Raw genomic sequence first — 139,336 nt, forward strand, 5'->3', positions numbered from 1 at the left:
GGTTAAAATTTATATGTTAGTATTTCTTGTTGTGTTTTTGCCTAATATTAAACAACAAATGCATAATATTATGTCATAATTTTATTATTATTTCTTAATTGCTAACCTGGTTCAAACCTTATTTTTTTAATCTAACATCATCAAAGCCAATCATTTGACTAGAAAATTCAAATTATTTACCTGTGAAGTTATTTTTTATTAACTATTCAGGTATTTACAGACTTGATAATCTTGGTATATTCTTAGTATATCCTGACTATATGATATTAGGTCTCAAAGTTATTATCTGTTACATCTGAAGTTCTTTAAAAATATGGTTAGTGGGTATATTTAGAAATATTTTTATCTAAAGTTTTCTAAACTAATTTTACTTGGCCTTTACATTATGCTTATAATTAATTTCTATCAGGTCTTTCACCATTAAGAATTATGTTTATAAATTAATCATGGCCATATTAAGTTTTGTCATCTACAGATAAATTTTTACTTTGCTGATTTTCTGAAAACATTTGACCAGAATATCTCAACAAAAAAGATGGACTATATTGGACTTATGAAAAAGACTGTGACTAGACTAAATCAAGATTTGCAGAACTCTTATACAGAAGCTGATGGTTTTACAGACTGTGGTCAATCCAGAATCACATGAAACAGAAATTAACTACAGAAGACTGAGTAAATGAAAGGATATTATGGGTTTTATGTGAGAATATTTCTGATGTTTTAATGTCTTTCTTTCTGAAAATAATGCTTTATGGTCCCACTTTCCGAATATAAGAAACCATTTTCTTCTAAATTATCTAATGGGTTTAGTGATTTTAACTCTTGAATTAGAAGTTCCTGTTGGTAAACATAAGAAAGTTGTAAATATCATAACCAGAAAAGTGTCTGAAATTTGAGCTATAATTTTATAAATTAGCATATTCTCTCAAAGAATGGTTTGTTCCTTACTAGATAAATGTTGCTATATTTATGTAAATACATAGTCATAGGTTTTATAGAATGTGGTTGCTACAGAGGCACTTGAAAAAGTTACTGATGCTGCTTATGCATAAACAAACACCTCATGAGATTTGTTTCCTTGGTTCAAAGACCTTAGAGTCATGGTTCCATTGATTATTTTGGACAACTGGCCTAATGTTACTGTTTCTATTCTACCTCCTGATTTGTTGTATGGTGCCTGAGATCTTAAAAACCAGATTACCAATTACCATTTATTGAACATTTTTGATCAGTGATTCTATAACAAGGTCCTGATCCAAAGGAGGGAAATATGAGAGACTATATATAATTCTCCTGGAGTCCAGATTTCTGACTTTCATAGAGGTTGGGGCAACCTACATAGGCCATCGTTTTTGGGTGTCCTTTTGAACCTAAAGCCTTGAGAAAAAAACTGATTCCTGAAGCCACTTTGAGTCAAACAATTGTCCAAATAAACTAACAAGACCATTTTGCTCTGGGCATTGTGCTTTTTTTTTTTTTTTTTTTTTGAAGAATTCAGTCTGTTTTGAGAAACTGACTCCAAAGATCAATAAATAGAGTTATGTTTAGGGTAAATCAGTAATCACTTTAATCAGTCTTCAAGACAATGCTGTATGAAATACCTGTATAATGCTTGTAATCAAAGTCTCACCATCTTGCTATGTAGAAAATTACATATCTTAAAGAAATCAGGTTCTCAGAAGAGATCAACCTCATGGCTCAGACTCCATTTTGTCTTAGATTCCACTTCTACTTCTAAGTGATCCATGACTGTTAATAGATAAACCAGAGGGGCAGCTTGCCCTTGAGAAGAACACTTAGTATATTTTAGACAGATTAACTGGAGACCTCCAACAGGAGAAGTCCATCCTGTATTATATTGCTAATCATGTATTCTTTAACAGAAACTTGTTTATCACATGTAAATTTTTCTGTACCTTCTTTTTTCTCTAGATGAACTTTGTGTGCTTTATAGATACATGCTTTTGTGTGGTAGATTCAACTAAACTAATTTAAATGATCCTTAGTGAATTTATGTGGGCAATCTCTTATTTAAATTCCTAGCGAATACATGGACAATATGATACTGGAATAAGGTTCTTGTCTCTCACTGGTCAAGAATGAGCAGGTAAGGCACGTAGTTTTCCACACAAGCAAAGCTTTATTGAAGAGGCTTGCAAGCGGAGACAAGGAGGGGTTAGAGCAAGGCATACCCTCATCTCACAGAACAAAAGACAGACCCAAGTTTTTTAAAAGTTTTTGGGCGGGAAAACATTCATGTTTATTCATAGACACAGGCCGGGATATGTTAACTAAGGTGCCTGTGTAGCCCCTTCCTAAGATGGCTCCTGTCCCAGAGGCCCGTGGCGTTCGTTGCAGGACTTAACTATGGGGTGCCGCGCCTGCCCAGTCTCTCTCTCCCCAGGTCCGATTCCCTGGCTGGGGCTGTAGCCCCTCACTGCCCCTGGTGGAAGGTCACACAGCGGTCACAGGTGGATGTTCTGTGCATGTCTCTGGGCCTGGTTTTCTCCAGCTGCTTCTGAAAGGCAACTTTAAAGAAGTTTGCAGGCTATTTTTAGATACCCTGCCCCATTGTTCTGGGGAATGGCTTTGTTTCTGCACCCTGGCCCATTTCTTGTTATTTTGTTTGCAGATTTGGGGGGCCCCTCTGTTCTTTCTCTTACAAAGTCTCTAGGTTCCACACTCAACCTCCCATTACCTCCCTGATAGTATAGTCTATTTCTCTTTTACTTGCTTCTCTTCTAACCACACCAGTCTCTTTGCTATTTCTCAAACAGGCACCCTCCAATCTCAGGGCCTTTGCTCCCTGTCTTAAATACACTCTGAGAACTTTTAAGATTATCTTTAGATATTCACAGTAAATACTAGAAAGGTAATGTTAATTTGTTATCCTTTGTAAAACAAGAGTCAGAAAAAGCCCATTGGTCCAACACTCGGGTATGGTTGGTAAATTTAATTCCTACTTTTATGGTATATTTAAATTAGAGAATTCTTAAAATTTTATCAATCACTATGGGACAAGTAACAGACAAAGTTGCTAGTGGGATAGAAACGCAACAGTGATCTCTGACGTTATAAAGCCAAGGTGACATGAGATAACAAAATAGCCTTAGATTTTTATTTATTGGTCCAGGAAAGTGTAATATGTGCTGTAACAAATACCTCTTGTTACATTTGGATAAATAACACAAGAAAAGAACAAGATATACAAATAGTATTAGATAGCAAGCTACTTGGTTAAATATAGTAACACCTGTACAAACACCAGATTTATCTGCACTTTTTTACTAGAATATTCTTAGTCTACATCCTGATAGTATTAGACATAATAAAACTTATCTTCTATTGTCTTACACACCTAAAAGCCAAAAAAAGGCCTTGGGCTAAAATGTTGATGTACATTGCATTTGCTCACTGACAATGGGATTGATGAGAACATCACTCTTAAGATCCTGGTGAAGAACCAGATGGTATCCGGTAGAAAACCAACACCATGAATTTAAAGAACCTGCCATGGCTGCCATCTAAGAGCTCAACCAAGTCCAGGTATTGATCATCGATGTGGTATCTCCAATCTCCGATCAAAAAGAGGGGATGATTTAGGAAATAATATTGGAGTCATTCCCTGTCCTTGAGCATAGAGAATGTGACCCAGATGGAGCTGGGCTCACAAAGACAAGGACACATCAACTGGGCCCCGAGGTATAAAGACAATAGATAGGATAATCTCGGAAAATATCTTTTAGGGACACTTTCACAGAAGCCAGAACAGAAAAACTTTCCACTCTTTTTCTATTGACATTTAGTGAATAGAAATTTGTTGGACCAATGAAGACCCTCCTGTCAGTTACTGAAACCTGTACCAATGATAAGAAAGACAAATCAAAATATAAGATCACGGTTCCTAGCCAATCTGAAAAGGCGAAGCTTTCAATGGTTTTGCCCATTTGTAATGTTAAAATATACTGATGACTGTAACCCTTGGACTCCCAGCATGCATGTCCGTTTTCCCACTTTTGTCTACTCTAATATTTCCTTGGGCTCGGGCAGACCTTGGGCTCAGGCAGACATAGCTCCGACAACATGCTTGTCCACGTCTCAGCTTTTGTCTTTTTAAATATATGCCGAATAACATTTTCTTTTTGCTTTACTAAACTTTGAGATGTTTTTTCCCCTACAACAGTTCGAAATGTCAAAATTAAACTACCACACACGCAAAAAGATACAGAAAATGGGAATTACCCTAGTATTGAAATGCTGTCAAGTCTCATTTTTTTACTTTCCCAAATAAAAGTTTACTGCTTGGGCGGTGGGGTTTACAGAGATGGAAGGAAAGCACAAGAGAGGGTTACAGTGCATTTCAACACTTATTTCAAGTTCCTGGTGTTTCACCATTTTGGTTTTTTAAATTAAGTTTTTCGTTTGTTTCACTGCCATTCTGTCCTCTCTGGTATTTTTAATTTATTGGCGGCTAAGTCCTTTACCTAACATGGTAGTCATGGTAATAAAATAAGTGTTAAATTTTTAGAAAGAAAAGCCAAGGCCTTCAGAAGGGGCGAGATTCCCGTTCGGGGTCACCGGGAAAAGGGCGGAACAAGGCCAAAGCCAAGCTTCCGCTTTCATTTCTACTGTTCTTCAGTGAACCATTCTCATTAAAGGAGTACCTCACAAGGTTGATTTTCTGTCGGCATACACTTCCCTAGCGACGAGTCCACTCATCAGGCAGGGATGTCGTAATGTCGCACCACAATGGGTAGCCTATGCGAGCTCAAAAGCCAGATTAGATAACCTAATTCTGGTAAAACATACTAAAAATTCGCCCGACCTGTCAATTTTGTTCTCTTCGTCTCCAAAATACTGAACTTCCGGATTAGGCTCTTCCCCCTGCATTCCTGGTCAGTGGTTTGGTCCAACCCTAAGCCTGACAGGCGGCACGAGGTGCGTCTGCGCAGAAAGCTGTTGGGGGGGGTGGGGGGAGGAACATGGCGCAAGCTCTGTCTGAGGAGGAGTTTCAGCGGATGCAGGTGCCGCTTGCAGGGGGCTAGACCACAGGACTAGGCGACTAGGGGGCGGAGTAGAGAGAGGTTGTGCCACCGGCTCTGCGAAGGGGGTTGGCTGGGATAGACCCTGAATCTATGGGGTTTGTATGGAGAAGGGAAACAGGCTCTGAGTGGTGAGACTTGGATTCTGAGATTCTGTTGGGCTCTGAGGGGTTAGATTTAGTTAGCCTTGTGGACAGAGGACAGGCCTTGACTGGGAGATAACTTACTAAGATCTAGAGGGATCGAGACCTCTGCGTCCATGCGGGGGACACCATGGTCGGGCCATAACACTGGGCTTTGAGGGAAGGAGATCCCGAGAGGACGAAACCATTTTGTCTGGAGAGGAAGGAAGCGGGCGTTGAAATGTTTGCGTCACGGTGGGGAGCCCTAGGGACGGCAATACCATTAGCCGGTGGGAAGTGGAAATTTTTGTGGGAGATACCACTATGCCAGGGAAGTGAGGAAAGACCCCAGATGTAATTGTTCTTGGGAGGTGCAGATCCTGTGTGAGTGTGGTAGTGGACCCTAACAGGGAGCTGTACGATTGGATAATTCCAAATCCAAATCTGCTGCCATCTGCCGTCGAGTTGTTTCCGGCTCGTAGTGACCCTATGGGACAGAGTAGAACTGTCCCCATAGGGTTTTTGGATGATTAGGGGTGATCTTATCAGGCCTGGGGTGAAGAATATTCTGAATGGGTAATACCATTAGTCCTTCTTGGGAGGAGGACCAGAGAGAATGAAAGAGATACCATTGGACCTCATGTGGGAGAGATCAATGAACTCTTTGGGAGGTACCTTGACTTGGTACTATGACCACTTGACTCTTTTTCTTGGGGAGGGAGGCTGTGAGAGGGGATGAAGGGTGATAGCATTGCACCATGAGTGGGCCTTTGTTGAGGGAGTTTTTCATTGGGTAGGACCATTGGAATGACTGTGTGGAGAGACTCAGAGGGGAAGGCGCCACACCGTTGATCCTTGGGTGTGAAAAACCCTGAGTAGGATCGTGGGGTGGGGGGAGGCAAGAACTCATAGTGAGGAAGGGTAATCCCACTGGGCCTTGAATGAGGGAAACTAATTGTCCCTGTGTGAGGGACTCTGAGGGTGAAAGGGTGAGACCATTGGGCCATGAATGGGGGAGACCCCTGTAATCTGTGGGAGGGGTTCTGAGTAAGGGTAATCCAATTGTCCCACCCAAGGCCTTGTGGAGGAGAGACCCCAGTGGGAGTAATTCTATCCCATTGGATCATAACTGGGGAGATCTTGAGGGGCAGGGGGGACCCTTGAGTGAGAAAAGTTGATACCATTGGGCTATGAGTGAGGGAAAACCATTGGACTCTGTTGGGTTGCTGGTGCTGTGAGAGGGAGAGGAAGGTCCTGGTGAGGTGAGAGACAATGGGTTTGGGAAGAACTGACCTCGGCCCTACAGGGCTGGTAGGGAGAGATGTGCTGTTTGGAGTGGCCTGTGCTTCACTTTCCTTTAATTCTTGAAGGAGGCCTGGGCATGTTTTTCAAGGCTTAGGTTGAGGGAAGGGCAGCTCCCTGACTCAGTGAAAGTTGAGCAGGGGAATACCAGGCTGTCTTCCTTTGGGAAAGAGAGAGAAAGGTAAGCCCCTGCCTCTACCCTCAGGGCTTCCAGGTCTGGCCAGGAGGATGCACAACATTCACTCCTGACAGAAAGGTAGAACAGTGTTCACTGTGTGAGAAAATCTACTCATAGCAAGAGAAGGGAGAGGAATTTTATCCTATGGGCATGGAGAGCCACAGAATGCACATGAGGAATACCCTGACGTGGTCAGCATGGAACATTGGAAAGCACCCCGTGATGTCCTGAGTACAGAGTGAATTGGAGGGGGAGAGATGGAAGCAGCAGGGAGATGGAGGGGTGAACCTGGCTGGGGTTATAAATGGAGTTGGAGAAGGTGGGACAAGGGCTGAGCTCATTTAGGATGCAACATGCACAGGTCTTAAGGAGTGGCTAGAGAGGCACATGGAGGGTAGCAGGGTCCATGGGACTCAGGGGTTTAGTTCCCTCATGGCGGAGATGGGGGCACGTTCCTGATCCAGGTCTTTTCCCCGCTTCTCCCAAAGGCTCAGCTTCTGGAACTCCGGACAAACAACTATCAGCTTTCAGATGAGCTACGCAAGAATGGTGTTGGTGAGCCAAGAGGGTCTCATTAGATGAGGGTAGCTTTGGGGGGATAGAAGCCAAGGTTTTTTCCCTCAGAGGCCTGGCAGGGGGACCTTTCAGCTCCTTGCCACTGACTGAGGCCAATACTCCCTGCTTTCTCCACAACAGAGCTCACCAGTCTTCGACAAAAGGTCGCTTACCTGGATAAGGAGTTTGCCAAAGCTCAAAAGGTACCTCCCTCCGCCTTACCCACCCACCTATCATTCCCTCTACCCATCTCACTCATTTATTTCTCCATTGAGCACCAACAGTGAAACAGGCCTGTTGTTACATGCTGTTTTCATATAGTCATATTTAAAATTCTCCTGGAAATCTCCTTCACTTCCTAAATTTTATCTAATCCTGCTTAATCGATTGATTAATTTTAATTTACTCCTAATTCATTCCTAATTCAAATTAATTAGTCATTCTCATTCATTGACTTCTAGTTAAATAGTGAAATCTATCAGTAAATCTTCCTTGAATCTGCCCCCCATCCTCCACTCAACCTCCTGCCTTGTGCTGTAACCTTCCATGCCTGTCCAGGTACTGTTAGTAAAAATGAAGCTTAAACCTACCTCTCAGATCCTCTAAAGATGAGATAGAATATAACTTATCATGGCCCCGCAAGACATTCAAGGCCCTACTTTGTCCCTTTCTTCACTGCTCTGTCTCCATGCATAGCACAATGTTACGTATAGTATGTGCTCAATAAATACTGTTGAATGAAAGAATACAGAATGTAGAAAATCTCACAATCAGGAAGGCTGAACTTTTCTTTGGGAAGGTGGGTGATTCCTCAAATCTAGCACTGCCCTTGGATGGACAGCAGGGGAGTCCATTTTCCAGGCTGAATGGGAGGGATCCACATAGATGTGTTTGGACAGCTGTAGCAATGAAGCCATCATTTCTGAGCCCAGAGATCCAGCCCATAACAGGTTAAATACTAAGTCCTATGAACAGCCTCAACAGCTTAGAGGAAAGGGTGATTTCTGTGTGCTGGGGTGTCAAGGCCGAATTCCCCTTATTCATTCATCCCATAAGTCCTGTCGGCTCCAAATTACACAAGTTCTGTGATTGAAGACTCCCCCATCCCCCAACTCCTATTATCATTTTTGCCCCTTAAGACTTGTCACAATCATCTTCATACCCTAGTGAGGAGGTCCATCTCTGTTTACCTTATCTCTCTTCCCACCCCCTCCCCTTTAGGCACTGAGCAAGAGCAAGAAGGCTCAGGTAAGAATATCCATGGTGGGTGAATGTGTCTGGGAGACTGTCTTAATGGGGATACTTCTGTATGCTGGGATCTCCTTGTGCTGGGCTTTCTTTTTTCTGTGTGTGCTCTTGCATCTGTGACTGTCTGTCTCACTACTCACTGCCATTACCTCTAATTACTGTTACTATCTCACTGCCACTGTCTGTCAATCTGTGCCTGTCTCTCTGTCTATTTTCTTCTCCTTTTCTCTCTCAGTCTCTGTCTGCCCCTGTCTCTGTCTTCCTGTTCCCCTTTCTCTGACTTTTGTTTGTCTTCCCAATCTTCTCTTTGTTTCTTCCCCATCTCCATTCCTATCTCTGTCATTTCTTTTTTCTTTTTTTCTGTCTCTCACTCCTTGTTTCTTGCCCCATTCTTCTGTCTTCCTGACTCTTATTTCCCTGACCTTTTCTCTCCTCTCTTTGTTCTATTCTCTCCCTGTTGATCTGTCTTTGTTTCTATCGCTGTCTTTCTGCCTTTTCTTTTTCTCCTTCCCATCCCTTTCTCCTTCCCTATCTATCCCCCTTTCCCCATCTCTCTATTCCTCATCTATCCCCCATCTGTATCCCTCTCTTCCCCCGACTCTCCCCTTCCTGTCTTTCTCTCCCTCCCCATCTCTCCCTCTTCTTACCTCTGTCCTATCTCTCGCCCCCTGCTCATTTTTCTCCCCCTTCCTATCTCTCTCTCCCTCCCCATCTGTAATCTTTCTTTTCCCCTTCCTTTCTCTCTCCCTGCACTCTATGACATTCTCTCTCCTCCCTGTCTCTCCTCTCCTTTTATCCCTTACTGTGTCTCTCTCTTTTCCCATATCTCTGTATCTCCTCATTTCCCCTGTCTCATGCTCTGTACCCTTTGTTCTCTCCGTGCCCCATGTCTTTTGCTCCCTTCACTGTTTCTTTGCCCCACCTTCACTTACTTTCTGCCCCTGTTGGAGAGCTGGCTCATGTCTGCTACTGCAGGAAGTCGAGGGGCTGCTGAGTGAAAATGAGATGCTACAAGCAAAGCTGCATGGCCAAGAGGAGGACTTCCGTTTGCAGAACAGCACGCTTATGGCCGAGTTCAGCAAGGTGCTGGTGCCGGGAATAACCAAGGGGTAGGGGCCATCTGGGCTGAAACCAGAGGGCACAGAAGATGGGTTAGACAGAGGCTGGCACTGGAGCACTGTCCATGGTGCTGAAACTTCCCGGATTGCTGCTGGAGGGGTCAGTGATTTGACAGATGGGGCCACTCACTGTGCTGGGATTAGAAGGCTGCAAGCCATGAGATCATCTGATTCCTGGCCAAGTCCCTCCTTTTCTTTGAGCTTCAAGTCTCCTTTTTTATGATTTAGGGCTAATGCTGTGGAATCCTAGGAGGGAGTCTTAGGTAAAGTTCTTCTACTTAATATGGGATAAAGAGATGCTCGAGCTCCTTTTCTTTTCTCTTCCTTTCCTTTGTCTGACATGATCCTGGGATTCTACTTCTTTCGTATGATTCATCTTGGATCAGATAATTCTATCTCCTTAGTGATTTTAGTGTCCAGGCAGTCTTTAAACCTCCTGGGCAGTTGGAGACATTGTTTTTTCTCCATTATCTATCTTCTGTATCCATTGTTAATAATTATCTAAGGTTTTAATGTATTTTAAGGAAAAAAAGGTCCCATGGCAACAAAAGGGTATTTTTAAGGTTCTACTTGAGAATATAATAAGATCTTAAACACACACACACACACACACACACACACACACACACACACACACACACACACACACACACACACACACACACACACACACACACACACACACACACACACACACACACACACACCGCCCCCCCCAATAAAAGAAGATAAATAAACAGGTACAATACCAGAGAAGCAGTTTAGGAACTAGTCGTTAAGAGTGAGGACTGTGGAGCCAGAAGGCCTAGATTAAAATCTTGGCTATACCTTTTAGTAACTGTAACCTTGAGCACATCATTTAACCTACCTGTTTCTTGGTTTCCAAACATTTAAAATGGAAATGATGATAATAACAGTACCTGTCTCATAAGGCTTTTGTGAAGATTAAGTTGTTGATGTATATAAACCATTTAGAGCAGAACCTTGCACACAGTATTAGGCACTAATATCCTTTTATTAACTTATTTCCCCTCAAATATTTCTGGACTTCTAGAAAGTTTTATATTCTTCCTGTGGCCTTGCCCTGCCTCAGCTCTTACCACCTCCCACCTGCTCTATTTCCACAGCCTCTTCACCAGGCTCCTCACTTCTAGCTTCCTCTACCAGTCCACACTACAGAGGTTGTTCTGACCTGCAAGTCTCACCATATCACTCCTTGAAACAATACCTTCCTGTGTGGTTCCCCGTCCCCTACAGTTTAGAGCTTCTGAAGCTCACATCACAGCTGACCTCATGCTCACATCACAGGTGACCTCACCACCTCCCTTCTCACTGCCTCCAGCCTCAATGGTATTATGACTCTTGCGGGGCGGGGCAGGGGCAGGCATCCCTCCATAAATCCAGCTCATGTTTCTTGACACCTATCCTATGCCAGGAGTCTCTGGAGGGTTCAAATGGTTAATGCACTCAGCTGCTAACCAAGGGGTTGGCGGTTTGAGCCCACCCAGAGGCACCTCAGAAGAAAGGCCTGGCAATCTACTTACGAAAAATCAGCCATTGAAAACCCTGTGGAACACAGTTCTATTCTGACACAAATGTGGTCACCATGAGTTGGAATCAACTCAGCAGTAACTGGTTGTTTACCCTGTGCCAGGCACTGAGCCAGGCATAGAGACCTCTTTCATATTCTCTCTTCATCTTCTTCCAGGAACTGGAAATTCTCACTGAGAGTCCCAGGTTAAAGTCCTGGCCCACCACTTATTTGCCAAGACATTTCAGCTCAGTTATTCCTTCAATAAATACTTAGTAAGCACCCACTGTGTTCTCTTATGTTCTGGAAATACAGTTGTAAATAACACAGAATGACCCCCGCTCTCAGATAGCTTACATTCTAGGCATGGGATGGAGAAAAGATGTTAACATAGTGAAAGATAATAGTAGTGATAGCTGATATTTATATAGCATTTACTGTGTGCTAGGTCTTGCTTAAACTACTTCACATTATTAATTCATTTCATTCTATGAGATGTTACTATTAGTATCACTATTTAACACATAGGAAACCTTGGTGGCGTAGTGGTTAAGTGCTATGGCTGCTAACCAAAGGGATGGCAGTTTGAATCCACCAGATGCTCCTTGGAAATGCTATGGGGCAGTTCTATTCTGTCCTATAGGGTTGCTATGAGTCGGAATCGACTCAACACCACTGGGTTTCTGGGTGGGTTATTTAACACATGAGTGGGCATTGGCAGTTCAATGGTAGAATTCTTGCCTGCCATGCAGAAGACCTGGGCTCAGCTCTCAGCTAATACACCTCATGCACAGCCACCACCTGTCAGTTAGTGAAGGCTTGCATGTTGCTGTGGTGCTGAACAGGTTTCAGCATAGCTTCTAGACTGACTAGGACGAAAGGCCTGGTGATCTACTTCTGGAAATCAGCCAGTGAAAACCCTGTGGAGCACAATAGTTCAGTCTACAACTGATTGTTGGGAGGGCGCAGGACCGGGCAGTGTTTGGTGGTTGTGCATGGGGTCGCCATGAGTTGGGGGCCGACTCAACAGCAGCTAACAACATTTAAGAGATGAGGAAAACTGAGCCCCAGAGAGATTAAGTCATTTGTTCTAACATCACATAGCTAATAAATGGCAGAGTAGAAATTCACATCCAGGCAGCCTGGTTTCAGAATCTGTACTTATACCCCTATGTTACAAAATTAAATTTAATTGTCATAAGCACTAGGTAAGAAAGAAATGATCGGAGTGCTGTGATAGAGAGTACTGTGGTGTCTGTGTCAGAGGATGTTACCTTAAAGGTGACATTTGAGCAGAGCCCTGAAGCCTGTAAAGAAGCTAGTCATGTGAGGAGCTCGAAGAAATTAATAGTGTTCTAGGTAGAAGAATATCCCAGGCAATGAAGTAAGAATTCTCTGTGGGCCTCAGTATTCTCATCTGAAAATGGAGACAAGGGATCTCCTCAGGACTTTGAGAACTGTACATTAGTCAGGAGTTCAACAGGGCCTGGCTTAGGTTTATTTGCATTGTATACTGCTCCAAGGCCAAGGGCTGACCCTAGAAATGACCTGAGATCTGTCTCTGGTCCCTGGGCTGAGAGGGAGCTGCCCCTGGGCCTAGAATCCAGGATATAAACCCATCCACAAAAGAGGGCTAGTGGTGGGCCTGTCCGTGGTGCTGACGTCCAAGGAACTTCCAGAGCAACCTGGGGTCTTGGATTGTGTCCTTGAAGTTGGGAGTGTGTAAGGGGGAAGTTGTTCTCAGTATCCTCCTCCTCTTTGATTCTGCTACTTGCCAGATGTGTGAATTTGAAGTTGCTTGACATCTCTGTGCTCCCTTTATCAGTAAAGGGAGGATAATGAGAGCAGCTACCTCCCAGGGTTGTTACAGGAATTAAATGTGCCAAGTGCTATGCGTGTTTCAGAGAATATCGTTATGATTCTTTCTGCTGCTTCCTCTTTCCCTGCTCAGCTCTGCAGCCAGATGGAACAGCTCGAGCGGGAGAACCAGCAACTGAAGGATGGGGCTGCCAGGGAAGGGGCTACCCAAGCTGGGAGCCTTGTGGACGGGGAGCTGCTGAGATTGCAAGCAGAGAATACAGCCTTGCAGAAGAATGTGGCAGGTGCTTGGAGACCCTTCTGGGGATGTAGGGACCTCAAGTCTTGAATAGGGCAAGGAAGGGTATTCCCTCTCCAGGGGAAGAAGAGAGGCTTCAGAATCAGACTTGGCCCTGCCACGAACCAGTGTGTGACTTTGGACAAGCCTTTTCACCTCTCTGGGCCAGTGTCCTCATCTACAAAGTGCAAATAGTGGTGTCTGCCATCTGGCAGATTATAGTACAGATAAGAGGTAGTACCGTTTTGCATTTAGTTCAGTGCCTAGCACATAGCATACGTTAAGAGATTAGATGATAGAACGTCAAAAAGGACATGTCTGTTAAGCAGAGAAAGTAAATGAAGGAGCATTGGGAAGTAGGGTCTGGGATGAAAGCTGAAAGAAAGCTTGATAGAGTATAGGAGGGTTCTGGTGTGTGGACTTTTGGAGAGCGGCTGGGGCTTGTGGAGTAGTGGTTTGGTGATCAGGAGGGAGACTTTGTGGAATGTGGGTGGGGATCAGGAGATTATAGGAAGAATTCTGAAAGGTCACAGCATTGAACACCCTATGAAGCACTTTTACTCTGTGCACATGGGTTCATCATGAGTTGGAAATGACTTGACAGCAACTAACAACAAAGGAGGCATTCAGCTCTAAGTAGGGGGTAGAGCATAGTGGGCATGGCCTGAGAATGTTGTAGGTGGGGTTTGGAGAAATGAGGATGGGGTTTGAAAAACCAGCTTGGGCTAATTTGATGGTATGCAGGATCTCAGTGGTTGGTGGGGCTTAAAAGATTTGTGAGAGCTGTGGATAGGGCTGAACCTTTGGTTTGTAGCTGAACGTGGCTTATGGTCATTTGGGGTAGGGTCTGTGCTACCTGAGGGGTCAAAGGCCAGTTCTCCCTCTATTTGAGGTATGGCAAGGATCTTTGGAAACGAACTTATCCATCATATATCCCTGTCCTACCCATCAGCCCTGCAGGAGCGCTATGGGAATGAGGCTGTGAGGTTTCCAGCTGTCAGTGAGGGCCAAGGTGACCCCCCAGGGGGCCCAGCCCCTACCGTCCTGGCCCCCATGCCATTGGCAGAGGTGGAGCTGAAATGGGAGATGGAGAAAGAGGAGAAGAGATTGCTCTGGGAGCAGCTGCAAGGCCTGGAGGTGAATTTGGGTTTGTTGGGGCTGGGGTGCCGGGAGGCAGGCAGATGCCCTGGCCCTATTTGTCGTCCCATGGAGATGTCTGTGACATCACCTTCTCGTGGGCTGACAGGGGTAGGGGAGGCAGGAGGGTAGGGGAAGTCAGATACCATACCCCTTCCTTGCTGATAACAACCCCATCCTTCCCTGCAGAGCTTGAAACAAGCCGAAACATCCAGGCTGCAAGAGGAACTTGCTAAGGTGGGGCTGCTAGGTTTTTCCCTGAGCTTTGCCTCACTCCACTCCCCACCTGCTGACCTTCCCCTAACAGGGCAGAAAGGGCATAGTACCTCTCAAAGCCTCAATTTCATCATCTGTGGAACGGAGAAACTCACAGTTATATCTCAGAGTCGCTTTCAGTGTGAAATGGGTCCCACCATGTCTTGTGCATGGCAGGCCCCATCCCTTCCTTCTGTTTCCTCCCAGTTCTGCTTGTTTATTTGTTCATTCATTCATTCATCCATCCAAGCATTAATGGACTGCTGGCGCTTGTCTTAGGAACTGGAGACCCAGTGGTGAGGTATTTAGTCATGGCTGTACTTGCCAGGCCTTCCAGCCTAGCTTTTCTATGACATGGCCATTGGTCAATATTCTGGGGGGCATGAATGCTGGGCTTTGGAGCTTGAGATCATGTTACTGCTAACCAGCTGGACAACCAAATTACATAATGCTTTTGAGATTCAGTTTCCCCATTTGTAAACCAATACACTCACTTCTCAGGGCTATTTTGAGGATTCTGTAAGATAACATAAGTAAATCCTGGCTTCCAGAAAGAACTTAGTAGGAAGTGTCTGTGATTATTAAGTTTATCTTTGCCTTATTAATATTATTGTTATCACTTGTCTGTCCCCCCTCCAGCTCTCCGAGAAACTGAAAAAGAAACAAGAAAGGTACGGTTCTTTTTTCCAGAGGTGGGAGAAATGGTTTTGGAGGACTAGGAGGTAGGAGACTTGTGGAACGGACAACTGAAAAGTCTATGTCTGTTTTTCTGTGCCCAGTTTTTGCCGTCTGCAGACAGAGAAGGAGACACTATTCAATGACAGCAGGTAACTGCCAGGATTGGGACCGTTGGTGGACAACAGGAACAGTGCCCAGCAGAATTAACCGAAGGCTACTGGGGTAGAGCTGGGAGACTAGACCTCAAGCTGTGCCCACTGTCCCTAGCTGCCCCCTTCCCGCTATCACCTCCAGGAACAAGATTGAGGAGTTACAACAGCGGAAGGAAGCTGATCTCAAAGCCCAGTTGGCTCGAATCCAGAAGCTCCAGCAGGAACTTGAGGCTGCCAATCAGGTGAGGGCAGGTGGGGGGAGGCGGGGAGGCAGGCTCTGAGATCCCTGGGATAGGGACCAGGGCTAGGAGTCTGGGGAGGTTTGAGGTCCATAGGGGCTGGCTGGTGAGTCTGAGATTTCCTGTGTTAGAAATATTAGGGACTAGATGGGTCCTAGGCCCCCTAGGAGCTAGGAAAATGGAAGCTGGGTAGCCCCAAGACTCCTGGGAGTTGGGATAGGAATCTGTATGAATCTAAGATCCCGGGGGTCTAAAGACTTGGGGGCTGTGTGCCAGGAGTCTAGGTATATCTGTGGTCACTGGATTTATCTGGGATTGAGAATAGGATTTGAGGTGAATCTGAAGTCCTTGGAGGCTGGATGACTTTGAGACCTTTAGGCTCTGGAGTGTCAGTAAGTTTGAGACTCCCAGGGTCTGAGGACATGAGGGCTGAGTAGTCACAAGACTTCCAAAGGTGGGAGAGTTGGAGCTGGAGACTGGGTACATTTGAGACCCTCAGCATCTGGGGGCTGAATTGGGTCTGAGATACCTAGGGACTGGGATCACATGGGCTGGGTGGTCCTGAGACCATGGGGGATGGGAACAAAAAACTGGTGAGTCTGAGACTTCCCAGGGGCTAGAGAAAAAGTCTAGATGTGTCTGACGCTCCTGAAGGTTGGAGGTTGGATGAGTTTAAAGCTTCTAGGTTTCTCTCTAGAGGCAGTGAGTCTTAGGTCCTTTTGGATGAAGGATATGGTGACTTGTGGGTCTAAGGTTCCTCAGAGCTAGGAACACAGGTGCTGGGCGAGCCTAAGACCCCTGGGGACTGGGGATAGAAATCTGAGTAAAGCTGAGACCCAAAGGAGCTGGGGGCTAGCTGAAGATCCCCAAATGGTGGGGTGTGGGGGCAGTCTAAGACCTCACCAGGAGCTGAAAACTAGAAGGTTGTATGAGTTTGAGACCTCCAGGGTCTGAGACTGTGAGTTTGGATGAGTCTGAGGCTTTTGGGGGCTAGGGACATTGGAGTTGAGTGTGTCTAAGACCCTTGGGGGTTGAGGTCATGAATCTGGTGTCCTGAGGGCTGATTGAATCTGAGATTTACAGAGCCTGAGTTTGTCTGAGAATCCTAAGGGCTATGATCTGGAATCTGGGTGAGTCTAGATCTCTTATAGATGGAGGCTGGATAAGTTTGAAGTCCCCAGGGGGACTAAGGTCGGGAGCTTATATATGTCTGAGATGCTTAGAGGCTTGGGACATAGGGGTTGAATGTGTCTGAGGCCCTAAATCTGGGTGAGCCTGAGACCTCTGATGGCTGGGTAGTCTGGTACCCTCAAGTGCTAGAGGCATGCTGCTGGGTGGTCAAAGAGGGAGTCTGTGTGGGTCTGTGCACTCAGGGGAGGCTCAGGTCTGGAATGCACTTACCTGATCTTCTGGTCCCCAAAGAGCTTGGCAGAGCTGAGAGATCAGCGGCAGGGGGAACGCCTGGAGCATGCAGCAGCTCTGCGGGCCCTACAAGATCAGGTACATTCAAGGGGTGGGCCCAGGGAGTGGGGGTGAGGGTGCGGGGAGCCTGAATGGGTGATATACAGGCAGGCAAGGCCCCAGGGATCCTGCTCCCCCCGGTCTGGTTCCCGTGTGTGTGCGCGTGTGTCTCTTTCTCCTTTAGTTCCTGTCCCCGTCTCCTGGGCCTGCTCTCACCTGTTACGGGGGTGGGGCCAGGTGTCCGTCCAGAGTGCAGATGCGCAGGAACAAGTGGAAGGGCTTTTGGCTGAGAACAATGCCTTGAGGACTAGCCTGGCTGCCCTGGAGCAGGTACGGGACACCTGGAAGCCCTCACTGATCCCTCCCCTATCCCCTTCACCTCCCTCTGCTTCTGCTCTAATTGGGGCAGTGTGGTCTGGACCACATGCCGTTCTCCTGCCTTTGTTTTTGTTTCATTTGCAATTTCTCTCTGATCATCCATCTCTGCTTCTCTTGCATTCTAGTTTCTTCCACACCAATGAAGTGTGTGAAGTGTACTAATCTTAAGTGTACAGCTCAGTGAATCATATCTGTGTGTGTATATATATGTTTCCATGTATATACATGTATTTTCAGCTGCTCATAAGGTTCCATTGTACCCTTTCTCAGTCAATATCCCCTTAGAAGTAACCACTATTCTGATCTATATCATTTTAAGTTAATTTTGCTTGTGCTTTAACATCATATAAACAGAGTCTGATACCTTTTTTGTCTGGCTGCTTTATTGAGGCGTTATATCTTTGAGTTTTATCCATGTGTAATAGTGGTCTATTCTTTTATTGCTGTATAGTTTTCCGTTGTATGAATATGCTACAATTTATTTATCCATTCCCTTGATCTCTTTTTCTCACTGTTATTTTCTCTGAAATTCTCTCTCTTCCTGGCTTTTTTTCCCACCTCTCTCCCTGTCTCCCTGAAACTGGGAGGCCCACTCTCTGTGCCTGGCTCCCGGGACCCCTTACACTCCACTTCCCATCAACACCACTTTCTGCAGATCCAAACAGCAAAGACCCAAGAACTGAATATGCTCCGAGAACAGACTACTGGGCTGGCAGCTGAGTTGCAGCAGCGACAGGCTGAGTACAAGGATCTCATGGGACAGAAAGATGACCTGAACTCCCAGCTCCAGGTGACACCTCCAGTCCTTGTCTGCCTTCTCCTAGTTCCCTAGTAGTGGCTCAGTGGAGTCCCCCATGAGGTACAGTGGGAAGATTGTGGAGTCAAAAGGGGCTAGGCTTCAATCTGGCTCCCTAACTTATCAGCATCTGTGTGTCTTAGGACAAGTCATTTCACTTCTGTGAGAATAAGCCTCTTCAACTTCAATTAGTTAGGACATCCATTTTGATTCCATAATAGAAACCAAAATAATAGTAGATCAAATAAGATAGAAATTTACTTATCTCCCATGTAAAAGTCCAGTTAGGTTCTCCAGGGATAGAATGATGGCTTTATAATCATCAATGACCCAGGTTCCTTCTACATTGCCATTCTGCCACCTTCAACATTTCTATCTTGTCATCCAAGATGATTACTCAAGCTCCCCCACCATCATGTTTGCGTTCCAGTTGGAAGGAAGGAGGAAGGGGGATGGGAACAGCATGCCTTTAAGAGCGTAATCTAAGTTACACTCGCCACTTCTGCACACAGAAATTAATCACATGGCCATACCTAACTGCAACGGAGGAGGAGAAACATCAGCTAGACAGCCATGTGCCCAACTAAAAATCCTATTGCTAGGGAAGTAGGGGAGAATGAATACTGGGGAACAACTAGCAGTCTCTGCCATACTTATCTATAAAATGAGAAAACTATCAGCAGCCTGAAACAGGTCAGTGGTCCTGCCACAGCCCCCAGACACACCACTGGGCCTCAGTGTGCAATAAGGGGTCAGGGTTAAGGGAGATGGTCTACCAGAAGTGTCCTAGGTTATTGGCACCCATTGGAGGCACTTATCAAACTCACCCCTTCATCCCTGCATTAGGAGTCATTACGGGCCAATAATCGGCTGCTGGAACAACTTCAAGAGCTAGGGCTAGAGAAGGAGCAGTTGAGCCAGGACCTTCAGGAGGCTCGAAAGGTGAGGTACAAGAGGAGTGGGGGTGGGAAGGGTGGGGATTGACCCAGCCTGTGGGGACAGGGGATGTGATGTAGCCAAATCCATGGAGATAGGAAGAGTAAAAAAGTTGACCAGTTCCATGATTGACCAGTTCCTTGGCCAAACCCGTGGGAATGTGAGGGGAAAGAAAGTGACCAGGTCCGTGAGGGTGGGTGAGTGACTTAGTCAGTTATATGGAGTAGGGGAGGGAATGGAGTCTGGTGAGTTCCTTGGGCATGGGGAGAAGGCGGTGGGTCTTTTTTGGTGCTGGGGCAGAAAGTTGGCTGCCATCCTCCTGCCCCAAACTCCTGGCCCCCAGAGTGCTGAGAAGCGGAAGGCCATGCTGGATGAGCTCGCAATGGAGATGCTGCAGGAGAAGTCACAGCACAAGGAGGAGTTGGGAGCAGTTCGACTACGGCATGAGAAGGAGGTATTGGGGGTACGTGCCCGCTATGAGCGTGAACTCCGAGAGCTGCATGAAGACAAAAAGCGTCAGGAGGAGGAGCTCCGTGGGCAGATCCGTGAAGAGAAGGTGGGTGGGTAGATAATGATGTCCTTCCTCCTCTAAACTGAGGGACCACAGTTTTGCCGATGGGCCAGTGGTTGGCGGGAGTGAGGTGACCACTCCCGTGCCTGCCTGGCCCATTACAGTCTATTCCCTCCCAGGTCCGAACACGGGAGCTGGAGAATCTCCAGCAGGCAGTGGAAGAACTTCAAGCTCAGGTACACTCCATGGATGGAGCTAAGGGCTGGTTTGAACGGCGCTTGAAGGAAGCTGAGGTGAGTTGGTGGTGCCTGGTGAGGAGGGGTACCCATTCCAAGCAAGTGGAACAGGAGTGTTCAGGCCCTGGAACTTTCTGAGAAGCCTTTTGGAGGGAGTCAGGGAATGACCAGTGAATAGGACAGAACATCAGGTGTGCAGGGCTCCCCTGCCTTTTTGCAAATTTGAAAAGGCACCCCTTCCTCCTGAAACTCTGCTTCCATCTGTCAGAAAATTATAGTAGTACACTGTTTTGTTCGAATAAGAACTTTTATTACCGCTTTCTGGAAAATTTGTAATAATTGATAAGAGGCAGTGTTACGTAGTGGTTAAGAGTACAGGCTCTAGAGCTGGTTGTTTGCTTGGTGGGAATCCTGGCCGGACCACTTATTAGCTGAATGACCTTGCATAAGTTACCTTACCTCTTTTTCATCATCCATAAGAAGAGGATAACAATAGTACCTACTGTCTAGGTATATGGAGCCCTGGTGGTGCAGTGGTTAAAGTGCTTGGCTGCTAACCAAAAGATCAGTGGTTCAAACCTACCAGCTGCTCTATGGGAGAAAGATGTGGCAGTCTGCTTCCATAAAGATCACAGCCTTGAAAACCCTGTGGGGTAGTTCTACTCTGTCCTGTAGGGTTGCTATGAGTCAGAATTGACTCAATGGCAGTGGGTTTTGGTCTAGGTAAAAATGAGTTAATATAAGTGCAGTCCTTAGAACATTCCTGGAATGTAGTAAGTACTATTGTTAAATAAAATGTAAATGAAAATCTAGGTCTCTGATGTGAATGGCACAGGCTTAGATGTGACACTTTTGTATACTGCCTAAGGGCACACAGTGTTCCCTGCAGGAGTGTCTTTTCACTGCCCCACTGCAACCCTCCACACACACCCCTAACTGGGCGTAATGTCTTGTGAGGGCTGTGACCAGCCCTTGGACTTATCTTATAGGAATCTCTGCAGCAGCAGCAGCAGGAACAAGAGGAAGCCCTCAAGCAGTGTCGGGAGCGGCACGCTGTTGAGCTGAAGGTACCTGTGGCATGATGGTGTTCTTCTCTCTGGGGAGTGGCAGGCCCTAGTCTTGAGGCTCAAGTTTCTCAAGCTGAGGCCTGACCTGCCTTCTGCTTTGCAGGACAAGGAGGAGGAGCTACAAGGTGTGCGGGATCAGCTCCAGCAGGCCCAGGGGGAGCGAGACAGCCACCTGAAAACTATCAGCAGCCTGAAACAGGTCAATGGTCCCACCATGACCCCCTCAGCATGCAGCAAGGGACAGCGAGGGAGCAGACTATATGTTGCCATTCTGGCACCCACCAGCCAGGTTTTCTATCCCATAGGAGGTGAAGGACACAGTGGACGGGCAACGAATCCTGGAGAAGAAGGGCAGTGCTGCAGTAAGATGGGGAAGTGCCCAAGGAAAGCCCCCTCCTGGCCTGTGGCCTCTACCTGTGAGCCCACTGGGCCTCATTCCCCGCCTCTCTCCCTACAGCTCAAGGACCTCAAGCGGCAGCTGCACCTGGAGCGGAAACGGGCAGACAAACTGCAGGAGCGGCTACAGGACATCCTCACCAACAGCAAGAGCCGCCCAGGTGAGGGAACAGAACAGACACTGGGAGGCAGAGGCACAGGGAGGCTGGGCTTGGGCCTGAAGGCCGGAGGTCCTTCCTATACCTTGCTCTGCCCACACTTCTTTCTCTCCTGCGTCTTCTGGCCCTCTTGAACTCAGTCTGTCTTTTACCCTTTCTCTGCATGTGTCTTTCTTCTGTTTCTATCTCTGCATTATCTGTTTTTTCTCTGTCTCTATCCTTTGTGCTGTGTTTTTTCTCTTTCTGTCTCTTTCTCTATTTCATTTTGTTGTCTTTCTCTGTATCTCATGTCTCTGTCTCTTCTGTATCTGCTTTCTCTGATTCTTTCCTTTTTTCCTCCCTCTTTTTCTTCTCCCTGTCTCTTTATCTCTTTCTATCTCTGTTTCTTTTCTCTCTTTCTCTCTGTCTTTTGTCTGCCTATATCTCTGTCTCCCCACTACCCCTTCATACATATTTTCATGCCTCACTTGGTGTTTCCAAATCAATAGTATCCATTCTCTTATTCTCTAAATATGGACTGAGCTGCCTCACTCAAGTACAGGGCCCCTGATAGGAGGCCCTTAGGATCCCTGCCCTCTAGGAGCTCTCAGTTTAGCTAAGGAGACAGACTTAGAAGTAGGCAGCAACACCGTGGTGTTTTAATTATACAGCTAATCCAGTCTCTGTTTCTTCTACCACTTACGGCAGAAGATGGGGAAAAAAAACCTAGAGTTGCTTTGGCCTTTTTTTCAGAAGGGGATAGCCTATAAATACATTTAAATGAATAAATAAAGACAGTAATGACTCTGGCGCATCTCCTATGTCACAGACTCAGTGAAAACTTGCCCCTTCATCCCCCAACTCAGGGAACCCATGGAACCCCACTCAAACATTCCGCCCTTTATGGAGATCCCTTGGGGTGTGGTCTCAGCCCCCTCCCCAATATCCAGAGCCAGCCACAAGAGCAGCAGCACAAGCTCAGTGCCTGTGCTTTTAAGTGACGTGGCAAAACAGCTGTATCACCAAATCAATTTCTCTCTGAGGCACTCAGTCTCCTAAAGTAACCTCTCTTTATAAAGGAGGATTTTTTTGTTTCTATTTTGTTACAGATGAATGTAAGAATCACCAAACAGGTTAGAATTGTTTACCATACACTCTCCTTGTGTATTAGGTTACATTCAGGTTTAGGTACATGGTTATGAGAGTCCATCTCCATCTTTTTTCTCTCTGTCTCTGTTCTGACTCCTGTCTTTCTCCAGGGTCTCTGTCTCTATCACCTGCTCCATCTTCTCTATCTTTCTGGGTTTTGCTCTCTACATGTGGGTGTGCATCTCTGTCCTCTCCAGCTGTCTGTTTTCCTTTCTCTGTACCCTCGCTGTTAGTGCATATGGCACTTCATGCCTGTGTGGATCCACATTTCTGTCTTTCTCCCAGTGTCTTTGACTTTGTCTCTCTTCTGTTGTGTGTGTTTGCCTAGGGAGGCCGTTGCTTTTTCTGTTTCTGTTTCTCTTTCCCTGTCCTATTGTCTGCCTCTGCCTTTCCCCATGCCCAAGTATCTCTGTCTCTTTCCATCTCTGTCAAGTCTATTTCTCCCTCTTCCTGCCTGTCACTGCCCTGGAACCCTGGGGGGTTGGGGCTCAGGTTCCTGTTCTCTCACTACCCAGGCCTCGAGGAGCTGGTTCTGTCAGAGATGAACTCACCAAGCCGGACCCAGACAGGGGACAGCAGTAGCATCTCCTCCTTCAGCTACCGTGAGATCTTGCGGGAGAAGGAGAGCTCAGCCGTTCCAGCTAGGGTAAGAGGCAAGAAAGAGCCTACTTCCCAGATTCTCCTACCGAAATCCTGGGTCCTTCCTTTCTCCCCCACCTACAGCCATCTCCTACTCTGGGCCGAGCACACACATCGTCTTGTCAAGTTTTCCCCAAGCTCAGCAACTTGGATTCAGATTTCTTAATGGGAGACAGGCAAATCATTCTCTCTCTGACTTTCTGTTTCATCCTCTGTGGGCTAATTCTACCTTTCCTGGTGCCATAAAGCATATGGTTCATAGTAGGTGCACCATCCATATATGCAATCCCTTTTTCCAACTTATAATATTACTTATTGTCATCTATCAGGTCAGCTTCCTTGCCAGCCCCTTTTATTTGGAAATAACATTTTATCATTCCATACAAAGTATGTGTGCATTGTAGAAAATTAAAAAAAAAAAAAAACAGATGAGCAAAGGTTTTTCTTGATTATTTTAAAATCACATTTTTACCATCCAGAGGTCACCACTGTAAATCCTTAGTTTGCCCCCTTCCAGATTTCTCTTTATATGTATATGCATATATATGTTTTTTATTTTAACATAATTGAGATTATATGTAACCTGCTTTTGTTCAACTGATTTTGACCTTCCCAATTTGATAAATTTTCATTTCATCTAATACTTTCACCTTCATCAAATTTCTCTACTTGGCCCCAAAATGTCCTTTATAGTTTTATGAAAACTAGCATTCAGTTTTGGAGCACTTGTTACATCTGGTTGTCTTATGTCCCTTAAATTCCTCTTTAATCTGGGGTAGTACCTTTTTTAATGACACCAATTTGTTGAAGACACCAGGCCAGTTCACACAGAAAGTCCCACCTTTTGGATTTTCCTGCTTGCTTCCTTGTGGTGTCATTTAGCTTGTTCCTTTTTCCCCTAGTTTTCCTGTTAACTGGAAGTTAGATCTCATTTGCTACAGGATCTCCCTTCCTCCTCTCTACAATGCTATGATGTGGTAGTTACTGCCTTTCGCCCTTTAGCCAAAGGAGGAGACAGAGTCTCTGAGGGTGCCAAGACCACCCTACAGTCCCCCCATCTACACTTCACCCCCAGTCTGGTTCTCCTTCTCACCCCATCACTCCTATCTGATAGGATGGGGCCTGGGGCTGATCTCACCTCTTCTTTTTCCCACAGTCTTTGTCTAGCAGCCCTCAGGCCCAGCCCCCTCGGCCAGCAGAGCTATCTGATGAGGAGGTGGCTGAGCTCTTTCAGCGGCTGGCAGAGACACAGCAGGAGAAATGGATGCTGGAGGAGAAGGTGGGTGCTGTCTGCCTGTTTGTCCCCACATGGAGTGCCCTTGAGAGATGAGTGGGGTCTGCTGGGCCCCTTCCCATGTGTGAACATGCGCAGTTGAGGGGTCTAAGGTGGACTGGGCCATCCTGCAGGTGAAGCACCTGGAGGTAAGCAGTGCCTCCATGGCAGAAGACCTCTGCCGGAAGAGTGCCATCATTGAGACCTATGTCATGGACAGCCGGATTGGTCAGTTCCCCCTTTCCTGTCCCTCACCCCTGGCCCAGCCCTCTCACCTGCCCCTGCTCTTTATTGTTCTATGCTGCAGCTTCTCTCCTCGCCTCTTGGAACTCAGCAAAGTTACTGACAAGGCTACACTGGTGAAGGGGGAGAGCAGGGAACAGCCTGCATCTGTGTGTCTTTCTCTCTGTTCTCTCTTTATCTTGGCACCTCCCTCCTTTCCATGTCTCTGTCATCTTTCCCTCCCAATCACTCTCCATTCTCTATTTGTGTCTCTGTGTCCTTCGTTCTCCTCGTATCTCATCTTCCTCTTCTCTCTCTCCCCTCTTCTGTCTTCTCCTTGTGTCTCTTCTTTCTGTCCCCCCTTCATCTTATCTCCCTGTTCCTACTCCCTCTCTATATTGTTCCATCTCTATAAATTTTCATTCTCTATATGTGTATTCCTTTTAGGGGTCCTTATCTCTTTTTCCACCCCTTGTCCTTTTCCTCCTCTCTCTTCCTCTTGCGCTTTCGCTCGTCTTTCCACCTGCCCCTCCCCTTGTCTTTGTTTCTTTCACTACTTTCTTTCACACCTTTCCTTCCTCTCTCTATTTTTTCCTTATTAACCAGAATAATACCGACTGACAGCGTGCTGAGTGTTTACTGTGTGCTCTGTGCTTCACATGCTGTCACATACGTTGTTTCAGCCCCATGAGTTACTTATTATCCCTGTGTCACAGATGCTCAGGGTCATACAGCTAGTAACTGATAGAGCCAGGTTTCACATGTCAAAGCCTCCACCTCCCACATAACATGGCTTCTTCCCCCTTTCTCCCCTGCTCTTTGTTTCCCTCTTTTCTCCTGTCTGTCCATCTCTGCTCTGGCTTTGCCGAGGGGGTGATTCTCAGCCTGAGCCCTTGCAGATGTGTCTGTGGCTGCAGGCCACACAGACCGCAGCGGGCTGGGCAGCGTACTAAGAGACCTAGTGAAGCCGGGTGATGAGAACCTTCGGGAGATGAACAAGAAGCTACGGAACATGCTCGAGGAACAGCTCACGAAGAATATGCACTTGCACAAGGCAAGTGTGGCCTACCAGCCTACCCATCTGTCCATCCAGCCACCTGCCTGCTTACCACACTGGCTCATCTACCAGTGCCCCCTCTATCCACTCACCCACCTGTCCTCCCTTCCATCTCCCTACCCATACACTGACCTGTCCTTTGTCCTCTCATCTTCTCATCCTCCTATCAACTTACTCATCAGTTTAGTCTTTCACTCTTCCCTCTGTCCTTCCATCCACCCATTCATATGGACATTCACCCATCTTGTCCGTCTGCCCACCCTACTATTTACCAATATGCCCACCTACCCATTTAATCATCTACTCTGTGTCTTTCCACACATTTCCTGATGTACTTCTCTCTCTTTCTTATCTAGTCATCAATCACTCCTGGCCTTATCTTTCACCCATCCACCCAGTGACCTGCCTGCCTACCTGTTGTCCTCTATCTGTCCTCCCCATTTACCTACCACGAGTTCCCCCATGCATCTACTTGCCCATCATGCCACCCAAATGTTTCGTCCTTCTCTGGGTGAGTCCAAAAGAAGTCAGACCCAGTCTTTACCTCTGAGAAGCAGCCTTGCCGTTTAGTAGAAGAGAAGGTAGTGAGGATGAGGGTTTTATCCTCCAGCAGAACCATGCCACAACAGATGATCCACTCCCATATCTGTAGCTCCATAGGCTTCCCACATCCAGGCATACCTCTTCTTTCTTTTTATTTTATTGTGGTGAAAATATATAAACATGCCATCTCGACAATTTCTACAAGTACAATTCAGTGACATTGACTACATTCTTTAAGTTCTACAGCCATTCTTACTATCCTTTTCCAAATCATTCCACCTCCATTAACATAAACTCAATGCCTCCTAAGCAAAAACTCCCCAGACATACATTTCCTGAGCCCAGCCTACTGCTGGGGGCTTTATGAGCTTCTCTAAGTACCTTCCCAGCCCAGGACAGACATAGTTGGGCATTGATTAATGAGGCGAGAAGGAAATCACAGATGACACCCCGGGTTTGGTGAGGGAGCTACCCTTACCCCTTCCCTGGCCCCTGATGGCTCATTTGTTTCTTAGGACATGGAGGTTCTATCCCAGGAAATTGTGCGGCTCAGCAAGGAGTGCGTGGGGTCCCCTGATCCAGACCTAGAGCCTAGAGAGGCCAGCTAAAGACCTACAGGCTGCACTCACTCCCTCCACTCCCCACTCCCCAAGATTCCATTCCCTTGGGCTGTAATGGGAAAATGGAGGCCTGAGACAAAAATGAATAGGTTGGGAAACTGGACATTGAAGGGGTTGGAGGCCTCATGGCTGGTGTTAGTGACCCTGTCTTAGGGCAGAGGCCCTGGGGAATAGGGATCCTGAGGGGAGGGGCAGGGATTTCTTCTTGGCCTGGCTCCCAGGGACCTCTGCCTTCATCTCTGCATGAGCTCTCCCTCCCACAGACCAATTTTTTTTCTTTTTTAATTTATGTCTGGAAGCCCGGCTACTCTACATTTGGGATTGGGGATGTTGGGTGGGGGTGTGGTCCATGTTCAGCGTTTTAGCAACCTGTGTGTGTGTGTATATAAAGGCTGTGCAGCCAAAATACCATCTGGCCAGATGGGCCCACCCACTGACTCTCTGGTCTCGTTCTTTCCTACAAGGAGGGATGTGCTTGGGGTGGGGCAGGATGGGAGGGTCATTTGATTGGAATGGGGAGGGTGGTCTCTGGCTACAACTTTACTCTCCTTCCCTCACCCTGACCCTGCCTGTTTCCAGTTAATATTGACCAGCCGCTCAAACTAAATGGAGCAGAAATATCTGCAGCTATGTGGGTGAATGTATATGGGAATGTAGGTATGGATGAATGAACAAATGGGAGAATGGATAAGTGGTTGCATGGACTGATAAGTAGACGTTTGCATGGACTGATGATGGATAGATTTGGGAATACATGGGCAGATGGATGGAAAGGAGGTTGGCTGAATAAATGGGTAGATTCATCAGTAGGTGGATAGGTAAAGGATGGACAGGTGGGGATGTAAATGGACAGATGGATGGATAGGTGCATGAATAAATGGACTGATGGATGGATAGGAGAGTGTATGGATGGATGAGCTAATGAATGGAAAGGGGAAAAGGTGGGTGAATAAATGATGGGTCAAGATATGGATGAATAACTGGACAGATAGATGAGTAGATGGATGGGTTGAGTAGATGGGTAGAGGATGGATATATAGGGATATGTTGGTGAAGGGATAGGTGGATGGGGTGAATATACAAATGGATGAGTAAACAGTGGATTTATAGCTAAATGTGTGCAGTGGAGGGATGGGTAGAGTAATTGGTTGTGTCGGTGGGGGAATGGGTAGGTGGAGGGATAGAGAAATGGACAAATCGGGTATGGTGAGTGAGCAAATGGAGGATTACGCTGGTGGGTAAATCAATCAAATAGCTAAAATTGGCTTTGTCTTACAGCTCCCCCATCACCACACACTTTTAATTACTAAAGATTAGGCACCCTCTGTGTGCCATGCCCTGTGTCATCCCCTTTCATATCATTTGTTAATGCTCCCAACAACAATGTCAAGTTGGTATAACTCCACCTGACAACTGAAGAAACAATGCAAGTCACTTGCCCAAGGACACAGCAAGTCAGTGGCAAGCGGGGGTTTGAACCCACTCAGGCCTACCCAAGGCACTCCATACCCAGTGCTCCTGCAACCCAGGGGCAGAGCCCTCTAGGGAAGGAGGTGTGATCTGAGGCTGCTGAATGTGGACAGATAAGGGAGACTGCCCCTAGAAGTGGGTTCTACATCGGACAACCTGATTTGGGAGTGGGACCTAGATTTCCCCATCTGCACTCCCCTTACCCCCTACTTCACATCCAAAGACAGGAAGACTTGTGTTCCAGTCCCACAGCTTGTCTTGTTAGAGCTGGGGCTCTAACCCATGCCTCCCTTGGTCAGCAGCTATGGAGGCCTGGCCACCTAGAGAAATGCCCCTCACCGACCACCCCCTCCATCTTTGACTATTCCAGCCCTTCTCCTTTCTGGGGGTGAGGGGCAGGGAGGGGACACAGCGCTGCATCATTCCCCGTGGCACTCCACCCTGGGGCCATTAACAGACACCTCCCGAGATCGATCGATGGATCGGCTCTGCTAAGTGCTGCTGATTCAGGCGGGTGGAGGTGGGGGCCCCTTGGGGCAGAGGGGGTAGCACTTGGGCGGGGGGGGGAGTCCAGGAAGGAGGTGGGACGAACTGGCAAAACTCCCTGCCACCCCCATTTTCCAGATGACGACTGAGGCCCAACCAGCTCTGTAGGAGGCGGAGTCTCCCCAGGGTCCCTCTCAGGCTGTGCTAGGGGAGGGGTCTCAGAGCCACAAGGCCCCTCCCCTGCCTCTCTCTCCACCTCCCGGCAAGCTCGGAGGGTCAGGGAGAGAGCCGGAGGAGGAGAACTCTGGCAGCTCTGCAGAGGGGGCCGGGAGCTCCGGTGCTTGGTACCCCCAGCCGTAACGCTGTTGCCGCTGCTGCAGCGGGGACACAGGTGAGGACGACCCCATGAGGAGGGGGAGGGGGCCACCAATAGCACTGTCCTTGTCCTTCCCTGGTCCAGCCCCCACGCCCTAGCCCATCCTGGGACAGTCCCCAGAGGTCCCATTGGGCCTTGCCCGTCCAGAGCCTCCTTCCAGGGACCTAACTGCCTACCCCTGTCTGTGCCGCCTTCTCCTCTCCAAGGCCTGGCTGTGGTTGCTTCTTTTTCCTCCTCCTCCTGCTGCTGCTGTTATTGCCGCTGCCCAGCACACACCGCCAGCCCCTCGGGGTGTGGTTTCCCCAGACCTGCCCCCAACCGGTGGGACCCAGCCTTATCAGAGCTTCCCGGCCATCCAGCCTTCTGCCCAGCGCCCCCCTCCCTGGAGACACACCCAACTCCCTTTCAACATCTCACCCCCCCTTTCCAACCCTCTTTGGGGGGACCCCTCCTTCGTCTTAGTCTTTTTAGATACCCTTGGTGCTCTGGGGCTATGCCCAACTTCCTTCCAATTCAGTCCCAGCCTCTCTGGGTTCCCCAGTCCCCTCTTTCCTCCCCCCAGAACTCTTGAGAGTGTGGGCCCGGCTTTCTCAGCACCTCTAGAGACCCCCAAGGAAACCCCGGTGGTGTAGTGGTTAAGGCCTACAGCTGCTAACCAAAAGGTTGGCAGTTCAAATCCTCCAGGCGCTCCTTGGAAACTCTATGGTGCAGTTCTATTCTGTCCTAGAGGGTCGCTATGAGTCGGAATCGACTCAATGGCAACGGGTTTGTTTGGTTTTGTTTTGGTTTCTAGAGACCCCCAGGTACCTCTCAGACTCCTTAAAAATAACTCAGCCCCATATTTACTCCTTTAGATACCCTACTCCCATCTCCAGCCCCACTCCAGCCTCTCATCTCCTTCCCCAGAACTCCTGTGGAGTGTAGACACACCCCCCCCCAGGCTATTCTTGGCAGCTCGAGGCACTCCCAAGACACCTCTCAGCCTCTTTACAACCTCCTGGCTCTATAGCCACCCCTCTAGATAAACCAGCCCCGTTTCCAGATCCACTAGGGAGCTCCAACCCCCTTATCTTTTCCCCAGAAGCCTCAAGGGTTATATGGACAACCTGCCTCATCTTTCTGGAGCCCTTTAGAACCCTTCACCCCACCCAGAAATTCTCAGTCTCTCTCAAACACCTCTGGTCCCAGTTCTACCCATCCAGATGCCCCAACCTCACTAAGGGTCTCCAGCCCCTTTTTCCTCCCTCCAGAACTCTTGAGAGTGTGGACAACTCTCCAGATGTTTTCTGGCCCCTCTAGAGAGCTTCAGACATTACTCAGGCACATGCTAATAGAATCCTTTAATCCTCTCTAGACACTCCCTCAGGCCCTTCTCAGCAGAGACACCTCTTTTCTCCTCCTCTCCATGACCCCTAGCCCATTCTCAGTTCCTGAAGACATCCACCAGGTTTCCCATAAATGCTCCCCAAGTCCTTGCCCATCTCTCTATTTCCTCCTCCTCATTCCTCTTGGCCTCTCTAGACACCCCCAGTTTCCTTGTACGGGTGGCCCAGGGCGTCTCCAAGCCCCCTATTATCCTGGAGACAGCCACATTCTCCTAAACGTCACACACACCCCTAAGTCTCCGCGGGCCTGGGGAGCAGCAGGATGGCGGCAGGCGTGGCCACGTGGCTACCTTTTGCCCGCGCTGCGGCGGTGGGCTGGCTTCCCCTGGCCCAGCAGCCCCTGCCCCCAGCGCCAGGGGTGAAGGCCTCCCGAGGGGATGAGGTTCTGGTGGTGAATGTGAGCGGGCGACGCTTTGAGACCTGGAAGAACACGCTGGACCGCTACCCAGACACTTTGCTGGGCAGTTCGGAGAAGGAGTTCTTCTACGATGCTGACTCAGGCGAGTACTTCTTTGATCGAGACCCGGACATGTTCCGGCACGTGCTGAACTTCTATCGCACTGGGCGACTGCACTGTCCGCGGCAGGAGTGCATCCAGGCCTTTGATGAAGAGCTGGCTTTCTATGGCCTGGTACCTGAGCTGGTTGGCGACTGCTGCCTTGAAGAGTACCGGGACCGGAAGAAGGAGAACGCTGAGCGCCTGGCGGAGGACGAGGAGGCCGAGCAGGCTGGGGATGGCCCAGCCCTGCTGGCGGGCAGCTCCCTGCGGCAGCAGCTCTGGCGGGCCTTCGAGAACCCTCACACAAGCACTGCGGCCCTGGTGTTCTACTACGTGACCGGCTTTTTCATCGCTGTGTCGGTCATTGCCAACGTGGTGGAGACCATCCCATGCCGGGGCCCTGCACGGCGGCCCCCGAGGGAGCAGCCATGTGGCGACCGCTTCCCACTGGCCTTTTTCTGCATGGACACGGCTTGTGTGCTCATATTCACGGGCGAATACCTCCTGCGCCTCTTTGCAGCCCCCAGCCGTTGTCGCTTCCTACGTAGTGTCATGAGCCTCATCGACGTGGTGGCTATTCTACCCTACTACATCGGGCTTTTCGTGCCCAAGAACGAGGACGTCTCTGGCGCCTTCGTCACCCTGCGTGTGTTCCGGGTGTTCCGCATCTTCAAGTTCTCCCGGCACTCACAGGGCCTTCGGATTCTGGGTTACACACTCAAGAGCTGTGCCTCTGAGCTGGGCTTTCTCCTCTTTTCCCTCACCATGGCCATCATCATCTTCGCCACTGTCATGTTCTATGCTGAGAAAGGCACAAACAAGACCAACTTTACGAGCATCCCTGCAGCCTTCTGGTATACCATTGTCACCATGACCACACTTGGGTGAGTGCAGACCCTGGGTAGGGAGCTGCCCATTGGTCAGTTACACTCACCCTTTCTAGAGAATGAAGGTTAGACGAATGATTTTTCTTTTTGAACTTCAGTTTGCTCATCTGTAAAAAATGAGGGAGTTGACTTAATCTCCAAATCTCTCCTAGCTCTGATGCCTTAATTTTCCAGGTCAGAAGATTTGTGTTCAAGGATTGTCAGTTCTGTTGCTGTTTTCCTTCCCCTGGGCCTCAGTTTTGCCCTGTGTAAAATGAGAAATGATGATCCCTTCATCATCTAGAGGATTCAATGACACCACGATTGTGAAAGTTCTCTTTTTCTGTCTTGAGTACTCATGTCTCACAACCCTCTAGGTTTGTCTGCTGTGTGGGCACTACCTCTGTGATTTTGTGATTCCTTGATTGTCCCTAGAACAAGATATTTTCAGCATTTTTTTTTTACCCTCATCCCTTAGAGGAAATAGAGTTGGGGTAGAAGTATCAAATGGAATCACCAAACTCACTGAGTTCTTAAAGACATCGTCTGGGGCAGATACTGTACCTGATCCTTCTCTGAGTTTCCATCACTGGGATTAGGTATACAGTTGGTGCTCAGCATTTGTTGAAGGAATGAGCTTGCTCAGTGCCTTAACAGAGATACAGAAAAATTGATTTGGTGTTTCTAAGAAGTAGAAATGAATTCTGGTTGGAGGTTCAGGATGGACAAACCAATATGGAGCCCTGACAGTGGATTGGAACTGGGTGTTTTGACACCGTTTACCCTATTCATTCCTCACAACAACCCTGTCAGGATGGACAGCTGCCTGTGTCTCATAGTTAAGGACACAGTGTGGGATGACACATCAAAGAGCCAAGTTGGAGAGATTTTTGAGTAGAGTTCTGAATGCTTAAAATGAGTCAAAATAAAGAAATTAGGAAGGGCCATACTAGGGGGAGGGCACAGCCTGAGGAAAGGCCTAGAGGCTGGAGACTGCAGAGCCTGTGTTTCTGCAGAGGAGTTCTGGTTGTTCCTGGGGCCAGAACAAAAGTGTGCTGTGTGATCTTGGGCAAGTCAGCTATGGAACCTTCCTGAGCCTCAGTTTTCCCATCTATGAAACAAGTTGGTAAGGTTGGCTGTGCTCCATCTTCATGGGGTCATGTAGAGAAAGGGAGGGAGTTTCGAGACTTTCCCCTATTTTTTCATATGAGGACAGCTTCAAGGTTTCCCCTGGGGAAATAAGATGGGGTCATGACTAGAGAAGGTAAGACAGAGGTAGGCAAAACCAACAGAGCACTCCCCTCAGGATTCGGAGCCCCCTCAGCTGGCCTGTGGTGGTGAGGATCTCTCCCCAGGAGGCTATATTTACTGCCTGTGACTTCCTCATTCTTCCCTATGCTTGGTATTAATAGATTTCCAGCTGACTCAGATACCCGGTGCTCAGCTCAAATGGGGCAGCAGATGGTGGGGGCTGAGGGCCAGGCCCATTTCTCATTTGACTTCCACTGGTGGCCAGAGGGGTCATTTCCCACATTTTGCAGAACAGAGGGTCAGGGTTTGAATGACCAACCAGTCGCAGAGCTAAGTCAGGGTTGCTGGGGTGGTAGGGGGGACTAAGAGGGGGGTGGACACTTTTCCTAACTATGGCCTACCTCCTCCTGCCCCAGTTATGGAGACATGGTGCCCAGTACCATTGCTGGTAAAATTTTTGGATCCATCTGCTCACTCAGTGGCGTCTTGGTTATTGCCCTGCCTGTGCCAGTTATTGTGTCCAACTTTAGCCGCATCTACCACCAGAACCAACGTGCTGACAAACGCAGAGCACAGCAGGTAACCACACCTTCCATCTGAACACTTCCTGTTCTCCCCACCTCAGGCCAGTCCACTCTGGTATTTATCCCCCTGACCCTTTATCTCCTCCTCTCTCTGTAGAAGGTGCGCTTGGCAAGGATCCGGTTGGCAAAGAGTTGCACCACCAACGCCTTCCTGCAGTACAAGCAAAACGGGGGCCTTGAGGTCGGTGAGAGAGACCCGTTGCCATCGAGTCGATTTCGACTCGTAGCAGCCCTATAGGACAGAGTAGAACTGCCCCATAGAGTTTCCAAGGAGCGCATGGTGGATTCAAACTGCTGACCTTTTGGTTAGCAGCCATAGCTCTTAACCACTATACACGAGAGTTTCCTTGAGGTGGGTTTCCCCCGATTGGGGGAAAGGTGAGCAATGACAGGTGGGAGGGAAGTGCTGACCTTATCTCTCTGCTCTGCCCACTCCAGGACAGCTGCAGTGGGGAGGAACAGATGCTGTGTGTCAGGAACCGTTCAGCTTTCCAGCAGCAACATCACCACTTGCTGCATTGTCTAGAGAAGACGACGGTAAGGCCTAATGGGAGGAGGCATGGCAAAGTGAAGGAGTTCCCTCTGCTGCCAAGCCAGCTCCCTCCCTGGGATGGGAGGCTCACTACTAATTGTGGAAATCACAGAGGGCTTCCTGGAAGAAGCCACAATAGAGCTGAGCCTTGAAGGGTGGGCAAGGGAAGGCAAGAGACTTCCAGAGAGGAGGGATCAGCCTGAGAAAAAGCCTGGGGGTGAGATCAGCTCTCGTGGTGTGCCCTATGATTTGTCTCCCTTCTGCCCACAGTGCCATGAGTTCACAGATGAGCTGACCTTCAGCGAGGCCCTGGGAGCTGTCTCACTGGGTGTCTGCACAAGCCGCAGCACCTCCATGTCCTCCCAGCCTGTGGGAACCAGCAGTCTACTATCTTCTTGCTGCCCCCGCAGGGCCAAGCGCCGTGCCATCCGTCTTGCCAATTCCACTGCCTCAGTCAGCCGTGGCAGCATGCAGGAGCTGGACACGCTGGCTGGGCTGCAGAGGAGCCCTGCGCCTCAGAGGTAAGCACTCTTCCCACCTACTGGCCACACCTGAGAGCTTGGACCAGTGGGTCTGAGAAGTTAAGCTCGAACTAAAACTCCTCCATGCTGGGAGCTTGGGCTTCTCTTGTCTTAAACTCCTTGTTCTTCATTTATTCTTCCAACAAACATTAATTGAGCACCTATTGTATGCCAGGCACACTTTTAGGCACTTGGGATATAACAGTGAACAGAACAAACAGAAAACTCTGTCTTTCTGGAACTTATATTTTAATGGGAGGAGATAAGTAAAAAACAAATACACAGATTATGTAGTATGTTAAACATTTGTTAAGTACCAAGGAGAAAAACAAATTAGGGATGAGGGATAGAGAGTATAGAGCAGGGGGTGATGCACTTTGAATAGTGTGATCAGGGAAGGCTTTACTAAGGTGACATTTGAGCTGAGACCTCAAGGAGGAGAGGGAGTGAGCCATGAGTATATCCAGAGGAAGAGCTTTACAGGCAGAAGAAACAGCCTGTGTAAAGGCTCAAAGGCAGGAGTGTGTCTGCACTTCAGTCACTTTCAACCTCTTTTCTCTCATCTATAGCATGGGAATAACAGTATTTCCTACCTCATAGGGTTGTTGTGAGATAATGATACAAAGTGCTCAAAACAGTGCCTGGGACATAATGACTCCAGAGCACACACTCTCTGTGCCATAATCAAGGATGCAGGGGATGATGCACTTAGCATGGTGCCAGGGACCCAGTGGGCATTCAACAGATCCCATGATTGCTATGCCAAGTATCAAGATGACTTTTTAAGAGCCTTCCCTCTTTCACACCCTTGTCCACAGCCGCTCGAGCCTCAATGCCAAGCCTTATGACGGCCTTGATCTGAACTGCGACAGCCAGGACTTCGTGGCCGCCATTATTAGTATCCCTACCCCTCCTGCCAACACCCCAGATGAGAGTCAACCTTCCTCCCCTGATGGCAGCAGCAGCAGGGCCAGCAACACCCTCAGGAACTCCAACATGGGTACCCCTTGCCTCCTCCCTGAGACTGTCAGGATCTCTTCCCTGTGAGGGGTGGGTCTACCCTTCCAGAGGGCCCTCTTAATTCTTGGGGACTCCTTTCCAAAGCCATATCTTAGGGAAGCAGAGAGGGGAAGGCCTGGGGACCCCTTCTGCCCCCTACCAAGAACTATGCAATGGAGTTTCAGGGAATAGCCCACTTGGTGGGGAAGTAGCCAGAGAGTGGGAAACTTCTCCCACCCCACATGATTTTCCTGGTGAGAGCTGAAGTGCTGGGCTTCCACAGACCCCCGACCTCCTTGGCCCCTCTCCCCTAGCTGGCCTCTTGCATGTTCCTTCTCTTGAGGCCTCAGAGGTAGGTAAAGCTCCCATCTGATTCTTGGGCTCTGGCCTGAGAAGTAAAGCTAAGATTTCTTCTCTCTGGCCGGGCTGTGGAGGTTTGGGACTTCAGAGAAAAGAACCCTCACCTCTGATCTCAGGTCCAACAACTCCAAGACTCCAAAGCTTAGAATGCAACAACCACAGGCTTCCATGGGCTGTGGCCTCAGCAGTGATCTGCCACTCCCAGGCCTTGGCTGAGGGGTCAAGCTGCCCCTCCCAACATAGACAAATAGCACAAACACACCAGCCCCTTCCCTAGCTACTGAAAATGGGTCCCCGCAACCCCATCCTCTGCCAGGCCTCCAGCAAATTCTAGCAATAGCAACTGCCGCCATGACATTATGCAAAGCCTCTGCTCAGTCTGCTGCAGTATCTACATCTACCCTAATCAGAGGGACCACCTCTAACCAATCATCCTTCACTCCTCTCCTCTGGTTTGCTTCCTTCCTGGGTTGGGCTGGAGTCTGGACTGGCTGAGATAAGAGCCTGGCAGCCAGCAAGAGCTGGGCTGTGCTTGGAAATCATGGGCTGATTCCATATTTTTGGGCAGGAGTCCAGAACCGTCAGGGGCTGAGGCCTGGGTTTTTCCTGAACTCTGGGAGTTGTAGGAGGCAGGAGGAACTTCTTGATCTCCTCTTCCTTCCCCACAACTCCTTTTTACATGTTCCTTTCTCTTGGGTCACCTTCTGGAACTGTGCCTGCTGTCAGGCTGAAATCTGGCATCATCTCAGGTTCCCTGTCCCCAGCACTGACCTCATGGAGCTGGCGGCTGACAAAGATGTAGTTTCCATCAGTCAATAAAACCTAAGAGGAGAGATGAGGATTAAGCACCTCCTGGCTCTGGGGGCTGGGGGTCAAAAACACTCTGATTTCAATTCCTTTCCACTAGTAGGAGGGCTGGTGTGAGTAAAGGTACAGGGGGGTGGATGGCTGGTTATGTGTTCTGGAAGATTGGGATCTAGGAGACATGAAAAAGGGTGGTTCCAAAATTGAAACTACAGACAGTGAGGCAGGCCAGGAGGTCTAGAGACATGCCTCTTTGGCCACCATCTGATCCAGTTCCCTCATTCACAGATGGGGAAACCGAGACCCAGAGCAGCACACAGTTGGTTAGAAGAGAATTAAACTCAGGTTTCCTGACAGCAAACACCTCTGAATTAACTCTCATGAAAAGCATCTCTCAGTTTGGAGAAATCCCCTTCCTTTGGAAGTCCCCTTCATTCTCTCTCCCGAGCTACTGGCTACACTAGGTTTGTGTGTGGCTGAACTCTATGGAGAAATAAGAAGACAGACTTTGGATTAGGTTGACCTGGGCTCCAATCCTTGTGTGAGAAAATCACTTACCTTCTCATGCCTCAGTTTGCTAATCTGTGAAATAATCATTCATTTACCAAATATTTAAGTATGTATCATGTACTAGTCCTAGAGATACAGAGTTCAGCATGGAAGGCAGACAATTAAGCAATTATAGTGTTGTAGAACTAAGATCAATGGATTGCAGAAGCATTTAGATAGCAAGAGAACCTAACCTGCCTGACACATAAAGAATGTATTGAAGTTAGCCAGACAAAAGACAAAGGGGTGAAAATGTTTTAGGCAGAGGGAACAGCATGTGCAATGATCTGGAGGTTAGAGAGCAAGCTGAAGGTGTCTGGGGGAACTGAAAATACTTCAGTGTGGCTGGGGAGGAGAGTGTGAGGCTGTGATGAGGACAAGGATATAGAGATAGGCTAGATCATGAAAGAGCTTTGAAACTATGATACGGATTTTGGATTTCATCCTAAGGATAACGGGGACCTCTGAAGGCTTATAAACAGGGAAGTGTCATGATGAGGTAGGTGTGTTTCAGAAGGATCATTCTGGCTGTGGTGAGTGGATTGTAGAGAAATAGTCCTGGAGGCAGGAAGAGCAGTGAGGAGGCTTTTTAGGTAGTCCAGTTGGTAGGTGATGGTGGCTTGGACCAGGGTAATGGCAGCAGAGTTGGAAAGTCAAGAGATTTGGGAGGTAGAATTGGCTGGACTTGGAACTGGTGGGCATGTGGGAGTTGAAGAAGAGGGAGTAATCAAGGTTTATTCCCAGGTTTCTGGTTCGGGCAATGGCTGGATGGGCCATTCGCTGTCAAAGGAAACATCAAAGCTGTTAGTGCACAGTGCCAGGCACGTAATAAGCTAGCCATGATCATTACCCTGAGTTCAGTTTTGGATGTGCAGTGCTGAACAAATATCTAGTAGGTACTGGGATATATGGATCTGGAGTGAGATGGTCCTGAGAAGATTCAATGTGATAATGGCCATAGGCACTTGGCACAGTTTCCTTAACACAACAGGCCCAATAAATGCGAATCCCCTCCTTCCATTAAGTCTCATGCACAGAAAACACTACGAAAGCCCATTTATTACTGATACTCTTCAGGGAAGAACTTAAGGTAGCCAGTTAGGTGGTAATCAGAGAGCTTTCTAATGGTCTCTCAGTCAGCCTGTTGTATGGCTTGGATCCTAAGACTGACAGCAAATGCTCACCTCTTATACCACCTTTTTGGTTCATGAGCTCATTCGAACCCCGTTAACTACTCTGTGAGGTAGTCTATACAACAGCAATGACAAAAAAACAAACTCATTGTGGTCAGGTCGATTCCGACTCATGGTGACTCTATAGGACAGAGTAGAACTGCCCCATAGGATTTCCAAGTAGCGACTGGTGCATCGGAACTGGGGACCTTTTGGTTAGCAGCCTAACGCTTAATCACTGCGCCGCCAGGGCCCCTGAAGTAACTAGGCAGGCATTACTATTCCCATTTTACAGATAGGTAAACAAGAGACAAAATGACTTGCTCAAGGTCACACGGCTAGTAATGGTCTGTCTGGTCCTGGAACGGAGGTCTTCCTGACTCTAAAGCCTAGAGGGTCCTTCCACTGTACCACCAGACTAACTTGATGAGCACTTACTGTGTGCCAGGGATGGCACCATATCCTTTACAAGCACGGACCTCTGATACTCATTTTGAAAAATTGGAATTATTGTTGCCATTTTACAGAGAAGTAAAAATTTAGAATGGGGGGATTGTTAAATGACTTGGAAAGGATCACTCAGAAGGAAGGGCAGAGATTGGATTAGCTCGCAGCTCTCCAATCACTCAGTAGCAGGGATTTTACCAACCCCATTGGGAGACCCTGGCTGGTAATAGAGCTGTTTGGTAAATACTCGCTTGTTGTACGCCATCGAGTTGATTCTGACTCACAGTGACCCTAGAGGACAAAGTAAAACTGCCCCATAGGGTTTCCAAGGCTGTAAATCTCTAGGGAAGCAGACTGCCACATCTTTCTCCCACAGAGCGGCTGGTGTGTTCCAACCGCTGACCTTTCCGTTAGCGCTAGACCCAGTAAAAACCACTTCAGAGAAAAAAAAAAAGGCTGTGCCTTGCCTGTGCACTAACCATTGGCGCATTGAGGTCAACGCTAGGGCGAAAGGGTGGTTGTGCCAAAGGGCGTGTTTGCTTCCCAAACTCCTAGTCCCCACGGTGCGTGTCTGTCCCACGATTGGCCCGTCCAACGTAAGTGAGGGTGTCTCTTCACCAATCAGCGCAGAAATCGACTTGTTGCCAGGGTGAAGCGGCGTCCGCCTCTTTGCTCCACGGGGATTTGCAGGTGGGTGGGACCGGAACTGACGCTACAAGGGAACGCTATGGCCTGGGAGTTTCAATATTTTTCAGTCAGTCCAGCTGAGTGCGGCCAAGTTGGAAGTTTGAAGGGGAGGGGCTTTCGTTATCGCGCATGGAGCAAACCTCGCAGTTCTTTCGCAGTACCCATGCCCGCGAGTCAGAGCCTCGGGGAAAGAAGTGAAGACCAGAACCGGCCAACAGAAAGGCAGGGAAGGAGAGTACCGACTTTAACTGAAGTCAAAGGCGGAGGACACAAGAGGGCGAACGCTCGCCCCTGATTGGTCCAAGGCCATCCTTGAGGCCCCACGCAGCTGCCTTGATTGGTTGGTGCTCTCAATTGTGGCGGCGGCGGTGATTTTGCCCACGTACTTCCCAAAGAGGGGCGGGTCTGTGCCCTGGAGTGCCTGCGCAGCGCCACCCGGGCCCCACCCGGTAGTTCAAGAACCTGGGAGGGGGCGGGGCGAAGAGGCACTTGTTTTGGTTCTGTTTCCTTTGAAGCAGAAGGCAGGAACGAGCATATCAAAAAACTTGCTGAACTTGGAGAGAACGCTGCGAGAAACTCGCAACAGTACCTCCACCTTGGACTTCATATCCGGGTTCTCCTCCCGGCGTAACCCGCGCACCCACCGAGGGTTCTCGAACCGGTGCTTTAATCCCTTTATCCGGATTCCGCCCTTCCCGACGTCCTTCGCGCACAACAGTAGCCCCCCCCCATCCGGGTTATCTCCCAGCGTGCCCCGCGCCGGGTTTGCTGGGGGGTACTCGGCGGTGCCGCCATGACTATTCTCCCCAAAAAGAAGCCCCCGCCTCCCGACGCCGACCCCGCAAACGAATCGCCGCCGCCCGGGCCCCTGCCCCCGGCGCCGCGCCGCGGCGGGGGTGTGGGCGTGGGCGGCGGCGGCACGGGCGTGGGCGGCGGCGACCGTGATCGTGACTCGGGCGTCGTGGGGGCTCGTCCCCGGGCCTCGCCACCGCCTCAGGGTCCGCTACCGGGGCCTCCAGGCGCGCTTCATCGTTGGGCGCTGGCCGTCCCGCCCGGCGCTGTGGCGGGTCCCCGGCCGCAACAGGCCTCTCCACCTCCGTGCGGAGGCCCAGGAGGTCCGGGCGGTGGTCCTGGCGACGCACTGGGACCGGCAGGGGCGGGCGTGGGTGGGGCGGGCGTGGTGGTGGGCGTGGGCGGTGCTGTGGGCGTGGGCGGTTGCTGCTCCGGGCCGGGGCACAGCAAGCGGCGGCGTCAAGCCCCTGGGGTTGGCGCGGTTGGCGGAGGTAGTCCTGAGCGTGAGGAGGTCGGCGCTGGCTACAACAGCGAGGATGAATATGAAGCGGCGGCAGCACGCATCGAGGCCATGGACCCTGCCACTGTTGAGCAGGTAAAGGTTGGGAGGCAAGAGGTGTATGGGATGGTGGATGGGATCCCTAGACTGGGTAGGGAACCCAGGAATGCTGGTTTGAGAAAATGCCGAGGGACTTAGGTCTTCTCTCGGGGCCTGACACTCCTTTCTTTGGTAGTAGGGACATGAGACACTCTTCCCGCTGGACTCAGAGGCCCCAGATAAGGTGTGAGACTTAAACATGGGCTCTGAGGTGTCTTACAGAGCCCATAGTAGTAATTATATTGTCAGGGATCTTATCATGTAGGGTCAGTAGGTAGGAATTCCTCCCCCCGCCCCGGAGAGACAGGTAGGATGAGTGCCTCCGGAGAGGGGAGTCTATGTTCAGGGGCTTGAGATCCCCTTTCTTCTCGGATAGGAGCTTGAAACTCCCTCTCCCAGCCCACTGTCACTGAGTAAATTCTGACTCATAGTGACCCTGCAGGGCAGAGTAGAACTGCTGCGCGTAGGGTTTCCAAGGCTGTAAATCCGCACAGGAGCAGCTTGCCACATCTTTTTTCCTTTGGACTGGCTGGTGGGTTTGAACCACTGACCTTTTGGTTAACAGCCGAGCGCTTAACTGCTGCACCACCACTGCTCCTACTCCCCTCTCCAGGGAACCCAAATAGGGCGGAGACCTCAGAGATAGCTCCCGAGTGTCTCCACGGGATCTATAATCTTTCAGGGACTTGAGAGACTGCATGGAACAAGCTCTCCTCTGCAGGGGAATGAGGCACAGGCTCTTTAAGCACTGGGGTTTGAGACTACTTCAAGGGTCCTAAGCCTGACTTTAGGGACCTGAGACTCCTAGAATCAAGGGTCTGACATGCACATGTACATATCCTTTAGAGATAGACGTCTGAGTTTTCCCTCAGGGAGATAAGATCCCTTTCCACTTGGGGACAAGGGCCAAAACCTATCCCCAGGGACCAGAAACTCTACTCAGGTTCATATGAATCATCTCTTCTCTGAGTGACAAGTCTATGGTTCCCTTCAGTGGCCTGACACCTCCCTCCTTGGGGACAAGAGTCTGAGCCTCTAGGAGCTTAAGCTTCTAAGGGTGGGCCTCCCTTCCCCTCTCCCCCAGCCTCCCACCAAGGGCCTGAGCTTTCTCTCAAGAAAATAAAGACTCACTGCTTTGGATACTGGGGCCTAAGACCTCCCTGCTTATGGACTGGTGTTTTCAAAGACTGAGCCTGAGGCGTCTTTGGGGGCCTCATATCCCCCAGCAGAGGTTTTCAGGGAACCTTTTGTGTCTACATGAGGTTATGAGACTTTTTTATCCCAATTGTAAGGGACTGACTGACAACGTAGTGATATAATCACTACCTCCCCTCTCTCTCCCCCATAACAGGGGTTTGAGGTCCCCTTCCCCAAGAGACTGAGCTAATTGTCAAAGACAGAGGACCCCTGCCTTGGAACCTCAAGCCTGAGGCCACTCCTCAGGGGACATGAGCAGCATGAGGTCCCAGGGATGGTGTCTGAGGCTTTCCCATGGATCTTCAAGGGCCTAGGTCCCCCTATTTTAGGGTGAAAGACCTGAGACCCACTCCACCGAGACTTGAACTTTCCCTCAGGAACAGGAGACTCATACCTACCCTAGTGATGGGTGTGTCTCTAGGGTTGAGGTCGGAGCTTCCCCCTCGGGGAACTTGAGGTACCCCTCAGGAACGGAGGACTTCCCCCGCCAGAACTGAGCACTGACACCTTCCTCTTGCGGTGTGGATACAGAGCCCCTAAGGAAACAGGGACCTGAGTTTCCCCCCAGGGGTGTGAACTTTCCCTCAGGTGCTTGAGACACCTCCCCCACCTTGGGACCTGAGACCTGAGCAGGCCCTGGGAGTATGTCATCTAATCTCAGACAATATATACTCAAGTAATCAGAGGCCTTTTAGGGACATAAAATTTCCTGCCTTGGGGACTTGGGCCTAAGATACCCCCACCTTACTTGCGAAGTGAGTCCTGAGAACTCCCCATTCCCTTTGGGGACACGGATAGAGTAGGATTCTGGGTTCTAAGGAAAAGAGTCAGCTTCTCAGGGGCCTGAGCTTCCTCTCAAGGACAAGAGCTCCTTCCCCTTAGGGCCAGGGGACTGAGCCTTCCTTGGGTGTGAGCCCCTCCTCACTAGGTGATCCTTTTTTGCTGGGGAGGGGGACATGAGGTCTTCCCCAGAGTATGAGGGCTTACCCATTGGACAAAAGAACCTGAGTGCCCTTCAGGGTCGTAAGAATCCTCTACCCTGAGTTTCTTCAAGCCTGAGACCTCCCCTCAGGAACTGGGAAATATTCTGAATCTGTACCTGACCCAGCTATACTTGCTTCGCACTTCTAGGGTCAGGGAAATCTTCTAAGTATCCCAAACTCCTTTATTTCAACAAGACTTTTTCTTGCCAGAGTTAGGGAAGGGGTTTAGGACATCCCACTCTAGGGAAATTTTCTGCCCACATTCCTCTTCCCTTTGGCTCAGGTAAATCTTTTCTGTATTTCTTAGGGACTGAGGCCTTGTCTTGACCCCCCCCCCCGCATCTTTGTTACCGTCCCATCTATCATGAATTACTTCCAGCAGGGTAATTTACTTGGACCCACAGGATCAGGACCAGGAGTTGTTTCTTTTCCCTCTGATTGGGGTAAAGTTTGCTTTTCTTCCTCAAAAGAAATAGAGAACGATACACCCCAGGTCCCAGGGACAAAGAGGAAGAATGTCCTGTGCTGTCATGGTGACTAGAAAAACATCTCCTTATACCTCCCTTGCATCTCCTAGGATCGAGTCCCTCCGTTATACTTTTCTCCATTAAGAATTGTGTGCTCTTGAAACCTTGCCTTCCCAACAACAGAGGAGAGGTTTCCTGTCCTCTCACTCCTTGGGGCAAAGAGAGGAGGAAGATGTTCCTCTTCCTGCCTCAGCTGGTCTAACTTGGGATCTTGTGGGGATAAGAAGAGGGGAGATTCTTGGTCCTAAACTGTCACTGAGGGCTTTTGTAGCCTGGAGGCCAATTGTGTCCCTTGGGAAAGAGGGGAATTGTTGCAGGGAAATTGGGATGGTGCAAGTGGTCCCTGTTCTGACTACTTAGATTTCCTGTTTGTCCCAATGCTGTGAATGTACCCCTCTTCCCTTTAGGAGCCCTTTTGGTACCCTGAGGTTGAGGTGCTGGGGAGATAGTGATCTTAGGGGTTTCCTTTCCCAGATGTGACTGCCTTGCTGAGTCTACCCTGTGGGAAGGATGGCTTGTAAGCATCCTGAGTTTGGGTACCCCACAGAACTCTTTGAGAGGGGGGACACATGCTGAAGAGGGCCACTGGTTGAAGAAGCTGGACCTTTCAGCGTAGGCAGCGTACCTGGTTTCCAACTCTGGCTCTGTCAGGTCTTTGCTGGGTGAACTAGAATAGGTTCTACTTAGGCTTTCTGGGCCTCAGTTTCTTCACTGGTCAGATAGGGACTGGTGAGGTATCACTTTGAGATTTTACAGAACTCACTCCAGAGCTCTTTGAACCTGGAAGTGACAGAAGATGCTGTGTGTCTTGAGGAAGAACTGGGTTATTCCCATCTCTTCCCTGGCCCTCTGTTCCCTCCCAGGAATCCAGGCTTGGTTGGCAGTATAAGCGGCCTGTTTAGTGTGAGGCTCAAGGTTGATGGACAGTGATTTTTGTGGCCAGCTGTGCTATGGTGAATAAACTCGTGGGATTGCCTCTTGGAGCCTGTTGGATGGTATGGGAGTAGGGTTGTGTATGGAAAGAGTTTGGGCCTTGGAGTTGGACAGGCCTGAGTTCAGACCCCAGTGTCTCCTGCTTAGCTGCTTTATGGTTTAGACAAACTACTTCCCTTCTTGGCTGCCTTTCATGCGGAAGTCCACCCATGCTCAGGGTTATTGAGTGTGTATATACCTGGTCTTGCGCACCTCGAACCTTGCCTGGTTTTTCCTCTTGCCCAGGGTGGGCAGTTGGTCCCAGGATCATCTTGGTTCATCGTAGGAGCCCTTGCCCACCCTTCGTAACCCATCTCTGGTAGCAAAGACCCATCATTTGGCATCTAGAAACCTGCAGATTCCTTGGACTGTTCTTACTCCTTGTGGAATTGGGTAGCTAGCTGGTGGGGAGGTAGGGTTGTATACTAGGAAGTGATCTCTGCTAAGGCAACCTGGGTTTTGAGTCCTGTTTCTACACTAACCTTTCGTGTGGTCTTTGGGCAGTTCCCTTTTGTGGGCCTCAGTTTCTCTGTCCATAAAGTGGATAGCAGTGAGGAGGTTAGACTTACTGCTCTAGCTATCCATCCAGCTCTGAAGCAAGTCCTAATCTCTTCTTCAATGTCCTGCTCCCCACCTTGCCCCCTGCAAAAGTTGTAAGTGGGACCTCTTGACTTGGGATGTGCTGCTTTTTGGGACTGCGCTTTGAAGTTTCAAAGCAGTAATTCAGCCTCCTCCTCCCTGGCTGGTCTGTAGGTCCTTGTTTTTTTGTTTTTTTTTTGAAGTAATTTGTTGTTGAGAACATACACAGCAGAAGATATACTAATTCAGCATTTTCTACCTGTACGATTCAATGACATTGATTACTTCAAGTTGTGCAACCGTTTTCACTCTCCTTTTCTGAATTATTCCTCCACCATTAACATGAACTCACTGCCCCCTAAGTTTCTTCTGTAACCTTTTAGTTGCTATTGTCAGTTTGAGCTCATATAGATAGTTTTTTAAAAGAGTACAATGCTCAAGGCAGAAGTAGTTTACTAATTAAGCTAAATTATTGTTTGGTTTAAGGAAGACTTTAGGGGGTATTTTTGGTTTAAAGATTATCTCAGGGCAATAGTTTGCAGCCTCTATGGCTCCAGAAAGTCTGGATTTCATGAGAATTTGAATTTCTATTATGCATTGTTCACCCTTTTTATCAGAATTCTTCTATAGGATAGAATATTCGATCAAGATGTTAGGCCCTTGGGTTTTTAAAATTACTATTTTAATAGCTTTATTGCAGTATAATTTACATACTATACAATTCACCCATTTAAAGTATACAGTTCAGTGGCTTTTAGTACATTCACAGAGTTGTGCATTCATTGCCACAATCAATTTTAGAAAATTTTCATTATCCCAAAAAGAAGCCCCACACCTGTTAGCCATTCTCCTCCAATCCCCTCATCTCCTCCCAGCCACTGAAAACCACTAATCTACTTTCTGTCTCTATTGATTTGTCTATTCCGGACATTTTATGTAAATGGAGTCATGCAATATGTGGGCTTTAGTGACTTGGATTCTCTGATTTAGCATATTTTCAAAGTTCATTCATGTTGTAGCATACCTCAATAATCCATTTCTTTTTCTTGACAGGTAATAGACTTTGGGATTTTAATCCCACTCCATTAGTGGCCTAGCAATAGATTTGGGGCCTTGCCCTTCTCTTCCTATTCCTTTGCCCTGGAGGGCTTGGATTGGTCTGCAGAGAGCAGTGTGTCTATCTGTGTTTCTCATTGAATGGGTTGCCTGTGTTTGGCCTGTGGAACCCAAACAGTGTTTGGGGGGAGAGGAGTGGTCTTGGCACCAGGGTTGCTGGGACAGAACTGTGAAGCCCAGAATACTAAGCACCTCTTGGCCATGGGCTCTAGGAAGACATCTGTACACAAGCTGCCACTGCTGCTGCCACCTTCCCCTGCCCCCTCTCCCATTCAGTGACAGCTCATTCATCCATAGGCAGGATTCGCAGCTTCCCAGGCTGAGGATTCCAAGCCCCTGCTGCCTTAATTCTGCCCCTCTCCCTGGGGGGATGCTAGGGAGATAGATTCTGCATGATGGGAGACATGGCATGTTGCCTCACAGCCACAAGGCCTGAGAGCTCAGACACTAGTAAGTGCAACAAGGGGGTTGTATTAGTTTTCTGTAGCTGCTGTGACAAATTACCACAAACTGGGTAGCTTAAAAAAACAGAAATTTATTCTCTCACTGTTTTGGAAGGCAGAAGTCCAAAGTCAGTTTCACTAGGCTGAAACCAAGGTGTCCCTCTAGAGGCTCTAGAGGAGAATTTGTTCCTTGCCTCTTGCAGCTTCTGGTGACTGCCAGCATTCCTTGGTTTGGGGCTGCATTACTCCAGTATGTGCCTCTACACATCACCTTCTCTGTGTATCTCCTTTTCTGTCTGTACCAGCTCTGCCTCTGTCTTCCTCTTATGACACTTGTGATTGCATTTAGGGCCCACCCAGATAATCCAGGATAATCGCCTCATCTCAAGATCCTGAATTTAATCACATTTGCAAAGGCCCCCCCATTTTTTTTTAATTTTTATTGTGCTTTAAGTGAAAGTTTACAAATCAAGTTAATCTCTCACACAAAAACTTAGATACACCTTGCTACGTACTCCCAATTGTTCTCCCCCTAATGAGACAGCCTGCTCTCTCCCTCCATTCTCTCTTTTTGTGTCCATTTCGCCAGCTTCTAACCCCCTCTACCCTCTCATCTCCCCTCCAGGGAGGAGATGCCAACATAGTCTCAAGTGTCCACCTGATCCAAGAAGCTTATTCCTCACCAGCATCCCTCTCCAACCCATTGTCCAGTCCAATCCATGTCTGAAGAGTTGGCTTTGGGAATGGTTCCTATTCTGGGCCAACAGGAGGTCTGGGGGCCATGACCACCAGGGTCCTTCTAGTCTCAGACCATTAAGTCTGGTCTTCTAACGAGAATTTGGGATTTGCATCCCACTGCAGAGGCCCCTTTTTCATCATACGGTAACATTTACAGGTTGCAGGGGTTAGTACCAGATATTTTTGGGTGTCCATTATTCAGCCTGCTACAGGGATGTTCTTGTTCCCTTCCAGGGAGAGGAAGGGAACTCATTAAGTGTTCTCTTACTGGACAAAGCCCTGTAATATTTGAGTCTGGCTAATATCCCTATTATGGGAAGCTTGTTATTCCCATTTCACAGATTGGGAAACTGGCTCAGAGCAGTTCATCACATGGCTAGTAACTGGCGGAGCTGGGATTGGAATCTAAGTCTGTCAGGTCCCACAGCCTGCTCTGACTTCACCTGGGCTTTTGGACGGGTAGGTCGAAGGGTCTAGTCTCAGCCCCTGGGATCCCCTTCTGTTAGAGAGCTTTCACTAGCCTTTTGTGGAGGCTCAGAGATGTGAAGGATTGCGCACAGGGTCAGCAGTGTGCTTGCAAGGTTCAGGGCCTGGGCTTGACTTTCTCAGTCCAGGGCATTGACGTAGCTTAAAGTTACCTATAGCTGGAGCAGCCCTCTCTTCATGGCCCATTTTCCTAAACAACTCCCAAGTCAGCGTCTTTCTTGGAGGCTCCCATTAGGAGTTAACAGTCCAGTTTGGGGAGGGGAGAGACTGGGCTAGGAGTTCCTGGGGACTCCCTGAACCCTTTCTGGAGCCCAGGACCAGACCTCTCCCCCAAGGGAGAGAGAGAAGAGATTTCAGCCAGAGTCCAAACTCTTCAGGCTGCTGGTGCCAAAGGTGGCTAGGCATCTGGCCCCCAGATCCGGGCCCAGATAACAATCTGGCTGCCCCAGGACCCAAACCACACTTGTGCAAGGGTTGTACTCTGGCCTCCTTCATTTTTAAGGACACACCAAGCTCTACCCAGGATGGGCTGCCATGCCTTTAGCCAGCTGCTCATGTGTACTCTCCTGCTGACTCTAGACCAGGCTTTGCTTGTACCCAAGCCCAAGCTGCTTTCTGCCTTTGTAAAATGAGAATAATGCTTCCTGCTACCTGGAGCTGTGGGAAGCACAATTAAATGAGGTCACTCGGATCTGTCACCTGGCGTCCAACAGGCATTCAGCTAATATGAGTTCATCTTTCTTCCTTGCAGTGCCCTGCTTATCTGCCTAGTCCTACTCAGGACTTTAACCTGGCTCAACTCCTTGCTGGGCCTAGGCATCCCTCGTGCTTTGTGGCAGAAGTGGCTTCATTTCTCATCCAGTTAGTTAAGCATTTGTTAAACTCTTGCTGTTTTAATCCTTTGTTCAGGTGGCACCTCCTCTGAGGTTCCAGCCCTAATGGCTAGGTCAGATCCCTTCCTCTGTGTTTCACAGCACCCCTGTGTTCACCTCTTTCATGGCCCTGTTCACACTATGTGTGGTCATTGCTGTTGCCTGCACCTTCCCTACCAGTTTGTGAGCTTATTGAGGGTGGAGACAAGTCTGATCCTTTATCTGTCCTCATTGCCCACCCCAGGGTCTGACTCAGTAGCTGCTCTCCTCTTTTTTTGATTTCCCTTTCCTCTCTCTAGCTCCTTTTCCCTCACACCTGGGGGCAGGAGGTTGCTGTGTTCCCTTCTTTTTTTTAGAACTTTGCCTTCTGTTGGGTCTGGGGCTATGATTATAGGTGCAAACATCGCTGCTGGAGACCCCTGCTGTCTGGGGAAGACCATCACAGGCGGGCTTGGAAAACTGACTGGGGCAGACCCCATGGTGCCAGGAGATGGCTGAACCTGCAGGGAGTGGAGATGGGCTTGTGGCAACTGATTGGAGTGTGCTAGTCCACAGCCTCCGGGGTGGAGGGGTACCTTGGCTGCTGGGATGTTGTACACAAACAGGAGTCTTTGTGCTGCCCGTAGAAGCCTGTTAAAGGGCTGCCAAGTACCTTTGTCATCTCTGGAAAGCCAACCACACTTTCCTAAGGTGTGGGCCCTGATCATAGGGCTGGCTGGATATTCACTTGTCGCCCCCTTCTCATCTCCTCTTGTCCAGCCACTCATCCAAAACTTTCTGAGGGTCTCACAGTTGTACATTATCTCTATGCCAGTCTATCCCTTCTGTGACTGGTGGCCACCTTTCCAGTGTGTGGCACGTTATTAACAAAGCCTCTTCAGGTCCTCAGACTCCTCTGAGCTTCTTGACAGCTCTGTCAAGTAGATCATATGTCCCTGTTTGATAGGAAAATGAGGCTTGGACAGTTTAGACAGCTTACCTGAAATCATGCAGCAAGTGAGCTGCCAAGCTGGGGTTGGAACCCAGAATTCTCAGCTTCCAGAGCTCGTGCTTCCAACTTTGCCCAGGAGTAGGGGGCTGGCCTTGCAGGTGATTCTCTCTGGTCAGCATTAGCCTGGATCCTATAAATCCCTGGGCAGGGTGGTGTCCCCAAGGAGGAAGTAGGTTTGGGAACCTGTAGTCCCCAACCCTGATACAGGATCAGGCTGGCTGCTTCTAGTGACCAGCAGAGGGCATGAGGGGCCTGGGAAAGGTCTCCTGCTTCTTGTTTTGAAATGGAAAATATGTTTCCAGTGATACATGGTCAGGTCGTTATTTTTTTTAAGACATCTGACAACATACATGTGTACAGGTTTATTTAACTCAAACTTTTGGGGCCAGATGGGCTTTGGATTTTAGAAAAAATTTCAGAATTTAGAAAAGTTGACTGGTGTGTGTACTGTGTATCATGTGACACCTCTATTGGGGTCTGAGGCAGTATCTCATAAACACTTGAATATTTCTGCATCGAAATGTTTGAATATCCACCCCCAAATGGAATAGGTAGATTCTTGTCAGTTCAGGTTAGGTTGTAATGCCAAATGAGTTAAAGACTTTTGTTTTCAGAGTTTTTTGGGTTTTGGAATTTTGGATGAGGGATTGTATACCTTTATAAAGAAGGAGGTGGAGTAAAATCACCTGTAATGTCAACAGCTAGGGATAATGTTTTGTTGTATAGCTGTCCCAATTTTGTAGGGGTATATGTGTGTGTGTATATATAAAGGGAGCCCTGATGGTGCACTGGGTAAGAGCTTGGCTGCTAACCAAAAGGTGGGCAGTTCGAATCCACCAGCCGGTCCTTGGAAACCCTATGGGGCGGTTCTACTCTGTCCTGTAGGGTCGCTATGAGTTGGAATCCGCTCTGCGACAACAGGTTTGGTTTTGGTACGTATATAAACATATACACCTGTTCAATGTGTTTAATTGCAAACAGGATCACGCTTTGTATACTTTTTGCCTTATGCAACATATTTTGAATTCCTTAGCTATATGTGGGGCTCAGGATGTAGGCTCTTGGCAGTCATTGCCTCCTCAACATCTCTCCGACACCAAGTGGATAGCGAGTCCTAAAGTGAAGCTCCTTAAGGTAGAACCAGATTCTTCACTTGCCAGGTCTGGGCCTCTGGTTGCCTGAGGGAATGCTGCTGCAGATAGGGTCTCTGCTCACAGGGCAGCTGGAGTCCCCTCTGGGAGCAAGCCTTATGCTCCTGCAGAGACTGATTCCCTAAAATAATGGGCCTCCTCCTGCTCCACAGGCATGGAATGGTCAAGCAGGACTGAGAGCTTTACCCTGCCCTTTGTACTCTGTCAATCAGCTGGACCCCCTCAGGAGCTCGAGGGCAGGCTCCTGGGAGGGGTACAGGTCCTCCTTGTTGCTGACCCCCCTACCTCTTCCTCCAGCAGGAGCACTGGTTTGAAAAGGCCCTGCGAGACAAGAAGGGCTTCATCATCAAGCAGATGAAGGAGGATGGCGCCTGTCTTTTCCGGGCTGTAGGTGAGTCTCTGCCTTAGCCCTCAAGGGCCTAGGGCTGCCCCTGAGCTGTGTCTCAATTGTCAGGAGTAGCCCCTGAGATGGGGTTGGGGGCAGAGTTAGCTGGTCTTTTAACAGTTGCCAACAAGTCTATTCCAATTTATGGGGGACTCCATGTGTGTTAGAATAGAGCTGTGCTCCATAGGGTTTTTTCTTTTTCGGTGTTTTTGGTGAAAGTTTACACAGGGAATTAGGTTCTCATTTAACAAATTTTATACGTATTGTTTAGTGATATTGGTTACATTGTTCACAATGTGTTTGCATTCTCCTTATTTCCATTTTGGTTGTTCTGTTTCCTATCCTTCCTTGCTGTGATCTTTGGTCTAGGGTAAATGTTTACCATTTGGTTTCATCCAGACGATTATTTTGAGGCACATAGTACTCACAGGTGATATTTTATGGGCCATTCTGTCATTTGGCTAAAAGGTGACCTCTGAGAGTGGTTTGAGTTCCAAGTTTAAAGAGTATCTCAGGGTGATAGTCTCGTGGTTCATCCAGTCTCTACCGGTCCAGTAAGTCTGACATTTTTTTAGAAATTTGAGTTTTGTTCTGCATTTTTCTCCCATTCTGTTCGGGACCATCTATTGAGTCTCTGGTTGGAACAGTTCGTAGTGGTAGCTGGGTACTCCATAGGATTTTCAATGGCTGATTTTTCAGAAGTAGATCGCCAGGCCTTTCTTCCAAAGCTAATCTCTTAGGGACTCCTGAAATTTAGTATCTGGCCTTTAGCCCTCAGTCATGAGACAAGGTGGTGGTGTAAGAGTAATAGTAATAGCGATCAAGAAAAATACCATCATTTATGGGCAGATTAATCTGTCAGGTACTACAGAAAATTTTTAAAATTTTCCCCCAAACCAGATGAGTGTAGGGACTATTGTTGCTTCCATTTGTCACGTGAGAAAAGTGGCTCAGAGATGGGGAATGACTTGCCCAGGGTCAAACAACTAGCAAGTGGTAGAGTCAGGATTCAGATCCTGGGTTACATTAGCCTGAGGCCCGTGCTCTTAACTACAGCACACTCCTGTCACTCTGGGATATGGGACATCTGGGTTTGTACCCAGACTTGATCTCTGGGGCACTATAGGCCTTTATTCCCCCATTTGTACATGTATGTGCGGGGCTGGAGGGGAGCATCAAACTAGGTCTTTACAAATTTCTTTTAACATAGAATTATTTCTAACTTACCCAAAAGTAGACTGAATAGTGAACCCTAATGTACTGTAAAAATGGCGTGGGGGCTGTGTCTGACTTCTTGTAACTTCACAAGGAGGAAGGAGAATCAAGATCAGCAGCCCAAGACATGCCTCTTCTCTCTACCATCTTTACCAATTTTGACACCAGCTGTCCTTCCCACAATACTATTTTTCTGCTGGGTTTGATAATTCATTGCAATGGCCACACAGAACTCAGACAATACTCAAAATTATGGGGTTTATTAGAGAAGTAACAGGTTGCAATTCAGGTTCAGGAACACTCAGGATACAGTTCTTCCATCAGGACAGCCTCTTTTCAGCCAAGCTTGCAGGCATGCCTCTCTCTGGCCCCTCTGCCCTGCTCAGGCAAGTGTTACAAAGTTCTTTTAACTCTGCTGATAAGTGCCCAGAGGCACCCCGCTTCACCAGCAAGCCTCCTGCCCGAAGGCACTCAGCTTTTTCGCTCTGTGGGCCAGGAAGCCCAGCATGCCGTCTCCTGCCATTGTTTCTCTGCTATCACCTCTCAAGAGTGCTCTCTGTCTCCTGGTTCCAGGAAATCTCAGTGCAGGGATCCCGGGTCCAAAGGACATGCTCTCTGTTCCTGGTTGTTCTTCCTTGGTGGTGGTGGGATCTTCTCCTTCTGCCTCTAGGATGGCTCATTTCAAGCCCAGTGGGATAGCAAAACTGACCAGTCCCCTTGGTGGGCCACAATTACCCTATTTGCACAGTCCCACCCAACCGCTTGGGTGACAGTTACCAGACCATGTTAAAAAAGGCCACACAAAAGTGATCCATTGCACCGCAGGTCACCCCCTGGCTTTTCTAGCCATTGTTCTTTCATATTTGAAGGATAACTTTCCCCTTCCAATCATTTTACCAATCTAAAACAGTCATTAACAATTAGTCCTTCAGTAGGGCAAAAGAGTTTTCATGGTGAGGTTACTCAGGTACCAGGCACTCAGTTCTGCTGCGGGTGTCCATCTGATCTGGTCAGGTTCTCAGTAGTCTTCTCAGCTTGACCCTCTGTGGCCTCTGATAAAATTTAATAGAGAAAATTATTTCCTTGCTCTGAACCTCATGAGGTATCAGCAAAGCAACCCTTTAAGGGCCTTTATGTTCAGCCACTACTCCAGTCCAGCAATGCCTCCTTCTTAGTCTACTTTTTCACAAGTACAGCTTCTACAATTACAGTTTTTACAATCACAATTAACTGGTTAACAGTCAGAACTCACAATTGAATCTTTTAATCCTATCAGCATCTTCCCCTACCCTCTCTTCCCCAGACCCATCAGGAAAAGAAGAAACTATTCACTGGGGATCTTCACTTGTCCCCCTCATTTAATGTAAGCACACTCATGAAAGTATATAAGCCCATGTCATGCTTTTATTCCCCTCCTCCCATTTTAGATAACCAGTGTTTAAATTGCCCATCCCTGTCAAACCAGTACTCTGAGGAGACAAGCATGTTCCTTGGTCTTGAAGAATCATTTGTTCCTGTTGGAACTTCAAGCATCTGCATCCATAAGCAAAGTCCAGTCCAGACAGAGCAAGCCATCAGATTGCAGTGATCTACACCAGTTTACTCTGTCAAACATCTTCCTTTTCATAGGGTCAGGTTCATCCTTGGACATCCAAGCTAGGTCACGATGGGTAGCAGCCTTAGGCTTGAGAGTTCACACACACCTCCTGGCATGTGAGACAGCCCCTTCTCTCTCATTCCTAGCCCCCTTGGACTAGGTCACTGGGTTCCACCCATAAACTCAGAAGTCCACACAACTTCTTTTACTTCTGACCAGCCAGCCCTTCCTCTCTCTCATCCCTAGCCCCCCCCCACCCCCGCCGTGGGCTAGGTCAGTGGGTGGGCAGTGGAACATGTGCGAACTCAGCCCATCTCTTCATTGCTGTACTTCTATTTCCACTCATGAGTGGACCCAGGTGGTCACCACAAGCAAGCATACCAAGCTGTCTACTTGCCGGCTCCTTTAACTTCCAGTCCTGGAAGGGGGGCTTCTTCTGATGGACACTTAATTTTCCTGGCCGGATGCATCCGGAAGAAAACACTTGCTCAGAATTCAAACAGCAAAACACTTTTTTTTTCCTGCAAATCCTTCCTTCAAATGCAAATCTCCAGTTCTCCCAGCAGGTCTCCATGATTCTGCATGTCTTTTCAAATGCGAATTTCCTACTCCCAGGGGACACCCGGTGGGGCTCAGGTATGCATAGGGCTCCTGCATTCTCAAACCAGCAGCCTGAGTTTTTTTCAGGCAAATTCCAGCTCCGCTTTTAGCACATCCTGTTGAGGCTGAGGGGTCGAGGCTGAAGGTGGAGTTGCAAACTCTCTGTAATCTGTAATATCCAGTATTCATTTCTATCATACATTTAGGTCTTTTTTTTTTTACAGCACTAGGTAGGAGAAACATTCAATATCCATTGTCCATTCAAATAGACGTATAACCCTTTTTAAAAGCATTCCAGTTGAACCTTCTCTGCCCCTTGACTGTCTTCCATTCATATGCATATGGTCTTGGGCCTCAGGCTGGGTGGTAGACCCTGGCCCCCTATCATCCTGTTTATCTGGCCTAGCTTTTGCCCCAGGCTTTTTTTCTCTTTAGCTGCAACACAAATTTCCTTTCAACCCTTACAGGTAACAACAAGCAAAGTAACCACCTAAGAATCAAAAGTTTTACTTCGTAAGCCCCTTTGTTCTTTTTCTTACAAAGTTCCATTCTTCCATTCTTTGTCTCTAGAATCCTGCTTCCTTCTGAAGCCAACTGTAAAAAACAATGGGAAGAGGGGGTGGTGTCTGACCTCCTCTAACTTCACAAGAGGGAAGGGGAATCAAGATCAACAGCCCAAGGCTAATTCCAATAAAAAAAAAAAGGAGGTCAAACATGCCTCCTCTTTCTGCCATCTTTACCAATTCCGACACCAACCATCCCTCCCATGACACTCTCTACTTACTTGCTGGGTTCGATAATTCATTGCAGTGGTCACACAGAGCTCACAGACAAGACTCATGATTATGGGGTTTATTAGGGAAATAACATTACAATTAAAGTTCAGGAATGCTCAGGATACAGTTCTTCCGTTAGGACAGCCTCTTCCCAGGCATGTTCACAGGCATGCTTCTCTCTGGCCCTCGGCCTCTGACCTACTCTAGCAAGTGTTACAAAGCTCTTTTAGCTCAGCTGATACCTGTCCAGAGGTACCGTACTCTGCCCGTAAGCCTTGGCCCAAAGGCACCCAGCTTGCTCACTCTGTGGGCCAGGAAGCCCAACACACCACCTTCTGCCGTTGTTTTTTCTGCCACCGTTTCTTGAGAGCTCTCTCTCTCTGTCTCCTGGTTTCAAGAGCTTCTCAGTGCAGGGATCCCAGGTCCAAAGGACACGCTTCACTCCTGTCTCTTCTTCCTTGGTGGTGGTGGGATCTTCTTCCTGCTTCTGGTATGGCTTATTTCAAGCCCAGTGGGATGGCAAAACTGACCCATCCCCTTGTTGGGCCACAGTTACCCTATTTGCACAGTCCCACCCAGTCACTTGGGTGGAAGTTACAAGATGATGGCTAGAAAGGCCACAAAAAAGTGATCCATTGCGCTGCATGTACCCATCATCCGGCTTCCATGGTCATCAACATATGCCAGTCTTGTTTCATCACTACCCTGCCCATTCTTTTTCACTCGCCTGGAACAGTATTTTAAAGAAAAACAAAACATTAGATCATTTCATTTATAAATATTTCTGTGTTTCTCTGACAGATCAGGATTTTAAAAAAAAAATTGCCAGTGACAAAATGCCATTATCACATCTAATGAAATTAATTCCTAATAACAGATAATATCCAGTCTAAGCTAGTTCTTTGAGGCCTCTTTGATTCTGAGTCTGTGACCTAACAAAGAGTTGTGAGGTCCAATGCTAGTGTCCAGGGAAAGCTGGAAGTGTGACTGATCCTCCCTTTGGGGCTCTGATGTCTACCAAGGAAAAGTGCCTTCTGATAGGAGCTTTGAGCTGGGAGTCTAAAGACCCGTCTTTTAGTTCTGGCCCAGACTCATAACTTCTGTTTGACCCTGTGCCTCTCCTTTCTCATCTGTGAATGGCATTGATTTTGAGGGCTCCTCGAGTCCCGTCTGGATCTGCTGTTCTCTCAGTCTGTGGGTCCACCTCATGTCTACTGGTGGGCTGGACCAACTCAGACTTCACTCTTTGCTGTGCCACTGATTCTTGGTGTGACCTTGGGCAAGTAGCTTTTTCTTCCTGAGCCTTTCTTTATCTGTAAAATGGAGATAAAAAGACTTTAGAGTTGTAAGGATTATGTGAAATTACTTAGGTAAATCCCTTTAGTGCCTGACACATAGAAGATCCTCATGGAATAATACCTACTTGGAAACCCTGGTGGTGTAGTGGTTAAGTGCTACAGCTGCTAACCAAAAAGGTCGACAGTTTGAATCGGCCAGGCACTCCTTGGAAACTCTACAGTTCTACTCTGTCACAGGGTCACTACGAGTCAGAATCGATTGGATGGCAGTGCGTTTGTTTTTTTTTTTTTTTTTTGCCACCAAGTCAATTCCCACTCATAGCAACCTTATAGGACAGGGTAGAACTGCCCCATAGGGTTTCCAAGGTTGTAATCTTTATGGAAGCAGACTGCCACATCTTCCTCCTACAGAGCAGCTGGTGAGTTCAAACTAGTGACCTTCCAGTTAACAGCCGAGTGCTTAACCACTGGGCAACCAGGGCTCCTTTCATGGAATAATAGCATTGGTAAAGCCCAAACACTGCTTTCAGTGGCATCTCAGAGCCCCAGATGTTTGTTGAATGGGCAGAAGGTTCAGGCAGTGGACTCTGCTGGGCTGGGAGAAGCCCCAGTACTCCTGCCCTTCTAGTTCAGGTTTGTGTTCTCCCTGGGATGTTTCTCAGAGAGGTAGTTAGGTTTAGGGGTGTCTTGGACAGAAGGAAGGCAAAGAAAAACTAGGTGGGGGCCTTTTATGTGCCTGTTGACCCTGTGCTTAGTCCTCAGGCTATATGTGGGGTAAGCAGGGCTGCTAGTGAACTTAGGATCTGGTGGGCCCCACCCCTGTTGCTCAGAGAATGCAGCTGGGCATCTGGGTCTTGGGCCGTCTTTGAGGCAGACTTTGGGGCTGGTGAAGATTTGGTTTGTCCAGTAGCCTGTACCAAGAGCAATGTGTGTGTGTCTGTCTGTCTAGCTGTTCCCTTCAAGCACCCCCTAACCCTCCCTTTCCCCCAACTGTGGCCTTTCAGTAAGGGACCCAGGCTTACAGGAAGAGTTGATTGGGGCAGATTGAAGGCCTTTCCCTATCAGCACTATGGCTACCACATTTCCCCTGACTGGGCTGCCCTTGGCTTTTCTCTGTAAAACCTCAGAAGCCTCATGGCCTCTCCTCAGAAGTAGGTGGCGCCTGAGTCTCTAGGCCTCACCTGGAGGTTTCCCTGGGGCAGAGTGCATGGTACATGTGCCTGGGAAGGGTACTTTGTCTATAGGCTTTCTGCTGCCCCCTGCTTCCAGCCCAGCCTGAACAGGTGCAGGTAGCAGTTCTAGACTCTGGCGAGACCTGCAGTCCTATAGGCTCCAACTTCCTGCCGTGTGTTGAATAGCAGAAAGAAAACATAATTGAGGGGAGTGCAGACATAGAAGGCAGTCTGTTGTTCCTTAACCCCCAGTATGTGCTAGGCATTCAGCTGGATGCTTCAGGCTCGCCTGCAAAATTGAGATCATTATCCCATGAGATAGGTGAGAAGATTGAGATGCAGAAAAAAGAAATGACGTGCCTCAGGGTCATTAGTGGCAGAGCTGGCATGGGAACCCAGGGATGTCCAAAGGACACGTTCTTTATATGAGCCCTAGGTTCTTAGCTCGGCCTTCAATTGACTAGGTGACCTTGGCTGTATTCCTTGACCTCTCTGGGCCTTACTCACCTCCTCCATCTAGGAACACTTGGCCCTATACCCTTGGGAATCCTGAGGCAGGTGGCTTTCTGTCTTCTGTTTTGCCTCTGAGGTCTGGGTGTCCCCATCGTGAACCAGCATCCATTGCTTGTGCCCAGTTCTCTTCCACCACCCCCTATCAGTACTGATCAGCATCACTGAAGGCTTGGGTGGGGTGGAGGTGAGAACTGAGTCCCAGAGGTATCCTGTGGCCCACCCTGCCCCCAGCCAGGCCCTGCTATTCTCAGATAACCTCCTCCTGGAAACGTGAGTCTGCATTTCTCCCTCCCTTCCTCCCTCTCCCCACGTGGCTTTGACTCAGCAGAAACCTCTGGCCCTGGCCCTGGTCTTGTGGGCAAAGTAGAGGCCATATGTGTGTTTGACAGCATGGGCCATGGGAGAGTGTGCGTGTTATAGCGATGAGGCCCAGAAACATAAGCCAGATGCACTCCTCTGGTCCTTTTGGTCTTTGAACATGGCCCATTAGTGCTGGGAGGGGTGGACCTTGGATCAGTTTTGACTGTTTTATAAGTGGAGAAACAGGCCTCAGAAGAAAGCCAGGACCATATCTGACTCACACAGCCAGTGTCAGAACATAGGTGTTTGAGGTTGAACCAGGCCACAAAAGGAGAAGATTCCAATGGGCCACTTCCTATACACTAACTTCCTTTGACCTTTCTCTGCCCTGCCTCTTTCAATTTTCCCATCTTTGCTATGGGAATCCTTGAGCAGAAGAGCTAGACATCTCAGAGACCAGGCTATCAAGGGGGCTGAGTTCTGTTGTCCCTCAGCCAGCTCCCTACTGAGGTTGTGGTAGTTGAATCCATGGGCTAGGTCACAACCACAGCTACTTGACAGGCAGGCGAGGCCTTTTTCCTGGCTCATCTATTTAGCGGGGCCGTAGTTCCCACTGGACCAGGAGGGAAGTGGGGGACAGACCAGGCCCTTGGTTCCCCCTGCAGCACATATGTGTGGTTTGTTCCCTGCAGACTCGAAGCTTCCTTTTCTGTCATTAGCTGAACTTGCTGTAGCTCTTCTAGCTGGCAGGCATGTAGCAACCTGGGGGGTAGTTCCCATATGCCTCTAAAGCAAATGGTGGAGCCCTGTACTTAAACTGCTTTATAAAAATAGTCCAGGTTTTCCACATAACTACTGGGTAAATATTGATTCCATGTTAACCTCGAGGAGGAAGGATTACAGAGGTTTGGGGGACCTTACCCTAGGCAGCAAACGAGGTTGAAGCAGGTCTATTAGAGCTTTTGGTTATCTCCGCAACCCCTGACAAAGGCTAGAAAGAAGGTAGGGGAAGCTCCTCAGTTTGTACAGCCTCACATCTTGTCCAGCCTTAAGGTTTTCCTGGTTGATGGCAGGGACATTTGCTTGTTGAATGAGATACTTCTCTCTTACGGAGTTTTTGTTGGATATTTGGTCCCAGAGAACATCTTGGGCAGGATCTGCTGGCTGTGTGTGCACACTTATGCATTCCTGTTCTTGTGTCTTTGTATACTCAGAGAAAAGGAAGAGGTGGGGTGTGGGAGTAAGGTTCATGCTGACCTCTGTGGTCTGAGTGAGGGGTATAGCCCCTGATACCTGTTATCCCCTTCCCATTCCCAGGCCATCCCTGGGTTCCAGCTGATTCCTGTTTGTGGGGAATCTGAGGCAGGCAGGATCAGACCTGGCCCCTAGGGAGCCAAGCAGCTTATGTGATAACGTGGATTGGGGGTGGGAAAGGTGGGTAATGTCACCTGGAGCCAGCAGTGCTTGAAGTCACCAGTTACCCCCTTGAAAGCCTGGCTTCACCTTCATTCTACATCCCTACTGGGGAATGGTTGAGAAAGGGCTGCTTTGCCCTCAGAACCAACCTTGCCCCATGGCAGATGCTCTGGTCTGCAACGAGGGAAGCTATGCCTAGCTCTAAGCTTAGCTTTTGGGATGTGGAGTTCCATAGGCTAAGGTTTCCAGCGCCTGAATTCACCTGTTCCCAAATGTGTCACCTTGGGCCAGCTGCGGCACATTCCTATATCTCAGTATCCCTCTTGGGAAAAGTAGGCTTGTTTTTTGTGAGAATGAAATGAGTTGGAGTGTTACAAGCCCTTGGTAGAACTAGTGATAGTATTGTACTGAGAATTTCTGAGCCCTGTTTGGGTTGAGAACAGAGGTGGGGCATTGGGGGACCCCCATCCAGCTGGACTCTGGGAGGGGAGAGCAGGTGCAGATTGCCCACAAGTGCAGCGTCAGCAAGAGGAGAAGTTTCGGTTTCTATCAAAACAAGTTATCTGAATTCCCCTACTCCTGCAGATCCACTGGACTCTTCTTTTCCCCTACTTCGGGCCCCCACACAGGGAAGTCCAAGTCTGGTCCCCAGCCCCATGTGCCAACCTTCTGGGAGGAAGAGGAGGGCTTTCTGGATGATAGAGGTGGGGCTAGAAGAATCAAAAAAGCTAATCCTTATTGAGTACTCACTATGTTCTTAGCCCTGAGCTGAATGCTTTTCCTGCTTTATATGATTGAAAAAACAACTTCTAATCTCCCTTGTTGGGGAGGTACTATTGCTGTTTCCTTGGTTCAAAGGTGCACATTTTTCCCCACACTAATAATCCCCAAATTAGAGTACATGTTATAATCAGTGTGGTGGGGTTTTTCCCTAAATAAACTATGATTAAATACATGTTGTACCATACTACTTATCAGTGGTATCTTAGAATTGAGAGAAGGTGATACCTTACACTTTACAGATGAATAGAGCAGTGTCATAGCTTGCCCACATTTAAAGACCCTGTTTTGTGAAGCCTGTCTTATTAATCTTTGCATTTGATTGCTAAAGTTTCAAGCTAAGGGTACAGAAGGTGGGCTTGTGAACCTTTGGATTCAGTAAAGGTAGAGAGACAGTCCTGTTTGCCATGAGGATGGACAGTAAGAGGAAAGATAGCCTGAGTTCAGCATTTGGGGCTTTTCTCTGGCTGTGGAAGTGCAACAAAAAAATGAGGAATGGCTTAATAAGCGTTCCTGGAAACATTACGGCTGATGTGCGGGTAGCTAGGAATCTGAAGGAGTCCTGATACTCATGACAAACATAGCTCCTGTTTCCTGAACACGTACTGTGCCTCATGTGTTCTGCAAACTTTCCCATGTAGTCTTGACAACACCTGTGAGAGGAAGAGGAATTTCTTTCTTCACTGTATGGATGAGGACATTGAGACCCAGAGAGGTTAAAGGCTTTTGTCCAGTGTCATACAGCCTGGAGGCAGCAGTCTTTCTGCTAGGCTTTGATGCCTCGCCAAAGAGCAAGGCAAAGGAGTTAGTGGCAGGAACATGGGACTCTCCTGCAGTTCTCCCCTGCTCCCTTCCTTATTCCACAATTTCCTCTCTTTTCCCCATTTTTGTGCATCTGGGATCTAACGTGGGTAGTTAGATATTATCTCCCAGGCCTGGAAATGAGGGTTGACCCCTTCTACAGGAGATAGTTTTCTCCAACACTTCAGTATATCTCTCAGAGACTGGCAAGCAGACTCCTATTTTACCCCTTCCCTCCCATTTTAGTTCCTGTTTACTGCAACTGCCGACAGCACTGCCTCCCTGGAGCCCCAAACTCTGCCTACAGAAATAGCTCCCCAAGCAGCTTGGGCAGCCACAGTGGGCTCTGTGGTCCTGGCTTCTAAGAAAGGCAGCAGTAAGGGGCCCCCAGCCTGTGCACAGGCACGTGACTTGCTGGAAGTGCCACTGAGGGGTGGGGGTGGGGATGGGGAGAGTGTAGCCACAAAACCCACATCCTTGTTTACATTGGTGAAGGGGCTACCCCTTCCCGCCTTCACAACCCCCACCCCCACCCCAGGTCTCTGTACCTCTGAGAGGGCTTGAGACAGAGGCAGGGCTCATTTTCTGTCTCAGAGCAGCCTTTCGTTATCTCACAGAACCCTCTGGGGATGGAAGCGGGGGAGGACAGTAAAGGCATTCTTCTGACCATTCAGCTTGGTAGACTGATGATCATGGAAGAAATCTGGAGTTCCATTCCCTGTGTAGACCTGTTCCCTACCCCAGTGCCCCAGGGAGAACCCATCATAGCAGCACTCTCCCCGGGGAAACAAAGGGAATTTCCCTCTTCATCTTCAGTGATAGAAATCAATCTTGCTTGACTTCTAAGTCCGCCTTAATTTCCCAGGGAAAAGACCTGCCTGGCTCCCCCAGCCTGTCCATTCATTCAGCAAACTTTACCTGATTTCCTTTACTGTATCAGGCCCTGAGCTGGGGGTAGATTTAAACGTGAGCTACCCTCTGCCCTCAGTGAGAGTGCAGTGTGATGGGGCAGATGAAGGCCTGCAGCCCTTTGATACATGAGGTAATAGAAGCGCCCTTTGGGGGGTGAGAAGGGAAAACTATGTTAAAGGACACGTTGGTGCTTAACAAGTAGGCAGCCAAGGAGGAGGGAAGGGCATCCTGGAAAAGAGGGAACATCATGTGTGAAGATCCTCAAAGCAAAGAGGGAGCCTGGTTCCTTCTCTCCTTATTTCAACCAAAACCCCGTGACACCTGGACCCTTTGGGCTGCAGGTTACCTTTCGTAATTTTGGCTTAAGTGTGTGTGTGTATGTGTGTTCTCTTTCTTACTAGACTGTGTTTCTTGCAGGCAGGGGCAGGCTTTTCCTCACCTCTGTATCCTTTGCAACACCCCGCATTCACGCCTCGCTGTGGAGAGCCCAAAAGCGAAGGGGACTCTAATTTACTGAGTGACTACTCTGTCGCAAGCCTAGTGCTGGTCACTTTACACCCATTACCTCATTTAATCCCAGAAAAGGCCTGCTAGATAGTTATCCATCTTGTCCCCATTTTACACACGAGGCATATGAGCCTCAGAACACTTGCCTCTGGTCACTCAGCTCTCTAGTACCTGGCAGAACTGGGCTTAGAGCTGAGATTTTATTTTGTTTTAACCTACAGAGACAACACTGACTACTGGGAGTCAGGAAAATTGAATTCCAGAGTTGACTCTGCCACAGACTGACTTCCTGTGTGACCTTGGGCAGCCACAAACTCTCCTTGAGCCTCAGTTTCCTCATGTGGAGAATGAGAGGGGGGTGGAATCGATGGTGCTTGAGGCCATTTATGGGACTTAAAGTGTTTGTTGACTTGTCTGAGTGGCCGGGCAAGCTCTAGATAAAGTCATCTGCCCAAGAGGCCTCAGGTTGTATCCCTCTCATCTGAACTCTCTTGTTCCTCAAGACTGTCTCTGCCTCTATTTTTTGCGTGGCCCCAACCCAACCCACAAAGGGAAGAGCTGTCTAGGCCTTGGGGTAGGAAAGGGAGCTTCCCAGGCCTCCCAGCCCACAAGAGTATTCCTTGACTCTTCTCTGGGCAGCTCCAACCCCAGCCCCTCCTTTCTTCTGTCCCACAGCTGACCAGGTGTATGGAGACCAGGATATGCATGAGGTTGTGCGAAAGCACTGCATGGACTACCTGGTGAGACGTTGTGGAGGCCTTGGGGCAGGGGCAGGGTGGGAGGATCTCCTCTCCACACAGACTTTGACCCTTTCATCTTTTCTACAGATGAAGAATGCTGACTACTTCTCCAACTATGTCACAGAGGACTTCACCACCTATATCAACCGGAAGCGGAAAAACAACTGCCATGGCAACCACATTGAGATGCAGGCCATGGCAGAGATGTACAACCGTCCTGTGGAGGTGTATCAATACAGCACAGGTACTTCTTTGGTGGGTAGGTGAGAGACTGATGGTCTGAGCCTGCCCTACAGGCCCAGTGTGGGTACTCCCTCGTTCTCTCTCTCTGCAGAACCCATCAACACATTCCATGGGATCCATCAAAATGAGGATGAACCCATCCGTGTAAGCTACCATCGGAATATCCACTACAATTCAGTGGTGAATCCCAACAAGGCTACCATTGGTGTAGGGCTGGGCCTGCCGTCATTCAAACCGGGGGTGAGTGGGTCCCTGTGCCCAGGATAGCTGCTGAATATAAAGGCTAGAAACCTCTGTTGAAGTCTCAGTTCTGCCCCTAGCTCACAAAAATGTCTCGCCCCTTCTGGGTCTCCCTTGAGATCTCACCTCTATAAAATTAGGGAGTTACCCTAGGTAATCTCTCAGGGCTCATTCAGTGGTCTCAGTTTGCTTCTCTATGAGCTGCTCACCCATCTTCTGTGCCTATTGAGAGCTGGCATTTAGAATATGGAGCCAGATTTAAGAACATTGAGCCAGGACTTGATCTGGGTTATCTTAGCATCCACCTGGATCCCCCTCCCAACTCATAGGAGTTACAGAAAGCTTCAGTCATAGAGACCTGAAATGTAGGCTGGCCCCACCACTCGCTGGCTATGGGACCTTAGGTAGATGGTGCAGCTAATCTGAGCTGGCAGCTTGGCTGATACAGGAAGTGCCTAACACTGGGACCGGTGCGTAGTAAGTACGTAGAAAGTGAAACATGTTTTCCCAACACACGCTGACAAATTCTCTTTCTCTCTCATAGACAGAGCCTGCTGGGGATTTTGATATCTTCTATTTTGGTTTCACTTCCTAGAAACAGAAAATGCTCCTCCTCGTTTTAGGAAACACGTACCCGACCATCAGTACACCCTCCATTATAAGTGTTTTTAAAAATAAACTTTTAAATTTAGAAAAGTTTTAGATTTATAGAATTACTGAAAATACAGAGAGTTCCCATATACGCCACACCCAATTTCCTTTATGATTAACGTCTTATATCAGTGTGACACTTGTATCACAACTAATGAATCGATGTTGATGATATTATTAATTAGACCGTACATTATTCAGATTTCCTCAGTTTGTCCTTAATAACCTTTATCTGTATCCCATCCAGGATAATACCACATTATGTTTAGTTCTCATGTCTCTAGGCTCCTCTTAGGTGTGACAGTTTTTCAGACTTTCCTTCTTCTTCTTTTAGTTTTTTTATCTGTTTACTGTCTGTGTAGTTTTACCTTTTCTGGAATGTCATATAATTGGAATCATACAGTATATAGCTTTTCCAGACCGGCTTTTTTCACTAACACACTGCATTTAAGATTCTTCCATGACTTTTTGTGACTTGATAGCGCATATTTTTTTTTTCTTTTTAAAATCTGAATAGTTTGTTTTCTTTTTATTAATAAATGTTTTTTATGAACAGTTTCAGATTTACAGAAAAATTGAGACAATAGGACAGAGAATTCCCATGCATACCCCCTCTTCCACACACATAAACACACAGTTTCACTATTATTAACATCTTTAATGCTACATTTGTTACAATTAATGAACCAGTATTGATACGTTATTATTAACAAAAGTCCTCATGCCTCCTTAGGCTCCTCTTGTCTAACATTTTGTCACACTTGTCTTTGATGGCCTTGACAGTTTTGAGGAGTACTGGTTTATTATAGGATGCCCCTCTGTTGGAATTTGTCTGATGTTTTTCTCATGATTAGACTGGAGCCAGGAGTTTTAGGGAAGAGAAGCACAGTGGTAAAGTGCCATTTTCATCACATTCTGTCAAGGGATATTGTATCAATATGATTTATGACTGTTGTTGTTGACCTTGATCACCAGGCTGAGGTAGTGTTTGTCAGGTTTGAGGTGGGGAGTAATGCTCCATCTCCTCGAGGGCCGAGTATCTATATAAATTACTTGGAATTCTTATGCAAGGGAGATTTGTCTCTTCTCTTCCATTTATTTGTTCAGTCTACTTATTTCAGTATGGACTCGTGGATATTTGTGTACTGGGTTATAATCCAATACTACTTTTATTTATTTTGTTGCTCAAATTGTTCCAACTTTGGGCATTGGGAGCTCTTTTGGTTGGTTCCCATGTCCCTTTGACATACTCCCATCACTAGCAGTTTTGTTTTTGTTGTTTTATTTTTTTGAGAGTAGAGTAACATCTCATTACTTTCTGGAACTGCAACATGCACACCCTTCAGTTAGGTTGCTTTATATATTTGTCATACACTTAAGATTCTGTTTTCATAGACATATGCTGCATTTCATCCTGGGGTCCCCTGACCTCCTAAATGATTTTTTTTAATGTGCATGCATTAAGGTATACAGAATAGTTTCACTATCCTAAAATCCCCTGTTCTCCACTTAATTTGTCCCTCCTCTTTCCCCATTAATCCCTGGGAACCACTGTGAAAAAACCAAAACCCATTGCTGTCAACTTTATTCCCACTCATAGCGATCTTATAGGACAGAGCAGAACTGCCCCATAGGGTTTTCAAGGCTGTAAATCTTTACTGAAGCAGACTGCCACATCTTTTTCCTGTGCAGCAGCTGGTGGATTCAAACCGCCAACCTTTCGGTTAAAACCACTGTGCCACCAGGGCTCCTACCATCCATTTTGCCTTTTCCAGAATGTCTTATAATTAGGATCGTATAGTATGTAGCCTTTTCAAACTGGCTTCTTTCTCTTAGTAATATGCATTTAAGATTCCTCTATATCTTCTAGTGGTATAATGGCTTATTTCTTTTTCCCCTCATTTTTGATGGCTCTTTTTGTTGCCGAATAATATTCCATTGTATGGATGTACCAGTTTGTTTACTCATTCATCTATTGAAGGACATCTTGGTTGCTTCCGGTGTTTGCTGATTGTGAATAAAGCTGCTATAAACTTTTATGTGCAGGTTTTTGTGTGGGTATACGTTTTCAGATCACTTGAGTATATATCTAGGAGTGTAATTGCTGGATCATGTTTTAAGAGTATGTTTAGCTTTTAAGAAACTGCCAGACTCTCTGCCAAAGTGGTTGTATTGTTTTGCATTTCTGCCAGCAGTTAATGAGAGAGTTCATGTTAGTGTTGCTCTGCATCTTTCATCAGCAATTACAGTTGTCAGTGTTTAGATTTTAGCCATTCTATTAGATTTTTTTTTATTAGATAGGTGTGTAGTGGTATATCATTGTTGTTTTAATTTGTAATTGCTTGATGACAAATGAGGAAACCCTTGGTGGTATAGCGGTTAAGAGTTCTCCTGCTAACCAGGAGAAGGTCAGCAGTTTGAATCCACCAGGCACCCCTTGGAAACCCTACGGGGCAGTTCTACTCTGTCCTATAGGGTCACTATGAGTCAGAATCGACTCAATGGCATTGGGTTTGGCTTTTTTTTTTAATGACAAATGAAAGTGCCCTGGTGGCGCAGTGGTTAAAATGCCCGACTGCTAATCAAAGGTCAGCGGTTTGAACCCACTAGCCGCTCTGCCGGAGAAAGATTTAGCAGTTTGCTTCCGTGAAGATTTACAACCTTGGAAATCCCCGTGTCAGTTGTACTGTGTCCTGTAGGGTCCTTATGAGTTGAAATTGACTTGACGGCAGTGGGTTTGTGTTTTTTTTTTGGTTGATGGTAAATGATACTGAGTATCTTTTCTATACTTATTTTCCTTCTGTATATCATCTTTGGTAAGGTATGTGTTTAAATCTTTTGCCCATTTTTAATTGGCTTATTCCAGCAGAATTTTACATACTTTTTGATTGTTATCTACATTAAAAGATTACATTTTACATAATTACTTATAGCCCACATGCATTTGTGTGTGGTGTGTGTATGTAAAAAATAGTCAAAATGAAAGTTTTAGGAAACAATACACTTATTCCCCAGAATTTACTCTGATATTTTTTATTTTTTTTTAATGTTTTTACAACTCACACCCTGAACACAGTATTCTCGTAAAATGTCCCACAACTCATAGCACCCCATGCTATAGTAATACTGCCCCTTCATTCCCTCTCACACCTATACTGCTTCCCCCACCCACTTACTTGCTCACATTCTACCTCTACCCTTTGTATGCACAGCTACCTTCTCAGGTCATCTTTTCTCTTTGTTCCCTCTGGGCTTCTGAGCATTGTGAAACTCAGTCATTGGTCTGTGGGGCTTCTGTAAACTAAGGCCTAGGCTAGAGGACACCTGTCTGTCCCAGACTTAGTGCCTCAGTTTAATTGTCTTGGGGCCAGGGCCAGGGCTTCTGAGTGTAGGAATTGGGAATGACAGGCTGCATAGTCCAAATCTGCTTATTCTCAATATCTGATGCATAGGCTGTCTGGCAGGGGGTGTTTAGCCAGAGTACGTGTCTTCTTGTCTCCTGTTTTCTGGGGCCAGTGGGCCTACCTTCTCTGAGACAGTTCTGTCTCTAGGATAAAGTTGAGAATGTCATCCCACATCTGTGTTCTTTTCCCCTTTGCAGTTTGCAGAACAGTCCCTGATGAAGAATGCCATAAAAACATCGGAGGAGTCATGGATTGAACAGCAGATGCTGGAGGACAAGAAGCGGGCCACAGACTGGGAGGCCACCAATGAGGCCATTGAGGAGCAAGTGGCTCGGGAATCCTACCTGCAGTGGCTGCGGGATCAGGAGAAACAGGCCCGTCAGGTCCGCGGCCCCACCCAGGTAGGTCATGAGCCCTGTTGCTCACCTGGCCGAGAACCCATTATTCCCATGCTCTGACCCCAAACGGCAGAAAAAAATTAAGCTGTTTTGACATCTGGGAAGAAAGGAAGTTACCAGCCTAGTCCATACTTCATTTTGGCATTAGTCTAGGCATCTGCCTTGGAACTCTCAACACCTGTGCAGAACAAGCTCTTACGGAGTGAGGGAGGACAGTGGCTGGTGGTTACATAAGAGATACATAAATTGTTTCAGAGAGACAGGCTTTTGTTGAATGACCCATGTGTGCTAGGCTCTGCTGAGGATGTAAAATCAGATCCAGCCTGCTCTGCCCTCAATGATCCCCTGTCTATTGAGAGAGACAGACACATCAGTGGGGGCCTCCACCCTGGCTGGGAGGCCAGTGGAGATGGGGGGCTCTGGTCAGGCTTCGCAGAGGAAGGTTGAATTTTTAGGGCAGGGAGGGAGCAGGGTGACAGGCATTTGAGGACTCAGATGGAGTTTGGAGTGATTGTGTATATATATATGTTGGCAAGAGCTGAATAATTAATTCACCAAATATTTATTGAAGGTCTGTGCCAGGCACCATTCTCAGTATATGGGGTACATTAGTAAGCAGAGCAGGCTAAGATCGTTGTCCTTGTGATGCTTGCAGTCTTATAGAGGGAAGCAAAATAAACAACAAACATAATAAGTTAGTTGAGGTGCTATGGATGAAATTTGGAGAGCAAGGGTAAAAGGAATGGGTAGGGCTGAGTGGGGAATAGGAGTTGACAGTATTAAATAGCATGGCCAGGGTAGGCCTCAGAACAGGAGAGATTTGAGCAGAACCTTGCAAGAGTTGAGGGGAGTCAGTTAAGCAGGTATGTTAGGGAAGGAAGAGGGTTGGGCTTTTACTCTGACTGAGGAGGAATCCATGGGCGGATTCTGAGCAGAGGAGGTAAAGGATCTGACTAAGGATTTAACAGGATCCCCTGGCTGCTGAGTGTAGAACGGAATCTGGAGGATGAGGGTGGAAGTAGGGGCACCAGTGAGGAGGAGGCTACTGCGTAGTCCAAGTGAGTGGTGATGGTGCCGGCCGTGGGAGTGGTGAGAATGGTTTGGATTCTGAATATATTTTGAAGATGGAGGTAACAAGACTTTCCCGTCAGATTGGGCTATAAGGATGCTAGAGAGAAAAGTTAAGGAGCTTAAACTTTGTCCTGTGGGAGAGTTCCTATGGTCCGTTCTGTGATTGGAATGATGGTGACTTAGTTTTTTAGTGCTGCTGTAATAGAAATCCCACAAGTGGCTGGCTTCAACAAACAGATTTATTTTCTCACACTTCGGGAGGCTAGAAGTTCAAATTCAGGGCACCAGCTCTAGGGGAAGGCTCTCTTTGTCCATTCTGGAGATGATCCTTGTTTCAGGTGTTCCTCAGTTCCTTGATGATCTCTGCGTGGTATCTGTTTCCCCATTTGTGCTTCCCTGTCCCTGTGTTGGAGCCCTGATGGCACAGTGGTTAAGAGCTTGCCTGCTAACCAAAAGGTTGGCAGTTCGAATATACCAGGTGTTCCTTGGAACAGTTCTACTCTGTCCTATATAGGGCCTCTATGAGTTGAAATCGACTTGATGGCAACAGGTCATGTCTTTTTTTTTTTTTTTGGTCCCTATGTCTAATCTGCTCTTTTTATATCTCAAAATTGATGGTCCTAAGTTTTTTTTTTTTTTAAGTAACGTAACAAAAAAACCCTGTTCCCAAATGGTATTACATCTACAGGTAGAGGGATTAGGATTCCAACACATGTTTTGGGAGGACACAGTTTATTCCATAACAGCGACCTATGTAGAAGCTGTATTGTAGCCAGGATACTAGGAAGGGAGGGAGCACTCAGGGATGGGACAAGGGAGGATCATGGCTGGTGTTGATCCTTGCCGCCTTTTCCTTCCCCACTGCAGCCCCGGAAAGCCAGCGCCACATGCAGTTCAGCCACAGCAGCAGCCTCCAGTGGCCTGGAGGAGTGGACTAGCCGGTCCCCCCGGCAGCGGAGTTCAGCATCATCTCCTGAGCACCCTGAGCTGCATGCTGAGCTGGGCATCAAGCCCCCTTCTCCAGGCACTGTCTTAGCTCTTGCCAAACCACCTTCACCCTGTGCACCAGGTCAGTGACTTGCTCACAGGGAGCGTGCTATGGTTAGGAAGTGCTTCCTGGGTCCTGGGCCCTGCCTCTGACTGTCCATCTGCCCCAGGTACAAGCAGCCAGTTCTCGGCCGGGGCTGACCGGGCCACCTCTCCCCTTGTGTCCCTCTACCCTGCTCTGGAGTGCCGGGCCCTCATTCAGCAGATGTCCCCCTCTGCCTTTGGTAAGCCTCCTCTGTCTTGGGGACAGGGACCAGCTGGGAGTTGGGGAGATACTGGAGGAAGAAGCAAGTTCTAAGAGGGGGCTTTTGGAGACTTGGTCATCTTCCCAAGAAAAGGAGAGGGGTGCTGGAGGGAATTTTTCAGCCCAAGAAATCTACCCCAGAAGGTGTCTGAGTGAGGTTTTTTAGGCCCAAAGGAGCCTTCTCCTTAGAGAAAGGAGTGAGAGGGGCCTTGGGTGGGGTTTTCATGCTGTGTGTGTGTCTGCCCTTCAGAGAGGAGTGATAAGGGGCCTGGATAGGGTTCCTTCAGAGCCAGGGTGGGCAGAAGGCAGACCGAGACAGCTCCAACTTCACATCATCCTTCTACCCTTCCTCTTGCCCAGCAGGTCTGAATGACTGGGATGACGATGAGATCCTAGCGTCGGTGCTGGCAGTGTCCCAACAGGAATACCTAGACAGTATGAAGAAAAACAAAGTGCACAGAGACCCACCCCCAGATAAGAGTTGATGGAGACCCGGGGACTGGAGACCGTTTCCCAACCCCATCACTCCTACCCTCTGGTGCCACCCCACCTTCTTTGGCTTTCTTCCCTCTTGCCTTCTTCCCTTCTCCCTCTTGTCCCTCCTTTTCCTTCCCCCCACTTCCCTCTGGCTGGCCCACCCCTGTGTCCCCTCATAGCTGCCACCACCACCACGTGTCTCTCTGCCAGCTGACGTGCCCTGTTGCCCCCTGCACAGCACCATCCCTGCATTCCACAGGGGACTCGGGCAAGGGTGCTGAAGGTAGGCAAGAGGCACACAGACAAACCACCTGGCCGCCAGGCAGCCCCAGAGGAGAGACATTCAGACAGAGGAAAATCTCCCTGCCCCTCATTCCTCCCAAGATCAGAAAAACTTGTCCCCTCCCCCAAAATGATGCCAGGGAGGTGGGGGAGAGAAGTGGGGAATCCCCTTCCCAGTACCTCAAGAATGTCTGAGCCTTCAATTTTGAATTTTTCTTTATTAAAATGTACTTTTATCTTACAAAATTAACCAGTCAAAAATGATCTAGACAACAGCATTGGCTCTGTAAAGATGGCATCTCTCTGGTTTGGGGAACAGGCAGGCCATGAGGTATGGAGGGGGCACAGTAGTGCGGTTCTGGCCTCCAGCTCTATGGAGGTGCGTTGAGCTGGGGTGGGGGTGGGTAAGCAGGTATCAGACTGGCTTTGGACAATGAGACTGACCTTGCTGCATTCCTTTTGCTTCCACCACCGCCAGTCTCTCTGGAATCTCAGGGTTGGGGGGCATCCTTGGGGATCGTAGCCGCCACCCAGGATTTGAGCGTGGGGAGTGGGAGCAGCCTCAGCAGATGGGGCATCTGTGCCCTGCAGGTATTGATAAGATCCGCTATCTGTAACGTCCTTGGCACAATAAAACCAAATGTCAGTTTCCTCTGAGCGGCTCTGTTCTATGTGGGGCAGAAGGTGGGTGGGCCCATGGGCAGAAGAGGAGATGGCACAGGCCTTGACTTGACCTCTGAGGTTCCCATGCTCCCCAGTAGGGCCCGCCTGGAGGCCTGAAGTTTGTTCATATTGGATTAATTCACTTATTAAAATCTCCGTGTGGGACGTATTGCCACCAAGAAATCTCCATCTTTGTTGCCCTTACACAGTCCTGGCACAGATGCAGCCTGCCCATCCTGTTTCTTGGGGGTGTGCTAGGGGCAGAGGATCGTGAGCTCCTTGAGGGCAGGGACTGAATTTCCTGTGTGAATTTCAGCTTCTGCGCTTGCCTCGCACGGTAAATGTTTGCCCTTGTGAGTTGGAAAGGCACAACTGACACTTCATAGCAACATGAGTTTGGTGGGAGAGCAGAGGGGCCTCTCCAACTGTATTTTAGCAGCTAAGGAACAGCCCAAGCTCTCTTTTTTCATTTCTCCCAGTCCTCTGACACCTGTCCCTGCCCTTCCTAGGTACAAAGCTAAGGCAGAGAAGAATGGCTGCCAGCCCCCCTCCCAGTTTTCGCTCACGTGTTTTATCACTGTCTCTGTAATGGGTCCTTGTGGAAGGATGTGTGTTGGCTCTGCAGGTGAGGGCATGGCTGTCTGTGTGTCTGAGGGGCGTCTCTCGAGTCCAGTGGTCAAAGCATGTGTATGCTGGAGAGTTGGTTTAAAATCTTTCATGGCTTTTTACTAGCTGCGTGGCCTTGGTCAAATCACGTAACCTCTCTGAGTTTCACATCTCCCATTTATAAAACAGGGTCATTAATGTCTACTACCTCATTTTTTTTTTTTTTTTACCTCATGCTCTCTGGTTGTGAGCATCAAGAGACAATGCATATGGTTGATGTAATATGCGACTGGGCACAGTGCCTGGCACATTCTGAGAGTGCAGATGTTAGCGGGTGTTATTTATTATCCTAGTGTTGAAGTTTCTGCACCGTTGGCCCCTGCCTACCTCTCCTTGCTGCTCTGTCCAGTTTCCTTGGCCTCTGCCTGAAATTTGCCTTTACCCTGTCCTCAGCCGCCAACCTTGTCATTCAAGACTGGTAAAGGGTCACTTGAGAAGCCCCGTATGACCCTTTTCATATTCTTCCCCTATCTACAAATATATCTGCACTCCCTTTTCTCCAGGAACTGTACTATAAACTTCTGGGCAAGGGCTATGACGGTTGACTGATCTGTGTATCTCTAATATCCATTCTACCTTCCCCAGGGCCTGGCAGCCTTACAGTAGACCCTTAATAAATGATGGATGAATAAGGACCCTTAATAAATGATGGATGAATAAGGGGGAGGTATGTGTGTGTATTTGCTTTTTGGGTGTTATCTGTGTGTGTGACTGTTGAGTCCCCAAGTCTTCATGTGCATCTCACAGAGTGTCTCCAATGGTGTGTGTGTGTGTGTGTGAGAGAGAGAGAGAGACACAAGTCAGATGGTAACTGGTACTCTTGACAGTTTGTGTCTGTATGTGAGACAAGTATGGGTCTGTGACAGTGCATCTGTGGTTTCTATTTGATGGGGTATGTTTATTCCTGTGGCAGATTCTGGGAACTATTTCTGGACAGTTTGTTTCAGTGACAAGGCTGTATGTATGTGTCTGATGATGCATGTGTGTCTGTGGCCAAGTACACTGTCTACCCGTCTATGTGACACTGCATATTTCTGTGGGTCCATCACATCAGTATGTGTGTGTACCTTTGAAGCAGTGCATCTGTGTATCTTCCTGTATCAGACTCTGGATCTCGTTTCTGGTACAGCACAAGCCTTTCTGTGACAGTGTATGTCTGATGCTGCCCATGCCTTAGTGACAAGTTCTGTCAGTGTGTCTGACAGGACATTTCTGTATCATTGTCACATGGCAATGTCAGTCTATGCGTGAGTCTCTGGAGTGCCCGTCTTTGGTAACAGCAAATCTCTGGATGTCTATTTCTGACAACTCTGTGTCTTTGCTACAAGTGGGTGCATTTCTGGGTGTCATTCTGGGACATAACTGTTTGTGACAGCATGCCTACCAGGCAGTGTATGTTAGTCTATAACAGTGCATGTCCCTGTGTGTCTAGGAGTTTACATGAATTGGACGGTACATGTTTGTGTCTGTTTCTTACATGGTATTTTCTGTCTGTGTCTTTGGAGTGCATGTCTTTCTTCCTGGGGTGGAGAGCCTCTCTGGCTATTTTTCACATCTTTGTGCCTGAGGGTGTTAACCACCTCCCTAGCGGCCTCTACCGTCCTCTCAGTCCCCATCTCATCCAGAAGCACAGCCCCACTCCACCTCTACTCTAGCCGGCCCTCGAACCCTATCAAACACCCTCCTTTGCTGTACCTGATCCTAAACATGCTGGCTGGGCCCACAGCCAGGTCTAGCCACGTGTGGCTAGGTTAAATCCAAAAACCAAACCCGCTGCCATCAAGTGGGCTCAGACTCAAAGCAACCCCATAGGATGGAGAAGAACTGCCCCATAGGGTTTTCAAGGCTGTAGATCTTTACAGAAGCAGACTGCCACATCTTTCTCCCGCGCGGGGGGGGAGGGGTGGGGGATGCTGGGTCTGAACCGCAAACCTTTCAATTAGCCGAGCGCTTTAACCACTGCGCTACCAGGGCTCCCAAAACACCCCGCAGGCCGCCCCTCTGGGCGCGTGGGAACGCTGCCTTTGACCAGCGCGTTCCCTGATGGTGGTCGGGGGATTACCCCTCCCTGGAAGCTGGACCGGTTCTTCCCAGAGCCCCCAACTTCAGTTTCCGAGGTGGAGGCTGCCAGTCTCAGCGTGCTCAACTTGGGGGAGGAGCACCTATTGTGACTAGGTCCTAGATAGCCTTAGACTCCATCTTTAGAAGCCAGGACTGGCATTATCTCCATGCTAATTTCGAGATGGCTGCGGTAAACCAACTTCCTAAGAAAGGAGGCGGCGCTGATTTTAAGAAGTTTTTATATATGTATGAAAAACAACCCCGCGCAACCAAAACAAAAGCGGGTGCTGCAAAGGGATTCCCAGAACCGGATTCCTGTTCGCGTGCGTCCCACCTCGCCCCCCCACTCCTTTGCATGGAGGCCCCGCCCCGCGCCGGAACCAGGCTCGTATTTGCATAAAGGGGTACTTAAGCGTTGAGGGTGGTATGCAAATAGGGATTGCCTCCTATTGGCTGGGGTACAGCAGGTGCCGCGTCCGGATTGACCAAAACCAAGAGGGCGGGGCCGTCGCCCCTGGCGACTCTCCCTGGCGGCGCGTGCCCAGTCTCAGAAGCGTTGGCGCTGGCGCGCGCGGTGGATCCTAACGTTGCACGGTCTACTGGCGTGCCCGGGCCACCAGTTTCCCTCCCTTCCATCCTGGCGCCCCCTGGTCCTGGTTCCGCGGCCGCTCTGCCCCGGGCGCCCCCGCCCTGCGGACTCAGCGGACACAATCTGCGCAGCGTCTCCTCCATGTTGACCAAGCCTCTGCAGGGGCTCCCCGCGCCCCCCGTGACCTCCACGCCGCCCCCAGGTGAGCGCAGCCTCCCTTATCGCGATCAGGCAGGGCGGGTTGGAGTACCGGGGGGCGGTGCGAGGGGAGGGGGGTCGCGTCCCGGCTAGGTGCGCCGCCGCCCTGACTTCTTCACCTCGGCCGCGTAGGAGGCAAGAATCGGGAAGCATTCGAGGCGGAGTACCGACTCGGCCCCCTCCTGGGCAAGGGGGGCTTCGGCACTGTCTTCTCGGGACACCGTGTCGCAGACCGACTCCAGGTATTCACCACGAAGGTCTTGGCGTGTGTATAGTGGGTGGCGGGCTGGGGGCCGAGATGCTGGCTGATTGGGGGAGTGAGCCTGCGATGTGTGTAGTAGGCGTCATGAGAACCAAGATCCGGTTGCTGGGGGATGTCCCTGTAGGGGCGGGGGGTGGGGAGGGACTGTCCAGGTAGGTATATGGGGCTAGGTTTTAGAGCGATGATTCTGGAGGTCCAGGGAGTGAGACTAGGGAGTGGGGGATCATAAAGACACTAGGCCTGGGATCGAGGAGACGTGTGTGTGCGTGCGAAGGTGGGGAACCCAGGTATGAGATTTTCGGGATTTTGGAAGGTGTCTAGTGTGGAGTCGTGAGGACCAAGACCCTAGTACAGAGTTGATCAAAGATTTGGGGTGTCAGGAAATTCGGAACTCAGAACCTGGAAGTGAGGGGTCGTTGAAGCCTGAGAATGGAGAACCCCAGGGTTAAGGATGGTGAGAGGGGTGAACTTGGTTCTGAGGACTTGGAGGAGGGCAGAGGAGAAACCTTGGCTCATTGTGGGGTGTGGCGTGGTTGGGAACCAGAAAGACTAGGCTGCTGGTTGATGGAGAGGCACTGGAAGTGGGCAGAGAGTCGACTGGGAGGGGCCTGGGGGTCACTTGCTGGTCCCCTCACTTGGCCCTCTTCTCTAGGTGGCCATTAAAGTGATCCCCCGGAATCGTGTGCTGGGCTGGTTCCCCTTGGTGAGTATCTTTGGAGTCCTTGACCTGTAGACTCCATCTCTGAGGATGGACTCACCCTTTCTTTTCTAGGGGATGGATGATTCCCGGGGCCCTGTAACGGTGAGGACGCCACTACCAGCCCTTGTTTACACCCCTGAGCTGATATCCATCACCCCATTCTGTTCTGACTCACCCCAATTCTCCTAGAGCTCTGGATTCTCCCCTCCAACCTTTTTTTTCTCACCCACCCGCCAAACACTGCTTTGGGGGCTGCCCGCAGGGCATGCTGGTGAGGAAAGAGGGTCAGAGGTCACTGGTTGCCAAGGTGATGGTGATTGCTCTTTCCTGCCGTTAGAGCGCTAACGAACAACAGGGCAGGTCTGGGCAAGTTGTGGAGGCGGGAGCGCCTCCTGGTGGGCTCTAGGGAAACTGCGCTTGCGCAGCCCCTGGGGCTTAGAGGGAAAGGATGTGCCTGCGCTGCAGCGAGATTTGCATTACCGTGAGAAAATCTGTCTGCGTCTGTGCAAGTCAGTGGGCTGGCCGGGAGAGGGCCCCACCTCAGGCAGAAAGGCTGCCTCTAACCATCCGTGTGTCTGTACTGAGCTTTCTAGAGTGGGTGGGGTGACTTTTGTGGCCAGTGAGATTTATGGCTTTCACTGAGACCGACTGTATGCCTCAGGCTTTGGGTTCATCATAAAAGCTTACCGTGTTCCAAGTTCCACTGAGCACTTTTCATTCAACACTGTTCTAGGTGCTTGTTGACAGTGACAAAATATCACACGATGACATTTATTGAGTTCTTGCTTTGTGCTAGGTCCTTTGCAATTAATTAATTTCAGCTACTTAACAAATGCACTATTCTAGGCACCTGGCAAAATATATTTATTGAGAATTTTTGTGTTAGGTCCTTTTCTACTAATTTCTTTTACTTGTTAACAAATATTTATTAAGCCCTACCCTGTTACTGGAGTCCTGGTGGCACAGTGGTTAAGAGAGCTTGGCTGCTAACCAAAAGTTTGAATTCACCAGCTGGTCCTTGGAAACCCTATGGGGCAGTTCTACTCTGTCCTGTAGGGTCGCTGAATCAGAATCGACTCGACAGCAATGGATTTGGTTTTTGGTATACTCTTACTACCAGAGTCCCTGGGTGGTGCAAATGTTTAATGTGCTCGGTAACCAAAAGTTTGGTGGTTTGAGTCTACCCAGAGGCACCTCAGAAGAAAGTCCTGGCGATCTACTTCCAAAAAATCAGCCATCGAAAACCCTATGGAACACAATTCTACTCAGACACACATGGGGGGTCGCCTGTAGTTGGAATCGACTTGATAGCAACTAGTTATGGTTACCCTGTTACCAGGCACTGTTGTAGTGCTTGAGATAGGTCAGTGAACTAAACAAACGATTACACTATAATAATGTTTATCAAGCGTTTACTCCATGTCAGACCGTATGCTTTAAAGTGTTTTCATCTGTTTAACAAACATTTATTGTGCACCTACTGTGTGCAAAGCTACTGTTCCAATCTTTTGGGATATGTCAGTGAACAAAACAGATAAAATATATTACATAATGGTTTTTATTAAGTGTTTCCTCTGCTGAAGGCCTTTTTGCTAAGAACCACTTTCATTCTTCAACTATTTATTAAGCTCCTACTACGTGCCTGATGTGTGTAGGCTCTTTGCTTTCACCCTCTCAATGGCTCTGTGAGTTTGAGCCCTTAAGATGATGAAACTGAGGAAGTGGGCTGTTAAAGGCCCCACAGGCGGCTGAGGAGCTATGGTTTGAGTCCACATGAGAAGTCAACCTCAGAGCCACTGCCCTGACATATATCTTCTTGCTTCTCTCCCTGTTTGCTCCCTCCAGACAGACTTGGCTACATGCCCACTCGAGGTAGCACTGCTATGGAAGGTGGGTGCAGGTGGCGGGCACCCTGGTGTGATTCGCCTGCTTGACTGGTTTGAGACACCAGAGGGCGTCATGCTGGTCCTCGAGCGGCCTTTGCCTGCTCAGGATCTCTTTGACTACATCACAGAGCAGGGCCCACTGGGTGAGGGCCGAAGCCGCTGCCTCTTTGCCCAGGTAGTGGCAGCTGTTCAGCACTGCCATGCCTGTGGAGTTGTCCACCGTGACATCAAGGATGAAAACATCCTGATGGACCTCCGCCGGGGTTGCGTCAAACTCATTGATTTTGGGTCTGGCGCCCTGCTTCATGATGAACCCTACACTGACTTTGATGGTAAGATTTGCCTAAATCTCACTGGGGGAATTTTTTTACCTTTATTGTTACGATCTCTTGACCTTGACTCCAATGCTGGAGTGACCTATAACCCTTGACTCATATTGTACCTTTATAAAGTTCTTGATTTCTAATGTTGGGGACTCTCAAACCTTGCCCTCTGATAAAGTCCATCTTCTGACAATGTCCTGACCTTGTTATGGGCTCTTATTCTGGTGAGGGGACCTTGCTATTCTGAATGCACTCTTATTCTGATGAAAGTACCCTATTATTACCTTAAGTGCATTTATTATTGTGATAGGACCCTATTATATTTAAAGTGCTCCTTTTCTGGTAAGGGGGCCCTGCTCCTATAATGAATGCTCTTTAATTCTGGTGAGGGGACTGTACTTCCTGGGGAGAGTGGTATAGGAGAAGGGCATTATCAGAGAGTGGTCTAACCCTCAGCTTGCATGCAGGGACAAGGGTATACAGCCCCCCAGAGTGGATCTCTCGACACCAGTACCACGCGCTCCCAGCCACCGTCTGGTCACTGGGTGTTCTCCTCTATGACATGGTGTGTGGGGACATTCCCTTCGAGAGGGACCAGGAGATTCTGAAGGCTGAGCTCCACTTCCCTGACCATGTCTCTCCAGGTGAGGCCCTCACTGGCCCTAGCCCAGCAAACTCCATCCCTCCCAGGGACTGGTGTCCCCCTTACTGACTGCTAATCTCCCTTGTGCTTCTGCCCTGCAGACTGTTGTGCCCTAATTCGCCGGTGCCTGGCTCCCAAGCCCTCTGCCCGGCCCTCACTGGAGGAGATCCTGCTGGACCCCTGGATGCAGACACCAGCCGAGGATGTACCCCTCAGCACCCCCAAAGGAGACCCCAGCCCCTTAACCTGGTCCCTGCTACCCTAAGCCTATCCAGGCCCTCACTGGCTGGAATAGCCATCCCATGGCCATGCTACCATGCTACAGAGATAGTTGGACATCTGTTGACCTGGTTTTACAGGTCATTAAAAATCCAGTATTACTAGGGGAATCTATAGTGTTACTACAGGGGTTGGGGATCAGGGGTCAGAGGACATACCAGTCTGCCCAGTCCCCATTACAGTCCTGCTAAGGAGCCTTCCTCAGAGAACCTATGGTCTCTTTTTCTGGAGGGGGGACTTCCTTGCTTCTCGTTTTGCTAGGGATGTTTATTTGGTTGATGTTAACTTCCATTCTAAGCCCCAGGACTTTTATTCTGACGAGTTGCAACCCCTACACTGGCACCTCCTACTATCAGCACATACACTTAGTTCAGATGCCCTTACTTGGGCAAGGGTGCTTTCCTTCAGATACCCCAGCAGCTCATATTTTGACAAGGGGACCCTTTCCCTTAGTCTAAGGTCCCATATTTGGTCAAGCTGCCTGCCTACCTCAGCCCAGCTTTGCTTATTCTGGGGGAGGCAATGCCCTACTGTTATCCCAGGGCTCTATGGTTTTTTTTTTTGTTTGGTTGGGTTTTTTTTGGTGAGGGGATCCACTGTGGGGTTTTTTTGTGTGTGTGTGTTTGTGTGAGGGGATCCACTGTTATCCCAAGTGCTCTTATTCTGGGGAGGAAAACCCTACTTCCATGACTTGGGAAGGAATGGGGAGATACGCAACATCAGAGACTAGAATGGGGCAGATGGTTTTGGGGGGGGGATGTGAAGGGGGAAATAAGTTTTGTTACCTGTTCTGGGGCCCTCCTTTCCAACTTTTGCAGATTCTTGCTGCCTAGGAGCCAGGATTGTCCAGATTAAAAAAAAAAAGTAAAATACACATGTATTGGGGGTAGGGAAGTTCCACGTGTGCTCTCTCCCTTCCCCCCCTGCCTGGATTTAAAAAGCCATGTGTGGAGGCCCACTATTTAATAAACATAATAGAATCAGAAGTGACTGCCTATTCATAGATCCAGCAAGGCATTTATAGAATGTTTACTGTAGGCTGAGCCAAGAGGGAGATTAGATGGACATCTCCTCTTTGAAGAAGCCTCAGTCTTGGAAACCCTGGTGGTGTAGTGGTTAAGTGCTGCAGCTGCTAACCAAAAGGTTGGCAATTTGAATCCACCAGGCGCTTCTTGGAAACTCTATGGGGCAGTTCTACTCTGTCCTATAGAGTCACTATGAGTCGGAATCGACTCGATGGCATTGGGTTTGGTTGTTTTCAGTCTTGTACCTAAAGAATTTGTATGGGTTTATTGAAGCAGCACTGCAAAGAAAAGCTATTTCCCCCCTAGCACTTACGTAGCTGTTAAGTATTTGCAGAAGTGCTCCATTGGAGATAATTGGGAGACATAAAAGATGCTTCTCCCTTTACTTCCCCTTACCTGCTCATCCTCTCATCTCTACTTCCTCAACTCTTGACTTAACGTGCCCTGCACTATTTTATCTTGGCTTCACTTGTCCTGACCTCAGCTGTCCCCTCCTGCCCTGCTTTCAAATGCTATCTACTCTGCGAGCCTCTTTGTCTGCTGGCGTACCTGCCCTGCCCTTTCCTGCTTGCCCCTTACCGGCTGACTTAGCCGCTGCCATCTCACTTTTCCATCCTCAACGGTGGTTCACCTGTCCTCCCCTCTTCTTTCAGCCTCAATTCTGTGCTTTCCTAGTTGTATGTTCTCAATTGTTCTACTTTTATATGCTAGCTTGCCTACTTGACCCTCACCCGCTTATACTCCTCAATTCTCATTTCCCTCTCTCATTGCCGGCGGCTCCCCTAGGGGGCGGGAGCCTAGCTGGGAGAGAGGAAAATGAAATTTCAGTCCAGCTGGGAAGGACCCAGGAGTTTCTGATACAGAAAGGGAAGTGCCAATAAAGAGCCAAGATAGATGTTTAAAGTGGGGGGAGGGGACAGACCCAATGCTACTGAACCAATGAGAGGAAGGGAAAGGATGTGCGGGTGATAAATGGAAAGCGGGATCAAAGAGGTGGGGGAACAAGAAGAGGGCGGGTCTAATGGTGGAATGGACCAATAAAGATTTGCAAAGTCGGTGTGAGGACGAATTGGCCGTATCCTCAGTCTCCCGGTCCCGATGGAATTTGGAAATCCCCAGGATGCCCTCATATTCAGCCTTAAGGAGCAGGCGAAGAAAACCACCACTCTAGCGTTTTTTTAGCGTACCCTGCACTTCCCCTCTTCAAGCCGGAGACCCGGAAGCGGAAGTGACGGACAAGGAAGTGACCTGCTGTTGCCCTGGGGACAGGCCGGGCAGATGCCAACATGGCAGCGGTTGGGGCTGGCAGCTCAACTGCGGCACCCGGGCCAGGGGTGGTCTCCGCGGGGGCGTTGGAGCCTGGGACCACGAGTGCGGGTGAGACGGGCTGTGGCCGAACAGTCCGCAGTAGGGGAGGGTCGGATCGCTGGGGGGCGGGATGGTTCCTCGCTGGAGCAAGAGGGAGCATCCCGTATAGACTGATCTACGTCTGTGGGGGAGGACGGAATGGACCATTGTGAGTGTGTTGAGGCAAAGCAGAGACCATTCTGAGGGTGCTTGGGGGTCCGTCCGCATATGCAGGGTAGAAACTGCTCTGAGTGCGAAGAGTATTTTTGGGAGGCAAAGACATTCTGAGTGTGTGTGAAGTTCCTTTCCTATAAAAGGAAGAGACTATTCCGAGGGTGGGGGGGTTCGTCCTTACTGAATGGAAGGACCGTTCTGAAGGGTGTGGTTACTTCCTTAAAAAGGGACAAGGACCATTGTGAGTTTGGGTGGGGCAGGGCCTTCGTTATATGAGTAGGGGGTCCGTTTTGACAGAGGGACGTCCTTCATTATAGGGGGAGAAGACCATTTTTGAGGGAGGGTTCCCTTCCTAATGGAGGTTGAGTTCATTGTATGTTGGGGTGGGAGGGTCCTTCCGTATATGGTGGAGAAAGAATGTTCTGAGAGTGCCAGGTCCTTCTTTATAGTGGGGAGAGTTCCATCGTGAGTGTGGGTAGAACAAGGAATAATTCCTTGTCGGGGATGGGGGTGAATGTTGTTGTTGTGAATGGGGGTGGGAAGAAACGATGGGACCACGTGGAGTATAGGGAAATGTTTCCCTATCTGGTTGAGGGAACCAGACTATTGTCAGTAGGGTAACCATTTATTATATGGTGGTTCAAACCTTGGGACAGTGGGGGAATCACTTATTATATTTGTTAGACCCTTCTGGGTCAAGAGGAGTCAGTTGTCATAGGAGGGAGGGGTTGGAGAGACCATTCTGAGTGTGGGGAGGATCATTCCGTATGGGGTGTACACCATTCTGAGTGTGAGGGAATCGAATCATTTCTTAGGTGGGAGAAAGACCATTACTTAGGGGGTACATTCCTTATACAGTGGTCTCATTCCTTGTATTAGGGTATCATTCTTTACATGAGACAATCCTTCATTAAATACAAGTATAATTTCATATAAATCTTCTGTTTTCTCACCCCTAAATTGGGAATCCTCATAGTTCCTTTGGAATTCAGAGTGATACAGGGGTCCATTGAGGTAATCCATATAGATCCCTTAACCCAGTGACAGGCATATAAAAAAAAAAAAAGAATGTAGTTGTTGGTATTCTATCTGAGGGAGAGTTACTTCTCACTCAGGAGAGGGAGGGGGGGGTCGAGGTGGGTGTCCAGGTTCTGCTCAGCCACCAGATACCTCAGTAAGCATTCCAGAAATGGGCTGAACTGGGTGTGGCCCTTTCTGGCTCTTGCCTGTGTCTGAGGCAGTGGAAGGGGGAGGGTCAGGCCCTCATTGGGTCAGCGTGGAACAGGCAGAGGGTGAAAGTATTTGTGGCTAGGAGAATCCTGGTTGAGAAAGAAGAAAGGGGCAGGTGGTTGTGTGGCTACACCTCAGCAGCTTCTGACCCTCTCCTTTCCCCTTTCTCCTTCTGTTCCCACAGCTCACCGGCGCCTCAAGTACATATCCCTAGCTGTGCTGGTGGTCCAGAATGCCTCCCTCATCCTCAGCATCCGCTATGCCCGCACATTGCCTGGGGACCGCTTCTTTGCCACCACCGCTGTGGTTATGGCTGAAGTGCTCAAAGGCCTCACCTGCTTGCTGCTGCTCTTCGCACAGAAGAGGGGTACGAGTGGGGGGACGGGAGTGGTGCTGCACTGGGGTTGGCAGGAGGGACTCTGTACATATGTGAGTGCTCACATGGAAGGTCTGTTGGGGGAGTATCTGTGTCTGTGAAAATGCCTGGGGAGTAAGTGCAGCTAAGCTTTTTCTTCCCCACCCCTCCAGCTATAAGTAGCTGCATCTTTACTTTTATACTCCTGAGACTCTGGGAGCCGGTCTGTGTGGGTTGTAGGAGTGAGACAGTCTATGCCCATAAGAAGCCCACAGGATAGCGGGGGACTCGTACCTGGTGATTTATTTACTTTTAACTTTTTATTATGGAGAATTTCAATTGCATGCAAAATTGGGGAGAATAGTAGAATATCCATGTACGTATCACCCAGATTCAATGATTGTCCACTCCTGGACACTACCATTCAACAGCATCAGTGATTATCCACTCACTGCCAATCTATGTCTGTTTTCCCCTTGCCCCTTATTATTTTGAAGTAAATAACTATAATAACTAAGTTCTCCCTCAAAAAATTAATAATTCAAATATTAACAATGAAATAATCAAATATCCAATTAGTGTTAAAATTTATAAATGTTTTTAAACGTCATTAAAAAGTTTTTAAAATTTTTAATCAGGTTCGAATAAGAGCAGTGTTCTGTTGACATGTCCTTTAAATCTCTGTTAATCTTTAGGTTCCCCTTCAACTTTTTTTTTTCCCCTCTGATGCAATTAATTTGTTGAAGCAATCAGATCATTTGTCCTGCAGACTTTGGGTAGTTTGGATTTTGCTGATTGACACCCTGTGGTATCATTTAACATGTTGTGTCCTCTATATTTCCTAAAAATTGGAGTTGAGTTTATCTACTAATTTAAATACCTCCTTGAAGGGCTTCTACTTAAAAATGTTCTCCAGTTGTTTCTCTTTAAAGGGATTGCATATGAAAGGAGAGAGCTGAATTATTTGGCTGTGCCCTAGGCATTTACATTGAAGAATACATTCCTATCCACTCATTAACTCCAGGTCCCTGGGATACAGCAGTTTAGAAACCTACCTTTCATTTCTTCATTGGTTCAGTAGATACTTAGGAGTAGACGTTATATGTCAGGCTCTCCACTGGCTGTGGAGATACACATGTTAGTAATGCAGACATGAATCTTGCCCTCATAGGGCTGATATTTTAGATGGTTAGAAAAAATAGCTACAGACTTAATCATAGGCCAAACCCCAAAAGATTTTTTTTTTTTCTGAAATAGTTTGATAGTAAAATCTGGCCTGATCTGGTGTGGGGCTTTTTGTATATTTGTGTTCTTTATTTGCCCTATTTGCTGTAAGTATTCATACATTTCATTGCAGAAATATGAATGTCTTGATTATGGTGTTTAGTCCCAGACCCTGTTGGGTGTGTTATGTAATACATCATGTACATGTATCATGTTACCTTCCTAACAGCTGGAAAACTTTGAATACCAAAACCCATCTGGGCCCAGAGGTTCTTGGTAAGGGATTCTAGACCAGTAATTACTCCAAGGCTTAGTGTCAGGAAGGACAAGCACAGGGTTTTGTGAACAAGCAGCAGCAGGAGTTCCTGGAATAACCTTAAACGGTGGTTGCACAGGTCTTCCCTGAGGAGCGACCCTCAGTTGAGACTTAAAGATGAAGTGGCAAAAACATAGGGCAAGCTTTGTAAAGACCCTGAATGTGTGTGTTCGAGGATTATTATATAGTAAATGATTCTCATTTATGCATTGGAGCAGGTCCCAACTGGACTCTCCCCTTAATGCTGAAACCTGCATTCTCCATGTGTCAGGGGCAACTTCTTGGTGTGTCTAGAGCCGATGGCAAGATGCAGTTGAATGGCAGCTTACAGGCCAGTAAGGAGCAAGGATAAGTCTAGCTAAAACCCCTCCTCTGTTTATGTTAAAACAGTCTTCCATCCACACTCCTAGAGCTTCTACTTCATATGTTCCTATTTAATGATTATTTCATTGTATAAACTTGTATTGAGGACTTTCCCTGAATGGGACTCTATGACAGGGAGGTAGACTCCAAGATGAGTGAAATATGATCTATGATTATTAGCCACTCATGGTATTCTGGATGATTCTTTTGTGTCCAATTAACTGAGTATTAGAAATGCCTACTGGGGACGTGGTTGTGCTGTAGGGAAAACAGAGCACAGGATTTATTCCTGCCCTTGGGGGTCACGGTCTGGTGGGGAAGACATAGGGACCAGGCCTGGATCTAGCCTTTAGGGCATCCCCATCTTTGTAGTTGGTGCTAAAAAGTCCCTACTCCACTCCCCCCCCCCGCCTCCCGCCCAGGTAACCTGAAGCACCTGGTTCTCTTCCTTCACGAGGCTGTCCTTGTGCAGTATGTGGACACACTCAAGCTCGCAGTGCCCTCTCTCATCTATACCTTGCAGAATAACCTCCAATATGTTGCTATTTCCAACCTACCAGCTGCCACTTTCCAGGTGAGCCCCAAGCCTAGCATGGCCCCAGGGGAACTGCCTGGTTTTGGGGATATGGGATGTGGTGGGAGGACTGCAGAAAGCAGGGGCTGTGTCACCTTCGGAATGTCCTTGGAACTCCCTCAACCCCAGATTCCTCATCAGTGAAGATTGGGAAGGGAAATGGTAATACTACTCACTGGGCTGCTGGGATGATGACAAAAAAAAAAAAAAAAAAAGTACCTGTGAAGAGCCCTTGGTTGGCAATAAGCTTTAAGCTATTTTTGGGCAGCCTTGTGAAGTGCTTAAAGATCCTGAATTCTGGGGCCAGGCTGCCTTGGTTCAAATCCCACCTCTACCACTTTCCAGCTGTGTGAATTTTCCAGCTGTGTGATATTGGGCAAGTCACCTTTCTGTGCCTTAATTTTCTCATCTTTAAAATAGAGGGTTATTAACAGTGCCCGGAGCCCTGGTGGTACAGTGGTTAAGAGATCAGTTGCTAACCAGAAGGTCGGCAGTTTGAATCCACTGGCTGCTCCTTGGAATCAGGAGGGGGCAGTTCGCTTTGAGTCGGAATTGACTTGACAGTAATAGTAACAGTGCACACCTCATATGGTTGTGAGAATTAAAAGAACTATTTCATGTAAAGTGCTTAGACTCACACCTGGCACATAGTTAAGTGCTATGTAAATATTTGCTAATGTTATTGCTGTATGGTTGGTTAATATGTAATCAACACCATTTATCAAGACCCCTCTCTCACAAAGCGCACTATTTATTCATTATCTATACTGTGTGAAGTGTTTTACATACATCAGTCCTACCTGACAGATGATGATGCCAGGGCTCTGACGGGGCAAATGCTTTGTCCCTAGTCACACAGCTAGGAAGTAGTGGGGTTGGGATGTGGATTTGGGTGTGCCCAGGGACGTCCTGGCATAGCCATCCTGTTGTGTACTTTCTGGGAGTCAGTCAGCGGCCAGTGGCTGGGATTGTTGCTATTTTTATTGTCTTCTACCCCCACCCTGTCCCTCCATTATGCCTGGAGGCCCACAGTAGGTGCTGTCCCCCATGGGCTCACATTGGGATCAGGGTCAGGGTCAGCCCTCAGTGCCTTCCACATGCCACTCGCAGGTGACGTACCAGCTGAAGATCCTGACCACGGCACTGTTCTCCGTGCTTATGCTGAACCGCAGCCTTTCACGGCTGCAGTGGGCCTCCCTGCTGCTTCTCTTCACTGGTGTCGCCATTGTCCAGGCGCAGCAAGCTGGTGGTGGGAGCCCACGGCCACTGGATCAGAACCCTGGGGTAGGCCTTGCAGCTGTGGTAGCCTCCTGTCTCTCCTCAGGCTTCGCAGGTGTCTACTTTGAGAAGATCCTCAAAGGCAGCTCAGGCTCCGTGTGGCTGCGCAACCTGCAGCTCGGCCTCTTCGGCACAGCACTGGGCCTGGTGGGGCTCTGGTGGGCTGAGGGTACCGCTGTGGCCCACCGCGGCTTCTTTTTTGGGTACACGCCTGCTGTCTGGGGCGTAGTGCTCAACCAGGCCTTTGGTGGGCTCCTGGTGGCTGTTGTTGTCAAGTATGCCGACAACATTCTCAAGGGCTTTGCCACCTCCCTGTCCATAGTACTGTCCACAGTTGCCTCCATTCGCCTCTTTGGTTTCCATGTGGACCCGTTATTCGCCCTTGGTGCCGGGCTCGTCATCGGTGCCGTCTACCTCTACAGCCTTCCCCGAGGTACAGCCAAAGCCATAGCTTCCGTCTCCGGGCCCTGCATGCACCAGCAGCCTCCGGGGCAGCCACCACCGCCGCAGCTGTCTTCCCACCGTGGAGACCTCATCACGGAGCCCTTTCTGCCAAAGTCAGTGCTGGTGAAGTGAGGGCTGGCAGTGGTGGAGGGGGGAGATACAGAGGGAACTGGGGTGGAGGGCGTTGGGCATCTTAAGGTCTCAAGTCTCTGCTGGGGCCTGGCTCTTCTGGGGCTGGAAGGCAGTCTTTTCTCCCAGGTCATTGAGACGTCGGGGATGTGGCATGGGACTAGGGCTAGGCATCACATCACCCTTCCTGGTAGGCTTGCCCCCTTTTTCCTGGAGGGGTTTTTAGAACTGCTGCCTCTGCCCCAGTCCAACCCCTTTGGGGACAGGGTTGGGGATGTCATTCAAAGCTTTTTTTGTCTGCCTCCCTCTGCTGGTGTTGTCCTCTCTCACATCTGGGAGTCCCAGCCATTCCTCCTCTTTAAGAACAAATTGGACAGAAACCTACTGCTCTCTAGTAAATCACTAATGCCTACCTATGGGGTTCAGTTTCCCATGGTTTGAGGCCTTCTCTCCTCCCTCACAACCACACTGGATCATGTTAGTAGGTTGGTCTTCTGTGTGGCCTTGGGGCTGCTTCTCTGACCGAGACCCTTGAAACTGGGCTTCTTGTGAATGCCCAGGAAGAGGAAAGAGCAATTATTCATGGCTGCTGAAATTTTCACATCAGCCTCTTCTGGGGGAGGGTGCCATAGGGGCTGTTTTTTTTTAGTGTTTTTTTTTTTTCTTTTTTGATCAACAATATAATCAGATAATTAATGATCCAGGGTAGAGGAAGAGGGTAAGGGGGCCCTTGCTGCCAGTGGCTGAATCGCATTCAATCTAAGACACTGTCAGCTGCCGGATGCAGTTATTTTCTGATATCCGGAGAAGAAAATTAGAGCTGTCAACCACACTTTTGATACCCTATTGGCTGTATGATGCACCCTTATTGTGTGTGTGTGTGTGTGTGTGTGTGTGTGTGTGTGTGTGTGTGTGTGTGTGTGTGTGTGTGTGTGTGTGTGTGTGTGTATGGGGGGGTCTTAGAATTGATGAAATGTGGAACCTGCCCCCTGCATTCCCCAAAGCTTATTAACCTCTTAACTGTATGCCAGTGTGTGCACGCACGCGTGTGTGTGCGCGCACGCGCGCCTGGGAGATGCCTGGGTTCTTTGCTGTTTGTAAATAGAGCTATTGGATCTTTATTTTTGATTAATTTGTTCTGATTTTTTGGTTTGTTTTCTAAGGAACTGTAATGAACAAATGTCAGGATACACAATGCCAAATAAAGATGTTGTATTTATTTAGTCCACGTGCAGCTTTCTGATCCAGGGACCCGCACTCTCCGCGTAGGCGCTGTTACTAACCCAGGGGTGTCAGCCTCACTGCTGTTGCCCTTCGCTTGCTCAGGAAACCCACCTGCCAGCCCATCCCAGCTTTCTGTGTTTTTCTTTCCTTCCCATTCCCACCACAGGTTGCTCACCAAGGTGAAGGGTTCGTAGCTGCTGGGATTGAAGACGTTGGCCTGGTCTCATTCTCCTTTCTTGCCCTGGCCCAGCTGGGGCCAAACTCTGATCAGTATTAGGGATGGGGTGAGGTAGACACCAAACTCCCTGTCTCCACCAACCTCTGCCCCTAAGCAGAGCTGGCATGACTAACTTTTCTCTTGTTATGAGGATATGGAGAGGCACTTTCTCAGCCTCCAGCCCTGCCATCCTCATGTCCTTGCCACCCCCATGCTATTTCTTAGGTGAGTTTTGCAAATAAAATGTGTTTTGCATCTTGCTGGCTTGGCTTGGGAAGCCTCAAGAGACAGAGGGAAGGAAGCACTCAGGCCTCAGAGGCATGATCCACAGAAAAGCTTTTATTAAAAACCCCAGAGCCGGGGCTGTGAGGGCGAAGGTTCAGTCCTGCTGCTTGGTTCGGGAGGCCTCAGCATTGGCCCGGAGCACAGCCCCTGGGGATGGGTATGGGCGCTGCTGGAAGAGGGGCCCGGCTGCGGTTGTGTCTGCACCTGTCTTGGCCTCGTTCCGCTTGGGGAGCCCTGTTGACCACGTGCCCCTGGGGGTGATAGAGGGTCAGGGGTGGAAATGTGGGATGTGGTGCCCCCTCCGCCACCAACCCTGATTGATAAATAGGGGAAAGGAGATAGGAGGAAAGGGATGGTGTCCACTGGTGCAGTGAGAGTCATGAGGGGAAAAAAAAGGGCTCATGAGGGGTTGTCACTTACCGGGGTGCATCCGAGTATGAGCTGGGGTCCATGGGATCTAACTCTTCATCCTTTCGGCTTGCCACTGTGGAAGTAAGTGGGAGGGTGAGGGCTTTAATCCAGGTATGAGGAACCCTTGATTACTGAACATCTCCCCACCCCCCAGCCAGCAGTAAAAAATGGAACACTTGGCTGCCATGGGCTGTAGCACCCTTATCCTGTGCTCATGCTTATCCCAGGCCCCAGCTCCAGGCACTTGCAAACATGAGTAGGTGCCTCAAATTCTGCACCATAGGCATCTTGCTGCACCCTAGTCCCAGCCCTGCTCAGCTTACCCTTCTTGCTCTTGGGATAGGGAGCCAGCTCCTCCCGGCGGTGGTGACGCCGTTCTTTGGCCTCTTCTCGGTCTGCCTTGTCATACCCGCGGTCCCGGTCCCGATCTCTGTCCCGCTCTCTCTCTCTGTCAACCTTGTCATAGCCACGCTCTCGGTCTCTGTCCAACTTGTCCTGGCCTCGGTCTGACTTGTCATGGCTCCGGTCTGACTTATCGTGGCCTCGGTCCGACTTGTCATGACCCCGGTCCAACTTTTCGTGGTTCCGGTCAGTCTTCTCCTCAGCATCTGGGGACATGAAAGCCTTGAAGTGACCTTCCTCCTACCCCAGGCCCAGCAGCCTTTGCTTTCAATAACTTCTCTTGCTTGGTGCTGGGCCTATCTGGTCTCGCCTTGATCCACTATAATTTACCTGACCCCTTTCTGAAAACTGCTAGAATTGCTCCAGGCACCCTTGGATCTGCCAACTCACCTACATTACTGCTCCTGAGCTTCTTGGCAGACTTGGTAACGACAGAGTTGGGGTCATGTGGGGAGAGCCAGGACACGAGGTCTGTGTCCACATTCCAGTAGTAAGGGAGCCCGCTGTGGGGCAATAGGAGCAAGGGAGGGAGGGAGGGGAAGAGTGTCAGTACAGATGTCCTCTCCTTTGTCTCCCCAATCTCTGCCCATACCTGCCCCTGTCAGGACTCCACAAGGAGGACCCCCAGATCTCGTCCCTTGTGTCTCCTATAAACCCCAAGGCCAAGGATAGCACAGGAAGGGTAAGGGTACAAGTTATTCCCCCTTACCCCCCCCCCAGGTCCCCAGACTCACCAGGAAGGGTCAAACACCTTGTACCAGCTTGGTGGCAGGCCTTCCAGCCGGGTGGCCTCATAGTCCACAGGATCATCATCATAGTCCTCAGCAATGATCTCTTCCTCTGGCTCTAGCAGGACAAGGTGGGGGGTAACAGTTAAGGGGAATTCTCATCCTGTCTCAAGGCCTGGAGGGACACATATGCTCACATTTATGCACTTGGCCAGTCACAAACCACACACGGAAGGCACATGCCCATGTGTATGCCAGGAAGCAGATAAAAATACTGCTTGCAAAATTCAAATATCTGAATATCAAAAAAAAATATCCAAATCTATTGTTTCTGGGTTCCAATGGTAAGTCATACTGTTCTCTGAACCTATCTGATTTCTGAATTTGGACAGGGATTCATCAAAAAAACTTATCCATATCTATTCAGTGCCTGAGTTCAGATAGTATGTGACGCTGTGTTATCCAAATCTATTTGAATAAAATGAGTTCGACAGCAAGGGGTTTTTCTGAAAATCTCTTCAGCTCTCAAGCTTGGCAAATACAGGATTTTTGATCCCTGTATCTTGAATAGCAAGGGATTTATCCAAACATTGTTCTGAAGCCATTCAGTTCCTGAGTGGCAAGGTGTAGTATTGGCAAAGGGCCTGACACATAGGCCTGCAATAGATGTCAGTTAATAGAATAAAAAGGGTGTATACTATCAGCTCAGTGCCTGGCCCTCAATAGGCCTATAACAGATTTCAGCTATGGATATAATTAACAATGAAATGTATATGTCAGCAAGAGCATAGCACCTGTCAAATAGTATGTCCAAAATAGTTGTCAGCTCTTGTCATTAGTATTGTTATTCAGATGTATGTCATCAGGACAAGACCTGATTCTCAATATGCTTAAAATTATATCAAGGATCATTATCAGTATTATTAACCATAAGGTCTATGCCTGGCACAGAGTAGACCTATAGTTAATGTAAATTTCAATATGATGAGCAATAAGAAGTATTTTTCAGTGCCTGGCACACCGTAGGCCAAAATTAATGCCAGCTTTCAATATTATTAACAATAAAGTATAAATATTAACAGCAGCAGCACAGTAGGCCTAAATGATAAGATTCTTGCTATCCCTTATTTTATACTGTGAACAGTAATGTGTATGCCAGGCACTTACAAAACAAAACAAAATAAACAAACCCATTGCCATCGAGTGGATTCCAACTCATAGCAACCCTACAGGACAAGGAAGAACTGCCCCATAGGGTTTCCAGGGCTGTAAATCTTTATGGAAGCAGACTGCCACATCTTTCTCCCAAGGAGCAGCTGGTGGATTCGAACCACCGACCTTTCAATTAGCAGCAAAGTACTTAACCACTGTGCCACGAGGGCTCCACCAGGCACTTAAACCCAAAAAACCCACTGCCATCAAGTGGAGTCCGATTCATAGCGACCCTACAGGACAGAGCAGAACTGCCCCATGGGGTTTCCAAAGAGCAGCTGGTGGATTAGAACTGTTGACCTTTTGGTTAGCTGCCAAGCTCTTAACCACTGTACCACCAGGGCTCCTTAGGCCCAAAATACATGTTACTTACTGATAAGGTGAATAATACAGGTATATATTATCAGTATAGTGGCTGGCACAACAGTAGGCCTGAAGTTCATGTTACCTATCAGTATTGTGAACAACAAAGTATCAACATCAACACTGTATTTGGCACACAGGAGACTGCAGGAGATGTCAGTTATCCTTACTATTAGATACTTTGTTATCACCCCATGGAACCTGGAATGCAATAAACCAAAACAGGCATCAGCTGTCACTATTATTAAGGCGGCTAAAATATCTATCCCCCTTGGCACATAGTAGGAGTGGATGTCAGGAATCCATATTATTAACAATAAAACGCCTTTCATCCCACTGCTTGGCTCACAGTAGGCTCATACTAGGTATCGAGTGTCAATATCAACAACAAAGTGCCTGTCAAGCTTGGCACATGGTGGGCTCATCTGCTCTTAGCTCTCACCAGGCTCCAGATGTTTGAGGATGCCTCTCTTGGCCAAGCGGGTCTGCAGCGCCACGGGCAATGGCATAGCGGGTAGCAGACGAACCTAGAGGCAGACGGACTAAAAATCAGATCAGATGAGAATTAGAATCCAGACCCTGTAACCAAGCGCCTCCCCCCAAGCATATACTCATCTGACCCCCACCTCCCCATCTGCAGTAGTTGGGCAGACGAAACCTACGCGCTAAAAGGTGGAGGAGATAAGTGGCAATATCACCAAACTCTCATCCACCCTCTAGTGCTCGCGTCCCTAGTTCCTCTTCCAGGCCCAGGCTCCGCCCAGCGCCAAAGGAGTCAAGCGTGTCTCCCCCGCGCCCCAGAAATGGGCTCACCCAACGTCCCCCAAAGACTGCCGGGTGGGAGGAACCAAAGCGCTGAAATGGGGGATCAAAGTGCAGAACCTCCTCCAGCTCCAAAAGAATGCGTCCACCCTGGTGTTACCAATACAGTCTCGCGGGCAGTGGAAGGCTGTCAGACAGGCCGCCTCCCTCTCGCCGCCGCTATGATCACCGGAACCACGCGACTAGCTCCTCCCAAAGCACAGACGGAGGCCTTTTCTCCCCGAGCCTTTAAGTAACTGGGAGACGCTCGGAGGCTGCGGAGAACAGATGACGCAACCGAGGTGGCCAATGAGAGTGTGCCTTTGGACTTACGTGTGGTGAAGCGACTCAACTCTTGTCTTGGAATAGGTGGAAAGCTCGCGCGCCTGTGTGCGTTTGCACTGGGGGCGTGGCTCGGCCGGATCTGGCCTGACTGCGCGGCCGAACGCCGGCGCCATGGAGGAGTACGCTCGGGAGCCTTGGTATGGTGATGGGCACAGGCATAGGGACTGTTGCTGCGGGGCCGTAGCCGACCGTGGGATGCGGGCGGGAGAGGCACCGGCCACGCAGCTCCACCTCACAGACTCTGGAGACTTAGAAACTTATCTCTTTCCGCTTCCCCGCTTGGTTCCGCCCACCCAGACTTGGTTAAGAGGAGCAGCAACTGTGCGCCTGGAGGACGTGCGGTACAGGACGAACCACTTCCCGTTGCCCCTGACTTTGTATTTCCCAGCACCTCTTTGTTAACGAAAAGTGACACGCTGGTCGAATCCATTCAGCCGGGGCGGGGGGGTGGTGGTGCGACACCAAGCAGAAATCTGCAGGGTTACACGTGTGGTTTTCCCCAGGTCTCTTTAGGTAATGGAGGGCGGGGCCTGAATGAGCCTATTGTTGGCAAGGAGGGAGTGCTGGATCCTCCCCACCGTCTGCTCTTGGGTTTTTCTAATCGTGCTTGATTAAATGGTTAAATGGGGGGAAGGGGGCGGGGCTCGATTGGACACGCCCATTGTTGGAGAAGGGAGTGCGACTTACCTGCTTTAATAACAGTACTAGCTAGCCAACACTCCTATAGCACATATTTAAATGTCCCAAATCTTTGCATGTATCATTTCATTTTTGGTAAAGCAATTGACTGATTCCTTAAGAGGAAGGAAGGAAGGGGGCAGGTAGGGCGAAGAAAGACGTTGGCAAGAGTCTCTGCGTTAGGGCATAGGGGAGGGCTCACGTTAACCTCTTCCTCCCTTTCCCTCTTGCAGCCCATGGCGCATTGTGGATGATTGCGGTGGAGCCTTCACCATGGGTGTCATCGGTGGTGGAGTCTTCCAGGCCATCAAAGGCTTCCGCAATGCCCCTGTTGTAAGCCCTGGCCTTGCCTGGGTGGTGTGGGGGTTGGCTCACCAGCCCACATGGATACTGCTCGGAAAACTGCATGTAGCTGCTAGTCACATGCACTTTTTCATCCTGATACCTGCTCACCTATTATGTGCCAGGCCTGGCTTCCAGATATAGGGTCTTGGGGGAACTGCAGATGTGGCCTCTGTCCCCCATACCCCCAACTGGGGCTCCTCTGTGGAAATGTTGTCTTGTCAAAACAGTCATCATCAAATCCTAGATGTGTGTACAAAGCCAGACAAATTTTACGTGGAGGGAGATTCTACGTCAGAAGCCTGGCTAGGGGAAGGTGATAGAAGTTTAACTGACAGAGCGAAGGACAGCGCCAAAGTTGAGAAAATCTTTTTAACACAGTCAATTACCTTCTTTCCCTGACAACAACCCCCGACCCCAGGAGATCTAATCAAATGTCACGGCTTTAAATGCTATCCATTTGCCAAGGTCTGTGCAATTTATGTATCTAGCTCTGTCTCTCCCCTCAACTCTAGACCCACATACCCAACTGCCTGCTTGACATTGCTACTTAGATCACTAATCTTAAACTCAACAAGTCAAAACTGAGCTCCCGATTCCTTCCCAGACCTAATCTCATCCGTCAACATCATCTCGGGGAATTATAATTCCCTCTTTCTAGTTGTTTAGGCCAAAAACCTTGGAGTCATTCTTGACGCCTCTTTTTCCCTCACAGCCCATCATGCATCTAATCCATAAGCAAAACCTGTGTAGTCAGCCTCCAAAACATGTATTCCCAAATCAGCAACTTCTCACCACCTCTGCTGCCACCATTCTGGCCTGAGTCCCCATGATTGCTGTAGCCTTCTCACTCATCTCTCAGCTTCTGCCTTTACCCCCTTAGAACCTGTCCTTAACACATCAGCCAGAAGGGTCCCTTAAAAAGGGAAATTAGATCCTCGTCCCACCTTATAATTCTCTAATAGCTTCCTGTTACTCTTAAAAGCTAAACTCCTTACCATGCCTTACAAATCTAACTGCCTACCTTTCATAGCCCATCTTCTACCACTCTCCTCCTTGCCCACTCTGCTTCACCCTCTGTGACCTCCTTGCTCTTCCTCCAACACCCCAGTCTCATGCCTGCCTCACAGCCTTTGAACTTGCTGTCACCTTAGTCTGGAACACTTTCCCAGATCTTTGCCCAAGTTTCCTTCTCATCAGCAAGGTCAAGCACAAATGCCCCCTCCTTAAAGAGGCTTTTTGTGACCACTGAGCCACTATCATCTATCTTCATCCTGTTCCCTCTAGAGTGCTTATTGCCGTCTGGAACTGTTTTGTTTATTGGTTTGTATCCTTACTCAATATTGACTATTCCACTATAACATGAACTTTGAAAGGGCAGGGACCAGGTCTCCCTTGCTCACTGTTGTATCCCTGCATATAGCATGGTGCCTGGCACATAGTAGGTGCTCGATAATCATTTATTGCATGAATGAATGAATGAATTAGAATTTCTCAACCCAGCTCTGAAAGCAGTCATGTTGGGGTGTTCCCCAGCCTCCTAGTTCTTGGCTGCTCCATATCTCTGCCCTGATACCCATAACGGGTCTCCCATCCCCATTCCTCCTTTAAAAGCCAGAAATCCTATCTGCCAGTGGCCTTACCCCTGCCCTGATTCCCCCCCTCCTCACTTTCCCCCAGGGAATTCAGCACCGGTTGAGAGGTAGCATCAGCGCTGTGAGGATTCGAGCCCCCCAGATTGGAGGTGAGAGGCTTCAGGAGACATGAGATATGATGGCAAAGTTGGTGGGAGAGAGGGTTGCCCCTTTGGGTCTAGATATCATGTTGGTGCCCAGATTCCAGCCCCAACTCTGCCTGGGATTTCTTGGGGGGAGAGGGAGAGAGAGACTTGCTGTCGTCGAGTCAATTCCAACTCATAGTGACCCTGTAGGACAGAGTAGAACTGCCCCATAAAGTTTCCAAGGAGTGCCTGGTGGATTTGAACTGCCAACGTTTTGGTTAGCAGCCGTAGCACTTAACTGCTATGCCACCAGGGTTTCCTGGGGTGGGGGGAGGTGACATTTCCCAACAATTTAGTAGAGGGGCGAGAGTGTGGGTTCTGGAGTTTAAATCCAGGCCCTGGCTCTTTCCTGCTGTGCGACCTTGGTCTAGTGGCTTAACCTCTCTGAACTTCTTTAACATGGGATGATCATAACAGTAACCACCTCAGTACTTTTGTAATTTATGGGTCAAACATTTACAGAGTATATATGAAGTTATTAAGATCGCTGTACTAAGCACTTTAATATTAACTAATTTAATATTTCATTATTAACTTTATTAATAATCTAACAATTAATATTAATTTAATATTAACTAATTAAAAATTTTAGAAGTCAAATAACGTACGGTACCAAGAATAGGACCTGACACACAGTAAGCCCTCAGTCAACATTTTAACTATCATTTTCATTACCTGGCTTTTCTAACCTGTGCCCTTCTCCCTGGTGGTGCAGTGGTTAAGAGTTCAGCTGCTAACTGAAAGGCCTGTCGTTTGAACCCACCAGTGGCTCTGTGGGAGAAAGATGGCAGTCTGCTTCCGTAAAGATGCACAGCCTTGGAAACCCTATGGGGCAGTTCTACTTTCTCCTGTAGGGTTGCTATGAGTCGGAATGGACTCAGTGGCAAAAGATTGGTTTAGTTAGTCCTCCCTGAAAGCAAGATCACCGTTCCAACTGTGTGGTGGTTACAAAGATCAAAGTTGCATTGTTAAAAAAACATACAAAAGATGGATCTGCTTGTAAACATTTTTCAACTCACTGTAAAGTATTGGCACTGGGTTTTTTAATAAAGCATTGGTGGCCATTGTGGATGGCTTGAAATGGGAGCTACCACAGGACGGGAACAGACGAGGAGTATGTCCTGGGAGTTTCCCATCCACCTCTGTTTCTGAATTTTTCTCCCCATTCTTGGGCAGAGCATTCGGGCTTTGGAAGTCCCCAGACCCAGGTACGTGGAGTCTCGGGAGTTCCCAGAAACACTAGGCCTTGGTCTCCCTTTAGGTAGCTTTGCAGTGTGGGGTGGCCTGTTCTCCACAATTGACTGTGGCTTGGTGCGGATGCGGGGCAAGGAGGACCCCTGGAATTCTATCACCAGTGGAGCACTGACTGGTGCTGTGCTGGCAGCCCGCAGTGAGTACCCCTGGCCCCTGGCCCCAGCCCCTTCTTCCCTGTTCTGCCTGCCCCCATCGCAGTCTTTCTGCTCCCTTCACTCCTCCAGGTGGCCCACTGGCCATGGTGGGCTCGGCGATGATGGGGGGTATCCTGTTGGCACTCATCGAGGGTGTCGGCATCCTCCTCACTCGCTACACTGCCCAGCAGTTCCGAAATGGTGAGTACCTGGCAGACATTGGCCAGGGAGGGGTGGCAAATGCTCCACCTAGCCTTCTCTGCTCGCTCTTACCTGATTCTCCCCTCCCCAGCACCCCCATTCCTGGAGGACCCCAGCCAGCTGCCCCCCAAGGAGGGTGCCCCGGCCCCAGGCTATCCCAGCTATCAGCAGTATCACTGAGGAAGTGACCGCCTAACACCGCTGCCACCGTGGGAGCCCCTCCTCGGTTCCCTCCCCCATGACCTACCTCGAAGGGAGGGCTGGCTCCCAGTTGGCCCCAGGGCCCTCTCTGCTCCTTTGTCCCAGGGTGGGTATGGGGCACCCCAGCTGCCCTGATGGATGGGTCCCCTTTTTCTCTCTCAGGGCACTGCAGTCCCACTCTCACATGTAACAAGTTCTCACCCCAGACCCTTTGTGTGGTGCCCTGAAGAGTATTTAAAGCCAGTTTTGAAATGCTTATTTATGTACTCCTTAGGGTTTTTGTTTAGTGGGTTTGAACCACCCATAGAACCCTTCCTCAGATAAGGCACAGAGCGGTAGGACTTGAACTCCCACAGAGAATGGGCTCTAGTAAATTGTTGCCTGATTAGTGCTGTGCTCTGGAGCAGCCGAGCCAATGAAGCATACTCCAAGCCAGAAAGAGTGAGAAAGTTTATTTAGGAAGTGATACTACTAGGGACCCGACAGTAACACAGACTGTCTCTATGGAGTTCCAAAAAGCAATTTTACATTAGAGCTTATATAGAATTTTTACAAGGGTTAGAAGTGTCTTTGTAGCCAGTAGATGGCATGGCCAGAGGAGTTATTCATTACAAGGTAGTGACAAGAGACTCTTTATCAGATTAAAAGAGATACATGCCAGACATTTCCTTATCAGGCTAAAGATATACATGTGAAGACATCTGGGCTCTAATCTCCATGCTGGGGGGGTCTTAAGTCACAGGTGGCTGGACAGAACAAGACAAACTTATTTGCATCAGACCAAAACAAAGAACAAAGTCATTAGCAAAGGTATGCAAAGGAGGAGGCAGGCAGAGGAAGGAGAAAAATCTATAGGTTCATCATGATGTTAGTTATGTCAAGGTCTCAGTCGCCCATTTTGAAAAGGAGAAAACATACTGCGGAGTATTAGGGTCACAAAATGTCTGTGGGATGAATAAGCAAGAGGGAGACATGAATCAACATGAGGTACATATACGGGGTGTGTGGGGGCCAAGTGATGAATCATACACAGGAATGGGTTTAGAAAAAAATGAGTAGACAAGCGTTGCAGGGATGGTAGTGGTGGTATGGTTCTGCAGGTTGCAATCCTGGCCCCCCACACACCCCAACACCCCTTCTCATACATCCCCATCCCCAAGGCTGGGAAGCCTGACCTCACAAGGAGCCACTCCTTTCTGAATATAAGTCACTCCACTTGGGAAGATAGTCCCCCTTCATGTGGCCTAAACCTAGGATGGAAGTAAGGTTAACGGAGACCTGGCTACCTCAAAGCCTATGTTAGTCTCCACTACCGTACTACACAGACACTTCTGCTCTCTGATGCTCAGTGTTGACTGTAAGTTTTTTTTTTAAAGGGCAACCACAAAGAACCAGAAATGAGTATTTCAGGGTGGGAAGATTATGGGAAAGAAATTTTGGGGGCACCACCCCAAACACTGTCACTTCTGTGTGAACCCCTACAGGCGTGGGGTAAACATTGTCTCCTCCAGACCTCTCCACTGAGGTGCAGATGCTGTCCTTTCTTTGCAAAGGGCTCCATAGAGGTGGAAAGTGGCAAACCCTGTCTTATCCATTCACATGCCTCAGAGGCAGAAATGTCCTTCCAGTGCAAATGCCACAGGGAGGCACAAAGGCCTCCAGAGAGAAGACAGCTGTTGTTTTCTTCACACAAACTGTAACAGTAAGTGCAACTGCATTGTGTGCAAATGGCCTTATGGAGACAAAAAGTCCTTATCCTGCAAACAATTGCAAAGAAGTGGAAACCTTGTCTCTCCCTTAAAAAACCACCCCGTAGGGTTGCAAATGCAGAGTCCCTGAGCCTCCGAAGACCCCAATGGGGAGCCAGTGGCCCCCACTGGGGACAGAGCTGTGACACTTGGCTTGAGTGACTCAGTGCCAAGCAGTGGGTGGCTACCCAGGCTCAGGTGAGTGCTAGCCGGAGGTAGAAGTCACCTGCACACGGCGCTTGGCAGGGCCCCAGTCTTGAACCTGCAGCTCCTCAGGCATACCAGCCAAGACACACATGCCTCTGTGGGACTCAGGCACCAGTCAGACCCAGGGTATCCAAGGCTGCTACCCTTCTTGTTTTTGCAGGCCACCTCCTTCAGTCCTGCCCCCTCAGAATCCTCTAAGGCCCTGTCCTTCCTTTCTTCCAGGCCCCATACCCCTGTATTTCCAGGTTTTACCCTGATCCTATCAAGCTCTGTCCTCTAGGCCTTTCCCATTCCTTAAGCACCAGGCTCCCCCGCCCCCCAGTCTCCACACCTTCCTGTCTCAAGGCCTGACCTCCAGGCGACTCCCTCTCTGGCTCACCCCTTCCTCTTTCAGCACTGCCCTCCATGGCTTCTTTCAGGCACTTTTTCCTTTATATATAGACTCAGGCTTCTTTAAGGAGTTCTGGTGGTGCAGTAGTTAAACGTACAGCTGCTAACCGGAAGGTCGGAGATTCCAACCCACCGAGTGACAACAGTGGGCGAAAGACCTAGCGATCTGCTTCCACAAAGATTACAGTCTAGAAAACCCTATGGGGCAGTTCTCTGTCATAGACTTGCTATGAGAATCAACCTGAGGGCACCTAAGGACAATAGGGAAACCCTGGTGGCATAGTGGTTAAGAGCTAAGGCTGCTAACCGAAAGGTCAACAGTTCGAATCCACCAGGATTGCCCTGCAAAATATGGGGCAGTTCTCTTCTGTCCTATAGGGTCACAATGAGTCGGAATCGACTGGATGGCAATGGGTTTGGTTTTTTTGTTTTTAAGTAAAACAGGCTCCTCTAAGGCCCCATCCCTATGGGCTCTGCTCCTGTAGGTCCCTGACTCGGCAACCTCTAGACCTTAAAAAAAAAAAAACTCATTGCTGTCTTTCAATTCTGACAGCAATCTTGTAGGACAGAGTAGAATTGCCCCATAGGCTTTCCACGGCTGTAATCTTTAGGAAGCAGACTGCCACATCTTTCTCACCCTGAGCATTACCCTCCAACCTTTTGGTTAGCAGCCAAGAGCTTTAACCACTGCGCCACTAGGCTCGTTCTATCTTGACCTTATTTCTGCCCATTTTCAGACCTTGCCCCCCCCCTTTTTTTTTTTTAGACCCTGCCCCTTCAGGCACCGCTGTGCTCTGCTCTCTCGCCCCAGGTTCACAGTTTCAGGTTTTGGAGGGTGGTTGGACCTGTAGGGCCTTGGAGTGATTCTGGGTGGCTTAGCTGCTGGTGGCGGTGTTCAGGGCCTTCTCCTGTTCTGGCTCGGGCTGCCGCAGCCCAGAAGGGCTGGGGCTAGGGGGGACCCGAGTCACAGAGGAGGGAAGGGATCAGCACGAAGTTTAGAACCAAAGCAACTGGGCTTCTTCGGCAAGAGTTGTAGGGCAGCTTTGGACTGTGGGTGGGGCTCTGTGTAGGACTGGTGTCAATGGCATCACCTGACAGCAACCTGCTCCTATTTGGGTTTGGGCCGCTGGGAGTCGTCCATCTCTCTGAAGCTGGGGCCAGGGTGAACCTAGGCCTTGAGCCCCCTGGTTCTCTTCCTAAGAGTAGGGACTGGGTGGAGGTCAGACCCCATTTGGTGGGGGAGGGACGACAGAGGTGGGGAGAAGGTGAGAGTGAGACAAATGAAGTAGTGAAAATGTTTTTTTCTTTAGTGCTTTAATATTAGGGAGAATATATTTTCTCATTTGTTTTAATATAACTATAAGCTGTGATTAATCTCTAGTCCTTGGAAAATGGTGCAGGCTCTGTTCAAAATATAGCTGAGCAGCCTGTTCCCCTCTTAAACATAACAAACACCCTAATACCTTAAGACATATTTTACCTTATTCGAAATAGGCAATTGAGAGCTTGACATGGCTAATGCCATAATGATGCTCTAAGTAATCTCTGAACATTTTTTTAATTGCACCAGCTGCACCAGTCTCCTCTGAAGGGGTGCGGAGCTATCTCAGCTCCTGTGGCTTTAATGTCTCCTTTCTTTGTTGTCTTGAGAAACAGCCTTCAGCCTCCAAACCGACAAGAAGGTTTGCTTTCTTGCTCCCTATCTCAGCCGCAGCGGACTTGGCAAAACAGCCCCACTAGCCGAGAGATTCTTATGAGAGTTTTTCAGTCTGTCATAAATACACTGATTAGAGTCCAGGTGCCTGACATGTTTAGTTTAGTAAAGAGTTTTTGTAGTTGTTTTGTGACGTATAAGACTGTCTGTAGACTACGTGCTCAAAACATTAAGTAACTGTGATCTTTTCCGTATAAAACCTTCCCATCAACCCTTTAGGGCAGACAGAATTTGGGAGAAATTTAACCCCCTCTGTCTCTTGAATACTGGTATTCAATAAAGCCTTCTTACTGCTTACCTCCTCCTGTCTCAGTATTGGCTTTGCGGCAGGCGGCTCAAACCCGCAATTTGCGATAACAGAAATAGAAATGGAGAGAAGGATGGAGATGGACAGAGAAAGGGAGAGACAAAGATGAGAGAACCTGGGAGATATACATATTGTCACATAGGGAGATTGTAATGGAGACAGGAAAGACACATATGAGAGATAGGAGGAAAGATGCAAAGAGAAAGAGCAGAGACACTAAGAGAATGAGAAGTTGTGGAAGGGCCAGAAATGCAGGTAGAAAGATGGGAAGACACTCAGCGGCAGATGGAGGCAAATGAAGGAGAGAAGGCAAGGAGACTGGTTCCATGGTGGCCTGGAGAGTTGTGATCTGGGCTGAGGGGCTAGATCAGGCCTCCTCAGCCCACCTGCCTGCTTACCTTCTAGGTTGAAGGGGCTGGGGGAGGCAGAGAGATGCCTGACCTGCATCCCTTCTCTGGCGCTTTCCTTCTCTTCTATCTCTCATCTATAATTTAATCCCACCTGCTTCTAACAAGAATGTTCGTGGCTCTCCCTCAGGTCCTTCTTTCCTGCCTTCATCCCCATTTCCTCTCTGGCTCTGTCTTGATCTGTGTCTCAGCCCCCTCCTCATTTCTCTGCTTTGATCTCCCTGGCAGGTAGTTCCCACACTTCCTGTGGCTCCTTGGTTTGCCATCTCTGTGACCTCAAAGGGGAAGGGGGGGTAAGAAGTTAGAATCAGGGAGGAACAAGGGGACCCAGCCCTGACAGTAGGGTTGGGGATCACCCTATCCACTGCCTCGGGGAGAGACTCCAAGAGGCTGGGGAGAGACAGAGATGGGGAAATCAAAGACAGGCAGAAGAGAGAGTGATGTAAAGGAAGAGAGATAGATTGAGAGAATTTAAAAGCAATGGAAGTTTCTCTGGCAGAGAGACATAAAAAACATAGATATCAAGAAAAAGAGAAGCCAGGGTGTACAGAGATGCAGATAAAAGAGAATCCAAGAAAAAGATAGTTATATGACAAGTAACAAAGACAGGAAAAGATACATAGAATAGACATGAAAAGGAGGCAGAGACCAAAATTCAGAGAGATTCAGAGGGGTAGAGAGAGTCAAAATGAGAAAAAGCAAGAAAGAGACAGAGGTGAGAACGAGATAGAGCAGAGAAAGTGAGAGAGGCAAGAGTTGAGAAAACAGAAAAGGAAAGAGAGTTGAGAGAGCTGAGAAACACTGCTGAGTTTTCCTATTCTCTTCAGTGGCAGTTGGACAACGGGCAGGATGGGCAGGGTAGTTCTGACACCGCTGTGCCCTTCCCCCTGTCATCTAGGTGGGCAGGAGGGCCACCTCTCCTGGGAATACATACTTAGAGATTGACGTCCTGACTTTGGGAACTGGGAATCACCTCAACAGGCCCGTTTAGGGCCAACCTCTGAAGCTGGCAAATGGGGATCACCTCTGCAGTGTCAATGAATTACAAGCATATATGGCTATGTCCGTTCTGAGGTGGCAGAGAAACCTTCCTTTAGTTATCCTCATTGTTATTAGGTACCGTCCGGTTGGTTCTGACTCATAGCTAACCTCTGCACAATGGAACAAAACACTGCCAGGTCCTTGCACCATCCTCACAATCATTGTTATGCTTGAGCCCATCGTTGTACCTGCTGTGACAGTCCATCTCATTGAGGGTTTTCCTCTTTTTTGTTGACTTTCTACTTTAACAAACATGATGTCCTTCTCCAGGGATTGGTCCCTCCTGATAATATGTCCAATGTACATGAGATGAAGTCTCTCCATCCTTGCTTCTAAGGGATATTCTGGCTGTACTTCTTCCAATACAGATTTGTTTGTTTTTCTGGCAACTAATTTTTTTTTTTTTTAATTTTTGACTGCTGCTTCCATGGGCATTAATTGTGGATCCAAGTAAAATGAAATCCTGGACAGCTTCAATATTTTCTTCATTTATCATTACGTTACCTATTGGTCCGGTTGCAAGAATTTTTGTTTTCTTTATGTTGAAGTGTAATCCATATTGAAGACTAGTCTTTGACCTTCCTACGTAAGTGCTTCAAGTCCTCTTCGTTTTCAGCAAGTAAGGTTGTATCATCTGTGTATTGCAGGTTGTTAATGAGTCTTCCTCCAATCCTGATGCCGTGATCTTCTTCATATAGTCCAGCTTCTCAGATTATTTGCTCAGCATACAGATCATATAAGTATGGTGAAAGGATACAACCCTGATGCACACCTTTCCTGATTTTAAATCACACACTATTCCCTTGTTCTGTTTGAACGACTGCCTCTTGGTCTATGTACAGGCTCCTCATGAGCACAGCTAAGTGTTCTGGAATTCTCATTCTTTGCAATGTTATCCATAATTTGTTACGATCCACATAGTCTAATGCCTTTGCAGTCAATAAAACACGGGGAAACATCTTTCTGGTATTCTCTACTTTCAGCAAAGATCCATCTGACATCAGCAATGATATCCCTCATTCTACACCCTCTTCTGAATCTGGCTTGAATTTCTGGCAGTTCTTTGTTGATGTACTTACTGCTGTAACCATTTTTTAATTCTCCTCAGCAAAATTTTACTTGCATGTGATTTTAATGATATTGTTCAATAATTTCTGCATTCAGTTGGATCACCTTTCTTTTGAATGGGTACAAATATGGATCTCTTCCAGTTGGTTGGCCAGGTAGCTGTCTTCCAAATTTCTTGGCATAGACAACTGAGTGCTTCCAGCTCAGGCTGCTAACGAAAAGGTTGGCAGTTTGAATCCTCCAGCCGCTCCTTGGAAACCCTATGGGGCAGTTCTACTCTGTCCTAGAGTGTCGCTATCAGTCAGTGTTGACTCAATGGCAGTGGGTTTTTTTTGTTTGTTTAATAAGGTAGACCACTTAATACAACTATTATTCAAAGTTACACACCAACCACTAGTCCCAAAGATGAAGAAATTGAAGATTTTTTACCAACCTCTGCAGTCGGAAATTTACTGAATATGCAATCAAGATGCACTGATAATTACTGGTGATTGGAATGCGAAAGTTGGAAACAAAGAAGAAGGATCAATAGTTGGGAAATACGGCTTCGGTGACAGAAATGACGCTGAAGAGCACATGATACAATTTTGCAAGACCAATGACTTGTTCATTGCAAATATTTCTTTTCAACAACATAAACAGTGACTATACACATGGACTCCATCGGATAGAATACACAGGAATCAAGGTGACTACATATGTGGAAGGAGATGAGGGAGAAGCTCAATATCATCAGTTGGAACAAGGTCAGGGACCCACCGTGGAATAGACAATTGCTCACATGCAAGTTCAAGTTAAAGCTGAATAAAATTAAAACAAGTCCACAAAAGCAAAAATATGACCTTGAGGGTGGGTATATCCCATCTGAATTTAGAGACCATCTGAATAATAGATCTGACGCATCGAACACTAATGACTGAAGACCAGATGAGTTGTGGGATGACATAAAGAACATCATATGTGAAGAAAGCAAGAGGTCATTAAAAAGACAGGAAACAAGCAAATGTTTCTAGTGCCCCTGGGGAGCACAGAAGTATCCTGTAGCCAGTGATAAACCAGAAGCATCATGCAATATCAACCAATTCTTTTTGGTACAGTGACTGTGTATTCTTTGAACTGATGGTGTTGAAGGAAGAAGCCCAACACCTTAGAACCTAAGGTCAACACCTTAGAACCATACAGGACTTAGCACATCTCAGAAGATGTGTTTGTGAACAAATGACCTCCAAGGACAGTCCACTCCCCTGTGCCCACTCCCCAGAAGTTAGATTGCAGCTTGGAGAAACTGAGAGGTGTACATACTGAAGTCACAGAAGAAATTGGGTTAGGTGGGGCAGATGGTAAAGGAATTGAGATTTCATTTTGTAAAAGGAAAATGTAATATGCTGGTTATTTCATTGAAAAAAAAAAGTAATCTCCTTTACCCCTATCCTTTGTATTTTGCAATAAAAATTTAGTGCCATAGACCTAATTGTTTTTTCTTATGCTCACTAAATAAGATTCCAGGGCTCAGCCTTAAGAGTGATTGTCTTTATAATTAACTAAAGGAAAGAAAGAAAAGACCAAAATGGATGTCAGAGGAGACTCTGAAACTTGCTCTTGAATGTAGAGTAGCTAAAGCAAGTGGAAGAAATGATGAAGTAAAAGAGCTGAACAGAACGTTTCAAAGGGCTGCTTGAGAAGACAAAGTAAAGTATTATAATGAAATGTGCAAAGGCCTAGAGTTAGAAAACTAAAAGGGAACAACATGCTCAGCATTTCTCAAGCTGAAAGAACCAAAGAAAAAATTCAAGCCTCAAGTTGCAATACTGAAGGATTCTATGGGAAAAATATTAAATGACATAGGAAGCATCAAAAGAAGGTGGAAAGAATACACAGTCACTGTACCAAAAAGAATTGGTTGATATTCAACCATTTCAGAAGGGAGCATATGATCCAGAACTGATGGTGTTGAAGGAAGAAGCCCAAGCTGCACTGAAAGCATTCGCCAAAAACAAGGCTCCAGGAATTGACAGAATAGCAATTGAGTTGTTTCAACAAACTAATGCAGTGCTGGAGGTGTACCCAGCGGCACCACAAAAGAAAGGCCTGGCAATCTGCTTCCATAAAGATTACAGCCAAGAAAACGCTATGGAGCAGTTCTACTCATGGGGTTGCCATGAGTCAGGATCAACTTGACGGCAGTGGTTTTGGTTTTTGGTTCATTATATAGTAAAAGAATAAAAATATGCAAGGGAATGATCGACAATAAATTCAGGATTGTGGTTACCTCAGAGGGAGGGAGGATGATGGGATTGGGTAGGGGAACCTAGGTGGGTTCAACTGGAGCCGAAATATTTTTTTTTCTTAAAACTAAACTTGAGGAAATTGGTAAAAGATTTGTTGGAGTGAGAGTTTACAGGTATTCATTTTTTATTCTTCATTATTGTGTTTGAAGTATTTAATAATTGAAGAGATTGAAAATAATCCTACTGCTGTTAAATTCCATTTATAGATTAATTTGGGGGACACACTTATCCACTGTTGTTTCTTCACATCTGGAACATGTCTCCCCATTTATAGGTCATCTTTCTTCAGTAAAAATGTACAGAGCCCACACTTTCCTTGTTAGGTTTATTCATAGGAAGTTGATGGACTTTGTTACCATAACCAACACTATCCTTTTTTATTACAATTTGTAATTTTAGGTATATGTATAGGAAATCTATTTATCTTTGTATTTTGTAATCCTTCTTGTGTCTAGTTACCTTGCTCACGTCTCTAATTATTAGATCGAAGAGATTTTTAGATGATTCTCTTGTATTTTTTTAAGCAAATAATGTCAGTACACTTCATCCAAAGACAGTAAGAAGCATACCATAGTTGAACAAAGTTGGGTATATAGTCATTGCCATGAAGGAGAATATACATCATGGGAAAATGTGGGGGTATCTTAGTAAAAAGATGTTGTTAGAAAAGACTTATTACAGGATTTGGGCTTGTGTTAGATGATTTCAGGAATGGTTAAAGGAAGCAGAACTTTGCTCTGGACTCTATGTTGTCAGGAAGCGGGGGTAATTCTGTGATCGAGTATCTGAATAATCTTTATCTAGAAGGCAAGAGGAATGAAGTGAGGCTAAAACTGTAAATGGCAAAGAAGCAGCAGTCACTTAAATTAGCCAGAATGTTTGGTGATCATCTTGCAGAGGCAGGATGGACCTCCCCCCCTCCCCCCGCCACCCAAAATTTGGTTTGGATATCAAGACTGATGATGCCACACATGCAACATGAGAGTATGAAAAAGTTTATTACTCACATACTGAGACCTTCTGGGGGAGAGCAGTGCAGGCTCCCAACTGCGTGATGAAAACGGCCTGAGAGCAGGGAAAGGAGACGAGGTTGGGGTTTTATTGTGGTTAGACGGTGGGGCCAGGGCGAGGGTTCCCACTCACCCAGTGGGGCTTGCGTGGTTTGTGCTTCCTGCCGGTGCCAAAGGAGGGAGCACCTGGGCTTTCTTATCAGCTTGCCCGAATGTGGGGGGGAAGGGAGAAGGATAAGACTTCAAAATTGTCAGCAGACAAACATAAAAAATGGAGTCAAACTCTATTACAGTCAGATGAAGCCAGGCTGCCTGACATTATTCTATGGTATTCTGATTTTCACCATTGCCAAGATTTTGCTGATCTGGAGGTGGCTCAGAGAAAGTGGTTATGTAGTAGGACTAGGGAGTCCCTGGGTAGTATAAAGGGTTAATGTACTCAGCTGCTCTAAAAGGTTGGAGGTTCAAGACCACGCAGAGGAGTCTCAGAAGAAAGGCCTGGCGATCTACTTCTGAAAACTCAGCCATTGAAAATCCTATGGATCATAGCTCTACTGTGACACACATGAGTAAACGTCAGAGTTTACTCAACGGCAACTGGTTAGTAGGACTAGGTAGGGTTAGTCTCTCACACTCCGTTTGTTATAGGGTGGGTTGTTGAATCCTCTGATGTGACAGTGGCTGCACAGTAGCATTTAAAATTCTGGACAAAATACATTGGCCAAATGTGACACAGGAACAGGATGATTATTTGGTCTTGTAATGGACCCCAAAGACAGGGGCCTAGATTACTAGACCCATACAAGGAAACGAGGCCCAAAGTCCAGGTGGTCTGTTTTAGAGATTCAGATGGCTTTTGCTTTTAGACTCATCAAAGGCTGTTCTACTTGACCTGTGTGGTATTTATATAGGTGCAGCAATAAGTATTTGTTAAGGCACAAACTCCCCCTTGACTATTAAATGGAAATCAAGAGTTAGGCAATTGTTCGTGACAACTCTGGCTAATGAATCGAAATTTAAACTGTTTTGTTATGCTTCTAGAGTAGAAGTTACATCATTTGTGACATCTACCAGGGTCAGAGGAAACCCTGGTGGCTTAGTGGCTAAGTGCTATGGCTGCTAATCAAAAGGTCAGCACTTCGAATCCAGCAGCCACTCCTTGGAAACTCTGGGGCAGTTCTACTCTGTCCTATAGGGTCGCTATAAGTTGAAATTGACTCGATGGCAGTGGGTTTGGATTTTTTTTGGTACCCGGGTCAGAGACGAGTTTTGGACCACCTTTTCTAATTGACTCGATGGCACTGGGTGGGGGGGGGTTCCAATTGTATTATCCCCTCTGTGGGAATTGCAGCTCACGTGAAGTCAATTCTCCCAGTAGGGAGTTCTGAGCAGCCCATGCTTGCCTCATTTTGGGTATCCTCAGGGAAACATGGGCCATGGGAGGGGTGGTCATTTTAAGTATCTTAATGTCTCTAATAACTACCCTGAATATACAAGATAAGTTAGAGAGCAACAGGCAGGGGTAAGCCTGATGTCTACATAAGTAGCAGTAAGTATCTTAGTGGAGCACAGACTACCATAGGTGTATGTGTCATTTATCACAGCAGGAACTAGCCAATTTGTATCCCTCCAGATGGGCAGATAATTGAGTTGAGTTAAATAGTAGCAGCAAACCAGGCTGAAGTGTCTCTGAAAAGAAGAGTATTGTAGCCAAGCATAGCCCCAATGTTAGTTAACATTTCCATGGGCGAGGCCCTGCTTGTAGGGTTGTAATAACCTCAACAGAAGCACTTTGTGAGGTCAAGGTCCAAATTTTAAAAAGCATTTTATTGTATTTTTGGTGAAAATATACATGTAAGGTCCAATTTTTATAAGACTGAGATTTGGGATTGATTTTTTGAGGGAAACTTAAGTACCAGAAGGAAGCTTTACAAAGAAGGCTACCTTCTGAGGTATTTAAAGAACAGCTATTAGATTTTTGTCAGAGTTTTAGGTGAAGGAGGAGGTCCACAGATGCTGCAATAAATTACATTCAGAGCAGCAGTTATGGTCTGAGAAAACACACATGAGTTTTGTTTTTTTCTTAAGTGACAGAGGAAGACCATAGGCCAAAAGTAACAGGGTGAATGGGGAGTTATTAAGGGGTGCTGAGTTTCTGTTTGGGGTGATGAAAAAATTCACAAATAGATAGTGGTCATGATTGCACAACACTATGAATGTAATTAATCTCACTGAATTTTACACTTAAAATGGAAACATTTTTGCTATATATATTATACCACAATATTTTATTGTGCTTCAAGTGAAAGTTTATATTTCAAGTTAGTTTCTCATGCAAAAATTGATACACACATTGTTATGTGACCCTAGTTGCTCTTCCTATAATGTGACAGCACATTTCTCCTTTCTAACCTGTATTTCCCGGGTCCATTCAACCAGTTCCTGTCCCTTTCTGCCTTCTCATCTTGCCTCCGGACAGGAGCTGCCCATTTAGGTCTCATGTATCTACTTGAGCTAAATATTCACAAGTATCATTTTACGTCTTATAGTCCAGTCTGATCTTTGTCTGAAGAGTTGGCTTTGGGAATGGTTTTAGTTTTGGGCTAACAGAGAGTCCAGGGGCCATGTCTTCTGTGGTCCCTCCTGTCTCAGTCAGACCATTAAGTCTGGTCTTTTTACTAGAAATTGAGTTCTGCACCCCACTTTTCTCCTGCTCCATCAGGGACTCTCTGTTGAGTTCTCTGCCAGGGCAGTCATTGGTGGTAGCCGGGCACCATCTAGTTCTTCCGGTCTCAGGCTGATGGAGTCTCTGGTTTATGTGGCCCTTTCTGTCTCTTGGGCTCATATTTTCCTTGTGTCTTTGGTGTTCATCATTCTTCATTGCTCCAGGTGAGTTGGGACAAATTGATGCATCTTAGATGGCCGCTTGCTAGCTTTAAGACCCCAGACACCACTCACCAAAAGTGGGTTGCAGAACATTTTCTTAATTAACTTTGTTATGCCAGTTGACCTAGATGTCCCCTGAAACCATGGTTCCCAGACCCCCGCCCCTGCTACTCTATCCCTCGAAGTGTTTGGTTGTGTTCAGGAAACTTCTTAGCTTTTGGTTTAGTCCAGTTTTGCTGACTTCTCCTGTGTTGTGTGTGTCCTTCTGTTCACCTAAGATAATTCTTATCTACTATCTAGTGAATAACTTTCTCCCTCCCTCCGCACTCTCATAACCATCAAAGAATGTTTTCTTCTGTGTTTAAACCTTTTCTTGGGTTCTTATGATAGTGGTCTCATACAGTATGTCTCCTTTCGTGACTAATTTCACTCAGCATAATGCCTTCCAGATTCATCCATGTTCTGAGATGTTTCACAGGTACATCGTTGTTCCTTATAGTTGTGTACTATTCCATTGTGTGACTATACCATAATTTGTCCATTCATCTGTTGATGGGCACCTAGGTTGTTTCCATCGTTTTGCTATTGTCAACACTGCTGCAATGAACATGGGTGTGCATATATCTATTCCTCTGATGGCTCTTATTTCTCTAGGATATATTCCAAGGAGGGGGATTGTTGGATCCTATGGTACTTCTATTTCTAGCTTTTTAAGAAAGCACCAAATTGATTTCAAAACTGGTTGTACCATTTACCATTCCCACCAGCAGTGTATAAGTGTTCCAGTCTCTCCACAACCTCTCCAACGTTTATTATTTTGTGTTTTTTGGATTAATGCTAACCTTGTTGGGGTGAGATGGTATCTCATTGTAAGTTTTGATCTGTATTTCTCTAATGGCTAATGATCGTGAGCATTTCCTCATGTATCTAGTAGCTGCCTGAATGTCTTCTTTAGTGAAGTGCCAGTTCATATCCTTTGCCCATTTTTTAATCGGGATATTTGTCTTTTTGTTGTTGAGGTTTTGCAGTATCTTGTAAATTTTAGAGATTAGGCACTGATTGGATTTGTCATAGCCAAATTTTTTCCCCCGGTCTGTAGGCTGTCCTTTTACTCTTTTGGCAAAGTCTTTTGATGAGCATAAGTGTTTGATTTTTAGGAGCTCCCAGTTATCTAGTTTCTTTTCTGGTGTTTGTGCAATGTTAGTAATGTTTCATGTTCCGTTTATGCCATGTATTAGGGCTCGTAGCATTGTCCCTATTTTTTCTTCCATGGTCTTTATCGTTTTAGACTTTATATTTAAGTCTTTGATCCATTTTGAGTTAGTTTTTGTGCATGGTGTGAGGTATGGTTCTTGTTTCATTTTTTTGCAGATGGATATCCAGTTCTGCCAGCACTATTTGTTAAAGAGACTGTCTTTTCCCCAATTAATGGACTTTGGGCCTTTGTCAAATATCAGCTGCTCATAGGTGGATGAATTTATGTCTGGATTCTCATTTTGTTCCATGGGTCTATGTATCTGTTGTATCAATACCAGGCTGTTTTGACTACCGTGGCAGTATAATAGGTTCTAAAATCAGGTCGTGTGAGGCCTCCCACGTTGTTCTTCTTTTTCAGTAATGCTTTACTTATCAGGGGCCTCTTCCCTTGTGATATGAAGTTGGTGATTTGTTTCTCCATCTCATTAAAAAATGCCATTGAACTTTGGATCGGTATTGCGTTGTATCTATAGATTGCTTTGGGTAAAATAGACATTTTCACAATGCCGAGTCTTCCTATCCGTGCGCAAGGTATGTTTTTCCACTTATGTAGGTCTCTTTTGGTTTCCTGCAGTAGTGTCTTGTAGTTTTCTTTGTATAGGCCTTTTACATCTCTGGTAAGATTTATTCCTAAGTATTTTATCTTCTTGGGGGCTACTGTGAATGGTATTGATTTGGTGATTTCTTCTTTGGAGTTCTCTTTGTTGGTGTAGAGGAATCCAGCTGACTTTTTTTTAATAATTTTGATTGTGCTTTAAGTGAAAGTTTACAAATCAAGTCAGTCTCACACATATAAACTTACATACACCTTACTACATACTCCCATTTACTCTCCCCCTAATGAGTCAGCCCACTCCCTCCTTCCAGACTTTCCTTTCGTGACCATTTTCCCAGTTTCTAACCCTCTCTAAAAAAAAAAAAATTTTTTTTCTACCCTCCCATCTCCCCTCTAGACAGGAGATGCCAACACAGTCTCAAGTGTCCACCTGATAAAGTAGCTCACTCCTCATCAACATCTCCAACCCATTGTCCAGTCCCTTCCATGTCTGATGAGTTGGCTTCGGGAACGGTTCCTTTCCTGGGCCAACAGAAGGTTTAGGGACCATTACCGCCGGGATTCTTCTAGTCTTAGAGCATTAAGTCTAGACTTTTTATGAGAATTTGGGGTCTGCATCTCACTGTTCTCCTGCTCCCTCAGGGGTTCTCTGTTGTGTTCCCTGTCAGGGCAGTCATCGATTGTGGCCGGGCACCATCTGGTTCTTCTGGTCTCAGGATGATGTAGCCTCTAGTTCATGTAGCTCTTTCTGTCTCTTGGGCTCATAATTACCTTGTGACCTTGGTGTTCTTCATTCTCCTTTGATCCAGGTGGGTTGAGACTCATTGATGCATCTTAGATGGCCACTTGCTAGTGCATAACACCCCAGACGCCACACTTCAAAGTGGGATGCAGAATGTTTTCTTAATAGAATTTACTTTGCCAGTTGACTTGGGTGTCCCCTGAAGCCATAGTCCCCAAACCCCTGCCCCTGCTCTGCTGACCTTCAAAACATTCAGTTTATTCAGGAAACTTGTTGCTTTTGGTCCAGTACAGTTGTGCTGACCTCCCCTGTATTGAGTGTTGTCCTTCCCTTCACCTAAAGTAGTTCTTATCTACTATCTAATCAGTAAATACCCCTCTCCCACCCTCCCTCCCTCCCCCACCTCGTAACCACAAAAGAATGTGTTCTTCTCAGTTTAAACTATTTCTCAAGTTCTTATAATAGTGGTCTTATACAATATTTGTCCTTTTGCAACTGACTAATTTCACTCAGCATAATGCCTTCCAGGTTCCTCCATGTTATGAAATGTTTCACAGATTTATCACTGTTCTTTATCCATTGTGTGAATAGACCATAATTTATTTATCCATTCGTCCGTTGATGGACACCTTGGTTGCTTCCAGCTTTTTGCTATTGTAAACAGTGCTGCAATAAACGTAGGTGTGCATATATCGGTCTGTTCGTGTAAAGGCTCTTATTTTTCTGGGATATATTCCGAGGAGTGGGATTGCTGGGTCGTATGGTAGTTCTATTTCTAGCTTTTTAAGGAAACGCCAGATCGATTTCCAAAGTGGTTGTACCATTTTACATTCCCACCAGCAGTGTATAAGTGTTCCAATCTCTCTGCAGCCTCTCCAACATTTATTGTTTTGTGTTTTTTGGATTAATGCCAGCCTGGTTGGAGTGAGACGGAATCTCATCGTAGTTTTAATTTGCATTTCTCTAATGGTTAATGATCGAGAGCATTTCCTCATGTATCTGTTAGCCGCCTGAATATCTTCTTTAGTGAAGTGCGCGTTCATATCCTTTGCCCAATTTTTTTTTAATTAACTTTTATTGAGCTTCAAGTGAACGTTTATAAATCAAGTCAGACTTTCACATATAAGTTTATATACACCTTACTCCGTTCTCCCACTTGCTCTCCCCCTAATGAGCCAGCCCTTCCAGTCTCTCCTTTCGTGACAATTTTGCCAGCTTCCAACTCTCTCTATCCTCCCATCCCCCCTCCAGACAGGAGACGCCAACACAGTCTCAAGTGTCCACCTGATATCATTAGCTCACTCTTCATCAGCATCTCTCTCCTACCCACTGTCCAGTCCCTTTCATGACTGCTGAGTTGTCTTCGGGAATGGTTCCTGTCCTGGGCCAACAGAAAGTTTGGGGACCATGACCCCCGGGATTCCTCTAGTCTCAGTCAGACCATTAAGTATGGTCTTTTTGTGAGAATTTGGGTTCTGCATCCCACTGATCTCCTGCTCCCTCAGGGCTTCTCTGATGTGCTCCCTGCCAGGTCAGTCATCGGTTGTAGCCGGGCACCATCTAGTTCTTCTGGTCTCAGGATGATGTAAGTCTCTGGTTCATGTGGCCCTTTCTGTCTCTTGTCCTTTGCCCAATTTTTAATTGGATTGTTTGTCTTTTTGTGGTTGAGTTTTAGCAGAATCATATAGATTTTAGAGATCAGGCACTGGTCGGAGATGTCATAGCTGAAATTTTTTTCCCAGTCTGTAGGTAGTCTTTTTACTCTTTTGGTGAAGTCTTTGGATGAGCATAGGTGTTTGATTTTTAGGAGCTCCCAGTTATCTGGTTTCTCTTCATCATTTTTGGTAATGTTTTGTATTCTGTTTATGCCTTGTATTAGGGCTCCTAAAGTTGTCCCTATTTTTTCTTCCATGATCTTTATTGTTTTAGACTTTATGTTTAGGTCTTTGATCCATTTGGAGTTAGTTTTTGTGCATGGTGTGAGGTATGGGTCCTGTTTTATTTTTTTGCAGATGGGTATCCGGTTATGCCAGCACCATTTTCCAACTGACTTTCGATGGCACTGGGTTGGGTGGGTTTTGTATGTATATCTTGTATCCTTATAGTCTGCTGAACTCTTCTATTAGCTCCAGTAGTTTTCTTGTGGATTCTTTTGGGTTTTCTGTGTATAAGATCATATCATCTGCAAATAGATACCTTTTACTTCTTCCTTACCAATTTGAATGCCCTTTATTTCTTTTTCTAGCCTAATTGCTCTGGCTGGGACCTCCAGCACACTGTTGAATAAGAGTGGTAATGAAGGGCATTCTTGTCTGGTTCCTGTTCTCAAGGGGAATGCTTTCAGACTCTCTCTATTTAGGATGATGCTGGCTGTTGGCTTTGTATAAATGCCCTTTTTTATGTTGAGGAATTTTCCTTCTATTCCTATTTTGCTGAGGGTTTTTATCATGAATGGGTGTTGAACTTTGTCAAATGCCTTTTCTGCATCAATTGATAAGATCATGTGGTTCTTGTCTTTTATTTATATGATGAATTGTTATAACATTGATTTTTTTTAATGTTGAACCATCTCTGAATACCTCGTATGAATCCCACTTGATCATAGTGAACTATTTTTTTGTATGTTGTTGCATTCTATTGGCTAGAATTTTGTTGAGGATTTTTGCATCTAAGTTTGTGAGGGATATAGTCTGTAATTTTTTTTTGTGGTGTCTTTACCTGGTTTTGGTGTCAGGGTTATGCTGGCTTCATAGAATGAGTTTGGGAGTATTCCATCCTTTTCTGTGCTCTGAAATACGTTAGTAGTAGTGGTGTTAGCTCTTCTCTGAATGTTTGGTAGAATTCTCCAGTGAAGCCGTTAGGGCCAGGGCTTTTTGTTGTTGTTGTTGGGAGTTTTTTAAATTGCCTTTTCAATCTCTTCTTTTGTTAAAGGTTTAATTTAGTTGTTCTACTTCTGTTTGTGTTAGTTTAGGTTGGTAGTGTGTTTCTTGAAATTTGTCCATTTCCTCTATGTTTTCAAATTTGTTAGAGTTCAATTTTTCATAGTATTCTGTTGTGATTCTTTAATTTCATTTGAGCAAGTTGTGATATCACCCATCTCATTTCTTATCTGGGCTATTTGCTTTCTCTCCTGTTTTTCTTTTGTCAGTTTGTCCAATGGCTTATCGATTTTGTTGATCTTTTTTAAGTAATAAGCTTTTGGTCTTGTTAACTCTTTCGATTGTTTTTCTATTCTCCATTTCACTTAATTCTGTTCTAATTTTTATATTTGCTTTCTTCTGGTGCCCGAGGGCTTCTTTTACTGCTCTCTTTCTATTTGTTTGAGTTTTAGGGTTATTCTTTTGATTTTAGCCCTTTCTTCTTTTTGGATGTGTGCATTTATTGCTATAAGCTGACCTCTGAGCACTGCTTTTGCTGTGTCCCAAAGGTTCTGGTAGGATATGTTTTCATTCTCGTTGGATTCTTTTATTTATTCCGTTCTCAATTTCTTCTATAACCCAGTAGTTTTTGAGCAAGGTGTTGTTCAGTTTCCATGTGTTTGATTTTTTCCTTGCTTTTTCTGTTATTGATTTCTACTTTTATGGCTTTATGATCAGAAAAGATGCTTTGCAATATTTTGATGCTTCAGATTCTGTTAAGGCTTGCCTTATGGCCTAATATGTCATCTATTCTGGAGAATGTTCCGTGTGTGTTGGAAAAGAAAGTATACTTGGCTGCTGTTGGGTGGAGTGTTCTATATATGTCTATGAGGTCAAGTTGTTTGATCATGGCATTTAGATCTTGCGTGTCTTTATTGAGCCTCTTTCTGAATGTTCTGTTCTTCACCGAAAGTTAACAGCCGAGTTTTTAAGCATCACGCTGCCAGGGCTCCTGTGAATATAATTAACGTTACTGAATTTTACACTTGAAAATGGTTAAAATGGCAAGTGTTTTATTATATGTATTTTACCACAATAAAAAAAAAATGCAGTATACCTCTGGTTTTCCCCATGTAATTGAGTCAATACTCCTAATACTTGTTCAGAGTTTTCTTGAACAAAAAAAAGGAATGAGATTCTAGAATCCTGAAAACAGATCTTCTTGTGAACAATTATTGTACAGTGTTTATGCTTAAACATGATTATGCTACTTTTTAACATGAAAAGTATAAAATCATTGAGATTTTTAAAATTTTATTGTGCTTTTGGTGAACATTTACAGCTCCAATTCGTTTCTCATTAAAAATTTTATACTTGAATTGTTTCGAGTCATTGGTTGCAATCCCTGCAATATTTCAGCATAGATGTATCTTAGATGGCAGCTTGGAAGCTTTTAAGACCCCAGATGCTACTCATGAATATAGCATGTCAAACATTTCCTTTATGAACTATCGTATGTTAATTGACCTAGATGTCCCCCAAGACCACGTTCCCCAGCCCTCGGCCCCAGTATCTCTGTCCGTTAAGGTGTTTGGATGTGTCTAGGAAGCTTCTATGACTTTGCCTTTGTCAAGTTGTGCTGAGTTTTCCTATATTATGTGTTGTCTTTCCCTTCCCCGAAGTTAACAGTTGTCTACTCTCTAGTTAGTGATTTCCCCTCCCCACCCCTCCTCTCCCTCGTATCCATCAAAGATTGTTTCTTTCTGTGCGTAAACCTTTTCATGAGTTTTTATAATAGTGGTTTCATACAGTATTTGTCCTTTTGTGATTGACTTATTTCACTCAGCATAATGCCCTCCAGATTTATCCATGTTGTGAGATGTTTTGCAGATTCATCATTGTTCTTTATCTTTGCATAGTATTCCATTGTGTTTATGTACCATAGTTTGTTTATCCGGTCATCTGTTGATGGGTACTTAGGTTGTTTCCATCTTTTTGCTATTGTGAATAATACTGCAGTGAACAGGGGTGCGCATATGTCTATTTGTGTGACTGCTCTTATTTCTCTAGTATGTATTCTTAGGGGTGGGATTGCTAAATCGTATGGTATTTCTATTTCTAGCTTTTTTTAAAAAATGCCATATCATTTTCTATCATGGTTGTACCATTTCGCATTCCCACCAGCAGTGCATAAGTGTTCCAATCTCCCCACAGCCTCTCCAACATTTGTTATTTTCTATTTTTTTTTTATTTGTACCAGTAATGTCGGGGTGAGATGGTATCTCAATGTAGTTTTGATTGGCATTTCTGTAATGGCTAATGATCACGAGCATTTCCTCATGTATCTATCTGTTAGCTGCCTGAATATCTTCTTTGTGGGAAGTGTCTGTTCATATTCTTTGCCCATTTTTTAACTAGCTTATTTGTCTTTTTTGTTGCTGAGATGGAAATACATTTATATTAAGATTTTCTTTTGTATAATTAGGCTAGGAAGAGAAATTTTCTTTTGGATTTGTCTTTTTTAAAAAAATGCAAGTTTAGTAATCCAGAGAGCTCCCAAAACAATTTTGATTAGTTAAAATGTGGAGAATTCTAGATAAACCTGATGACTCCTGTTCTTCCTTTTACAGGGTACAAGAGAAATCTTTGGGCTACCTAATGACCATTTAAGGGAACCTCAAAATAGTCTAGGCATAAAAGACATCTTACAAGTTTCATTATTCAGAATTTAGAAAAGGCAAAATAAAAAAATAGCTGTTATAGGAGACAAAACACGTCATAAGTATCTAAACACAAGAAATATTTACAGTCAACACTGCAAACTCACACAGCAATAAACAGTGTTTATTAGGGAGTTAACTTTTTCCAAAAGTAAGAACTCTTCAAAAGTGATTTAAGAATATATCAAAAAGGACAAATATTATATAAGACCACTATTATAAAATCTTGAGAAATAGAAAAAACGGAGAAGAACACATACTTTTGTGATTACAAAGGGGGGAGGGAGGGAGGGAGGGAGAGGGCTTTTTATTGATCAATCAGTAGATAAGAACTGCTTTGGGTGAAGGGAAAGACAACACTCAGTACAAGGAAGGTCAGCCTAATTGGACTGGACTAAAAGCAAAGAGGTTTCCGGGATAAAATGAAAGCTTCAAAGGTCAGCGGAGCAGGGGCTGGGGTCTGGGGAACTTGGTTTGAGGGAACTTCTAAGTCAACGGGCAAAATAATTCCATTATGAAAACATTCTGCATCCCACTTTGAATTGTGGCGCCTGGGGTCCTAAATGCCAACAAGCGGCCATCTAAGATGCATCAATTGGTCTCAACCCACCTGGAGCAAAGGCAAAGGAAGAACACCAAGGTCACACGACAACTAAGAACCCAAGAGACAGAAAGGGCCACATGAACCAGAGACCTACATTATCCTGAGACCAGAAGAACTAGTTGGTGCCCGGCCACAATTGATGTCTGCCCTGTCAGGGAGCACAACAGACAACTCCTGAGGGAGCAGGAGACCAATGGGATACAGACCCCAAATTCTCATAAAAAGACCATACCTAATGGTATGACTGCGACTAGAGGAATCCCAGAGACAATGCTCCCCAGAACTTCTGATGGCACAGGACAGGAACCATCCCCGAAGACAACTCATCAGGCATGAAAAGGACTGGTCAGTGGGGGGGAGAGAGATGCTGATGAAGAGTGAACTAATTAAATCAGGTGGACACTGGAGAGTGTGTTGGCAACTCTTGACTGGAGGGGGGATGGGAAGATAGAGAGAGAGGGAAGATGGCAAAATTGGCACGAAACGAGAGACTGAAAGGGCTGACTCAATAGGGGGAGAGCAAGTGGGAGAAGGGAGTAAGATGTATGTAAACCTACATGTGACAGACTGATTGGAATGGTAAATGTTCACTTGAAGCTTAATAAAAATTAATTAAAAAGAAAAAAGCACTGAGAGTTAACAGGTTATTTGGGTAACAATAGGAAACCTCTACTAATCTGGGAACAGAATAAGTTAGTCGTTTTATAGAAAAAAAGACCCACTCTAATTTTACTCCTTTTGTACATTATTTATGTAATAATTTACAGCAGAGGATTTATTAATATACCTTTAAATATATGTATTTACTCATACATGGAAATATAAATATACAAATAGGCGATACTTTGAAGTTTTTGACTATAGTTTAAAAATTATGTTCCATGATTTTTGTCTTGTAAATTGGACATTTTCAATAATATATGGTTGCAACTTTGGATTAGGAGTCCTCCTCCTCCCATGGGTTATTGTGGTTGCTGTTTTGTGCTTGTTTTGTTTGCTTAGTGACCTGCCTGGACTGATTTCTGTGGAATCTGTCTCCCACAGTGTGAGGCTACTGATGTCTCTGCTCAGATTTAAAAACTTTTTAATTTTATTTCTAAGTTTGGCTTTATAGGATTTGCCCATGGGTCAGTGATTTTTCAGAGTTTATGTGTAAACACGTGGTACCAATAATGCTTCTTTTCTTTGCAGATAGACCTGTGTGTGAGTTGAAGAATTCATTCAACATCCAGGCACTTTACATGTCCGGCCTTACTTTTATTTTCTGCATGTACAAGGCCTCCTGCTCAGTCAGGGACAGGCCTTCTCTGTTCTCTCTTGAATGTGTGTCCAGCCTTGCACATCAGCACAGACTTCCAGACCTCCAGGGATATGTGGGTGCTTATCAAGACTCACTGTCATTGCCTTATTCCTCAGATATCCCCGTTAAGCTTCTTGCTGGTCCGCTGCTTGTCCCAACTAATACTACAACCTTACACTAGCTGTGATATTGGTTTGTCAATTGTTATGGATTGAATTGTATCCCTCCCAAAATATGTGTTAGAGTCCTGACCCCTATACTTGTGGATATAATCCCATTTGGGAATAGTCTTTGTTATGTTAATGAGCACTTATCGTTGTAGGGTATGTCCTAAATCTAATCACTTCTGAGTTATAAAGAGCAGCTTAGACACAGGGACAAGCAAGCACAAATGGGGGAAAGATAGATGCCGTGTGAATATCACCAAGGAACTGAGGAACGCTAGGGCTACGGAAGCTGAGACAAGGATCTTCCCCTAGAGCCGACAGAAAGCCTTCTCCTGAATTTGAACTTCTAGCCTCCTGAACTGTCAGAAAATAAATTCTGTTCTTTAAAGCCACCCACTTATGGTATTTCTGTTACAGCAGCACTGGGACACTAAGGCAGATGAACAGAAGCCAATTGTTGCACCTTGGATAGCCACTTGCACGTTTTTAAGACCCCAGGTGCTACACAACGAACTAGGAGGTAGAAACAGAAACAAACATTAAGAATAATTTTAGGACAATTGACTGAAATGATCCTCGAAACCATGACCCTAAGGTCTTTGAACCAAGGAAACAAATCCCATGAGGTGCTTAGTTTATACGTGAGTAGCACCAGGAAATGATTTTTATGTGCCTCGGAATCGACTCGATGGCATTGGTTTTTCGTTGGGTTTTCAGCAGCAACTACATTCTGCAAACTTCATTGGTTATTATTAATGTAAACACAGCAACGTTCATCTATTAAGGCGCAAACTTTTCTTAGGGAGACTAACAGGAAATCTAAGGCTATTCTATTTTGTAAAGTCATAGCCCGAATTTCAGATACTTATCTAGTTCTGGTCTTTACAACTTTGCTATGTTTATCAACAGAAACTTCTAATTTGAAAGTTACAATATCTAAATCCATTTAAAGTCTGGTTATTTCCTTTAATGCAAGAATCAACTATTTCAGTAAGTAATAGCACTATGTTGACTATAAAGTATCCTTTGGTAAGGTTTTTTCTCATTCTCCTAATTCTTCCTTTTTTTTAAGTTTTTAAGCTCTTTTTCTGGTCTTTACATTCCTCTCATATTTTTCATTTTCCCTTTTGGTTAATTGATTATATATAAACACATAGGAATAGCATAACAAGAACCAGTCTAAATCTGCAGGTGAAAAAACAAACCCATTAATTAGATAGCATAGGAGAAAGGAGAAAATGTTTTCTTATATCCAGAAAATGGTACATTAAAACATCAACAATATGCCCACATAAAGCACATAATCTTTTAGTCCACTCAGTCCTATGTAGTTAATTTCTTTTCCATGCAATTCTGGATCAGCCACAGTCTGTGAACCTGTCAGCTTCTATACAAGAGTTCTGTAAATTTTGTTTCAGTTTAGTTATATCCACGTTCAAAATATCACAGTCCTTTTCATAACCCCTATATAGTCCATTTTTTGGTTGTTGAAATACTCTGGCCAAGCAATTTCTGCAAGTCAGCAAAGTAAAAACTATTTGCAGATGACAAAACTGGAAAACAGCCATGGTTAACTTATTGCTAATAATAAACCTGATGAGAATTGAGTACAAAACAATGCAACGCAAAATAAATTCAATTTAAAAATACTTTAGACAAAATGTCACTGAATGTAATGATTAACCCCATTTTCAAAGACCTTCAGATATATAATAATTTGAGACATAATATCATATAGTCAGGATATACCAAGAATATATCAAGATTATCGAGTCTTTAAACATCTGAATGGTAATAAAAACTCCACAGCAAACAATGTGAATTCCTCACTTAAACCCATTGGCTTTTCTGTGGCTAGGTTTAAAAGAAACAAAGTTGTGACCAAGGTAACAATTAAAATAACTGACAATATTATGCTCTTGTTGTCTAATACTCAGGCAAAGCATAAGAGGAGACCCTGACATGTAAATTTTTAACCCAAAGAAAATTTTGCACTTCTCCTGGTTTGACAACATGTTTCATGTAACTCATAACACATTAAATAAAGCTTTTTTTTCTTTTAGCGCTTTTCCCTTTATAAAGCAGGAACAAATCCCTTGTGGCTTTCCATAAACTTCCAAAGTTCTCAGGAGTTTATCATGGATCACTGAGAAATAATACTTAGTGTGATGGTTAAGATTGTGTGTCAACTTGGCTGGGCCATGATACTCAGTGTTTTGGCAGTCATATAATATTGTGATCACTTCCCTGTTGAGATTTGATATGTGATCACCCCATGATGGGATCTGCTGTGAGTGGTACAGTGGGGCCAAGGCCTATGGTGGCTCACTGCCCCCTCAGCCCTCATCTCTCTGCCCTCCACTGCCTAGTCCTTCCTGCTCTTTTTGCCGGGGCTTTTGTTCTGGATCCTGCAGCTGGCTCCTGGTCATCCGACCTCCGGCTTTGGGACTTGAGCTAGCAGCTTACTTGCAGTCTTGCTTGCCGATCTTGAGATTCATTGATCTTCACAGCCTGCAAGAGCCCTGCTCTCCAGCCTGAAGATCTTGGATTGGCCAGCCCCCGAGGCTACTTGAATCAGGAGAAGCCTTTTTATCGCCCCAGGGAAGTGAGAAGTTAAAGCCTCTAAAAACCCTGTGAGCCATTTGCTTGATGTAAATCTCTCTCTCTCTATATATATACATATTTATACGGTTTATTGGTTTTGCTTCTCTAGAGAAGCCAACCTGAGACACTTAGTTATATAACCAAAATGACAAAGATTTTTAAGGTAAAAACCTTAGCTTTTTGAAAGCCACGTGGCTTGATTTTCAACATGAAATGAGGAATTTATTCTAATGACACAATGAACCCTCACCTTCGAGGCAGATTACACAAAGATAAAATTAACACTTGGGCTCAGTAATTAAAGGAAATTTTTTTTTTAACATTGAGAACCCCCCCTTTTTTTTTGCTTTATATGCCGTTTGAGGAAACCCTGGTGGCATAGTGGTTAAGTGCTACAGCTGCTAACCAAGAGTTCCACAGTTTGAATCCGCTAGGCGCTCCTTGGAAACTCTTTTGGGCAGTTCTACTCTGTCCTATAGGGTCACTATGAGTCGGAATTGACTGGACGGCAGTGGGTTTGGTTTTTGGGTTTTGGATGCTATTTGAACCCCCACGCATCTGTCAGTTTGTCATACTGTGGGGGCTCATGTGTTGCCGTGATGCTGGAAGCTATGCCACTGGTATTCAAATACCAGCAGGGCCACTGTCATGGATTGAATTATGTCCCCCCAAAATGTGTGTATCAATTGGCTGGGCCATGATTCCCGGTATTGTGTGGTCTTCCTATATGTTGTAAATCCTGCCTCTATGATGTTAATGAAGGAGGATGGGCAGCAGGACTCAACCTACAGGATTGGATTGTGTCTTGAGGCAATCTCTTGAGATATAAAAGATAGAAGCTAGCAGAGAGACAGGGGGACCTCATACCACCAAGAAAGCAGCACCGGAAACAGAGCGTGTCCTTTGGACCTGGGGTCCCCGCACCTGAGAAGCTCCTCAACCAGCGGAAGATTGATGACAAGGAATCTTCCTCCAGAGCCAAGAAAGAGAGAAAGCCATCCCCTGGAGCTGACACCCTGAAATTGGACTTGTAACCTACTAGACTGTGAGAGAATAAACGTCTCTTTGTTAAAGCCATCCACTTGTGGTATTTCGTTATATCAGCAATAGATGACTAAGACAGTTACCCATGGTGGACAGGTTTCAGCTGAGCTTCCAAATTAAGACAGACTAGGAAAAAAGATCTAGTGGTCTCCTTCTGAAAAAAAAATAGCCAATGAAAACCTTATGAATAGCAATGGAACATTGTCTGATACAGTGCCAGAAGATGAGCCCTTCAGGTTGGAAGGCACTCAAAATACGACTGGAGAAGAGCTGCCTCCTCAGAGTAGAGTTGACCTTAATGATGTGGATGGAGTCAACCTTTCAGGACTTTCATTTGCCAATATGGCAAGATTCAAAATGAGAAGAAACAGCTGCAAACATCCATTAATAATCTGAACATGGAATGTATGAAGTATGAATCTAGGAAAATTGGAAATCATCAAAAATGAAATGGAATGCTTAAACATCAATATCCTAGGTATTAGTGAGCTGAAATGGACTGGTATTGGCCATTTTGAGTCAGAAAATCATATGGTCTAGAATGCCAGGAATGACAAAGTGAAGAGGAATGACTCATTCATGGTCAAAAAGAACATTTCCAAAAGAGAAACTAGATAACTGGGAGCCCCTAAAAATCAAACACCTATGCTCATCCAAAGACTTCACCAAAAGAGTAAAAAGATTACCTACAGACTGGGAAAAAGGTTTTAGCCATGACACGTCTGATCAGCTCCTGATCTCTAAAATCTACATGATACTGTGAAAACTCAGCTACAAAAAGACAAATAACCCAATTAAAAAATGGGCAAAGGATATAAACAGGCACTTCACTAAACATGACATACAGATAGCTAACAGATACGTGAGGAAATGCTCACGATCATTAGCCATTAGAGAAATGCAAATCAAAACTACAGTGAGATACCATCTCACCCCAATAAGGCTAGCATTAATCCAAAAATAATAAATGTTGGATAAGATGTAGAGAGACTGGAACACTTATAAACTGCTGGTGGGAATGTAAAATGGTACAACCACTTTTGAAATCAATTTGGCACTTCCATAAAAAACTAGAAATAGAGCTAGCATATGATCCAGCAATCCCACTTCTTGGAATATATATATCCGAGAGAAATAAGAGTCTTTACACGAACAGATATATGCACACTGATGTTCACTGCAGCACTGTTTACAACAGCAAAAAGACGGAAGCAGCCAACGTGCCTATTGACACATGAATGGATAAATAAATTATGGTATAATCACACAATGGAATAGTACGCATCAATAAAGAACAATGATGAATCCGTGAAACATTTCATAACATGGAGGAATCTGGAAGGCATTATGCTGAGTGAAATTAGTCAGTTGCAAAAGGACAAATATTGTATGAGACCACTATTATAAGAACTCAAGAAATACTTGAAATAGAGAAGAAAATATTCTTTGTTGGTTATGAGAGTGGGGAGGCAGGGAGAGAGAGGGGTATTTACTAATTAGATAGTAGACAAGAACAATTTTAGGTGAAGGGAAAGACAGCACACAATACAGGAGAGGTCAGCACAACTGGACTAAACCAAAAGCAAAGAAATTTCCTGAATAAACTGAACGCTACCAAGGCCAGATTAGCAAGGGCAGGTGTTTGGGGCTCATGATTTCAGGGGACATCTAAGTCAATTGGCATAATAAAATCTGTTAAGAAAACATTCTGCATCCCACTTTGGAGAGTGGTATCTGGGGTCTTCGATGCTAGCAAGCAGCCATCTAAGATGCATCAATTGGTTTCAACCCACCTGGAGTAAAGGAGAATGAAGAACACCAAAGACACAAGGCAATTATGAGCCCAAGAGACAGAAAGGGCCACATAAACCAGAGACTACATTAACCTGAGACCAGAAGAACTAGATGAAGAACTAGATGGTGCCCGGCTACAAGCGATGACTGCAGTGACAGGGAACACAACAGAGAACCCCTGAGGGAGCAGCAGAGCAGTGGGATGCAGACCCCAAATTCTTGTAAAAAGACCAGACTTAATGGTCTGACTGAGACTAGGACCCCAGAGGTCATGGTCCCCAGGCCTTCTGTTAGCGCAAGACTGGAACCATTCCCAAAACCAACTCTTTGGACAGGGAATGGACTGAACTATGGGTTAGAAAATGATACTGGTGAAGAGCGAGCTCCTTGGATCAAGTAGACACATGAGACTATGTGAGCAGCTCCTGTCTGGAGAGGAGATGAGAGGGCAGAGGGGGGCAGAAGCTGGCAAAATGGACACAAAAATAGAGAGTTGAGGGAAGGAGTGTGCTGTCTCATTAGTGGGAGAGCAACTAGGAATATATATATATATATATATATAAAAAAGCAGGGTGTATATAAGTTTTTGTATGAGACACTGACTTGATTTGTGAACTTTCACTTACAACACAATAAAAAAAATTTCAAGATCTATCCTGAAATACAACCCTGTCAGTGATAGGATAATATCTATACACCTACAAGGAGAATCAGTTAACATGAGTATTATTCAAATTTACAAACCAACCACTAAAGTCAAAGATGAAGAAATTAAAGATTTTTGCCAACTTCTCCAATCTGAAAGTGATCGAACATTCAATTAGTATGCATTGATAATTACTGGAGATTGGAATGCAAAAGTTAGAAACAAAGAAGAAGGATCAGTAGTTGGAAAATATGGCCTTGGTGATAGAAACTTTAGACATGATATCGGGAGGGATCAGTCCCTGGAGAATGATATTATGCTTGGTAAAGTAGAGTGTCAGCGAAAAAGAGGAAGACACTTGACAAGATGGCACAAGATTGGGCAGTGTTTCGTTCTGTTGTACATAGGGTCACTATCAGTTGTAACCAACTCCACAGCACGTACCAACAACATGCCATTAGACATTAAAGCTTTTAAAAATCCTGTAAATTAACCCATCAAACTTTAGCTACAACAGATGAAAACTTTGACCATATCAAATAAATTTCCTTTTAATATTTGAAACTTTCTTTGTTACGTATCTCTTATAGTACAATGTTTTAAGTGACAAAAATGAACACACTCTTTAGCAGACCTGAATATACATATATATAAAACCCATTGGCATTGAGTTGATTCCGATTCATAGCGACCCTGTAGGACAGAGTAGAAATGCCCCACAGAATTTCCAAGGAGTGCCTGATGGATTTGAACTGCCGACCTTTTGGTTAGCAGCCGTAGCTGTTAACCACTATGCCACCAGGGTTTCCTATTATATATATATACTGTATATCTTTTCCCTGTGGCATAAAAAGCAAAAGTGTATAAACTTAATTATAATGAATATTCAGTAACTCAATATCAGTAAATTACCTAAAATCTTGGAAATTATTTTAAGCCTATAAACCACAAAACATAATTATGATTGAAATAAAGTTCATTTGAATAGTCTATTTTCATTCAAACTTTTACCATGTCCCATATTTTTCCCCAGTTGAACTGTGTTTTGGAATCAAAAATGTCTCTATTTTAGACAGAAAGGGCCACATAAATCAGAGACTACATCAGCCTGAGACCAGAAGAACTAGATGGTGCCCGGCTACAACCGATGACTGCCCTGACAGGGAACACAACAGAGAATCCCTGATGGAGCAGGAGAACAGTGGGATGCAGACTTCAGATTCTCATAAAAAGACCAGACTTAATGTTCTGACTGAGACTAGAAGGACCCCGGAGGTCATGGTCTCCAGACCTTCTGTTAGCCCAAGCCTGGAACCATTCCCAGAGCCAATTCTTCAGGCAGGGATTGGACTGGACTATGGGATAGAAAATGATACTGGTGAGGAGTGAGCTTCTTGGCTCAAATAGACAGATGAGTCTATGTGGGCAGCTCCTATCTGGAGGGGAGATGAGAAGGCAGAGGGGGACAGAAGCTGGCTGAATGGACACAGGAATATAGGGTGAAGAGAAGGAGTGTGCTGTCTCATTAGGGGGAGAGCAACTAGGAGTATATAACAGGGTGTATATACATTTTTGTATGAGAGACTCATTTGATTTTTAAACTTTCACTTAAAGTCCAATAAAATTTTTTTTTAATTTTTTCAATGTCTCTATCCCACCATTTCATTGATATGATATAACCTTAAGTCTCTGGCTGGGGTGAAAACATTTTCCCAGGTAATTCCAGGTGTGTCTCACCGTCATCTTTATCTTTTGGCTTTTTAAAATTCCTCTACAATAAAGAGTGCTTGTTTATGGTTCATGTTGGGGATCCACCCACTTTCTGATAAGTGTATTAAGACAGCATTTATCCTATTTTAACCTCAATTCCACCTTATTTATCCTACTTTTTAATATTTTTTAAAATCCCCACCCCATTGTAAGGGGTACCTCGATTCTTTCTTTACTATTCTCTTGGTAAGCAGCTTAGCCTTTCTTCTTTATCATAACTTTTTATCACCCTTTACTAAGAGCATCCCATTAAATACCAAAGCTCTTTAGCAATTTTGTACATGAACCCATCAATTCTTGGCTGCCCTATTTTTTTGTTTTGTTTTTTCCTATATAGACGTGTCCTATGCCTCCCTTTTTCTCATCCTGGAACTACAAGCTTTACTTTAAGACAAAATTACCCCTTTTTCCTTAAATAAAATACATGTCATATAACATCTAGCTTAAGTTACTTAGATTTTGCTTTTGAGGTTGACGTAGTACAAAACATAAAAACCTTTGTCAGAATGATTTCATTTTCATTAATTCCTGGGAATATTAGGACTATTTAATTTATATAAGCACTTATTTATCACTAAACCAATCTGCATAAAGTTATTTGAAACAATATTATAATCTAATAATACCATCTGGAGGTAGAAAATTATTACACTGTCATAACCCTGTCTTCTGCGTGCTTTAAATAATCTTTTACAGTAGCAATTTAGAATAATTTGTCCCTTTTAAGGCCTTGTTATGCCAATCAAAATAAACAATCCGTCCTTTTTCAGTGCAGTTTTCAAAAGTGAATTTATATCAAAGTTTCTCAAAGTAGCTACAGAAAGCCCAAATCATAAGACAGGCACAAGAAGCAGTTTTTCTTGGAAGAGAAAAGAACTGAGACTTAAGATGGCCTCATGAAAAAGCTAGCAACTGTCAGCCATGGCCTCTAGCCTAAGGCAAGACAGAAACTCACACACAACACTCTCTCTAGATCACAGTCAAGCTCTCAGAACAAAACAAGACAGAAAAACCACATAAACTCACCAACCTGTGAGGCCAGCTCAAAAAACCAGGCTTATATTCTTAAACGACACACAACAAAGCAAATGGGAACCCAGTTTCTTATTTTTGTCATTGTTGCCTTTTTTTTAATTGTACTTTAGATGAAGGTTTACAGAGCAAACTAGTTTCTCATTAAACAGTTAGTGCACATATTGTTTTATGGCATTGGTTAACAACCCCACAACATGTCAACACCCTCCCTTCTCGACCTTGGGTTCCCTATTACTAGTTTTCTTGTCTCCTCCTGCCTTCTAGTCCTTGCCCCTGAATTGTTGTGCCCCTTTTTAGTCTCATTTTGTTTTATGAGCCTGTCTAATCTTTGGCCAAAGGGTGAACCTCAGGAGTGTCCGAAGGCCATACTCTTGGGGGTTTCTCCAGTCTCTATCAGGCCAGTAAGTCTGGTCTTTTTATGTGAGTTAGAATTTTATTCTTCGTTTTTCTCTGGCTCCGTCCGGGACCCTCTATTATGATCCCTGTCAGAGCAGTCAGTGGTGGTAGCCGGGCACCATCTACTTGTACTGGACTCAGTCTGGTGGAAGCCGTGGTAGATGTGGCCCATTAGTCCTGTGGACTAATCTTTCCCTTTGTGTCTTTAGTTTTCTTCGTTCTTCCTTGCTCCTGAAGGGGTGAGACCAGTGGAGTATCTTAGATGGCCACTGACAGGGTTTTAAGACCCTAGAAGCTACTCACCAAAGTAGAATGTAGAACATTTTCTTTATAAACTATGTTATGCCAATTGAGCTAGATGTTGCCAAGACCATGGTCCTCATGGCCCTCAGCCCAGCAATTCGGTCCCTCAGGGAGTTTGGATGTGTCTATGGAGCTACCATGGCCTTGTCTTTTTCAGGTTGTGCTGGCTTCCCCAGTATTGTATACTGTCTTACCCTTCACCAAAGTTACCACTTATCTATTATCTATTTAGTGTTTTTCCATTCTAACCCCTCCCCTCCCTTGTAACCATCAAAAATTGTTTCTTTTTGTGTGTAAACCATTTCATGAGTTTTTACAATAGTGGTCTCATACAATATTTGTCCTTTTGTGATTGACTTATTTCACTCAGCATAATGCCCTCCAGATTCATCCATGTTATGATATGCTTCACAGATTCATCATTGTTCTTTACTGTTGCATAATACTCCGATGTGTGCATGTACCATAGATTGTTTATCCATTCATCTGTTGATGGGCATCTAGGTTGTTTCCATCTTTTTGCTATTGTGAACAATGCTGCAATGAACATGTGTGTGCATATGTCTGTGTGACAACCCTTATTTCTCTAGGATATATTCCAAGGAGTGGGATTGCTTGATCGTATGGTATTTCCATTTCTAGCTTTTTAAAGAAATGCCATATCACTTTCTGTAGTGGTTGTACCATTTTCATTCCCACCAGCAGTGCATAAGATTTATTCCTAACTTTTTTTTTAGGGGCTATTATAAATGGTATTGTTCTCCTGATTTCCTTTTCATCATTCTCTTTATTGGTGTTTAGGAATCCAACTAATTTTGTATGTTTGTCTTGGGTAACCCAGTCTCTTAAAGTGTAAACAATTCTTTGGTAGGACTTACAGATTTCAACAGAAGAACAAATTCTAGATAAAACTTATTAACTTGCCAGAGTCTCAGATGGAGGAATCTCAGACCCTCTGACAAAACCCAGCCACCAAACAAGAGTTCCCCAAGGAGGAAAGACAAGATAATGCAAATGTTAACTCATTTTCCCAAAGTCATTACTGAAATGCTAAATTACTTTTGGTATATTCAGCTTACTGCATTTTTTGAAGATGAACCCCAGACCAGCATCCCAGTAGGGTGAAGCTCCATGCTCACTTCTCTTAGATGTCAAGGTCCCTATTCCCTTAAGTTGAAACTTCAGTTTCTGAAATTCCTAGCAGGGAGTCTGCTGTGGGGTTCGGTCAGTGTACCTACGTTGCATGAGAGTTTTCTTGTGGCTGGTGCACAGCCTAATGCTCTGGCCCATTTCATGTCCCAGCTTATCCTTATATGAGCTTCTTTCTGTTGGTGGTAAGTACCCTAGATGTCCTTAAAGTGCCCAGTTCATGCCCACACTTTTTTGTGGCTTAAAAAACTGGATTCCTTTGTAAGAACCATACAAAACCTAGTTTCATTCTTTCTGAACCTAGTTCATTCTGATGGCTAGAGATCTCATCTCTTACAATTTACAATGAATTTCAATTAAGCAGCCAAGATGCGAGACAAAATGCAAAGCTGAAGACCTGAAAGTTCTTACTACGGCCACATAGAGACCTTAGAGAAACAGGGCACAAAAAAGAGTTCTCTATGGTATGGGACCAGTTCCTGATTTTCTCCAAAGATTTGGGGATTTGGGAAGATGTCTTCAGGGTCCCCTCTCCCTTCTATTGTAAAGCAGTAGTTTCATTAAGGAACTTAAGGTTACTTTCAGCTAATTTTTGATACAGTGTCTTTTATTTTTGTGGCTGTAATTTTATGTTAAAGAGGATTAGGGTGGCATTGTAACACCCTTACTAAGGTCACATCCCTGATCCAATGAAAAGGGAGTTTCCCTGGAGGGTGGCCTGCACCACCTTTTATCTAAAGGTGGTAAAAGGAAAGAGAAGCAGGCAGAGAAGGGGGGCCTTATACCACCAAGAAAGCAGTAACCGGGAGCAGATCATGTCCTTTGGACCTGGGGTTCCTGTGTGGAGAAGCACCTAGTCCAGGGAAAGATTGATAAAAAGACCTTCCTCCAAATCCAACAGAGACAGAAAGTCTTCCCCTGGAGCTGACGCCCTGAATTTGGAATTCTACCCTACTAGACTGTGAGAAAATTAATTTCTCTTTGTTAAATCCATCCACTTGTGGTATTTCTGTTAGAGCAGCACTAGATAACTAAGACACCATTGTTGCAGCCACTGTGTCAATCCATCTCATTGAGGGTCTTCCTCTTTTTTGTTGACCCTGTACTTTACCAAGCATGATGTCCTTCTCCAGGGACTGATTCCTCGTGATAACATGTCCAAAGTATGTGAGACATAGCCTCACCATCCTTGCTTCTAAGGAGTGTTCTGGTTGTACTTCTTCCAAGACAGATTTGCTCCTTCTTTTGGCAGTCCATAGTATATTCAATATTCTTCGCCAACACCACAATTCAAAGATGTCAATTCTTCTTCAGTCTTCCTTATTCATCGTCCAGCTTTCCCATGCATATAAGGTGATTGAAAACACCATGGCTTGGGTCAGGCGCACCTTAGTCTTCAAAGGACCTCTTTAAAGAGCAACCCTCAACAAAATCCAAAACATTGAGATAATACAAAGCATCTTCTTTGGTCACAATGCCAAAAAAATAGAAATTAATAACAGGAAGAACAAGGAAAAAAAATACATGGAAAGTGAATAACACTCTGATTAGAAACCACCAGGTAATAGAAGAAATCAAAGATGAAATTAAAAAACTTTAACACTTTAAAGAGGTCTTTTGCAGCAGATTTTCCCAATGCAATGAGTCTTTTGTTTTCTCGACTGTGGCTTCCATGTGTGTTGACTCTGGATCCAAGTAAAATGAAATTCCTGACAACTTCAATCTTTTCTCCGTTTATTGTGATGTTACTTATTGGTCCAGTTGTGAGTATTTTTGTTTTCTTTATGTTAAGGTGTAATCCATACTGAAGGCTGTGGTCTTTGATCTTCATCAGTAAGTGCTTCAAGTCTTCTTCACTTTCAGCAAGCAAGGTTGTGTCATCTGCATAAAGCAGGTTGTTAATGAGTCTTCTTCCAATCCTGATGCCCCATTCTTTGTATAGTCCAGCTTCTCCGATTATTTGCTCAGCATACAGATTGAATAGGTATGGTGAAAGGATACAACCCTGATGCACACCTTTCCCGATTTTAACCACGCAAGCTCCCTTTGTTCTGTTGGAACTACTGCCTCTTGACCTATATACAGGTTCCTCACGAGCGCAATTTAAGTGTTCTGGAATTCCCATTCTTTGCATTGTTATCCATAATTTGTTATGATCCACACAGTCAAATGCCTTTGCATAGTCAATAAAACACAGGTAAACATCCTTCTGGTATTCTCTGCTTTCAGCCAGGATCCATCTGACATCAGCAATGATATCCCTCATTCCATATCCTCCTCTGAATCTGGCTTGAATTTTCGGCAGTTCTCTATAGATGTACTGCTGCAACTGCTTTTGAATGATCTTCAGCAAAATTTTACTTGCATGTGATATTAATGATATTGTTCGATAAAGTCCATGTTTGGTTGGATCACCTTTCTTGGGAATAGGCATAAATATGAATCTCTTCTAGTCAGTCGACCAGATAGCTGACTTCCAAATTTCTTGGCATAGACCAGTGAGCACATTCCGTGCTGCATACATTTGTTGAAATATCTCAATTGGTATTATGTCAATTCCTGGAGCCTTGTTTATCGCCAATGTCTTCAGTGCAGCTTGGACTTCTTCCTTCAGTACCATCAGTTCCGATGATATGCTACCTCCTGAAATAGTTGAACGTCTACCGATTCTTTTTGGTACAGCGACTGTGTATTCCTTCCATCTTCTTTTGGTGCTTCCTGCATTGTTTAATATTTTCCCTGTAGAATCCCTCAGTATTACAACTTGAGGCTTGAATTTTTCCTTCAGTTCTTTCAGCTTGAGAAATGCAGAGCGTGTTCTTCCCTTTTGGTTTTCTATGTCCAACTCTTTGCACGTGTCATTATAATACTTTACTTTGTCTTCTCCAGCCACCCTTTGAAATCTTCTGTCCAGCTCTTTTACTTCATCATTTCTTCCTTTTACATTAGCTACTTGATGTTCAAGAGCAAGTTTCAGATTCTCTTCTGACATCCATTTTGGTTTTTTCTTTCCTTCCTGTCTTTTTAACGGTCTCTTGTTTTCTTCATGTATGATATCCTTGATGTCGTTCCACAACTTGTCTGGTCTTTTGTTATTAATGTTCAGTACATCAAATCTATTCTTGAGATGGTCTCTAAATTCAGGTGGGATATACTGAAGGTCGTACTTTGGCTCTGGCGGACTTGTTCTAATTTTCTTCAGTTTCAGCTTGAACTTGCAAATAAGCAATTGATGGTCTGTTCCGCAGTCAGCCCCTGGCCTTGTTCTGACTGATGATATTGAGCTTCTCCAACATCTCTTTCCACAGATGTAGTCAATTTTATTCCTGTGTATTCCATCTGGTGAGGTACACGTGTATAGTTGCCGCTTATATTGTTGAAAAAATTATTTTCAAAATTATTTGGTCTTGCAAAATTCAATCATTCAGTCTCCGCCAACTTCCTTTCTTTCGTTGACCTTGTAATTTACCAAGCCTGAAGTCCTACTCCAGGGACTGGTCTCTTCTGATAACATGTCCAAGTACATCAGATGAAGTATCATCATACTTGCTTCTAAGGAGCATTCTGACTGTTCTTTTTCTGAGACGGATTTGTTCATTCTTCTGGGAGTCCACAGTATATTCAGTACTCTTCACCAACACCATAATTCAGACGCATCAATTCTTCTTCGGTATTTCTTATTCATTGTCCAGCTTTCGCGTGCATATGAGGCAATTGAAAACACCATGGTTTGAATCAGTCGCACCTTAGTCCTCAAAGTGACATCTTTTTTTTTTTTTTAATACTTTAAAGAGGTCTTTTGAAGGAGATTTACCCAATAGAATAGATCTTTAGATTTCTTGACTGCTGCTTCTGTGGGCATTGATTGTGGATCCAAGTAAAATGAAATCCTTGGCAACTTCAATATTTTCTCTTTTTAATATGATGTTGCTTATTGGCCCAGTTGTGAGGATTTTTTATTTCTTTTTTTTAAATAATTTTTATCGTGCTTTAAGTGAAAGTTTACAAATCAAGTCAGTCTCTCACATATAAATTTATATACACCTTACTACATACTCCCATTTACTCTCCCACTAATGAGTCAGCCCGCTCCCTCCTTCCAGTCTTTCCTTTCGTGACCGTTTTGCCAGTTTCTAACCCTCTCTACCCTCCCATCTCCCCTCTAGACAGGAGATGCCAATACAGTCTCAAGTGTCCACCTGATACAAGTAGCTCACTCCTCATCAGCATCCCTCTCCAACCCATTGTCCAGTCCAATCCATGTCTGATGAGTTGGCTTTGGAAATGGTTCCCGTCCTGGGCCAACAGAAGGTTTATGGACCATGAGCGCCGGGATTCTTCTAGCCTCAGTCAGACCCTTAAGCCTGGTCTCTTTATGAGAATTTGGGGTCTGCATGTCACTGTTCTCCTGCTCCCTCAGGGGCTCTCTGTTCTGCTCCCTGTCAGGGCAGTCATCGGTTGTGGCTGGGCACCATCTAGTTCTTCTGGTCTCAGGATGATGTAAGTCTCTAGTTCATGTGGCCCTTTCTGTCTCTTGGGCTCATAATTATCTGGTGACCTTGATGTTCTTCATTCTCCTTTGATCCAGGTGGGTTGAGACCAATTGATGCATCTTAGATGGCTGCTTGCTGGCATTTAAGACTCCAGAAGCCACTCTTCAAAGTGGGATGCAGGATGTTTTCTTAATAGATTTTATTTTGCCAATTGACTTAGATGTCCCCTGAAGCCATAGTCCCCAAACCCCTGCCCTTGCTCCACTGACCTTCGAAGCATTCAGTTTATTCAGGAAACTTCTTTGCTTTTGGTCCAGTCCAGTTGAGCTGACCTTCCCTGTATTGAGTGTTGTCCTTTCCTTCACCTAAAGTTGTTCTTACCTACTATCTAATCAGTAAATAACCCTCTCCCACCCTCCCTCCCTCACCCCCATAACCACAAAAGAATGTGTTCTTCTCAGTTTAAACTATTTCTCAAGATCTTATAATAGTGGTCTTATACAATATTTGTCCTTTTGCAACTGACTAATTTCACTCAGCATAATGCCTTCCAGGTTCCTCCATGTTATGAAATGTTTCACAGATTCATGACTGTTCTTTATCGTTATGTAGTATTCCATTGTGTGAATAGACCATAATTTATTTATCCATTCGTCTGTTGATGGACACCTTGGTTGCTTCCAGCTTTTTGCTGTTGTAAACAGAGCTGCAATAAACATGGGTGTGCATATATCTGTTCCTGTAAAGGCTCTTATTTCTCTAGGATATATTTGGAGGAGTCGGATTTCTGGGTTGTATGGTAGTTCTATTTCTAGCTTTTTAAGGAATCTCCAGATCGATTTCCAAAGTGGTTGTACCATTTTACATTCCCACCAGCAGTGTATAAGAGTTCCAATCTCTCTGCAGCCTCTCCAACATTTATTATTTTTTGTTTTTTGGATTAATGC

General features: G+C 46.4%; 7 protein-coding genes across 17 annotated transcripts; 6 read left to right on the forward strand and 1 right to left on the reverse strand.

The window, feature by feature from the left end:
* Positions 1-4,969: 4,969 nt before the first annotated feature.
* GRIPAP1 (GRIP1 associated protein 1) lies at positions 4,970-27,513 on the forward strand. Of its 3 annotated transcripts, none has more exons than XM_049872438.1 (26): positions 4,970-5,027; positions 7,136-7,202; positions 7,344-7,405; positions 8,424-8,450; positions 9,426-9,533; positions 13,051-13,201; positions 14,147-14,331; positions 14,521-14,568; positions 15,226-15,257; positions 15,366-15,413; positions 15,559-15,658; positions 17,078-17,155; positions 17,354-17,446; positions 18,150-18,284; positions 19,137-19,232; positions 19,570-19,782; positions 19,917-20,030; positions 20,963-21,040; positions 21,144-21,239; positions 21,346-21,402; positions 21,498-21,597; positions 23,238-23,368; positions 24,518-24,640; positions 24,769-24,862; positions 25,756-25,910; positions 26,972-27,513. In XM_049872438.1, exons 1-26 carry the CDS (start codon positions 4,986-4,988, stop codon positions 27,062-27,064), a joined length of 2,526 nt encoding a protein of 841 aa, XP_049728395.1. In that variant the 5' UTR covers positions 4,970-4,985; the 3' UTR covers positions 27,065-27,513. The 3 variants fall into 3 exon arrangements, with proteins under 3 accessions (XP_049728395.1, XP_049728396.1, XP_049728397.1); XM_049872439.1 differs by having other exon boundaries at positions 25,774-25,910; XM_049872440.1 differs by lacking the exon at positions 9,426-9,533.
* Positions 27,514-29,180: 1,667 nt separating this feature from the next.
* KCND1 (potassium voltage-gated channel subfamily D member 1) lies at positions 29,181-37,456 on the forward strand. 2 transcript variants are annotated; one of them, XM_049872130.1, is made up of 7 exons: positions 29,181-29,423; positions 30,930-32,176; positions 33,826-33,988; positions 34,091-34,174; positions 34,432-34,530; positions 34,796-35,046; positions 35,865-37,456. In XM_049872130.1, exons 2-7 carry the CDS (start codon positions 31,056-31,058, stop codon positions 36,091-36,093), a joined length of 1,947 nt encoding a protein of 648 aa, XP_049728087.1. In that variant the 5' UTR covers positions 29,181-29,423; positions 30,930-31,055; the 3' UTR covers positions 36,094-37,456. The 2 variants fall into 2 exon arrangements, with proteins under 2 accessions (XP_049728087.1, XP_049728088.1); XM_049872131.1 differs by lacking the exon at positions 29,181-29,423 and having other exon boundaries at positions 30,852-32,176.
* Positions 37,457-40,134: 2,678 nt separating this feature from the next.
* Positions 40,135-73,318, forward strand: OTUD5 (OTU deubiquitinase 5). Of its 2 annotated transcripts, none has more exons than XM_049872132.1 (9): positions 40,135-41,451; positions 51,807-51,900; positions 64,457-64,521; positions 64,609-64,765; positions 64,856-65,004; positions 69,257-69,460; positions 71,396-71,597; positions 71,686-71,799; positions 72,180-73,318. In XM_049872132.1, exons 1-9 carry the CDS (start codon positions 40,858-40,860, stop codon positions 72,302-72,304), a joined length of 1,704 nt encoding a protein of 567 aa, XP_049728089.1. In that variant the 5' UTR covers positions 40,135-40,857; the 3' UTR covers positions 72,305-73,318. The 2 variants fall into 2 exon arrangements, with proteins under 2 accessions (XP_049728089.1, XP_049728090.1); XM_049872133.1 differs by having other exon boundaries at positions 40,136-41,451; positions 72,183-73,316.
* Positions 73,319-76,436: 3,118 nt separating this feature from the next.
* On the forward strand, positions 76,437-81,718 carry PIM2 (Pim-2 proto-oncogene, serine/threonine kinase). The gene is made up of 6 exons (XM_049872845.1): positions 76,437-76,759; positions 76,888-76,997; positions 77,670-77,720; positions 79,563-79,935; positions 80,394-80,570; positions 80,671-81,718. The coding sequence occupies exons 1-6, from the start codon at positions 76,699-76,701 to the stop codon at positions 80,832-80,834; spliced, it is 936 nt and encodes a 311-aa protein (XP_049728802.1). The 5' UTR covers positions 76,437-76,698; the 3' UTR covers positions 80,835-81,718.
* A 1,171-nt stretch (positions 81,719-82,889) lies between these two features.
* Positions 82,890-91,015, forward strand: SLC35A2 (solute carrier family 35 member A2). Of its 2 annotated transcripts, none has more exons than XM_049872195.1 (5): positions 82,890-83,250; positions 84,809-84,991; positions 87,305-87,456; positions 89,157-89,291; positions 90,698-91,015. In XM_049872195.1, exons 1-5 carry the CDS (start codon positions 83,160-83,162, stop codon positions 90,806-90,808), a joined length of 672 nt encoding a protein of 223 aa, XP_049728152.1. In that variant the 5' UTR covers positions 82,890-83,159; the 3' UTR covers positions 90,809-91,015. The 2 variants fall into 2 exon arrangements, with proteins under 2 accessions (XP_049728152.1, XP_049728151.1); XM_049872194.1 differs by having other exon boundaries at positions 82,896-83,250; positions 88,567-89,291; positions 90,698-90,815.
* A 57-nt stretch (positions 91,016-91,072) lies between these two features.
* On the reverse strand, positions 91,073-95,174 carry PQBP1 (polyglutamine binding protein 1). Of its 5 annotated transcripts, none has more exons than XM_049872201.1 (7): positions 95,072-95,174; positions 94,592-94,691; positions 92,581-92,692; positions 92,237-92,349; positions 91,768-92,052; positions 91,454-91,517; positions 91,073-91,284 (listed from the first exon to the last, which is right to left on the reverse strand). In XM_049872201.1, exons 2-7 carry the CDS (start codon positions 94,656-94,658, stop codon positions 91,128-91,130), a joined length of 798 nt encoding a protein of 265 aa, XP_049728158.1. In that variant the 5' UTR covers positions 94,659-94,691; positions 95,072-95,174; the 3' UTR covers positions 91,073-91,127. The 5 variants fall into 5 exon arrangements, with proteins under 5 accessions (XP_049728158.1, XP_049728157.1, XP_049728153.1 ...); XM_049872200.1 differs by having other exon boundaries at positions 94,592-94,676; positions 94,963-95,147; XM_049872196.1 differs by having other exon boundaries at positions 94,963-95,145.
* A 59-nt stretch (positions 95,175-95,233) lies between these two features.
* TIMM17B (translocase of inner mitochondrial membrane 17B) lies at positions 95,234-100,143 on the forward strand. 2 transcript variants are annotated; one of them, XM_049872204.1, is made up of 6 exons: positions 95,243-95,432; positions 96,207-96,306; positions 97,996-98,059; positions 99,357-99,485; positions 99,574-99,684; positions 99,776-100,143. In XM_049872204.1, the coding sequence occupies exons 1-6, from the start codon at positions 95,407-95,409 to the stop codon at positions 99,862-99,864; spliced, it is 519 nt and encodes a 172-aa protein (XP_049728161.1). In that variant the 5' UTR covers positions 95,243-95,406; the 3' UTR covers positions 99,865-100,143. The 2 variants fall into 2 exon arrangements, with proteins under 2 accessions (XP_049728160.1, XP_049728161.1); XM_049872203.1 differs by having other exon boundaries at positions 95,234-95,432; positions 99,357-99,684.
* The last annotated feature ends 39,193 nt before the right edge of the window (positions 100,144-139,336 follow it).

This window comes from Elephas maximus, chromosome X, assembly GCF_024166365.1.
Source record: "Elephas maximus indicus isolate mEleMax1 chromosome X, mEleMax1 primary haplotype, whole genome shotgun sequence".
Classification (NCBI taxonomy): domain Eukaryota; kingdom Metazoa; phylum Chordata; class Mammalia; order Proboscidea; family Elephantidae; genus Elephas; species Elephas maximus.

Excerpts from the sequence above, each read along its gene's own strand:
- GRIPAP1 (XM_049872438.1), top strand. The coding sequence starts at position 4,986 with ATGGCGCAAGCTCTGTCTGAGGAGGAGTTTCAGCGGATGCAG. Across the intron at positions 14,569-15,225 it reads TGCAAGAGGAACTTGCTAAG|CTCTCCGAGAAACTGAAAAA; the intron begins GTGGGGCTGCTA and ends TCCCCCCTCCAG. Across the intron at positions 21,240-21,345 it reads CTATCAGCAGCCTGAAACAG|GAGGTGAAGGACACAGTGGA; the intron begins GTCAATGGTCCC and ends TCTATCCCATAG.
- KCND1 (XM_049872130.1), top strand. The coding sequence starts at position 31,056 with ATGGCGGCAGGCGTGGCCACGTGGCTACCTTTTGCCCGCGCTGCGGCG. Across the intron at positions 32,177-33,825 it reads GTCACCATGACCACACTTGG|TTATGGAGACATGGTGCCCA; the intron begins GTGAGTGCAGAC and ends CTCCTGCCCCAG. Across the intron at positions 34,175-34,431 it reads AGCAAAACGGGGGCCTTGAG|GACAGCTGCAGTGGGGAGGA; the intron begins GTCGGTGAGAGA and ends TGCCCACTCCAG.
- OTUD5 (XM_049872132.1), top strand. The coding sequence starts at position 40,858 with ATGACTATTCTCCCCAAAAAGAAGCCCCCGCCTCCCGACGCCGACCCC. Across the intron at positions 65,005-69,256 it reads TGCCGTCATTCAAACCGGGG|TTTGCAGAACAGTCCCTGAT; the intron begins GTGAGTGGGTCC and ends TCCCCTTTGCAG. Across the intron at positions 71,598-71,685 it reads ACCTTCACCCTGTGCACCAG|GTACAAGCAGCCAGTTCTCG; the intron begins GTCAGTGACTTG and ends CATCTGCCCCAG.
- PIM2 (XM_049872845.1), top strand. The coding sequence starts at position 76,699 with ATGTTGACCAAGCCTCTGCAGGGGCTCCCCGCGCCCCCCGTGACCTCC. Across the intron at positions 76,760-76,887 it reads GACCTCCACGCCGCCCCCAG|GAGGCAAGAATCGGGAAGCA; the intron begins GTGAGCGCAGCC and ends TCGGCCGCGTAG. Across the intron at positions 76,998-77,669 it reads GTGTCGCAGACCGACTCCAG|GTGGCCATTAAAGTGATCCC; the intron begins GTATTCACCACG and ends CCTCTTCTCTAG.
- SLC35A2 (XM_049872194.1), top strand. The coding sequence starts at position 83,160 with ATGGCAGCGGTTGGGGCTGGCAGCTCAACTGCGGCACCCGGGCCAGGG. Across the intron at positions 83,251-84,808 it reads GCCTGGGACCACGAGTGCGG|CTCACCGGCGCCTCAAGTAC; the intron begins GTGAGACGGGCT and ends CTGTTCCCACAG. Across the intron at positions 87,457-88,566 it reads TACCAGCTGCCACTTTCCAG|GTGACGTACCAGCTGAAGAT; the intron begins GTGAGCCCCAAG and ends TGCCACTCGCAG.
- PQBP1 (XM_049872201.1), bottom strand. The coding sequence starts at position 94,658 with ATGCCATTGCCCGTGGCGCTGCAGACCCGCTTGGCCAAGAGAGGCATC. Across the intron at positions 92,053-92,236 it reads GCTCAGGAGCAGTAATGTAG|ATGCTGAGGAGAAGACTGAC; the intron begins GTGAGTTGGCAG and ends TCATGTCCCCAG. Across the intron at positions 91,285-91,453 it reads TCATACTCGGATGCACCCCG|GGGCACGTGGTCAACAGGGC; the intron begins GTAAGTGACAAC and ends TATCACCCCCAG.
- TIMM17B (XM_049872203.1), top strand. The coding sequence starts at position 95,407 with ATGGAGGAGTACGCTCGGGAGCCTTG. Across the intron at positions 96,307-97,995 it reads GCTTCCGCAATGCCCCTGTT|GGAATTCAGCACCGGTTGAG; the intron begins GTAAGCCCTGGC and ends ACTTTCCCCCAG. Across the intron at positions 99,685-99,775 it reads TGCCCAGCAGTTCCGAAATG|CACCCCCATTCCTGGAGGAC; the intron begins GTGAGTACCTGG and ends TCCCCTCCCCAG.